This window comes from Thamnophis elegans, chromosome 1 (genome assembly GCF_009769535.1).
Source record: "Thamnophis elegans isolate rThaEle1 chromosome 1, rThaEle1.pri, whole genome shotgun sequence".
NCBI lineage: Eukaryota > Metazoa > Chordata > Lepidosauria > Squamata > Colubridae > Thamnophis > Thamnophis elegans.
The window spans coordinates 16424287-16568465 of record NC_045541.1 but is presented as its reverse complement, the minus strand read 5'-3'; the positions used below and the strand labels follow the sequence as shown (position 1 = coordinate 16568465).

At 38.7% G+C, this 144179-nt stretch overlaps 1 protein-coding gene across 1 annotated transcript; it reads right to left on the bottom strand.

Annotated features, from left to right (window-relative positions):
* Window positions 1-36992: 36992 nt before the first annotated feature.
* CALCRL (calcitonin receptor like receptor) lies at window positions 36993-122151 on the bottom strand. The gene is made up of 13 exons (XM_032226029.1): window positions 121849-122151; window positions 72743-72825; window positions 67937-68099; window positions 65269-65379; window positions 64044-64156; window positions 58314-58405; window positions 56935-57061; window positions 54677-54830; window positions 47698-47758; window positions 47509-47575; window positions 42353-42571; window positions 40613-40654; window positions 36993-38603 (listed from the first exon to the last, which is right to left on the bottom strand). The coding sequence occupies exons 2-13, from the start codon at window positions 72791-72793 to the stop codon at window positions 38379-38381; spliced, it is 1425 nt and encodes a 474-aa protein (XP_032081920.1). The 5' UTR covers window positions 72794-72825; window positions 121849-122151; the 3' UTR covers window positions 36993-38378.
* Between the last annotated feature and the right edge of the window lie 22028 nt (window positions 122152-144179).

Here is a 144179-nt window from a genome sequence, read left to right as displayed (position 1 = left end):
ACAATCAAAGAGTGAGCAGTGATAAGAATAGTTCTGAATTTATGCTAACTCTGAAATCCTTTACAGTGGTACCTTGGTACTCAATTGCTTTGAAGCTCATCAAATTTTGGTCCTCAATGTATTTTGATGTGAAAATTTTGCCCTGATACTCATTGTTTGTGTGGAACTTGATGCATAAGCTAGAACCTGTCAGCGTAAACTGTCTTGTGAGTCACTACATTATTCCTTATGGGAAAAATTCATTTGGTAACTCATCATTTTTGGTATTGCACCTCCTGGAACCAATTAATGATGATTACCACTGTACTTCTCATTTTAAGAAATTCCTTCCAAATACTCACTTATTATTCTACATTTTATAGTATTCTTTCCTTTTCTCAACAAAGTAGGGCTTATTCTCAAATAACTCACACAGCTATCCTAAAGGAGACTCCTTCTCACAGTAAGATTATTAAATCCAGGTTCTGAAATTACCCAGCTATACCACTTGACATAAACCAAACAGACACCAGACTTTTGATGTTGGGAAAGGGCAGCACATTATTAGTTATTTAATGTATATGTCTATTGAAGTTTCAGGAATGGAAAACGTGCTTGTATGTTATTGTTTTTGTTGATTCTCTCCCCCTCCCCCTGATGCCTCACTAACAGCTATTGGTCCCATTTCCTTCCCAATTCTGAGCTTGACCTAAGTCTTAAAGACACAACAAATTGGAGTCCTGGGGATTATTATAAGTGAGCAAGAGTTCCACCCTTCAGCTTGTTTCCTCCTTTATCACAAACCCAGCTGATTAGAGAGGAAAGCCTGTTGCTTGGCGCCTTCCCATCCGGTGTGTTTTCAATACCTTAATGCTATTTGGCCTAAAGTTCAGACTCGTATTATACGATCTACTTTTTATAGCAAGTCCCTTTTACAGTAAATAAAAGCAGGCCAACACCGTGCCTCCTGGGAACCTTGGGTGTTTTATAGTCTTTTAATACTGACATCCGTCATTCAGTTTCCCCAACGTTCTCTTTCCCTGTCAGTAAAGTTTTTATTATTTTTTTCCCTCAGAGTGTCTTTGAATTTCTTTCAAATATATCACACTTGGTTTTGAATGTCTTCCTTGGATACATGTGGTGAAGGGCATTGCTGTTGACTGTCCCTTTATGAATTTGTGTTAAGACGTGCACATTGTACTGTAGTTTCACTGGTAATCCCCAACCTCTGAAGAATCTGCCACACAGGGGGAATTCCCAACTTCTGCAGCACCACCCCTCCCCTTCCCCATCACTTCTTAAACTTTTAAACAGCTTCTTTGGCACTCCTTATGGGCTCCTGATTTGTGCTATAAGCAAAGATCTGCCCTTTCCATCTCTGTGAGCATCTGCTTTCTGATTTAAGAGACTGCCTGACACACCTCCATCTCTTAGCCCAGGGGTTTCAAACTCAAGGCCTGGGGGCTGGATCTGGCCCATGTGGTGCTTAGATTTGGCCTGTGGGGCCACCTTAGAAACAGCAAAGGGGAGGGAGGAGTAGAAGGAAAGATAGGAAGGAGAGGAGAAAGGAGAGGAATAGGAGAAAGGGAAAGGTAGAGGAAGAATGGGAGGGAATGTAAGAGTAGGAAAGAGGGGAGGAATGGGAAGAAGAGGGGAAGGGTAAAGGGGAGGAAGGGGAAGGAGAGAAGGGAAAGGAGAGGAGGAAGGACGGAAGGAAGGAAGGAGAGAAGAAAGAGAAGAAAGGGGGAAGGAAGGAGGGAGGGAAGGAGGGAGGGAAGGAAGGAGGGAAGGAAGGGGGAAGGAAGGAGGGAAGGAAGGAGGGAAGGAGAGAAGGAGAGAAGAAAGGAGGGAGGGAAGGGGGAAGGAGGGAGGGAAGGAAGGAGGGAAGGAAGGAGAGTAGGAGAGAAGAAACAAGGGAAGGAAAGAGGGAGGGAGGGAAGAAGAAGTAGGACCGTTGTAAGATAAGATGGATCTATGGGATGGTAAGAAAGCAATTTTCAAGTATATTGTCAACTGTAGGGAAAATTTTTTATAAATACATATTATTAATAACAGTTATGAGATCATATAATTGTGAATGTATATATGAAATTGATAAAATAAAAAATTGGAAAAAAAATTAAAAAAAAATTTAAAAAAAGAAACAGCAAAGGACTGGCCTGTGGTGCCTCCTCCAGTGAAAATGGAGCTCGGGAGGGCCCCATGGATCCCTCCCCAGCTCTGTTTTCACTGGCAGAGGGTTGCAGGAGGCTGTCACAGCTGAAAACGGAGCTCATGAGGGCCACATGTGGCTCTCCCGAGCTCCATTTTCATTGGAAGAGAGTTTCAGGAGGCCATTGCTCGGGAACCTGTTTTCGCTGGCAGAATGCTTGGGGCCACCACAGGTACCCCCAACACAAGTGTCGTCAAACTGGCTATGCCGACTCCACCCCTCCCAGGGTCAAACACAACTCTGATGTGGCACTTAATAAGATCTAGTTTGACATCCCTATCTTAGCCCTAAGATAAGCTCTTAGATGGCATTATATTAGCTTGAAAGCCACCATGACAACATTTGTAGGAAAACATAATGATATTTGCGCTGTCACTTATCATCCCAGGGTATATTTGCAAACCAACCAAACTACGCAAACAAATGAGGGACGGTGTGGAGAATTCACACACCCCATATTGTTGGGATGTGGTGCTGTAAAACTCAGGAAGTGGCAAATATGGACAGGGAGAATAAGGACTCATTGGCTGATGTTCCCAAATAGGTTGGGCTTCAATGTTTGCACTTGGCTGTTGGTTGACTTAGGCTGAGTTATGATTGGCTAACGTGTTCTCAGTGTACTCTGATAATAAAAGAAATGAAGGCACTTGGAAGGAACATAGAGAATAATGAAAGGAAAAGGTGTGATACCAATAAAGTATGTTGGGAAAGACTTGTGATAAGATCTTATTTAGCAGATTGATCAAAGAGCAGATTATTTTTTCTTTTCCTTTCAGATTTTATTTAGCAAGTTATACTGTACATCAAATGTTTCATCCACCATTTGCTTGTAATCATGCATTTTAAAAAAATCCACAAAACTGCTATTGTTTGGAATATTGCATAACAAGAAAATAAGATTTTATTCCTGGAAACTTCCTTCTGCTTATTTTGTCCTACAATTATGCTGCAATTTTGTTTTAAAGTGACTTTTTTCTATTGTCAACATTTCTGAGAATTTCAGTGTTTGCAGAAGAAGATCAACTGTATGGCAGGGATGGGTTCTGGCTTCCACTACTGCCGGTTTGCTCAGGGATGCTCTGCGGGCACATGGGCACTTGATGCGTGTCAAGAATAGATCTTGGGTGAGGACAAAATGGACACAGAAGAAATGGAAGGAAATGAAAGAAAAAAGAATGTAAGTAGAATGACAAGAGGAAAAGAATATGAAAATTCTGAAATTTTGAAATATGAAAGAATATTATAAGATAGTTTAATTTGCCAGCAGAGTGAATTAAAAAGTATACGTAAGGAAAGAGTATATATAGAAGTTGCTTGGGATAGGGCAAAAAAGAACTACATTACAAAATACCACAGAATTGCATTAGATATAAACCAATGGGAAATGTGAAAAGAACGCTTGGTGGAATGAGAAATAAAAGAGGCCTTCGGAGGGAAATGATACATACAATTTAAAACAATGATTGCTGCAAAAAAAATAATAATGAGTTGCAGAGTGGAGTTGAAGGGAAAAATGCCTTGAAAATTCAATTTGGTTGGGAGATTCAACATGCAAATCATGGAAATGTTGAAATACCTTTGGTACTGAGCCAGTGGAGGGTTTCAAAAATTGTTCGAACCTACTCTGTGGGTGTGGCCTCCTTTGTGGGAGTGGCTTGCCGCCCATGTGACCAGATATGAAGATGCCGATGACACTTGTCAGAACCACCTTAAATTACCTCACACACAGCACTGGCATGCATAAGAATATGATGTAAACTTGTTTTTTAAAAGGCATCTTTGGTTTGCGTTAAAACAACTTCAACACACGCAATGTTCTGATTGCACCACAAATGCAGTAGTCATCCTTACCTTTCACAGAGGCACTGAGTTTTATAAATATGAGCATGATAGTGCAGAATAATCATATTCTACACTAATCATCCAAGGAGTAACTGAGCCCTAAAAAATGTGAACTTAGAGTTCAAACATCTGTACTCTGCCTCAGCAAAGTTTTCCTAGGAACTCACATAAATAAAACTTAAGAGGCAATGTGTAGAGAGTCAGGAAGGTGATCTCAATGGAAATACATAAGAATCTTTACCTAAGATTAAAATATTTTTAAAGTCCAGAACAAAGATAAAACATTTGGAAGTGGCCCAGGCAGAATCCACCTTGATTCACTATAATGTTAAGTAAGGAGAGACCTGCAGGATTGATGTTAGCCTCACTAGACAGGCCAGACCAGGAAATCAATCCACAAGAAGGCTATAACTACTTTTATGGAGATAGGTTGTAATGATAGAATCTTGCAAATCCTTCAAACAAATCATGAACTTACAAAAACTTATTTTAAAACTGCTAAGCTTTATTCCCCTGCCTCATCAAAGCACATTACCAAATCTACTCGTTGTGGTCCTTGAAAAACAAAATAAACATAAATGTAGCTTTCCCAGACCAAACAAAAATAGCTCTCCTCCTTATGCCAGCTAGCCAAGATCCTGCAAATCCAGCCTACCATTACCCTACACAAAAATAAGTTGCTCTTTTCAGTTACACCTACATGTACTGCAGTGGTGGGTTTCAATTTTTTTTAGAACCCCTTCTGTAGGTGTGGACTGCTTTGTGGGAGTGGCTTACCAGCCATGTGACCGGATGGGAATGGCTTGGCAGTCATGTGACTAGGTGGGCATGGACAACTTGTAAAATGTGATGAAACTCACTTAACAATGCTCTTGCTTAGCAACCAAATTGTTGGCTCAGAAACTGGCATTTGAAGCACATAAGTCTTAAAGCTGTCAAGTTACAAGACCCTTGCATCCCTAACCTTTAGGAAAAAAACTTGACAGCTTTAAGACTTTAAGGTTTAGATAGGACTCTTAGAGGCAGGCGGGGCGACTGGTGAGCCAACCAATCAGTGAGCGGCAGGTGGGGTAAGCAAACATGGTGTGGACGGGCAGGGGGAGGGACCTGGAACCAGTTCTAAACGGCACAGTAGATTTGTGGAACCTCTTCTATAGAAGAGGTTAGAACTGGCAGGAACCCACCCCTGATGTACTGGGATACCAGTGATAACAATGACTGTATTGAACATTATGAGAGACCGCCTCCTGCCAATTACCTCCTCGCGACCCATCAGATCTCATAGATTGGGCCTCCTCCGAGTTCCATCTGCCAGTCAGTGTCGACTGGCAACTACGCGGAGGAGAGCCTTTTCAGTAGTAGCTCTGACCCTTTGGAACGATCTCCCCGTGGAGATTCGTACCCTCACCACCCTCCAGACCTTCCGCATAGCCCTCAAGATCTGGCTATCCCGTCAGGCCTGGGGTTAAAGATTATAATCCGTCCCCGCCCGAATGATGAATGTTGCTCTATTTTTTAATTATGTATTGTTCTATACGTCATTGTATGTACCCCCTCCTACATAAGTTGTAAGCCGCCCTGAGTCCCCTCAGGAAAAAGGGCGGCCTATAAATAAACTTATACTAAATACTAAATACTAAATGACGTTTACATTAGACTTACAATTGTAATTCTTTGAATCTATGTAATGATGTTAAGTTTTAGCAGTTTTTTCTAACTTGGGTCCCTATTTGTTGAAAATCTACAGCAGTTTTCTGACCATTAATCATTCTTGCTAGGAAAATAGGAGTTGTAGCTGAAAGGACATCATAAGGCTGAGCTACAACTTGCATATTTAGTTGTTTGCAATTATCCCAATATTCCTGAAATTAAAGCAAAGAGCAACTTCTGGCCTAGCATTTTTATCAGAATTGTAGCACAGGCAAAACGAAGAACCTATTTTATTTTATTTTTTGGCCAACTTCATGCTTGGTCTTATCCACTCTTCAATTAAAAGATATTACTGAAATGATAAGTGAAGTGGCACATCTAAGATATTGCAAAACCAGCCATGTTTGTTCTAATTCCTTATCCTGAAACTGAATCTCCTGATTTCTAAGAAAAAGTCAGGCTTGTTGGAGGACTTAGGGTATGCGGGGCACATTTCTGGAGAAGCATCTATTTTATTTCAAGTGGAACTTGATTTCTAAAAGATAACAAGCAAGTGAAGGAGGCTTTTGGAGGCTATTGCTGCTGCCCTGCAGTCTGTTATTATGTGCAGGTCAGAAATTTAGTCCAGCTGCACTTGCAAAATATAATCTTTTGTCTTGTAAACGTTGTTATTTTCCCCCAGAGTAGGAAAGGTAATGCAGATTTGGACTGAGGACAAAATAATATTCCAACATTCCAGGCTTTTAAAGCACTGTAATCACACAAGTCAGCTAAATGGAAGGGGAAGAAAAAGCGGAATGAGGCTGAATTCATTTGTTCTTTTTCCATGTGCCAATAGCTGATATATTGAAGTACAAGTGTTTTATAAAGGGCCACATGTCTTTGCTGGCTGGTACATGGGTTTGGGAAATCAGCACACACTTATTTCTATGCAGTGCAGAGTATAAACGTGTTCAGTCCACATTTACCCAAACTAGATATTATGTGACTCAATATTTATTTATTTTTTAAACTGAAAAGCATAAGACAAGGGAAATGAGCCAGACTTAGTATATGAAATTTATATTGGCTAGATACTTTCTGCCAGAGGTGGGATTCACTTATCTTCCCTACCAGTTCGCAAATGTGAGCAGGCTTGTGTGCATGCTCACTCGCTTCGCTGGCACACCCCTCATTTGTGCATGCAGACAGCCTTCTGCGCATGTGCAGTGCTCACACATTTCATATCAGCTTAATCAAATGAGGTTTTGGAGTGCAAAAGCATTGCAGAATGCTTTATCCAAATTGACTTAGGCCGAAGGAGTCCAGCAATTACTGGCAGAACTCTTGTATTCCTGTCTCACATCCAGCAGCTTCCATCTAAATCAAGATTTCTTGGGAAACCCAGTAATGTTAACACTCTTGAGAGTCCTTAGTTACACCCATTGTGACAGTTATGGTTAGCTCTGTCAGGTAAACATGTACACTTTCCTTTGTAAATATTGATTTTACACTGAAATTGTAAACTTTTTATACTAAAGGTAAAAGTTCCCCTTACACTTATGTGCTAGTCTTTCCTGACTCTAGAGCATGGTGCTCATCTCCATTTCTAAACTGAAAAGCTAGTGCTGTCTAAAGAGATCTCCATGGTCATTGGCCAGCATAACTAAACCCCAAATCGCATCGAACGCTGTTACCTTCCCACCAAAGATGGTTCCTATTTTTCTACTTGCATTTTTACGTGCTTTCGAACTGCTAGGTTGGCAGAAACTGGGACAAGTAATGGGAGCTCACTCCATTTCACAGCACTAGGGATTCGAACCGCCAAACTGCCAACCTTTCTGATCGACAAGCTCAGCATCTTAGCCACTGAGCCATCTTATCCCATTTAAACTTTTTATACTCCACTGCATTTTCATGGAACATGATGCTGATGTTAATGGGTATTCACATTTGGTAAAGTATATAAGTTGAGCTACCAGAGCCATTCAAAATATGCAATTCCATCTGATAATTTGCCTGCTTAGCCCACTTCAAAAATAATGCTATAGACTATATAAGGTTGCTTGCCAGTAGCACAAGTAACCATAGTAACCACAGTAATTTTTAGACAAATAAATCTCTGTCTTAAACCCTTTGCTGCCCAGAACTCTAATTTCTTTAGAGACGTAGACCTGTCTTTGCCAACTAAAATTCTGATTAAATTTGGTGTTTTTTTTGCTAATGGCTTTCCCCCCCAAATTTTTCAGGGTAATTTCCATTCATTCTGAAGAAAGGATTCAATCTGGACTTTCACTATTATAGTGTCTCAGCATAATTTCTAGTCATACCTAATTCTCGGAAAGTCACAATGAAACTGAAATGTTAGGCTTTTTACCCTGCTCTCCAGAAAGATTGAAATAGGGCACTTATTTCAGCATAAGATTCTGCTTTCCATGGAAGCAATTTTATTTCCAGTAAGTTCTTAGTTTGTGTTCTGTTCCAGACACACAGGAGAATTTTTTTTCATTGGCCAGGTTTAATGCTGCCTCTTATATACCAACAGAGATGAGATTTCCCAACGTTCCATTATAAGAAATCAGGACAATATGCAGGTGTTATTAGATAGCTAATTTTACTCAGCATGGAACGTAGATGTAATACAATAATCTTTAGTATAAGTATAATCTTTATTGTCCTTGTACTTAAATACAATGAAATTGGTTAGTAGGCTGGAGAAGAAGAAAAATATTTTGTTAAGAAGATCAATCTCTATTTACTCTGCAAGGGTTACTAAATTGGTTTGACAGTTTTGGGGGCACTTTGCTTAAAATTTTATTCAGATATATATGGAGACAAATATGTATAACCATGTTAAGGTCATTTATGTTTACTTTTGTTCATAAATTTTCATTTCTATTATGTCTACACCTGATGTACTGTTTATAAGTTTTGATCTTTGATCATAAGTAAGCAAACAAATAAGAAAATCAAGCGGCAGCCATGGACTAGGGCTGTACGATCTCTGAAAATCATTCAAAAGTAATGCTCCGACTAACATGATTGCAGTAATTCTCTATGACTCAGCTACATGGGTGCTTTAAGGAGGCAAATTAAAAAAAAACCTGTTTTGAGTTGACGCTGGAAAAAAAGGAGAGGTGGTTCCTTTAAGAAGTAGTAGAGGGATGTGCCATTTGCTCATGCGATGAAGCATTGCTTTCAAATGATTTTCAAAGCATGCTGAACCTACTCTGTGGGTTTATGTCTTAGGTGGCACATTCAAGATTATTCTCACTAAAGTTAAGCTATTTTAAAGCTAATTTAGTTCTATAGGACTCAGAATCAGAACTGGAAGGGACCTTGGGGGTCTTGTAGTCCAGCCCCACTCCCCCTGTTCAAACAGGAGATCCTGTAGCATTTCAGACAAGTCTCTTCTTTTAAAACTCCAGGGATGAAGCACCTACAACTTCTGAAGGAAGCTGTTCACTGGTTAATTGTGCTCACTGTTAGGGCATTTCTCCTTAATTCCAAGTTGCTTCTCTTCTTCATTAGTCTACATCCATTGTTTCTTGTCCTGCCCTCTGGTGCTTTGGAAAATAAATTAACCCCCTCCTCTTTGTGGCAGACTCTCAAATATTGGAATAATGCTATCATGTCCTCGTAGTCCCATCTTTTCTTTAGATTAGCCAAACCCAAATCCTGCAATGCTTCTTAATATGTCCTTTATAGGTCTTTAATCCTCTCAGTTGCCCTTCTTTACACTTTTTCCAAAGTCTCAACATCTTTTTTGAAATGTGGTGACCAAAACAGGATGCAGTATTCCAGGTATAGCCTTACTAAGACTTTATAAAGCGGTACTAATACTTCACATGATCTTGATTCTATACCTCTGTTTATATAATCAAGGATTGCATTAGGGTTTTTTTGTGGGGGGATTCTGCTGCATACTGCTGACTCATGTTTACGTGATTGTCCACTAAGACTCCAAGGTTCCCCTTTTTGAGCCAGGTTTCAACTAATCTGTACTTGTACCTTTGATTTTTCCTGCCCAGGACTCAACTAAGCTACAAATACCTGGTTCTTCAGTGAAGAACCAGATGGGCATAGGGGCAGATTAGAGGTGGGTTCCTACCAGTTTGCACCTATTCGGTAGAACCGGTTCGTCAAATCTACCGAACCGGTTAGAAGAGGTTCCACCAGTGGACCCGGAAAGCAGGCCACACCTACAGAAGAGGTTCCAAAATTTTTTGAAACCCACCACTGGCAAGGATCTTGTAACTTGACAGCTTTAAGACTTGCATGCTTCAATGCCAGAGTTTCTGAATAGTTACTTGGACCGACCTAAGTACTAATTCATAATTTCATATCCGGTCACATGGGTGGCAAGCCACTCCCATTCGGTCACATGGGTGGCAAGCCACTCCCACAAAGGAGGCCACACCCACAGAGTAGGTTCCAACAATTTTTGAAACCCACCACTGGGGCAGATGTTGGGAAGGAAAGTAACTAAACCTTTCCACCTTTCTTTCCGCTATCTCCACCAGTTGGGTTTCTCAATTCTTAGAATAACTTTATTGTCACTTTAAATGTACACTAATTGTCATACATTAAAATGATTTTTTTTTTGCATACAGCTCTCAAAGGGTCACCACCTCCAATACACACTACATAAACATGACAAACAAACAAATAAATACAAAATTATGCATATACTCACACACACACATATTATATGACACAGAGAAATAGCAGTATAACTATTCGGATGTATACATGCACATGGCAAGACAAATGAATCTTGTGAGTTTACCAGATGGACATAGGGAACAAATATATTACAGAATCTGTTAGTCCTGCTAGTAATACTTTGAAACCTCCTCCCTATAAACGAGACTGGAAAAAATGGATTGACTATACACAAAACAAATATGGGACTAAGAAATTCCAGATAGCCTATGCTTAAGATTAGGAATAAGTTAAACTGCTTAAAGTTTGGGTAACAGCAAGAAGCTGAGTTCAACATAGAGATCTTATTGACTTTCTTTTTTTTCTTTAATCTCCTTTGTTTTAATATATTTTAGACTGTGTTTGTTAAAAAGCTATACCGTGTACGGGCTCTGGGAAGTTGGGGGGGGGAAGGGAGGTGGGGTCTTAGGGGGGAAGGGGGGAGGGGGGAAATATAGTATGTGTTAGATTTTAAAGTAACATGATTGCACTGGTATACTGTTGCTCTTTAATTTTAGTGTAAAAATAGGACAAGCTGAATATATTGATAGATAGTAGAAATACACCGAAGGGAGGAGTAGAGGGAAAGAAGAAAGAGGGGTAGAGAGGGTGGGAGAGAGGATTGGAGGGAGGATGAGAAGGAAGGGAGGGAGTGTATTGGGAGAGAGGAGTGATAGAGGGGGAGGGGAAGTAGGGTAGAGGGGAATGTTGGAGGGAAGAACGAAAGTTGGAGGGGGGCGAAAGAAAGGGTGTATGGTGGGTCTAAGTGGTATATTGGGTTTGTATTTTGGGGGGTATTGTTGACAAGAGGGAGGGCTGTGTTTATTGTTCAATGTTATATGCCCCGGTTATGCACAGTATATATGTGACTGTACGAAATGAAATGGAAATAAAACATATTTAAGAAAAAAAAGAAACCTCCTCCCAAAGAGGAGTAACAGAAATGGACCATAAAGTGGTTGTGTGGGTCTCTAACAATGCTTTGAGCTCTAAGCACATAGCGCTTATAAATAGTATCCTGAATAATGGGAAGCGAGCTTCGTATACTCTCGGCTGCCGTTACCACTCTCTGTATGGACTTTCTATCTGAGGCACTGCTACCACCAAACCAAACAGTGATGGAATTGGTTAAAATGCTTTCAAAAATGCCTCTGAAAAAGTGGCCAGGACAGAAGGAGAAAGTTGTGCTCTCCTAATCCAATCAGGAGATGCAGAGACTGGTTTGCACACTTCACTAAGGATGACGTGTGGAGAGATCAATTAAGATTGTGAGTTATCTGTATCTCCAGATACTTAATACTTAATTCTGGCCTGATTCCTGGCCATAGAGAAAACAGGTAAGTGTGTCTGTCTGGAGCATATTAAGGTTGGTCCAGCTTGAAGGCCCAATGCTCTGACAGCTGTTCAACACTCCTGCCTTTTGAAACTGTCTCTGAACTTGATGATTTCTGCAATTTTAAAGATGACGCGGATCTCTTGCTGTGCTGCACCCAGCTGGACTTAGCTTTGTGCCCTGAGCACAACTTTTACCACATTATATAAGCCCCGTCTATTAGACATACGTAGCAGCATCAAAGAATACTAAGGTCACCACTCAGTGGTATTTTTGAATGACAACACAGTTTCCATGAGCAACCAAACAGACTGTTCTGAAACAATACGGTCCAAGCTAGGGCAAAAGATCAACTAAACAATCAGATTTCTTTTGTTGAATAATTACATCCCTACACCCTTTTTCATAATGGAACAGGATATCAGGTATTTATAACAGGGAAGGGTTGGCATTTTTATAGAAACCATTTTGAATATGATACACGCCCTTTGCTTATCCAGTTGCCAAAGATTCATGTCAGTCACTGATGAGAGTGGCTGAACCGGATAGAATTACTAAAGCTACTAGCAGGTACAGCAACGTTACCTACCTCCTGCCTCTGAAAATCAGAATCAAAAAAATCTCAGAGACCCCCCAATAACTGGACATGTGTGAAGAAGCAGGTTTTGATTGTATAATCCAGCTTGCCATCTTGCCCTTTTGGTCACCCTGAAGAAGCTGCTGAATGGATATTCAAATCCCTTAGGCCACTGGTGTACAAACCTTTTGGATCATGTGCCTTTTCCAACAAACTCAGTGGTGAGATTCAAATAATTTAACAACCGGTTCTCTGCCCTAATGACTATCTGGATAGGTGGGGCTTGGTGGTCATGTGATTGGGTGGGTTTCGCCAACTCAAGGTCACTCAGCTCGGTGAGTGCTTCTCCTTAGCTGTTACAATGTAATAAGGGTTAACCGGAGAGGCAGTTTCTGTAAGCAGGGCAATAAAGATTAGGCTAGAAACAACACTAGAATGTTTCCTTCCTGCCTTCCTTACAGGATTAGCCCTGTAAAGTGGAAAAAAACAAAAGGAGATTTCTTCCAACAATTGGTTCTCTGAACTACTTAGAAAGTTACCAACCGGTTCTCCCGAATAGGTGCGAACTGTCTGAATCCCACCACTGAACAAAATGCTTTTGAGCATGCATTCCTAACATAGGCATGCTTGTTTATTTATAAATTATGTACATGTTGTTTGATTATCTATCATCTACCGTATATACTCGAGTATAGGCTGACCCGAATATAAGCCGAGGCACCTAATTTTACCACAAAAAAAATGGAAAAGTTATTGACTCGAGTATAAGCCTAGGGTGGGAAATGCAGCAGCTACCGGTAAATTTCAAAAATAAAAATAGATACCAATAATGTTTTTGAATATTTATTTCAAAGAAAAACAGTAAACTAGCTCTGGGACATCGTTACGTGGCTGCTTGCCATAACAAGGAGGAGGTGGGACATCGTTGCAGAGCGGCAGGAGGGGGAGGAAGGGGAATCGTAAGACAGCCCTGCATTACATTAGAACGTGAGGAGGGGGGATGGTGCGGTGCGCGCTGCGCGGCAAACTGACACAGAGGGAGGGGAAACTCACTGGGGCGCCGGGCCATTCACGAGCGTCACCCAGCGGCATGGCCCCACCCCTTTTTCTCCTCCATTTTGGGCAAGTTTTTCACTGACTCAAGTATAAGCCGAGGCGGCTTTTTTCAGCCCAAAAAGTGGGCTGAAAAACTCGGCTTATACTTGAGTATATACAGTAGTTGGTTGTGATTCTTAGAAACCACACAGGCAGATATTCTCCAATCTTGTTCTTCTGGCCTTCTCCCTATGCCCCATTTACTGCAGTAACTGAATCCATCCATTTTGTTTCCGGTTCTCATCCTCTCCAAGCTTGCACAATGCTAGAGACTTCTCTAAACCTTCTGAAGATCACTGTCTTGCAGTCTCCTCCTGAGAGCAGCTGCCTGAAACACTTGTCCTCTCCTTGTCTTAGTCAACATTTCATTCTGCTGTAGTTACCGATTCCAAGAAATCAGTCTACCATTTTTTTAAACTGAAGTCCTTCAACCTTCCTTATTAAAACTAGTATCTGCTACTCCCTCATCTCTGAAGGACAGAATTGAAATTAATAATATATAAATATTCAACTATACTTTTTTTCTTGTACATGTTTCCTTTTATGAACTGTAAATTCTTTTTTATTTAGTTGGTACATCTAGGGAAAGAAATTTCTGAATGAAGGGGAGATTTAACGCTCGGTACTAGCACTATATTTCATTGCCATTGTGCACCATCTTTCCATATTGTTGTCTTTGTTGGTATCTCCTGAAAATAAACTGCTTCTTTTCTTTTTAAAAAAGTATTGTTGAGCTGTAAGAAAGATTTAATTCTTTAGCAGCAAAGGGAACTGACTTACTCAGGCTTTTTTTAAAATAAAAAATAATAATCTCAGTAGACAATAGAAGATATTGTTTCAAGAGACAAAAGTTAATAAGAACTCTGAAAAAATAGAGCCGATCTGTCTTCTGTCATACACATAACTGCACACAGATACAATTTTGAATGCTCCAACACTGGAAGTTTTTAAGAAGAGATTGGACAACCATTTGTCTGAAATGGTATTGGGTTTCCTGCTTGAGCAGAGGGTTGGACTAGAAGATTTCCAAGGTCCCATCCTTCCTTCTGCTATTTTGTTATGTTTTGTGTGTGTCAGAAGGACATAAGCCAAATTAGCTGAAATAACTTAATAAACATATTCAACTAGGGGTCCATTAGGGTGGTTTAGGAGATTTTCTCCTACTGTACTGTAGGAGTTTCTTACTAGCTATGGCACAGACAAATACCAAAGCAGAACCTTGTTTCTTGTATACTTTTAGCTTAGTTATATTGCTATTTGATACGTTTTCCCCATAATTCCAACAGATGTTAAATCTGTTAGGCTTGAATTCCATAAAATCTGTTGGCTTTGACACTGATATTGACTGGGAACAGAAGCAGGACATTGATCAGTAGTGTGGGCTTCAAATTACACATCCATTTTTTTTATAATTTTTTTTTTTTACTTAGAGCTCTATGTGATTTTAATGCTCACATTTCTGGGTCCTTCCTATAATATGGGGATTTCAGCAGGAACAAATCAGTCCGCTTTTGAGGACCATCTGCTGTGAATTAGAAAGAAAGCCAACAGATAATGTCGTGAATGCTCTTTGGAAGGCCAGATCCTGAAGATGAAACTCAAATACTTTGTCCACTTAATGAGAAGGAAGGACTCACTGGAGAAGAGCCTAATGCTGGGAACGACTGAGGGCAAAAGAAGAAGGGGATGACAGAGAATGAGGTGGCTGGATGGAGTCAACTATTCCAACATGATCCTGAAAAATCAAACAAGTCTCTCTTTTTTTCTTCCTACATTAGGAACTTGGCATCATGTTTCTCCTGCATTGACTATCCTGCCCTTTGGAGACACTGGTAACCATTTTCTGTGAAAATGAAACATCTCCAGAGCTGTTTTCTCCCTCCTGTTTCTTTCTTTTGGCTTCCCCTGCAGCCTTTTGTCCCATAGCCCTGCCTAAAACCTTCTCTTTGCATTGCTTGTGGGACAGTGAGTGGGATTTTAGGGACTGATTCCTTGGGCTTTTCTCTGCTATAATGCCCATTGAGAGGGGAAGATCTTGAATGAAGCCAATTCAGAACCACTGAATACAATATTTACACATATTCAATTTAAACTATCAAGCTATACGTTAAAAGCAACAGGAGTAAAACTTGAACAGAAAAAAAGAGAAGAAAAACCCACCAGAATGCTATATGGTAATACAGTATCAGAAGCCCTCCTCGACTATCTAGTCAAGAAAAACATTAATTAAAATAAATTATTTAGCAATAAATTAATCTGAGTTTTTCCAGAAGCACATAATTCAAACTTGTTTGTCCAGTGATAAAAAGTCAGTTCAATTGCTGAATGTTGACAAATGTTATGTAGCCTTCAAGAATTATAATTCATTGTTTAGCTTCCTCAGTTAAATAAACTACAGTAAGCATGAAGAATGGCTAATTCATATATACTCTCTATATTATGAGAGACGTAGCCCCAGTATCATTGTGTTTTTCTCCCTTTGATCAATGCTAAAGGCTAATAAGAAGGAAACACATACTATTAATTATTGTCATGTTTGTGTGTGTGTGTGTGTACTGTATACCAATTCTCCAGTGGTGGGTTTCAAAAATTGTTCGAACCTACTCTGTGGGTGTAGCCTCCTTTGTGGGAGTGGCTTGCTGCCCATGTGACCGGATGGGAGTAGCTTGCTGCCCATGTGACCGGAAATGAAGATGCTGACAACACTTGTCAGAACCACCTTAAATTACCTCACACACAGCACTGGCATGCATAAGAATATGATGTAAACTTGTTTTTTAAAAGGCATCTTTGGTTTGCGTTAAAACAACTACAACACACGCAATGTTCTGATTGCACCACAAACGCAGTAGTCATCCTTACCTTTCACAGAGGCACTGAGTTTTATAAACATGAGCATGATAGTGTAGAATAATCATATCCAAGGACCAGTGGTGAGTTTCAAAAGTTTTTGGAACCTCTTCTGTAGGTGTGGCCTGCTTTCCGGGTCCACTGGTGGAACCTCTTCTAACCGGGTCCTTAGATTTTACGAACCAGTTCTACCGAATAGGTGCGAACTGGTAGGAACTCACCTCTGCAATTCTCTCTCCCTGTCTCCCTTTCTCTCTCTCCCTCTCTCTCTCTCCCTCTCTCTCTCTCTCTCACACACACACACACACAACACACACAAACACACACACACACACAAATGAAATAGGGGAGAGAATCATGTCTTCTGGAATTATGTAATCAGTATGATTAAGAAAAGTAATACTTGGGAGTCACCCAACTTTGAAACTAATAAAATCCATCATCATATACAGTACTTATAATATAATGTGAATAATATTCTGGGAAAGAATTATTTTCTTTTTATCCAGCATGAAACCTGAAGGAAAATGTACCATGCAGTACTGCCTAACATTTTACCCTAACACTTCTATTTTAATTTAATGTAGGATAATTTGCTTTCAAAATTATTTCAAGAGATAAAGAGAGTTTTGACCATTTTTTTGACTGGAAAAACCCTTCATTGTAGTCCCACCTCGGGCACAAAAGAAGCTGGATGATCTTGGATCAATCACTTTCTTTGAAGTGATAAATTTCCTTAGGGAATGAAATAGACTTGGGGGATGCAATGTATACATCTACAAAACACTTTAATGTGACAGTCTTCCCTTTGGGAGGGTGAATGTTTCTTTGGATTGGGGAAAGAACACACCAATCAGCAAAAATCTGACAAGAGTCAGAGATCACATTCTTAAAATCAAACCTTTGAAATTCACTTCTCCTTGGAGGTCCTGAATTCACTTAGGCCAGGAGCCTTCCATGAATCATTCTTAATTTGATGTGGTTTTCCCTCAGTTCGTTTGCTTTGCTAAATCACAGAATGTGAACTCCACCAGTGGTCCCCCCCCCCCCCGCCGTAAGCATTTCAGCACAATATTGCACGGCTTAGAAGAAAGATCACATCAATGACACTCTTTTAAAAATGTATCTTCCTCTAAACCTCATCCCTGCAAATTCTAAAGACCCATTATAGACTTTGTAGATTGTGTTAATCACTTTGCTAATTAAAAGACATGACTTCATAAAATGGTATTTAGTGAGTTCTCGGAAATTAAACGAACACATTGAGAACAGCATGCAGCTGGTGTGATAAACTTATCTGAAAGAGTTATCTTAAGTGCAGATCCTCAAGTAGAGTTCATCCTCCTTTAACTTGGTCAGTGACTGACCATTTCTTTGTTTTCACTGCCTCCTGTGTTTTGTTGATTGTGCGTCTCATTCTCTACTCTTCAAAGCTTTCTTCAGTTGTAATTGAGAAACCTGGATTTGTTCTCTTTAGTGTGTCTCCATATCCATCTATCCATTCTTCCAGTTTTTTGATATTTGTGTATTCATAAGAATAACAAAAGACAATGAATTGGGTGAAGATCAGCATCATTCAAAGGGTCCACCATATCTCATTTCCTCCTCCTTTCAGGGGCATCTTTTGTTAACTCATAATGCTCACTAAGCTTTTTCCTGTTTCTGTTTCCCTATGTAAGGATTCTCCTGAAACTGAGTCTAAGCAGGCATCTCCATTGTCTAAATAGGCAGTAATATCAGTTTTGAATCTCTGTTTTTGTGGATGATAATTTAACCTCTGGGACAACCATGACCTGGATGACTGAGAATCTCTACAGACTTTTACTTTTTTACTACTTTTGCAGGCACTACTTTTTCATGAGAAAGAATATAATCTGATTCAATGAGTTACAAACATTTCATACAAAGCAGTTATATGCAGTACCAGACATACCGAGAAAAAGTCAAAAGCCTGAAATAAAGTTTGGGAACAATGACCCCCAGGCATACTGCAAAATGGGTTTTCCTAAGAGGCAAAGGCAATGGCAGTTGCTTTCAGCTTCTACGTATATCATTAAAATCAATGAAATTATATTTTGGTTCTCCAGCATGGAAAATACGCTATGCTTAGTTAGAAGGTTGAACTGCTGGAATTGGGGCATTGGAAGAAGTTTCTATAGGCAACCTCATAGAGTGGTTTGTATGAGGACCAGCTGTGATAGCATAAAACAACCTCTCCTGTTGGAAGACCTAGGCTTGCAGATACATTTCAGCTTATATATATATATATATATATATATATATATATATATATATATATATATATATATATATATATATGTGTGTGTGTGTGTGTGTGTGTGTGTGGCTATGTCCCCCCCTTCCTTTTGATTGTGAGCCGCCCTGAGTCCCCCCAGGGAAAAGGGCGGCATACAAATAAATAAAATAAACAAAAATAAACAATATATATATATATATATATATATATATATATATATATATATATATATATAGATAGATAGATAGATAGATAGATAGATAGATAGATAGATAGATAGATAGATAGATAGGTTGGCGGAAGGTATCATCATGTTTATTCGTGTTGTGGGGGTGTTTTTCCATGATTATTCTCTTGTTGAAGTGTTCAGTTTTGGAGATTAATTTGGTTCCTTCAAAATCAATTTGTCTTTGGAGTTTCTTAAGATGTTGCCTATTTTTTGGTCAGTGTTGAAGGCTGTCTTGATATTGTGTTTCCAAAGAATTTTGCTGATTTTATGTGTGTTGCCTTTGATGTAAGAGAGGAGGGTGATGCCGTTGTCCTGTTCTGTGTCTCGGTTCTTGGGGGGTGTCTCCCTTTGGATTAGGTTGGTAATTGCTTTTTTTTGGAATCTGTTGGAGATTAATACATTTGTGAGAGTGTGTAATTTAGTTTTCAGGTGGTCTTTGTCAGCTAGGCATTTGGTTCTGGAGATGAGGGTCTTGGCTTAAGAGTTGATCTGTGCAGGGTGGTGATGGGATTGTGAGTTTAAGTAGAGGTTGGTGTGTGTTTTTTTCCAGTAGATGGTGTGTCCTAGGGAGCCATTGGGGTTTTTGTAGATTAGGACGTCCAGAAAGGGAAATTGGTTGTTAGCTTCTATTTCCATAGTGAATTGTATTTTGGAGTGTAGGCTGTTGAGATTTGTGAGGAAGTTGTCCAGTTTTTCTTTCCCATGTGGCCAAATTACAAAAGTGTCATCTAAACCAGAGTTTGGGTTTGTGTTCAGATTTATCTAAGGTGTTCGTTTCAAAATGTTCCATGTATAAGTTTGCGATGATGGGTGAGAGGGGTGATCCCATGGGTGCTCCTTCTATCTGTTTGCATCTTTGTCCATTATGGATAAAGTATGTGTTGGTGGTTGGTCAGGTCCAGGATGTGTTTAGGGGGGTTGTATTTGTTCTGGATAGCTGTCAAGGCTTCTTTTATAGGCATTTGGGTGAAGAGGGATATGACATCAAAGCTCACGAGTAGATCGCTGGGTTGTAGGTTTTGTTTTTTTATTGTTTCTATGAAGTGGAGTGAGTTTTGTAGGTGTGAAGTGATGGATTCTCCGTAGGGTTGGAGTTGTTTGGCGAAGAATTTGGCAAGATTCTGCAGAGGTGAGCCTATGGAGCTGACTATAGGTCTGTGGTGTTACTTCTTTGTGTATCTTGGGGAGGCCATAGAGTTTGGGACAACTGGAAGATTTCTCTCTGGGGATGATTCTTTGCTGGATCTCTTCACTGTTGGGAGAGACTTTTATTTTGGGTTTGGTGGATTTTTCCAGGTAGGTGGTGGGGTCTGTGTTTAGAGGTTTGTAAGCGGGGTCTTGGAATAGGTTGAATAGTTTGGCTTGTTAGTCAGACGTGTTCATCACCACTGTGGCGTTACCTTTGTCTGCTGGGAGAATGATTATGCTGTTGTCTTTCCTCAGGTTGGCTCTGTATGTGTCTGTGTGTTTGTGTGTATATTCCAGCATAACACTGGAACGTCTCGAACAACTTCATCCAAACTTGGTACACAGATGACTTACTCTCTGGAAACAAATACCGTGGGGTTAAGACACCCCTAACACCCCTTGGGGTATTCTGTTAAGATACAGCCTGTTGTGCCTTAAAATGGCTTCTACTGTACAGTACTGTGGAGTTGCCATGGTAATGGCTTCACAGTACTCCACCAAAGGGCTCCCTCTGCTAAGAGGGAAAATACAACATTAGAAATTGTGGTGACATTCATGGAAGGAAGGTTGGGATAAATAAATACACGGCAGTGCAGGGTTGGCAGCTAGTCCAGAAATAAATTATCCCAGTTTGAGTCCATGTTTGGATGTCTGGCTATGCTTTCAAATTACTGCAGAATCCTCATATGGCATTGCCTTAAGTTGACATGTGAGAAGGATAGGCCTATTAGCTGCTGAGAAGTACAGAAACCTGGAACTCTGGTAACCACAATATAATGAACATCATCCTGAACATTTGATTGGGTATGAGGATTGGAGGATTGAGCCGAGGTGGCACAGTGGTTAAATGCAGCACTGCAGGCTACTTCAGCTGACTGCAGTTCTGCAGTTCGGCTGTTCAAATCTCACCGGCTCAGGGTTGACTCAGCCTTCCATCCTTCTGAGGTGGGTAAAATGAGGACCCGGATTGTTGTTGGGGGCAATATGCTGACTCTGTAAACTGCTTAGAAAGGGCTGAAAGCCCTATGAAGCGGTATATAAGTCTAACTGCTATTGCTATTGCTATTGGAGTTGTAAAGAGGACTTTCCCTTTGATGAACATTCAAGGACTTGTGCACAAACCCAGTTCAACTGCATTGTATTTCCTTCTGATGATTCAGAAAATCAGTGTGGGCAGCATAGAACTTAATGTAGTTATATAATAATCAAGAAAACCAGAGGCTGTCCTTCACAGCAATTTAAAGCCCCTCATGGTAGCGATATGTCACTAGCATCGACCAATTTTACATCACCATAAAAGATAATATTTTAAATTCCTAGGGCAGAGAGGTTGGTGCAGAGTGCTCCGATGACTAAAGCCTATCAATGTTTAATCAGACGTGGTTCCTCTTGTTCTCCAGTTGCTCTTATTCTTAGTCATTATATTGAGGAATGCAGCAGGAATAATTGTGGAATGTAGCTGGCAATTCTGGAAGCTGTAGCCCTAACATCTCTGGGAGAGACCAGCTGGGGAAGGCTTTTGTAGAGAAGATCCGACTGGATTAAGCTCCCAGCCACATCTCCACTTTGCACCCGTTCTGCATTCCTTTGTTTCAACTAGATGGGTATTAGGTTTACCACTATTTGCAAGTCTCTTGGCTTCATCTGGCACCTTGCAGACTGTGGTACTGTTTACAAGACTTGCCTCTGCGTCTTATTGAATTAACGACATTGCAATCTTTTATTCACACTTTTTAAACCCTGCTAGTCTCTCTTGTCGTGATATAGTGATGTACTAGAGTTAGGGGGGGATTCAGCTATCTGCAAAACTCTACTACTGCTTTTCCCAAGGAATTTAATTTGCTGCTAGAAATATGTAAACTAAAAGGAATTGTATCAGGCCAACAGGTGGGATACCGCTGCTGTTTGTGAACTGTGATGGTTAAAAATAAATAAAGTATTAGTTCATAAAGGTTTTTTTTAAAAAAAATATTGTTTTTGTACGCATGGAGGAATGTGTAGATAAACATTTAAGTATTATTCATTTGGGCTGGCCATAGCTAAGAAATGAAAATACACATTTCAGTAGGAGCCAAGGTGGCGCAGTGGTTAAATGCAGCACTGCAGGCTACTGCTAGATCAGCAGGTCAGCGGTTCAAATCTCACCGGCTCAGGGTTGACTCAGCCTTCCATCCTTCCGAGGTGGGTAAAATGAAGACCCAGATTGTTGGGGGCAATATGCTGACTCTCTGTAAACCGCTTAGAGAGGCCTGAAAGGCCTATGAAGCGGTATATAAGTCCACTGCTATTGCTATTGCTATTTATACATGACAATTTGGGAGTGTGGAGAAAGAGGCAAGAAACACGTATATACTTTGCCAGTGATTTAAGATGGGAAGAGAAACTAGTTAAGGAGTTATAACAAATTTTTTATTTTTAACATTTTTATGGAGTGTACCAGGCTGCTAAAGTTTGAATGTAAAGAATGTATCTACTGAGAAAAGTTTCTAGAATATAGAGCAGAACACATCAGAGGTGGGTTGCAAATCCCAGTGCTACCGGTTCATTCATGCTCGCATGCGCAATTTGTCCGGGCGGATGGGCGGAGCCTCCCACTACCACTAGCAGTTTGCCCGATCCGGGCTGAACCAGGAGCAACCCACCTCTGGAACACATACTGGAGACAAAAGATAGGTGACTTGCATCAACCTGGCTGTGACAAAGCATTGTAGATTTGAATAGTCCAGTTTCTGGGGCAAAAATATTGTAATATTAGATTTAGGTTTAGCTATAAGGGATAAATATTATTGTATTGCAAAGAATTGAATTGAGAATTGAAATTGGACCAATATGTTTTGCTGATTGAGATGGAGAAGCCAGATGTGCCTTCCCTCATCCCAATTCAACTCCATTAAAGTAAATCCAGACAAAGACTGTTCTAGTTTGAAACACTCAACAGATCATTTCCTGCACCCCGTACAGAATATTTAAGACAACTGTTTATTTGCTTTTTGAACAAGCTACCGAAAAACTACTTTTTGAAGCAGCTGCTCCATCCTACTTAATGACTGAGCTGGCCTTCAGTCAGGCTTCAATGTACCGCAGTCAACTTGACACACAATTTTGGAGGAAGCCAAGACAAAGTCAAAACGCTCCACCCATGCAGCACAGGGAGTATCCATAATTTCTAAATGATTCTGCAGGTCATAAAATGTTATCAGGAATTATTTTTTCAAAAGATAATATGCTGTAAGGATATGGTAATTCATGTTTTTTAAATGGAAAAAGAGCCTATAATGCAATAAAAGGCCATTTTCACTGCTTTTTAAAAATCACCAAAATATCATAAACAATTCTGAGGACCCAGAAAGCCATGTCTGTGGTTCAGCAACATCTTCTAATCATTAAACAACAAAAACTACTCATCATGGAAACCTTCTCATTAGGCTCCACTGATGTCATTGAGATGCAACCTCCTCCTCAGCATAGCCACATTTGTGTTGCAGATGTTAACACAAAGGAAGAATTTATACATATCATGTTAAATGATGTGATAGACACCTCAAAGAGTTGAGTGACATGGGAATGATGTGGATAGTTTACAGGGCTTAGGGTTTATATAAGTAAAGCATACTCCTTTTTGAATAAGACTATAGAAGTGCAATAGCCCTTTATGTCATTTGTGGCAAAGGAAATATAAGCTGCTCCAAGTTGAAACATGTATTAAGGAAGCCTTTCCACATTTGGGATTAGCCATTCCACACATACGGGACTAAATGAGTCAGCAGAGAATTCTCAGCTTTAGATTTAGCATATGGTACAATCCAACTTGTTAGCCAAATCTCAGACAAATCTCACTTCTCAGCCTTGTTGAGAATTGAAATATAAGGATTTAAATTTTAATTAATCTGTAATTGCTTTTGCACATGCCATACTATTACTTATTTGTCTGTAGTTATATTTCATATGATATAATAATATGTTTTGAATCTTATGTCTCTTATGCTTATGTATGACATTTTATAACTGTGCTAATATGCTGTCAACAATTTAATTGCCTAGAATATGTATGCCTTTAGCAGAGAATGCGGATTTAAAGATGTGTAATATTGCTTCCTTATCCCCCACTTCTTCTTCAGCTTATTAGAATAATCGTTATAGCCTTGACATATGCCTTACATCGGAGCTGCTATATTACATTTCAAGGAATGTGTCTGCAGGGTCTTCCTAATTTGAATAATACCAGATCGTTTAGCCATATCAGTTGTAAAGCTATTATTTCTGTATTTAAGATCTTCTACTAGTGTAGAACCGTCTTTGACCAACATTCTATATACCTAAGAGCTAAGTCTTGGCTTATCTGGGTGCAAGTAAACAAGCACTGTTTATAGCTGCATGCTTTAGAAAAGAAGATAGTTGATCTCTCCAGCTATTGATGCTTAACTGGATTAGTTTTAATAAAGCAGATATTTTAGCTTAGGGTTGAAATGACGGGTCCTTGGCGCACTCTGAGCTTCTTTGTTTTCTTGCAGATGTTTCATTACCCAAACTAGGCAACATATCATGTTGATCTTACTCAGTTTGGGTAATGAAACATGTGCAAGAAAGCAATCAAGCTCAGACACCGCCAAGTACCCATGGATGAGTTTTCCATGACAGTCTCTGTTTCACATTCCGGTAGGAATATAAACAGCTGCTTTATTGTCAGGCCAGTAATCTAACTTATACCACTTTTCTGTCTAATTCAATATTAACTGTACTGGCTAGTAACATCACTACAAGGTTTCAGATAAAAATTTTTCCCAGTCCTCCTTGGAAATGCCAAGATTGTATCTGAGATCTTTGGCAAACAAATACCTGTTCTGTTGTGCACAATAATAACAACAGTACAACTCACAAGATTGTTGTGAAGTTTTCTGAGAAACAGTGTGCCCATGGGCCCTGTAAAAGTGCTAAAACAACAATTACTTTACTGATTTTCAGTATTTGCTTTCTCCTATAAAATAGGCCCCTGTGATTATGTACCAATCTGATTTCATAAAGGAGGAATTGATTTATTAGCATGAAATACATTCCAAATGGCCTTGTTCCATTTTTTTTTAAAAAATGAATGCTTCCAAAAAGTAATCGTACAACATATATCTTAATGTCTTAGTATCTCATACAATTTTTCAGAATACTGTGACTCAGAATGAGCAAAGACACATTAGTCAGGCTATGCACAAATGCCAAAACTAGTAACAGCTTCTTGTTCGGTTTTGTTCTGTTCTGTTTTTTTCTTTTTTCTTTTTAAGTAGAGAGGGAAAACTAGAACCTCTGTTGAAGTTCACAATTTTATTTTTTCTGGCATTGTCAAACACTGTCCTGGGGATATGACAAGTCAAAGAGTGGAGTTTCTTTGAAACTACGCTTCAATAACAAAAGGTTAAAGTAGCTCTCTAGCAAGAAAACAAATGTCACAACCATTTAAAAATAAACTATTGTTTTTAAAAAGGTTTTGTATGCAAGTCAGATAATTATGCACTTAAAATGTATATTCATCCTTATTTGATAAACAGCTTGTTTAAATAGTTTTCATGATTTTTTTTCCCTTTCAATCTTTGGTCCAATACTACAAATTATAAAGCTTTTGGGGGCGGGGCGCAGGGAGGGTTTGGCTGTTGTTAAATATGATGGAATCAATGAAATTCTCAAAGGACTGGAGGCGTATGCAGCTGCCTTACTTCTCTGTGTGTGTGTCCTCTCTTTCATTTTAGAATAAGCTTTCTACTGCAGGTCTGTGGTTTCCCATTTCTCAATTATCTGTCAAAGGAAGGTGCCCTGAAGTAACTCTTCCATGCAACATTTTTTTTAAAAATGGGAAACTGAGGGAGGGTACACAGACAAACCACAGCAACAGCCTAAGGCAGCTCATGATACCAAAGTAAGTTCACAAAATCTCATCTGAAGAATATGAAAAGGAATTCAAAATAAACTGAACAATAATCTGTAAAAACAAATACTTTTTGCAGAAGAAAGCTGAAACAAACATTAATCACACATACATAAATACACAAACCTGCAGATTTTGGCACAATATGTAACACAAGAGAAAAGCTTGGAAGGAAAGTATATTTGTATGTATGTATGTATGTATGTATGTATGTATGTATGTATGTATGTATCTATCTATCTATCTATCTATCTATCTATCTATCTATCTATCTATCTATCTATCTATCTATCTCTATCTCTATCTATCTATCTCTATCTATCTATCTATCTATCTATCATCTATCTATCTATCTATCTATCTATCTATCTATCTATCTATCTATCTATTTATCTATCTATCTATCTATCTATCTATCTATCTATCTATCTATCATCTATCTATCATCTATCTATCTATCTATCTATCTATCTATCTATCTATCTATCTATCTATCTATATAAAATGTATCTATGTATGCTTTATGGATAATCTGTGATCTTATATACAATGGAAAGTGGTGTTGCACAAATGTTTGTAACCAAACGGCATGCTATATGTAATTGATGAGGGTTTTATGTTTTATGTTCTGTTTGTCTTGTTTGTTTAAAAATAAAAAACTTTTCCAAAAAAAGAATAAGCAGATTTTTTATTATCAGGGAATAACATCATCCAGTGAATAGCAAATAAATCAAGTCTAAGGACTTTGGCATATAAAGATGATATCAGATTAATTATGAAGGAGTACACATTTGACATTTTAACATTTCATTGGCATCAAAATATGAACCCAAACTTTTATTGACCTTGTCATAAAGAAGTATCAAAATTATAATTTTATGGCATGGCCAGGGCAGTTTTGTATAGTTAATAGTTCTTAAGTGCTACAGAGAATAGAAGATATTTCTCCTCTTTCAAATTTTTCCCACATTTCCCACCAGAACGTTTGCCAGTACTTGGATCAAAAATCATACAGTTGCTTCCAACATATTCAAAGAACAATAGTTGCAATAAGGAAAGATGTTACAGATTTGTCTTCCTGTGAGGTTTAGAATAAAGTAGCCTGAATACCAGAAAGAACAATGCCTGGGAAATGCAATGGGGGAGATCTAAAGCTTTGAGTGAAACTAGCTTAGCAATTTCCTCTCTGCAGGGAAGCCTAGGAGATGTAATTCTTCCAGGAAAATAGAGCAGAATTTCCAACAGAGAAGCCAGCCTGCCTGCCAGCCCCCCCATCTATCTATCTATCTATCTATCTATCTATCTATCTATCTATCTATCTATCTATCTATCTATCTATCTATCTATCTACCTACCTACCTACCTACCTACCTACCTACCTACCTACCTACCTACCTACCTACCTATCATCTATCTATCTCTCTCTCTATCTATCTATCTATGAATGTTGCTTCTATTTTTTAATTATGTACTGTCTGTATATGTCATTACGTGTATCCCCTCCCTATAGGTTGTAAGCCGCCCTGAGTCCCCTCAGGGAAAAGGGCGGCCTATAAATAAAAGCAATCTAATCTAATCTAATCTAATCTAATCTAATCTAATCTAATCTAATCTAATCTAATCTAATCTATCTATCTATCTATCTATCTATCTATCTATCTATCTATCTATCTATCTATCTATCTATACATCTATACATCTATACATCTCTATCTATCTATCTATCTATCTATCTATCTATACATCTCTATCTATCTATCTATCTATCTATCTATCTATCTATCTATCTATCTATCTATCTATCTATCTATCTATCTATCTATCTATCTAAAACATCAGGGATAAACAGGGAGTCTATGTGGAGCAACGAAACCTTAGAGAGCACCAATGACTCCACTGTTCAAAGGATCTAGAACATTTATTTTGGTGATATTCTTCAGTTCCGTCACCTTTAAATTTTCTAGAAAGTATGCTGTTTGTTCTTCAAATTAACTCTGTGTTATCCTCCTCCTATATTTTTAAGAGCCATGGTGGTGCAGTGGTTAGAGTACAGTACTGCAGGCTATCTCAGCTGCCTGCCTGTTGCCTGAATCTCTTTGAATCTCACCAGCTCAAGGTTGACTCATCCTTCCATCCTTCCAAGGTGAGTAAAATGAGCACCCAGATTGTTGGGGCAATAGGCTGACTCTGTAAACCACTTAAGAGAGGGCTATAATAAAGCACTGTGAAGCAGTGCTACAGTTTTTCCCCAAAAATATGACATGTCCTCATAATACAGCCATGTCACATTTTTCTGGTGGGCAAAAATATAAGCCCCCCTGCATATAAGCCCCCTGGACAACCCCCACCTCTGGCCAGGCAGAGTGCCGCTCACCAACCTAGCAGTATCCCGAAGGTGCCAATTCACGGGAACTTGAGGGGAGGCAAAGGTGCACCTTGCTTGCTGCCTTCGGATACCACTAGGTTGGTGAGCAGCGCTGTGCCCAGCTGAAGATGAAGGTTGCCAGGCGGCTGCTCTCTTGCATGCGGGCTCCCAAAGAGCTGGTCATAGCCTCATGGGCAAATGATTTGATTTGATTTGATTATATTTATATGCCGCCCTTTTCCCCCGAAGGGGACTCAGGGTGGCTCACAATTCAAATCAGGGAAGGGGGGTACAGACAAAAAATAAAAGGTGAAACATAACAATACATAATTTAAAAACACACAACAGTCATACCATTCGAGACAGGGGCAACAGCTCTTTAGCCCCAGGCCTGTCGGAACAGCCAGGTTGTAACAGCTTTGCGGAAGGCCTGGAGGGTGGTGAGGGTTCAAATCTCCACGGGGAGTTCATTCCAGAGGGTCGGAGCAGCCACAGAGAAGGCTCTCCTCCGGGTAGTCGCCAGTTGGCACTGGCCGGCGGATGGAATTCGGAGGAGGCCTAATCTGTGGGATCTAATCGGTCTAGTGGAGGTAATTGGCAGCAGGTGGTCTCTCAAGTATTAGATATGGTGATCTTCCAGAACCTTATACTTACCCACCCTTTTTAAAAATTTAAATATTAAAACAACATTTTGCACTGGTTCAAAAAAAATCTTACCATTATAGATATTAGGTATAGATATGTAACTGTAATTTAGTTTTAATTCAAAGTGTTTTGAACTCCAATTCTAAAAAGATACTCTGGAGTCTACCAGACCACAAAGATGTCTGCAATTCTTTTCCTCCAGGTAACATACCATCAATCTTACTTCTGTAACTATTATTTTTAAAAAAACTGGTAGTACCAGGAACTTCTATACCAGCAGAATTGCATTCTTTGGGAGAGCTGATGATTAATAAAATAACTCTTCCATGCAACACCATACATGTAGCTGTTTTATATCACAGAAGAGCATTGCACTAAAATATATACAATGCCCTGTCATCTTCAACATATATATTTAAACACACATATGCATCTTATTTAAGCAACTCTACACTATTTAAGACAAAACAAAGTATTAGTTTAATGTTTCCAGAAAATGTAGTGTTCTGACAGTGGATGACTCACAATCCAATTGATACAGCATTTTAGTATAAACCTTATAAAAAGATATCATCTGCTTTTCCTTGGCTGCAGATACTTGTTTCTAAACATGAAATTAAACATTCAAGTATAAAAATTAAAGGCAAAGCATGTAAGTGGGTTAAGAATGTGGCTTTCTTCACTTCAAATTTCCACAAGTGTAAATTTGCTTCCAGAAGAGATGCTGCTATTAATGTAACTGGCTTGCCTTGAATCATGTGGTTTTCTTCTTTGGAAATTGGGACTTTCTGGGTATCTGGATGGGTATTGAGGGTTAAATTCTTTACAGCCAAAATCATAATACCAATCCCAAAGCTAGTTTTTAGTACAGAAAAAAAACCATGCATGTGAGAATCAATCATAAGATATCTATTACTGTTTCCCTCCTCTTTGGCTCCTTTGTATGTTACTTGAATCTTGATCTTCTCTGATGCAATTCAGAGAAATTGGCCACTTGGTCAGCAGTAATATCAGGCTGGTTTCCCAGTATAAATTCTGATTGGAAAAACAATGGGCAAAGGCATAGGAAATCTTTCCCCCCCCCCATTGTTAAAATTCCATTTAGAACAGTAAGTGGACTATCCAACTTGACACATTTTCAGATTTGTATGCATGTTTCACGTCCCTACAGCTAACTTCTGAAGTATGACCAAGCAAAATGTCAATTATATCTAGTTTTCTTTATCGAGGAAACCTTCAATCTGTGTTTTTGCCATTCAATAAATTTGTATTCGTCTGTTTTATTTATATCCCGCCTTTATTATTTTTATGAACAATTCAAAGTGGCGAACATATCCAATGCTCCTTCTTCCTCCTATTTTCCCCACAACAACTCTGTGAAGTGAGTTGGGCTGAGAGAGAGAGAGAGAGAGAGAGCAACTGGCCTAAGATTAAGGCTTAGGCTTTCAAGGTTAAGGCAAAACGTGAACTCATAGTTTCCCAGTTTCTAGCCTGTTGCCTTAACTGCGCCCCTCCCTCCCTCCCTCCCTCCCTCTCTCTCTCTCCCTCCCTCCCTCTCTCTCTCTCTCTCTCTCTCTCTCTCTCTTATTGTCTTATTGAAGGCTAGAAAACAATACTGTACTTCTTTTAATGGTACTTGCTCATACAAACAGAGAAAAGTTCTTCCTGGATCAAAACTATGTCTATTCATTATTAAATGTCAGGTTTTTTTTTAATTGATATTGATGTGCTGGTAAGATTATATGATACCATATCACTTTTGTCAACTTTTGTATTGTTTTTTGTTTTCTAGTTTGTTTCTCTTTTTTTAAATATTAAGTTGATTGGCTTCACCCTATTTCTTCTGTTTGGGGAAGAAATTAGGACTCAGGGGAAAAAAAACAATGGAAGATTCTGAATTTACTTCTTCCAAACTCATCTGAATTATTAAGTATAGATGAGGGGAAGCAGAGTTCTTTCTGTCTTAATCTATGAGGCTATCACATTTAAAAAGTTCTGCACAAATCTGGATGCAGCTCACTTTTTAAAAAAAAATCTTTTTTTTTTAAATAAACACTTAAACTTAGATATTTGATATTATCAGTTCTCAGGAAGAAAATTAAAGAAAATCCACTGCAAATACCAAGCTCTTGTGAAAATCCACTTACTAGTTAGTTTAATGTTTGCTTTCTCAACAGCATATTGAATATCAAATGTAACCAAGGGTTACTTTCTATTCATTAGCATTTTCTCATGTCCATAATTTAGAATGGTAGAATTGTACTTTTCTCCTTTTCATCTGGCATTTATCATACTGTGGCAAAAGAAACAACAAATTACATCTTCATGCCAAAAACAGCACATCGCTGTGAACTGCCAAAAAAGGCTGATTTATCCAAGCACTCAATTGTATTTTACATTTAAAAAAGGCCATTGGTCAAAAATTTCCACAAAGAAACTGAATCATTATTTTAAAATCAGATTTGACCTATTTTTACTTCAAGAAGCTTGAAACACATTAAATGGAGAGACTCAAAATTCTTGAGGCTGAGTTACATAATTTAATTACATCTAACAGACAAGGGGATCTGATTAGCTAGAGTAGATGGATTTTCACTATAAAATGATAGAAAAAAGGACATGGCTGTGTGAAAACGGCTGCCTTTGTTCACTCTTTTTTCTTGGAAATTCAACAGAATGTGTGTTTGTGTGTGTATGTTGGCGTGGGTCAAAATACAATAGCAGAGTTGGAAGGGACCTTGGAGATCTTCTAGTCCAACCCCTTGCCTAGGCAGGAAACTGTATCCAATTTCAGACATATGGTTGTCCAATCTCTTCTTAAAAACTTCCAGTGTTGGAGCGTTCACAACGTCTGGAGGCAAGTAATTCCACTGTTTAATTGTTCTAACTATCAGGAAATTTCTCCTTAGTTCTAAGTTGCTTCTCTCCTTGATTAGTTTCCATTCATTGCTTCTTGTTCTACCCTCAGGTACTTTGGAGAATAGTTTGACTCCCTCTTCTTTGTGGCAACCCCTGAGATATTGGAAGACTGCTATCATGTCTCCCCTAGTCCTTCTTTTCATTAAACTAGACATACCCAATTCCTGCAACCATTCTTCATATGTTTTAGCCTACAGTCCCCTAATCATCTTTGTTGCTCTTCTCTGCACTCTTTCTAGAGTCTCCACATCTTATATCAGTGCTGGAAATGAAAAAGTTGAGACAATGAGATTATTAAATTTAAATTTTATGCTTGGGAGTGATATTTCTTTGACTCTCACTCTCCCTTTTCATCCAGATTGCAACCCTATAAAACTCTTATCTTGGATACCTCTATGTAAAGAGATTTTTACCTCTATGTAAAGAGATTTTTATTACAACAAAGTAAGATCTTCAACATTGTTCCCACCGGGCTCTGGTTTTAATTAGAATTCAATTCATTCCAACAATGTGTTGCTGCAGTTAATCTCATGTGAACCCCACTATTAACATTATTATATGTTATGGCTCCACAATCTTTATTGGTTGCCTGTGTTCACCAACTTTTTGAATGTAGTTGCTGGAGTATTTTTCAAAGCTGTTACTTTATTGTATGAAATGTGTGTGTGTGTGTGTGTGTGTGTGTGTGTGTGTGTGTGTGTGTGTGTAGAATCACAGGGATGATCTTTAATTTAATTTGTTTTGGTTTTGATCTCACCTTAAAAAACCTCATTCCCTATTTAGAGTATGGCAGCCAGCCCAATATTACAATTGAAAATCTGGTTCTCATCACATGACAATTAGTTTGCCTGAATCTCTACATATACATCTTAGGGGTTTTAAAAAATGAATTTAGAGAGTTAATATTGAGAAATCTCAAATCCAAATGTGATCTTCTAATAGCATATCAACAGGCACATTTTGCCTCATTTTGTACATGTGTACTGGAAAATCCTTGCTCTGTGGTCCTGCCTTGAGGGATAAATAATCGGAAGACAAATAAGGGTAAATTGCCCAAAATTGAGGAGAGGAAATCCCATTCATGAAGAATGTAATCTCCCCAGTTTTCAACAATTCCTTCTATTTCTGTCAGCCATTTCTACCACTGCCTGCTGTATTCATCAACAGCCTTCAATGTTTAAGAATAGTTTGATAATGCAGCTGCAATGTAAGGGAGAACACACAGTAAACCATCTATTACCCAATTCCTTTCAACTGCATTTGTTTGGATACAACCCATGCATATTATCCTGGCTCTTCAACTTGATTTTTCAACACTGAATATTGTTTGAATTGCAGCACTTGTAAGATGAAAATAAAACAGTCTGCCCATTGATAACTACTGATGATGATGATGATGATGATGATGATGATGATGATGATGATGATAGTAAAACTGAGAGAAGACCAACAATCACCCAGATGTTGAGACTGTAGAAAGTGTACAGAGAAGACCAACAAAGATGATTAGGGGACTGGATGCTAAAATCTATAAGGAACACTTGCTGGAATCGGATATGTCTAGTTTAATGAAAAGAACTAAGGGTGACATGATAACAGTCTACAATTATCTGAGGGCCTGCCACAAAGAAGAGGGAGCCAACCTATTCTCCAAAACCTCTGAGGGCAGGACAAGAAACAATGGGTGGAAACTAACAAAGGAGAGAATCAACCTAGAACTAAGAAGAAATTTCCTGCAGAACAATTAATCAATGGAATGACTTGTCTCCAGAAGTTGTGAATGCTCCAACACTGGAAGTTTTTCAGAAGAGATTGGACAACCATTTGTCTGAAATAGTATAGTGTTTCCTGCTTGAGCAGCGGGTTGGACTGGAAAACCTCCAAGTTACCTTCCAACTCTGTTATTCTCTTATTCTAGGAATCCTGAGGAAATTGTGCTTTTTGACATTTCATAAACTGACCTCATTTTCAAAACAAAATCGTTCATTCATTTAAAGTAAAATCATGCAATATTAAGAATTGCTTTTATTAGATGCTAAAAGTAAAATGAGTGCCTTTCTGCCTCGTACTCCTGCATTTTTCAATGTCAAATTCTTAAAAGAACTTTCAACTGCAGTCTGAAATGTCATTATTTCAAGAGCTGTCTTTCACAGTAATATTTGTACAATAATAAAACCATTCATAGTATTTATTATTTTCATCAAGTGCACAGCAGCTACTTAGGCTAGGTTCAAATAATTAAAGGTTTGGTTTATTCAAATTTCTTCTTTGTCCAGCATCCTCTGCTGGCACATGTGCTTGAATTTGTGGCACAACAAAACCGTGCTCGACTAAAGCGCACCCGATTAAACCGCGTCGCTGATGTCATCAACAGGGCGACAACAGCGAGCGCGGAGAAAGAAGGGCGCTTTAAATAGCGCTTTGAAAGCAAGCCGATTCAAGTTAAGGTAAGGGTTAGGTTTAGGTTTAGGTTAAGGGTTAGGGTTAGGTTAAGGGTTAGGGTTAGGTTTAGGGTTAGGCTAAGTGTTAGGATTAGGTTTAGGTTTAGGTTAACGGTTAGGTTTAGGATTAGGTTAAGGGTTAGGTTTAGGGTTAGTTTTAGGGGGGTTAGGTTTAGGGGTTAATTTTAGGTTTAGCGTTTACAGCGTGCTTCTGTCTCCGCGCTGTTGTCGCCCTGTGATGACGTCAACTACGCGGTTTCGTCGAGCGCGCTTTAGTCGAACGCAGTTTTGTGGTGGAACCGCTTGAATTAGGTATCTGAGAGGGAACATTTTCACCATCTTGTTTCCATTCAAATGTAATGCTTTCAGATTTATGAAAGCAGTAAAGTATTAAGGTTGGGGCAAGAAACATTTGATGGATCAGTTTCCATTGACTTCTATGAAATAAATATTTCAGCTGCATGCATTGGTGTTCCAAATTATCTTCTTAAAGCAGGGCCTTGTTCATTAATTAAAAATAAAATCAAATAAAGTCTTAGTAAGTGGGTTTAGCTGTAATAAGTCTGTTCTGAATTGTCGTCAGATTTGTGCCAACCAAAATGACGCTACACATTGTAATCTGTGGGAAAGATGATATCCTAGAAGATTACAACTTCTCAGAAGTCATCTTCTCCTACTTCATAGAGATGAAGTTACCATACCCATGACACATACAAAAAAAAAGGAAAACAAAAAAGCTGGAACATGATGAGCACTTGGCTTTCCATGATGCAACACTTAAAACAGATGGAAGAAGCATGTATTAGAATCAAAACATTGCATTTTGTTATGCAGGCTGGATCCAGATGTGATTCCAGATGTCAGCACATTGGACTTACTTTATGCAAAGAACATTAGAAGTCCAAATCCATTTTTTGAAAAACTGATTTCTCTGACCTGCAATCTGTTATGCAGTTTCGCTTCATTTGTCTCATTTACATTACCTGTTACATTCTTCTTAGCCTTAGGCTGAAGATGTGGAACAAACTTTCAGGGGAAGCTGATTGCTGTTGTTATTGGATTCCATTCTGTTTTGTTTCTGAGATGCAGCACATCATTATCCACTTAGTTTTGGTTTGAAGGATAAAAGCTTAATAAGACCTTTTCTTAAGAAAATAATCTTCGTAGCTTTTTTTTTCCTAAAAAAATCAAAGTTGCCCAAACACAACTTTAATTGCAGTCGTGTTTTTCAAAACAAAGAGATATGCCTGAAAATTTAAGGACCTTAAATGAACGCCATCATCAGCAATTATAATACCCAAATAACAATAGTCCACTACCCATGCAATGAGTAAGATACCTTGCTTCCCTGAAAATAAGCCCTCCCCCCAAAATAAGCCCTCCCCAAAAATAATGCAACACACAGCAGCAGCCATGAAGTGACCATGCTCGCTGCCTCCTGCACCTCAAAAATAATAAGACCTCCCCAAAAATAAGGCCAAGTGCTAATTTCGGGGATCAAAGGAAAATGGAAACATGGTTATCAGCATTTACCAACTGTCACCTAAATTTGCACTTACGATTATTGATAATAGTCATAATTCTTTTTCAGTGATTGGCTTTATATATGTTTTAGAACATGCCCCAAGAGCCTGATTCACCCATATGGTTAAACAAGAACTGTTTAATGGCTAGGTTGATAGAGGAAGCTAACTTGAAATGAAATCAGCTACATTATAGCCTTAGTCGCAGGTAAATCCAGATAAAGCTGTTAGTTCTGAAGGCATCTCAAATATTAACCAAACAGCGGCTGCGTAGTGGCAAAATGACAATTAATGTGTAACTCTGAGAAAAGAGGAGATCCACATGCTTCACAATACTTGGAGGGAGATTCTGCTGAAGATGAAGCTGTATTGGACATTTTGTTCATTTATTTCAGGCATCGGAAGAACCTCAGTATGTGCATGCATGTTCAACAGCAGCAACTTGACAATTCTCATGCTTTCAAATTAAATTACAGTCAGGAAATTTTTATGAGTTTTGAAAGGTTTATTTCACCTCACTTCATGTGCTCCTGCGTCTTTAATTTGCTATTCAGTATACAAGATTTATCTTCCTTAAAAAAAAAAAAGAATGTTTCACAAAGGCACAGCATAAAGTTCTTACCAAACTTCCTTGAAAGACATTTATCTTATTCATATTTTGCACAGTTCTTGATCAGTTAAAAATACAGTAACAGTGGTTTTATCTGTTTGGTAAATCACTTCTGAGTGTATGTAAAGGCAGAAGAATCAAACCTAGTAACCCCAAGCAACACAAAGTTAAATCAGTTCTCCTATGCAAACCAGAATAGGCTCCACTTCAGAAGGCTACAGCTACAATCTTGCAAATAACTAAGATGGCCTCAAATCCCACTGACTTCCATGTGGCTTCCATGTTTGCGGACAAGGGTAGAGGACACTTTGTTAATGTAAAGTGCTAACTGTAGCCTCTTAAGGATTCTCTACAAGATCCAATAGGAGGGCCTCATTGGCCATTTCATCCATTTTGTACAAATGAACAAAGTGAGGTAAGCCCCCCCCCACACACACACAAACACACACACGAATCAAAGTACTCCCACTGAAAATCTGCCAGTACAATAACAATTTTTTGATAATTTCACTTTGTCAACTCCTCCTGAACCGGCTCTGGAGAGTTCCCCAATGATCCAGGATAGATTTGGAGACTATACACAGGGCTGTAAAAGTGAAAAAAATAATAATTTGTTCTTCTTTCCCTTCCCTCCAGTCATAAATGGAAGGACTTTTCTCATTAGCTCTTTTTTTTTTTAAAAGTCAAGGTCTAAACAACCCTACTTGTGCTTGTCCAACATCTGTATGTTTGAAGCCAAAATAATGACCCGTCTTAGATGTGTGAATTGGGGTGCCCAGTATGATTAGATCATCAACATTTGGTCTTTGCTCAAAGGAAAGGAACGACTCATTTCTAGCTAGGGTGTTGAGTGAGAATGTCTCTATGAACGTTATAGAGGGATATGATCAAAGTTGTCTGTAAGTGTTCCACATTCTGGCTGTGGGGATTATGGAGCCCATGTGGGTATGTTACACCTGTTACTAGACACTGTCTTCTAATAATGATTTCTCTCACCCAAGGTTCCCACTTAGGAAAAATAAATAAATTAGGGTATGAACCTCATCATTCCTCTCTGCTCCCTAAAAGGCTCATCTGTTGTCTTCTGTTCTTCTTACTAAAGCATCAGCCCAATCGGAGAAGCCTATTGGCAAATTACCATAGTTAAAAAAAAAACCTTGGCACCTATTTTCTTTACTGAATACAAATCATCTACCAACATTGCCATACCTTCAAAACATGTCCTATACACATACACACACACAAACACACACAGAAGGCCACAGAAGGACAGAAAACCCATCTTCATCCTCATAGTTCCTATGCCTACCAGGTATTGATGGGATGACTATATTTTTTTTCAATTGCTTGCAGGAACTGAAGGTAAGAGGCATTTTTGAAAATGTTGGCCCTCATATGTCTAGTAAATTTGAATCCACTTTATTCAGAATATTGCAGATTGGTTTGTATCCATCTTTGTCAGACATAGAAGTTGCACAGTCAATCCAAAAGAATGCTTTGCATTTAGTGATTTTTCTTCTTCTTCAAGATTTAGACTGTGTTTGTTGGTTGCACTTAAGACAACAGAATATGATAAATACCGTATATACAAGTATTGAAGCAACAAAATGGCTGCAAAATGACAACCCAGTCAAGATACAAACTGCTGGAAAAAAAAATACAGAACTTCCTTTGATTCCCTTCATACAAAATAAATTGCCCAATTTGTCTACACAGTAGAAGTTGAAGAGGCAAAGTTTATCTATCTCCAGATATATTTATATGCAGAAAAACATATGTACAAGAACAGATCTAACTAGGGCATGATTGATCCCATTAAAATCTCAATCAGCATCTTTCTGAATGTTTTAAATCCAGAGGTTGAAGCTTAATATTCCAATGATTGGGTGTCACTAGCTCCAGTATACTAGCATTCACTTGCAAAGATATGCTAATGCGTGTAGACACAATAAACAAATTAAAACTCATTGCATTCTTAAGGAACAGCCATTTCCCTCCAAAAGTCACTGCTGCTCAGGGAGTCATCTATTTGAAATAACACATTGGTGAGAACTGACAATCTTCTGTAATCACCCATACAGCTTCTCGGGTTTAAAAGGACCATTTTCCATCTCGCTGAAGCTTTTTCCATTTAAATGTTCACTGGGGCAGTCATGGTTAAAATTGAAGCTTTGGCCATCAGTGAAGGAGGAAGAAACTGTAAAAGAAGCTGACCGGAGACCATCGGAGTGGGCAAAACTATGTTCGAACTGGATCCTGTACTGTTTCCAGTGCCTCCGTAGGACAGACTGGACCTATTTTAGAAAAAAAGAAAAAAAAATAACTGATAGAAGTTAAAGGGGAAAAAAAAACCTGGGACTTGTTTTCTTTCTCTTCTACTCTGGATCATCAATTGCATATCGTTGGTCAAGATTCAAGTCTATTGAGCTTTTTTCCCTTTTGCAGTGAAATAGAAGGAAAAATACACACTGAGCAACTAAGATATATAAAGACAAGAAAAGATATTGAAAAAGTCAAAATATAAGGGGAAAAACTTATACAATGATCTTGCATTTTTAGATGGTTCATTTCGTCACTTGAATAATTTAATGCTATATAAATTGTGGAGCAAGCTTTCTTTAATAGCATTAATACCTATTAAATACTGATTTATACTTATATTTCCACTTTACATTTTCACCACCCTGACACCTGAGTTCGGTAATGGGGGTGTTACTCTCCTTAAGAATTTTATAGCCTCAAATGTTCCCCAAATACCATTAATTGAATTTTAGTTCATCCCAGTTCTGTAATAACCAAAAGAGCCTTTGATTTAGGTGCTTAAAGATACAGAAATGTGCATGCAATGACTGTCGTTTCAAATAAAAGGAAAATGTTACAAAATATTTTTCAAAATAGTAGCTGTGTTAACCTGTACAAGAACAGCAAAGAATCTTCAGGCAGCACATAAAGATTAACACATGCATTATAGAAGAAGCTTTTAGATGGAACATGGACCATTCGATCACTTCTAACACTCATAATTGTTATAATTAGCCTTGAAATTGTTGGCCTGCAAGGAAGAATCTCTGGTTGAAAGACTGAGAATCCACATAAATCTCTTTGAACAACTACAAGGATGGAGAATTCCATATGTATGTAATAAAGTTTCTGTGACACTACTGATCAATTTTAGATGCTCAGCAGCATGTGAGATAGTGTATTTTTGTTGGCTTAATCCTGCAGGATTTTTGAGTTGACAAATCTGATTTATATTTCCATCAAGCTGGTGGAAAAACTGTTTCCTGAATAGAGTTCACCTTGGTTAAAAATATGTTGGCTAGTACAAATGAAGCCACATAAGGTCTGAATTTGTTTACCCACTTCTTTGGAAGGATGTTCTGTTTTACAATAGTTTCCGTTCATACAATGTGGTAAGCCACCTGTGCAACAGGAAGTTTGATTTACTAGAGGCCTTGATGAAATGTGAATGGAATTCATCGCCTAAGAACAGTTGATAGCAGAAGAGAAGGACTGCAAATTTTCTCTGTTAAAGATTAAGAGATGTTGAAGGGGACCTTGTGGCTCAAAATGATCAGCCTCTGAACAGTGTTTCCCATTCATGATAATTATTTGGGGAACAAGAATTTTCTATCATAAATCATGAAGATTTATATTTTGAAAACTAATCAACACATTGTAAGGGACTTGTAGTTTGAGGCCATCAAAATATAACTGCAAAATCAGCCATGATTTAAAGTTTCATGGATAATTCTGGCTTAAATCTATGTATTTATTTTGTTTTTACTTGCAAGAAATTTAATTATTATATTTGGTGCTAACATTTTAGAAAGTCGTTGTTTCCCTTTTCAGCTACAGATAAGAAATGATTCCAGACAGAAAGTTCAGTATGACTCATTGAAAGTTATAGTGCAGGGGTGTCAAACTGGCGGCCCACGGGCCAGATGTGTCACATACAAGCCATGCCTACCCCAGCTCCACAAATGTGAAAAACATCATGAAACATCACGTGACAGCAGCGTGATGCGGTGAGTTTGACACCCGTGGTATAGTGCATTCTTTTTGAGCATATTATGTGTGAAATGACTAAAGAACAGTTAGGGAGGGAGGTGGAAGATGGTTGATAGCTAATGGAAGAAAATCTTCTTAAAATTCCATAAAAGATGCAGGATGATTTAATAAGCTTGATCTGGAATCATCCTAAAAGCTTTTTCTTTACTAATGGCTGTAGAACACAGCTAGCTTTCAAACCAGCAATCCAACTCATTCATAAAAAAAGAGATATATAAATGAATTACTGTACCTCTCCATTAAAAAAGCAGAAAATCGTTGCCACCAGCAAACCCTGCAGAGTGAAACAAGAATTTATTACTTGCCTTACATGTGGTTGTATTTGATAAATGAATGATATTATAACCCAAGCCAGGCATACTCTCTGAAGTCATTCCATGGTTATGCTTTAGCAGATCCCTGAACTGCATCTCATGCCATTCCAGAGAAACCTTTATTATCAAGAATATTTTGGAGAAAGAGTGACAGGCAGCTGGAAGCCAGTAGGGTTTACAGGCCATAAGTATCATTTGATTTACTCTTCATTGACCCATCTTAGTTAGACCAACTTAAAAAGGACTGAAACAAGAGGATTCTAAAATATCTCCCCCAAAATGATACCTTTCATGCACTAGTTCTCTGCTGGCTGCAGCTTTGATGTCATTTGCTCTAATCTGAAAATTGTTCTTCTCTTTCTAATCGTGATTTCACTTGGCTTTACAATGGATCTTGTGGCTATTCCATAGCCAAATATTACTGGCTAAGAAAACAGATCTTAGAAGGAGGACTGCCAGAACAGTTAACTACAAAGTTTAGAAGGAACTCATGCATGATTGTAAAAGGCCAGGCTATAAAAAACAGGTTTACTCCCTTTCATATCTTTAGAAAAAATGATTCTGAAGGCAAAAATATGTGAAGGACTTGTTCCCTTTCTCTCATTCTTGGATTGTTATTCAGTTTTCAATATGAGAAATCTGAAGAAAATACTGTACGAAAATATGTACTCAGGACTTCCAACTGCTGCTTGTCACCTCAAGACTGGATTATTGCAACACGCTCTACATGGGGCTACCCTTGAAAAGCGTTCGGAGACTGCAGTTAGTCCAGAATGCGGCCGTGAGAGCAATATTGGGTGCACCGAGGTAAACCCACGTGACACCTGTCCCCCGCGAGCTGCACTGGCTACCAATTGGTCTCCGGACGCAATTCAAGGTGTTGGTTTACAGCCCTACATGACTTAGGGCCAGCGTACTTTTGAGACCGCCTACTGCCACATACCTCCCAGCGGCCAGTAAGATCCCACAGATTGGGCCTCCTTCAGATGCCATCAGCCAGACAGTGTTGGCTGGCGGGCCCCCGGAGGAGAGCCTTCTCTGTGGCTGCTCCGACTCTTTGGAATCAGCTACGCCCATAGATCCGGACCATACCCACTCTCATGGCTTTCAGGAAAGCTGTAAAAACTTGGCTGTTCCAGCAGGCCTGGGGCTGTTGACCTCACTGTTGAGGTCCAGCCCCAATTAGAATGAATGTATGAGGTGTTGCTATTTTAAACCATTTTTTTTCCGTTATGTGTCCGTTATGTGTCTTTTTTTTCTCTTTTTTGTAAGCCGCCCAGAGTCCTTCGGGATTGGGCGGCATATAAATTTTATAAATAAATAAATAAAATAAATAAGAAATCAGTTACAGTGTTTTCTTGAAAATAAGACAGGGTCTTGTGGTCTTATTTTCTTTTGACCCCTGAAATAAGTGCTTGGCCTTATTTTCTGGGCAGTCTTATTATTTTTGAGGTTCATGAGGCAGCGAGCATGGTCACCTCATGGCTGCTGCTGTTTTGCAATATTTTCAGGGAGGGCTTATTTTAGCGCATGCACTCAAAAGCCTGATTGGGCTTATTATCCAGGGAGGTCTTATTTTCAGGGAAACAAGGGTAATGTATTCATTTTGTACAGGTTCCAAGCACTATAAATTCCCAACACTTCTGACCCCTTGATACCTGATAGTGCATCAGGATATGCGTCACATAGTGGAAAATCTCTATAGCAACACGACCTTGGGGTTGCCATGGAACCAGCATAAATTCAATGCCAAGTAGGGGCACCAGTATGAGGGTGGCTCTGACTGCCTTCATGTAGAGATTGGATTCCGCCTGATGGGTGACTTTTAACTTTGTGATTAGAACACGGACAATGTTCAACAGGAAAAAGAGATTCACCTGCAAGGAAAAGAAACATGAAATATACTTATAATGGAAATTATTGAGATTATAAAAACAGAACTACAAATTTATGGCGTGTAACTGTATGTATGTATGTATGTATGTATGTATGTATGTATGTATATATATGTGTGTGTGTGTATGTATGTATGTATGTATATATGTGTGTGTGTGTATGTATGTATGTATGTGTATGTGTATGTGTGTATATATATATATATATATATATATATATATATATATATATATATATATATATATATATATATATCTTGAAATAGATCTATACTAGTCTCCCTTTATTTATTTATCAGCATAAATATAACAAATGTAACAAAAAAGGCAACAGTAAAAAATATTGGGTTTCTGTCTGGATGGTCTCTTGTGACGAGCCTAATGACAGAGAGTGGAAGTGTGACCTTCCTCCCATACTTGGGCATACCAGGGGTTGTGACTCTAAGTATATACCTCCCACCCTGGCTGGCTGATAAGGAGTCGTTCTCTGTAGCTCAAATGGTTAACTCCCTGCCTGGGAGGCAATAGAGCACAGGTTCGATTCCCAAAAACTTGGGTATGGCTAGCTGATGAGAGCTAAATAGCTTGAAATAGATCTATACTAGTCTCCCTTTATTTATTTATTTATCAGCACAAATATTATATATATACATATATATATGTTATATTTATGCTGATAAATAAATAAAGTATGCCCAATAAATATTTGGGCATACCAGGGGTTGTGACTTTAAATATATATATATATATATATATATATATATATATATATATATATATATATATATATATATATATATATATATATATATATATGATAGATAGATATAGATATAGATATAGATATAATAGATAGATAGATAGATGGAAATTGTAACCAGGTCCACATGCCAGCGAAAAATAGGCTGGGGGTGGGTGGGTTAAAAATATAATTACTATATATGTGTATTTTTTCTTTTCTTCAAAAAAGAAGGAGGATATATGTTAAAATTAAAGCTGTATATTGAAATGGAACTATAAATACCATCAACATAAAATGGAACTCGCTCAGATGCTGAAATACACCAAGTAAATGAGATGCCGAGTGTGAAGTAGAGGAGCGAGGTAAGGGAAGAAGAGAGGGACAGGAGAGAGGGAGGGGGGGAGAGAAGGAGAGAAAGAAGGAGTGGAAAGGGGAGAGAGGAGAAGGAGAGAGGAAAAGGAAGTAGAGAAGAGAAGGATGAAAGAGGGAAGAAAGGAGGTAGGGAGGAGGAGGAGAGAGGGAGAAGAAAGTGGTGCATAGGGTATAAATACGGTGTATAGAGAGCAGAAGAACCAATAATCATTTTCGGGGGTTGATGGTAAGACAAATTGATGTAAACATTTAACAATATAATATAATGTTGGTTATGTAACAGTATACATGTGGTTATTTGTTATGAAAATGAAAAAAATAAAAAAACTTTTTAAAAAAGATCGTCACAAAGGAGGATCACATGAAGTTTCGGTCATCGGAAATTTATATCAGGGCACCAATTGAGCACAGTGATACTTTTGCTTCCCCCAGTGATGACGGCTTTTGGTCCTACATCAAAATCTTTATAGTGTAAGTTTTTATCTTCTATATAAGTGATGGATCTCGGAGCCGAGATGGCGCAGTGGTTAGGGTGCAGTACTGCAGGCCACTTCAGCTGACTGTTATCTGCATTTCGGCGGTTCTAATCTCACCACCGGCTCAAGGTTGACTCAGCCTTCCATCCTTCCGAGGTGGGTAAAATGAGGACCCGGATTGTTGGGGGCGATATGCTGACTCTGTAAACCGCTTAGAGAGGACTGAAAGCCCTGAAGCGGTATATAAGTCTAACTGCTATTGCTATTGCTATGTAAGGATCTATTTTGAGAAGCATGCTCTTTCTTGACATTTCTTGACATAACTAGAATTCCCCTCTGTCCCCTCCAAATATTGAATAGTCCCAAGAGACATGAATTTCATCAGAATTTCAGCCTTTTGAATCACTGCGGTCACATGAAACTATTTTAAGAAAAAGCTCCGGGAAAATAGAATAAGAAACCTATGTGTCCCACAGAAAAGCAATTCCAGTTCTCTAAGTTAGGCTGAAGGAGGCTCCTACTACGTAATGGTACCCGAATTCTTTTCTCTTGGGAGACAACAGGACAATAGAATCGTCTTCTATTGTCTCTTAGAGCATTCTGGTGTTTGCATAAATGCATGAAAAGCTTAATCTCACTTGGGAATATGACTGTGCACACTGTTCTGGCTTCTCTTCTCTCCAGCCTCCACACATTCAGTGAAGGAGGACAGCTTTATTTGTGTTGACATTAATGTGACTACAGCTTTTTCTGCAAGAACAAAATAAGGAGGCTGGTTTGTTCTGATGAACTAACTGCATTCAAGCCAATGCCAATACAGCCATCCTCACTTCCAGATTCAGTGGAGGCTGCAGAGAACTGGGGTAGGATTAAGTGTATGGTCCTGGTCTCTTTGTGTTTAGTATTGTCTACTGATTTGAGCTCTCTTCTGGAGCCAGGAAGTAGACCATCAAAAGACTCCAACAGCCAAGGTCCTCATATGTGATCACCATTCATTTCTGTTAATATTGGCCACCAAGCTGTGAGCAATCATTTAATCATTCAAACTCAAAACTTCCTCTAATATTTGTCAGGTTCCCTACCAATCATCAGTTAAGAGGAACATTATTGTAACCCATTGCTTTCTTTGGAAATAAAGTTGTCTCTAGAGGGAAACAGCGATTGTAGAAAGCATCCTGTGGAGGAAATGGCAAGGTCCAAGTTAGCTAATTTGGTTCCTGATGAATGAGGACTTTGAGACTAGCTACTAGTGGAATAGATACAATTCCCCCTCCAAGCTAACCCTTTCATAAGAACCCTCATTACAGAAAAACCCCAATGATGAAAGCAAAACAGGAACATTGGTCTACTAGTATAAACGTTCACACTGATTCTTAGCTTGCAATTTTGGAACAAATCCCATTCAATATAACGGAACTTATATTGCACGTGTTACCACGCTTTTGAAAGCAGATCTGTCAATGCTTGATGGCCTTTCATGGTATTCATTGCCCTTTTCCGCACTTTTTCCAATCATCATCATCTTCTTTTAATGAATCCATAATCCCTTCAAGGGTGGAGTCTGGGCAACTGAATGTTTACTGGCCGGATGCCCTTTCTGTGACCAATGTGGAGTTTTGTTCAGCAGATATATTCTTGTTGTGCCCGGAGGGAGAAATATCTGCCTCTACCTACGATTGTGAGATGAGAACTCCACCGCTAGGCACCACACTTTTTCCAATACTGTAATATAATTGTTCAGTGGGTGACCAGAATCAGAGGAAGTATTCAGGAATACAGCTGTATCAATTTATAAATGCCACTTACCGCTACTCAATTATGGTAATTTCTTGGATGCTTTTATACTGCAGGAAGCCAAAATGACATCGAATGTTCAATATTAAAACCAGTGATTATGCAACAACTGGTTTTAGTTTCAGCCTCTTTCCTAATGAACACAAGCAACAGCTGAGGCCAGGATCTGATTAGGGAAGTGCTTGTTTCCCCAAACATGTGAAGGGTAGAAGCCTCAAAAGGCACTTGGATGACTGTCCTGACTTCAGGCAACCTTTTTCAGAAGACAACGCTTGCTAGAAAGGAGAACTCCTTGTTCAAGCTTATAAGAAAATTGTTGATGGGACTTTGGCACACTTCTTGTGAATGCCACTCCTCAATGAATTCCAGCCAAGACCTTTGCTGTTAGTATCGGCAGTGTCTGGTGCTTGAGCCAAGATCGCTTTTTCCATCTCCAAGTTTTTTCTTTTTCATCGGAGATCATTTAAAAAAAAACACATCTCATCTTCTATGGCTTCAGCGGGTATTTAGAAGGTTATGGTATTACAATGGCTAAGGTTGGTAGTGCTGCCCCTACTGTGTTCCATTACTGCAGTGGTTCCCAAACTTGGCAACTTTAAGACTTGTGGACTTCAATTCCCAGAATTCTCCAGCCAGCTCTGCTGGCTGGAGAATTCTGGGAGTTGAAGTCCACAAGTCTTAAAGTTGCCAAGTTTGGGAACCACTGCATTACTGTATCCTCTTATCATTCTGCAGTTCCCCCAAACCGTTTCCTGCTTTGAAAAGACCTCATTCTTTCAGGCTCTCTTCACTGGGGATGAAAAGCTAGGGGGGATGAAAAGCTAGGGGGGCTGCAGAATATTGCAGATTACAATGGAAGTTGTAGCTGAAGCTGAAGTCATCCCAAAAACAAGAGCTTTGCTCCACCCCCGACCCCCCAATCACTTTGTTTTTGCAAGCAAGGCTGGGGAGAAACAAAACTGAACATCTGTTGAGCATGAATATAAATGGTAACCATAGAACTCCTAAGCATCACAGCGCTGCTATTGCATAACTAAATCAGCCCTGCCAGGAGGCGAGAGACTGGTGGAAACAGCCCTGGCTCAGCAGGTACATTTATCAGGCTTGCTGGAGCAACTTATCCTGCTCCATGCTAACGTCAATCTGTCCCAGGGGCCCAATAGTACAGACACTCAACTCTTTGGATTCCAATCAGTGAAACAGACTCAGCACTGACATCAAACACAGGCACATTTCACAGCTTCACAAGAAATCCCTACCCTCAAACGTAGGTGAACCACTTTGGATTTGTTGTTTAGCTTACGTCCATTTAAATAAAAGATTGACAGTCCTTACAAATTGAGAAAACATAAAGTTTAAAACTTCTTTAAAAGAAGAAGAAGAAGAAGAAGAAGAAGAAGAAGAAGAAGAAGAAGAAGAAGAAGAAGAAGAAGAAGAAGAAGGAGGAGAAGGAGGAGGAGGAGGAGGAGGAGGAGGAGGAGGAGGAGGAGGAGGAGGAGGAGAAGAAGAAAGAAACTGTTTTTAAAAGTTCATACCAAAAGAGCAACGCAAATAGGACCATGGACGATGTACAGCAGATGAGTCTCTGAACTGATCCAGCAGCTGCAGAATATTAAAACAAAAGCAATACAAAAGTTGAAGAATAATAATAATTCTGCCCTCTTTCTTGTAAGAGACTTTTTTTAAAAAAATTAAAAACTCTTTCAAAGACAGGAGTGACTTACTTGTCATCGAAATATAAGCTTCTGGCTACAGCATGTATGCAGGAAGGTATCAAGGGGAAGCCTGTGGAAGAGCAAACAATGGGTTTCTTACCAAGACATCTCAACTTTGGGAGTGCAGAAGCAAGAGGTGGTATGGGCTTTGCCAGGATTCTCACAGGGACCAATGAGAAATATCACCCTTCCCTCCCAGCAGATGGAAGACCAGGCACTTAGAGAGAGTGGAGCTTCAATTTACTGGCAGTTGATAGCAGCATGATGGAAGAACCTTCCCAATTGCAAGGAAAGAGCCCTCAAATCCTCAGAAGGGTCTTTTTAATGCCTCAATCTTGTACTTTCTTCCCCTATCTCCTATTGCCTAGGCCCCAGTTCTCCTTCCCTTATGGGACTAATTGTTTTTGACTAAAAAACACTCATGTCAAATACAATAAAATAAACATATAACCTAGTATGGTATATGTAGTCACTCAACCACCCTTTTCCAATATATTAACTACTAGCTGATAACCCGGCATTGTCTGATAACTGAGCCATTTTACAGCAGTACAGTAGAAGCCATTTGAAGGCACAACAGGCTGTATCGTAACAGAACACACACCCTGAGGGTGTTAGGGGTGTCTTACCCCCACAATATTTGCTTCCAGAAAGTAAGTCATCTGTGTACCAAGTTTGGTTGAAATTGCTTGAGGCATTCCAGAATTATGCTGGAACATACACAAACACACACACACACACACACGTACATGTATATGTATATATGTATATATTATGTATCTTCAGAGCAATAGCATTGACAAGGCTGGCTTTGCTTCAGGCATCTCATCATGCAGTTTCCTTCATTCTGGATATCCAGCAATTGTCATATCCATGGAGAGCAACAGTCTGTGTAATCAAATTTGAGCAACAAGCGAAGGAGAAAGTTTTCAGCAGGAAAATTAAAGAAGTTTAGGTTTTCATACTTAATATATTAAAAACAAATCAAGAAAAAAAGGTAGGCAGTGAGGGAGATTCTCTTAATTTTTAAGGAGAACAAGTTCCTCTGGATGACATTAGCATATTGCTGTTCTGTCCCATCCCCCATCAATCCCAAGGATCACAACACACCACCATAATCACATACATCACATTCATTTTGAGAGTCAGATGCAAATCTTAGTGGGATAGTATATACCGTATTTTTCAGAGTATAAGACACACTTTTTTCCCTCCAAAAAGAGGCTGAAAATCTGGGTGCATCTTATACACTGAATACAGCATTGTTTGCCTCCCGAAACCATGCCCCTTCACCAAAATGGCAATGCAGAGCCTCTAGGAAGCTCCTGGGGGCTGGGGAGGGCAGAAATGAGCAAAAAACAGCCTGTCACAGGCCTGAGCACACAGCCAGGATTTTAGGGTCTTATGAAAGCCCAGTAAGATCGAGGCCAACCTAATCTCCAGGGGAAGAATGTGCCAAAAGATGGGTGCAATGGCAGAAAATGCTCATTTTCTGAATCCTGTGAGCCATCGTTTCTTAGCTGACAGGACCCACGGCATGCCATCCTGCTAGAGAGATGGGACATGTAAAAATAACTGGAAAAGATGGCCCTTTAAGCAAACTGGCCCCAGGTTTTAAAGGTAACAACACTCAGCAGCACACTGGCAATCAATGCAGCTCACAAAGTAATGGTGTTAAATGCATCGAACAATCTGTGCCATCAACTGCATTACGCACCAACTGAAACTTCTCAATGTTCTTCAAGGACAGCCCCATGTAGAGCTCATTGTAGTAGCCCTGATGGGAAGCCACAATGACATGACAAACCCATGAGTAGGTCTCATATTCAAGCAGGAACTGTGAGTTCAGGAGGATCTCCAGATTGTGCACCTGGTCTGAGGCAATGCTACCTCATTCACAACCAAATATGAAAGATTCCCAGTACCAGGAGGTCCAAATATCCAAAGTCTTGCTTGAGTTGAGCCAAAAGTTATTCCACCCCATCCAGGCCTCCACAGCCTCTGGCTACAGGATGTCTATGACATCATTCAAAAGGCCTGGAAGGGATACATGCTGAGTATCAGCAGCACACTGATGACGCAAACCCCAACCTTTGCATGACCTCACTGAAAGTTGAACATGTAGATGCTAGATAGGAAAGAAGAGAGAACTGAGCTCTGCAATACTCCACATTGTAGAGGCTGTGCACTAGATCTAGAGCCGAGGTGGAGCAGTGGTTAAATGCAGCACTGCAGGCTACTTCAGCTGACTGCAGTTCTGCAGTTCGGCGGTTCAAATCTCACCGGCTCAGGGTTGACTCAGCCTTCCATCCTTCCGAGGTGGGTAAAATGAGGACCCGGATTGTTGTTGGGGGCAATATGCTGACTCTGTAAACCGCTTAGAGAGGGCTGAAAGCCCTATGAAGCGGTATATAAGTCTAACTGCTATTGCTATTGCTCCCCCCCCAACAACTATTGGAACCAGCTCTGGAGGAAGGAGATGTTGCACAACACAAAGCCACCACAGTAAGACCCCCAGGTCTAAATCCCAACTGAAAGAAGTCCACATAATACATTTTTTAAGAATCCTCTGGAGCTGCAGTGTGATTGTCTTTTCTAGAACCTTCTCTAAAAGAGGGAAGATTGGAGAATGAATGAAAATGCTACAGTTGGCTCAGGTGATGGCCACTTGAGGAGGCAGTCACCATGACCTTTTTAAAAGCTGGTGGGTCTATCCTCTCCCTCAAGGAGGAATTAACCCCCAACGTCTATCAGAAGTCCTACCCCAGGTACCTTAACCAACTGTATCATGGGAATATGCACAGATCTATCACAATATCATCATCTCTCTCTCCCCACACCTTCTCTCTTTGCTATTGTCCAAGCATGGTTATCCAGAACTCTTCATGCATGGACAATTTCCATTTTTGTTTTGTTTTTTAAAAAAATACAATTTAACATCATGTCAGCATTGTAACCATTTGACTTTGTTCCATGAGCCTGATTAGAAATCATTTGCTTGGGAAGGGCCTTTTGTCAAGAAAACTAAAGAGCTATTTCTGTTTAGGAAATGAAAGGCTGTTGTTTGTTAAGCTTCCAAAGCTCCTGCAACTGATTCTAACTTTTAACGAACCTCAGTTGACTAAATAAGCTTGTTTCAGTTACTTTGCCATTAAGATATAATTTTAGCCAGATGTTAAAAGTCCATGGTACCTTTAATCCATTCATAAGCACACGGACTCTCCAAGTTTTCAGAGGGAGGCCGCTAACTTCATGCGGCCAGGCAAACATTCTAAGTGCTTTGTTGGAACCCAGCCCATGAAAATTGACCACAAATATCTTTTCCCTTACCACCAGCCTTGTTTTCAAGCCATTCACTAGAAGAGAAAGCAAGAAAGCACAAGTGGCTTGAGACCAAGTTTTGCTACTCAACTGATGTGGCAAGGGAATTTTGAATATTGCATCAGTAAAACATCTCAACTTTTGATGCAATACTAGCAGTAGAGAAATTCCCATAGAAGAAGTAGACATTAGACATATATACATACTTCAGGCTGGATGTCAGGCTGTTTACTCAAACTCAGGTCAGCCAAAATTACAGACAGGCTGATTCAAAGCCATGCTTGGTGCCTGCTTCTCTTCTTTTTATCATCATTTATATCCATATTTTAATTATGTATATTTTAACCATGTATATTTTAATTATGCTCCATATCTGTTAGTTGACCTTTTGGATGAAAAAGTGGGTATGAATAAACTCAGCCAGTAAATAATTAAAATGTCCACAAGAATGTTTTGGAGTTGTTGTTCTTAGTTGCGAAGTCATGTCCGAGCCATCGTGATCCCATGGACAATGTGCCTCTAGGACTTCCTGTCCTCTACCATCCTCTGGAGTTTATTTAAACTCATGCCTACTGCTTTGGTGACTCCATCCAGCCACCTCATTCTCTGTCGTCCCCTTCTTCTTTTGCCCTCACCTCAATCTTTCCCAGCATTAGGCTCTTCTCCAGTGAGTCCTTCCTTCTCATTATGTGGCCAAAATATTTGAGTTTCATCTTCAGGATCTGGCCTTCTAAAGAGCAGTCAGGGTTGATCTCCTCTAGGACTGACCGGATTGATCGCCTTACAGTCCAAGGAACTCTCAGGAGTCTTCTCCAGGACCATAGTTCAAAGGTGTCAATTCTTTGGCACTCAGCCTTTCTTATGGTCCAACTTTCACAGCCATACATTGCAACTGGGAAAACCATAGCCTTGACTATACACACTTTTGTTATACACAGTTTTAAATTCAGATTTCTGATATTTTCCAACTCTGGCTGGCTTGATCAATCTAATCTCATGGTGAAAGTAGATTCCAGGATGTGCATACAGGAGCTTATTACCTGGTTGTTCAGGTCTCTTGGCTAACCTTGTGATACAACAGCATCATGAGGCTAGGAGTGCAAAGTGGTGAAAAGAGCAGGTATGGTTTCTTGCAGGGAGCCACAAAATGCTCTCAAAATGCTGTCAAAATCTCATTTGGATTAAAGCAGCAATTGACAGAAATGTGTTGTGTGGAATTCTCCACTGCAAACAGTTACTGAAGAATATTCAGGGAGATGATGTCCACACATCTGGAGGATACCCAATTTGGGGGAAAGCTAATTTTCTGCTTAAGTATATTTATTTTGTTTTATCATAAAAGAAAAAATACAAAACAGCAAAACAAACAAGAGAAGGCTAATTTTCTAAAGAAATTTCTCTCCTGATGGCTGATCCTACATCTCTCTCTCTCTCTCTCTCTCCATTATCCATATCCACATACATACATTCACACACACACACACACACACACACACACACACACACACACACACACACACATGAAATGAAAATAATCAAGAAATTTTAAGAACTGGTTTGGAATTATATAAATTTGCATTTGGATACTTTTGCAGCAGCAGAAATAACTAAGTTTAAAACACACACACACACACACACACACACACACACACACACACACACACACACAAAGACCATTCGGGGTTGATTTGTTTATAATTTATGGTACCACTAATTAATGAAATGAGTCGATACCCGTAGAGAATTAGAATCAACCTTAGCAATAAATATGCTTTAATATAGAACAATTCATTTTTTTAATAATACTGGCATTTGAAGCTATAAATCCAACTCGATTTAAGCCTTGATTCATCTAATTAAAGTGACATTAAAATGTCTCTGTACATGAGCCTCCATAAATTAAAGCTCTCAGTTAGATCCATATTTAATGGATTGTTAATAGATCTTAAAATAAGCATGTGTTATGAAAGAATAAAAATTGATCCCAGAGGCCACATAGCATCCAACACCCTTGATTTGAAAAGTAGGCTCAAATATAAATTATTCATTTTAAAAGAATAAAAGATTATGGTCATAATAACCCTGCAGAAGGTAGGCCTGTGTATATTAGCATAATGTTGCCCATAACAAAGATGGTTATTAGAAGGTTTCAATAGCAGGACAAATAACAGATTCCTGTCCAAACCCCAGAAATTATTTCTAGTCTTTGTCTCGCTGACAGGAGACCAGGAGAGGATAGGTCTATGAAGTGTTGAAGCTTATCCTGTTCCCTCACGATACCACAAGTACAAGATCACCTCTTATATGAAAATATGGGGTCAGAGCTGGCTTGCTGTTAGGGTTTCGACGGATGCCCTAATTAAATCATGGCCAAGCTTCAAAAGAAATCCAGTTATTTATTAGGAGCAACATGTCGGCACATACCCAAGTGAAGCCAGCTCTGACCCCATGTAATTTACACCCCAATTATGACCCTGATTCCCCCCTCCCCCCAGGGTGTGTCATAGATCACATTCTCCAACAGAGCACTTTTGCAGGCTGTAACGATCACACCCTTCCGGCTGTTGGAGGTAACCTGGGATACAGCCTTGAGAAAAGTATGCATGGAATGTGCTTCTGGTTGTGGCTGCTGTGCTGCTCCATCATCCCCCCCCCCCACTCTTGCCTATGGCAATTCAAGACCAGGCCAGGGATGCTTTGAGAGTTGACATTGAAGTAATTCCTTTCCTATTACGTGCATATCATTTTGGCTAAACCTAGAAATCATTCCTAAATGCCTATAACATTTGCTGATTAATCCCTATGTCTGCTTTTCTAAGGAAGTGTTTTGAGTTGGAAAGAGGCTGAGAGTGATGATGAGAGAGTCAGAGGAGCAAGAGACGGCATAGACTAGAATACATAACATGTTCAGAGCAAAACTGAACTCGAAATAAGCATCTTTAGTCAGCCAAAGTGATAGACCCCAGATGCACTAGCAACAAATAAACAATCACAAACAACAACTGTGGGCTTTGGGGCAGGAGGTGCACTTGGATCACGGCATGAGGCAAGACATCCAGGGTGAGGAAGGGTTCCTCCCTTTTGGCATTTAATGAGAGGATAAAGCAAAACAACGCCTATTGACCCATTAAAGTGGGGGGAAAGCTTAGGCTTTTTTTAAAGAGGTGTGGCTTCTTTTTACACTGCAAACAAAAGAGGTCAAAAGAACTCCTGGAAAAATAAATGGTGGGGCTTATCCCCACTGTAGGAATCGGCAATATTTTTTTTCAACAATTAATGTTGCCTGTATAAACACTCCTAAGATGGGAAACAATGAATAATCACGCCCTCATGTTCTTTCCTAATAGAAGACTACTTTTTCTAAATCAAAGAAGTCACTTCCTGCCCAACACATTCCCCATTTAGTGAAGATAAGATTTGTGAGTCAGTAATGTACACTTAAAAGCCACGAATGAAATATTTCTAGTGTGAGGAGTGGTATCTAACGTAAAATGATATTTAGCGTCTCTTGGTTGGGTGAATAAAGTAACAGAGGTTACAAATTGCTGCTGGGTTTCCTTTAGATTACATTAAAATTCCCCTTGAATTAAAATGACAGCATGAGTGGGCCCCAAAAGTGATATTAATATACTTAGGAAGAGGGAGGGGAAGAAAAAAAATAGCTTACCCCATCCAAGGAGGTAATACCAAAGTAAATGCTGCTTTTCTGCAAATACAGCCACCACAATCAGAGTATGCAAGTAAATCCCTTCACAGAGCATCCAGAAGTAATTGCAAACCATGAAGTAAAACTGAATGAATTGTGCCACTTTGCATCCAACCTATGGGAGAAAAGATCAATATAATTATAGATATTCTTGTAATATTCAAGGGATAAAACGAATTCAATTTGTACTGAACTTGCAACAATGGAAACACAAAGAGAAAACAAAGATAATCCTCTCTGCCTTCAAAACGCTATGTTGAAATCATACACCTTTTGGGGAAGAATTTGGAAGATTTCTCGTCTGCCCATAGGAATAAGAATATGGACATTAATTTCCAGGATCTTGGATTCTAGAAATTTAGAACTTGATTTGCATCAGCAAGTAACAATACCTGGCTGGTGCCAAGTGCCCTGATGACAATGGGTATGACTTTTACATGCTTCATCCATAGTCGTGTAGTTTCGTGATATTTCATGATTTTTTCTAGCTCTTTTTCTTCTACTCTGACATCTCCAGGAACAGCGATATCAATAAACTGTACACTTCGGTCCTCTACAACCGTGATATCTGGCATGTTGTGTTCCAAATGACGATCCGTTTGTATTCGAAAGTCCCACAAAACCTTCTCATTTTCGATAACTTTTTCCACTTTATGTTCCCATGACTATCTGGATACAGGTAAATCATATTTTTTACATAATGACCAGTGGATTAATTTAGCAACTTGGTTGTGTCTAGTTTTGTAATCAGTTTGTGCGATTTTGCTGCATTCATATATTAAATGTGAAACAGTTTCGACTTTGTTATTGCAAAGTCGGCAGTTTGGGTTGTCAGTGGATTTTTGTGTTTTCGCTTTCATGGCATTAGTTTGTAATGCTTGTTCTTGAGCAGCCAGTATTAAACCTTCCGTTTATTTCTTGATAGTTCCCATCTTAAGCGATGTCCATGTCAAGATGTCATCACATTTTCCTTCAATGTTTTTCAAGTGCTGTCCATGCAAAGCTTTGGTTTTCCATCTATTTAATCTGTTATCCAGCTGTTTTTCCTTATATTCTGCCTTTGTTTCTGTTGTTTTATGTTCTCCATTTTCACAGCATGCAGCAAATTTTCTGTACTTTGGTTCACATAATCATTCAAACTTTGTTTTTCTTCTTCTACAGTTTGATGGATTTGCAATAGCCCCCTGCCCCCTATTTTTCTTGGCAGGTACAACCTGTCCATGTCACTTGGTGGATGTAAAGTGTGATACATATTCACAACTTTGCATGTTTTCCAGTTCACGTTTTCCAGTTCAGACAGAGTCCAGTTGATGATTCCAGCTGATGTATTCCTTTTGCATTGACGACGACGACGACGACGACTACTACTACTACTACTACTACTACTACTTATTATTATTATTATTATTATTATTATTATTTAAGAGTTTAATTTAATTTAAACTCTTGTACAAGAATAAACAATAGACCTATTTCTGTCAATCACTCTTAGAAACAGAAAGCCACTTGAACCCTTCAAGCTACCTGTGAAAAAACACAGAAATAACCCTGGCATTGTGACTAGAAATGTTCCTAATTCCATTTCTAAGATTGTTTCGTTCAAACCACTATAAAAAGATGCTTATTTTTTTATGTTGAGAGTCTACAAGTGCCACTAGGCAACCACTTCCATCCAGAAATTAATAAGGGATGTTCATGGATACAGTTAGCAACAATTTCTACCACTCTAATCAATGGGATTAAGAATAGTTCGGTGGTTAATGACACCTGGCTATAAAGCAGAAGAGTGTGAGTTCTAGTCCTGCCTTAAGACATGGAACCAGCTGGTGACTTTTAGCACAGTTTTGGTCTTTCTCTCTCTCAGCCCGAGGAAGAAAACATGATCAAACCATGTCAGAAAAATATTGGCGGAAAAAATAGCATCCAGTTGAAATGACCCAAAAGAGAGAGAAAGAGAGATAGAAAGGTACTGAACAGATTACTATCAAGTACTATTTTTTTCATAAAAATATAACAGAATAATTAGGATTATATTTGGGGAGGATAGGATGCTTCCTATAAACACCTCCCCTCTTTCCTATTATTTCACTGATTATTATAATTGCTTAATTAGATGAAGCTACACATATTTGCATACAATGATGTTCTCCTGAGTTTACTAGATCACATTGCCAGGTATTTTATGAAGCAACAAAAATACTAACGTGGTAGACACTTACTGGGCTATCTGCAGCCACTGCTTGATTATTGGCAGCTCCCGACAGAATAATAATCGTTATAATGGAGTTGCAAACAAAAGAGAAAAAGAGATTCTTGTGCAATGTGATTCTTTGGCAACTGAGGCTCCTGAAAGAAAATGAGCAAGAGAAAGTTAGGTTAGCGAGACAGAAATTGTGTTCTTATTTCTTTCCTTTGAACAGAACAGTTTCTTGTTAGAGGTTTAATTGCTAACTGGAAAGTTGTTTGAGTTCAAGGGCATTTGACCTTCTGAAAGAGCCAGAAAGAGTAACCCAACTGACCCTCTGAACTGAACATATTAACTTGCCGTCAACACTTCAATTATCATGTGGTAAAATATGCTACAAATGTTCACTCTACATTGTGAATGAAAGATTGGCCATAGTACCTTAATTATTCCAGGAAGCCATTAATTTTGAAGTGTTATCTACATTAGAAAACTAGGGTGATCACAATCAAGACAAAAGAAAATATTAAGCTATATTCTGAAATTGGTTTAGTATCCTGGTTTATTTTCAACCTGATCACCATTGCTTTCTGGTTTGAACAGAACAAAAACAGAGGGTTTTTTTTTAAACCGCAAAGAAGGAATGATTTAGTGGTATGCATGTTAAAAGATAACTACATATTTGTCTGAACATGATTGATGTACATTAAAGAAACAGTTGCAAGTACATAAACAGCATTCATTAAAAAAAAGGTTATGGCAGAAGATGTATTCTAGATGTAAGCCAAAGTTCCTAAAACAATTTACTTGGATGAGATAGAAGAGCATTACACTGAAGTATTTCAACATTTGCAATTTGGAATAATAATACATTGTTTATATAATATAAAGAATGAAACAAAGGTCAGAGTGACTTGTGACACAGTTTATATTTCTTATTGGTTAATTAGTCCTCCTCCTGATTTCTGACATCTTGAAGGTTATTTACCATAGCAGTTTGAATCAACTGCCACTAACACTTAGTCATGTATATGGATTAAACACAAATTCATATTTGGACTTACAACTTGCTGGAAAAATCGACAAATAAACTATATTGTATTTGCAGGTTTGGTCTCTAAATACCTATCCTAGTGGCTTCAAACGTCTCTCTTATATCATAACAGTGGCTTCATATATCCCTCCTATATCCAAACTGCCATTAAATCAGGCATAGACTTTGGAGTCATATGATCCCAACAGTTTTCTTTCAAGGTAACTTCCATATAGGACAATATGAATAAAACTAAAAAACTCTTGCTTTAAATCAGTACTCAGAATGCCAGAAGTAACATATTATTAGTTACATACAGGTACTGACTACTGTATAAGCTATAGGGCTGAATGCAATTTAGAAATGAAAATTATACTTACTTAAAATAGAAGAATATGCCAAGGGAAATAATAAGTGAAACGATTGAAAGGCTGTGGCCAATTATAGAGATATAGTACAGATTCAGAGCTGTCTGTAATAAAATGTAGAAAGAAGAACAAACATTTAAGTACAGCTTACTTAGCATTACATTATTTCAAAATAATTGTTGGAGAACAAGAGCATCAAATCTAATATGAGAAACATCTCAGCATATCTTGGTGTGGGCTAGAGCTGGTGACACCAATTTCTGAAATTCTGCTGCTATTCTAGATAGAGATTTTCTTTAAGGATGATCAAGTTGGCAAGACAAGGGATTTCCATTTTCACTGATGGTCTTTCATTCTTAAGTCCCTCTGCTAAGAATTTCTGTGGAGTTTTTGAACAGGAACTTTTGTTTCTTCTGATTTTCTGATCATTGGGGCTTTAAAAAAACAATTTAAAAAGCTACTTCCTTTTGTCACTCTTTTTAAGAAAATATGATTCTTTTTTTTTTTTAAGTATTTCATTGTAGGAGCATGGACAAAATGAGAATCTGAAAACAATATCTGAGCTTGGAGCCATCCAGCTCAAAATGTTCTACTAAGTTAGCTGTGAATTGACAGGAAAAAAAAATCCGAATACCCCAAGCATTTTGTTCTACCCTAAAAACAAAACACATGTCTTACTTCAATATTGGAACTTCTCTTTATTTTATTGAATAATATTTTGGGAGATTTTTGTCCTGATAGGTAGCGTGATTATCAGAAAGAATGTTATTAAATGATAAACTATATCAGATCTTAACTCTTTAAAACACCAATGAGCTGTTTTTTTTAAAGAATTATCCTGCCTTGCTTGTTTGTGGTGCAGTCTCTCTGAAAACAATGAGCATTATCTATGCTCAGTAAGCTTCAAGCATTGTTTTGTTAAACACAACAGCGATACCAACACGATCTCCCATGCTGTAGCTAAATATTTTACTTATTTTTTATACATTTTATTGACTGTACTAATCATTCCATGTCATCCCTGTTTCTTTTTAAAAGTGAGCGTACATTCTGAGTATACACTACACTAAGGACAATATATACATACATACTGAGCTCATTTTGTACAAGTGAACATACTTCCAAAATGTTTTTATGAAAGCCATGTGTATTGTGGAATGGTTGTAAACAGCATAAGCAGGAAAATCTACACACTAAAGATGACATGGCAGACACGAATTTTCCACCGTGTTTTTCAGGAGGAGGGGAAATAAACAAATGCTAGCACAAATGCAAGTAAGGCAATTGGGTACACATGGAAAATATTTGTGAAATAAAGAGATTAAAAGCAAGCTTGACTTCTCTTATCTCTATCAAGGTGGATCTCTCACCTCACAATCAGGAGGTTGTGAGTTCGATCCTAGGTAGAAGCAGATGTAGGATCTCCTGCTTGGGCAGGGGGTTGGACTAGATGACCTGCAAAGTTCCTTCCAACTCTGTTAATCTGTTATCAAATATTTCTGTTTCATTGTAGCACTCACCAGCTGACCCATCAAGGTTAGGATTTTAATGTTCCACAACCAAAAGAGCTGGTAATCTTTCTGTGCCAGGAATTATAGGGAACTCGTAGGAAGGGCAGAGTTAAATTTAGGCAAACATGGGTTTTTTTTTTGGAGAGGGGAGATTCTAACTCTAAAGAAATGTGCTAACACGCCATTATTTTTACTGCTCTGCATATTTTACCCTCATGACAACTCCTCTCTGGGGTAAGCTAGGCTGAAAATTACTGACCTAAAGACTTCCAAGGAATCTCTGTAGTTGATTTTCATGAAAGCAAGGATTTTCCCACTCCCGGTCCATCACCTTCTAATGTGAAAATAACAAAGAAGATGTGTGTGTGTGTGTGTGTGTGTGTGTGTGTGTGTGTGTGTGAGAGAGAGAGAGAGAGAGAGAGAGAGGGAGGGAGGGAGGGAGGGAGGGAGGGAGGGAGGGAGAGAGAGAGAGAGAGAGAGATGGAAGAGAGAGAAAGGGAGTGGGGAGGAAAAGGGGATTTAAAGACAGACCATTGTCTGTAGGAGTTAAAACCTTGTTGTATAGTAATAATAGTACAGAAGCAATAGAAATAGTGTAGAATACGTATAGAAATAGTAAAATATAGTATAGAAGTACAGGTAAGTATAAGTACAGGTACAGGTAAGTATAGCATATAGTATAATAATAGTAGTAGATTATAATACAGTGGTGGTTAATCTTTTTGGTGCCAAGTGCCCAAAGCATTCATGTGCATGTGCAAATGCCCCACTCCCCACGCATGTGCACATGTCCCCCACATGCGACCAGCTGGCAGCGGAAGGCATGTGCACATACGCGGTTGTGCATGGGGCTGGGGCGATGGCTGGTGTGCCCACAGAGAGGGCACGTATGCCATTGGTTCACCATCACGGCTATAGTATGTAGAACAGGGCATAATATAAATTTTAATGCAAATAGAGCATAGTATAAGATAATAGACATAAAAAGAAATCACTAATACATGTTCGCAGGTTTCACTTTTGTATCTTGGCTATTTTTTTCCCAATTAAAACTTCTCCCCAGCTCTTATAGGGAGATACAAAAATCCAACTGAATAGGGTCCAGTGCTTTGCAGATCTTTTGACCTTGAGTCAATCAAATTGAGTATGATTTAAAAAGCACCCATGACAGATTCAAAGGCCATGGAGCTAGCAGCCAAATCTGTTCGTTGCTGCCCTGGATAAACCACACATAAGAGAGAAGAGACAGATAACTTAGCCTTGCTTGCTCTTGAAATGATTCCTGGTTGGGTGTCACTTCTGGAAGTCAGTAGAATTGGCTGCCCCAATTCTCATACGTCAAAAAAGCAGAGCAGAACTTGAATAGAGGATCAGATTTCAAACCAGGCTGCATGACTGGTGAATCTCTGCATAAGTCTGCTGTCTGCCTTTGATTCTGCTGCTTAGTAGAACTTGAAAACACTACAGGATTAATTGGCCAGAATCAAAACATAGCCATGGGATGGGTAGCAAAGTGCCTGGGGTGGTGGTGGTCACACAGGATATGTATTGCTTGTCCTAAATGAAAGCAGTATTATTTCCGCTTTTGCTCCTGCTACTGTTGCTTCATTTTTTGCTTTTATAGAACAGGTTCTCAGATTTCTTGCACATTATTAGCCTTTCACCAACGAAGGTATTCCCCCCTACCCTTTGGAAGGAAGTCTCTAGGGTCAGTCAAGGTCTGTATTAACCGGTCTTATAAAATTTGTAAACCAACTGCACTGTAATTCAATAGCAACTTCCTGGGATTTAAGCTGTTAGGCATCTGAACATGCTTCTCAAGCTTCAAACAAACTTTGATCAGCCATCCTCTACTAAGGGCAGCTTGGCGAGTAGGCTGTCAATGGGGATTCAGAACAGCTTATTGTTAGGATTTTACATTCGATCATGGCCCGCTGTGTTTATTTTCTTGCCTTCTCTTCTTTTTTACATCGATTTTCACAAATTGCAGCAAATCCATGACATTAGCTCTATTCTCACCGTTCATGAATGAGTGAATGGATATCCGGACAAGGGAGATAGAAACACATTCAACTGAATGTCTAGTAAACTATGCATATTAACAAGTATTCACATCAGAGGTGGTATTCTACCAGTTTGGACCAGATCACCTGAATCAGTAGCGGAAATCGCGGGTGGCTCCGCCCACCTGTGCCCGGCTCTATGGCATCCCATTTAGGCCACTTTTTCACCAAAAGTGCATGCGTGGAAGGATCTGCACATGCGCAGAAGGATATGCGCAAGTGCGGAGGTGCGAAGCATGCATGCACGTGCTCACATTTGCGAACTAGTAGGGAAGGTAAGTGTATACCAGCCCTGATTCACACTTTCCTGTGATAGGATAACCTGCTGTTGTTGTTTTTTTTTATCATTTTCTACAATTTTTGGGTGTGGTCAGTCCTGATCCTAACATAAAATCTCAGTACATTGAGTTTTTTTAATCATGGCCCTCATTAGAGAAATGACATTGGCAAAATGTAATACTAATTGCAAGCCTTTTGTGGACTTTATAGCATGAAACACAAAAAATATCAAATTATGACATGGATTTGATGACTAGTAAAATGTATGGATTGTTGGGAAAAATGGAAGCTAGAGTTTGATGCTAAAATAAAGGTTGAATGCAACTGTATTGTCTGTAAAAGAACTCAGAAGTTACTTTATTTTTTCTTTTATGCTTTTATTTCTAGAATTTTTATCTTTTTGCACTTTTATTTCTTTTCTCTTTCTCTTTTCTAACTCTCTCTTTTTGAACAATTGTTTTCTTAGTTTTTATCTTTTATAGAAAAATTAATAAACTTACGGTATATTAAAAAAAAGAAAAATAATTCTTTGTGTTTGTTCTTTCATAAAACTGCTAAAAATATCTATCTGTAGTTGTCTTTCTTCCCAGCTATTTATGTTCTTGATAAGGGACAACATTTGTAGCTCAGGGTTGAAACGAGGGGGGCTCTCTGAGCTTGCTTGTTTTCTTGCAGACATTTCATTAACTAAACTAGGTAACATTGTCAGTGCAGTGACTAGCACTAGGTAATGAAAAGTCTGTAAGAAAACAAGCAAGCTCAGAGAGCACCAAGGACACCTCCCCCCACCTTTATGATCTTCCTGTTCGTGACCCGACAAATGTGTGAACGACAAAAGCGCGCCGTCAAAACAGCGGTGCTAAAACCGTGATGTCAAAAGCGCGCCGACAACAGCGCGCCGACAAAAGCGTGCCGACAGAAGCACGATTTAAGTTAAGGTAAGGTTTAGGTTTAGGGTTAGGTTTAGGGTTAGGTTTAGGGTTACAGCGCGCTTCTGTCAGCGCGCTTCTGTCGGCGCGCTGTTGTCGGCGCGCTTCAGCGCTCATTCATTGGCGCGGTTTTGTCGGCGCGGTTTTGTCACCGCGGTTTAGTCAGGCGCGTTTTTGTTGTTCGCGCATTTGTGGTAGAACCCTTCCTGCTTATTTGTGAAAACAATTCTATAGCACATGACACGCTCCTGGATTGTAAGTGATTAAAAAAGACATAGATATAAACACTTTAAATGCTAACAATGCATCCTATACATGTCTATTGAGAAATAGGTCCTGGCTTGTGAAGAAAAAAAAAAAATGAAACTTTGGTTGTGTTGATCAGAAAGATTTGGTGTGATAGGAATGGCTAGTTATATATTAATGTGTAAAAGCAAAATGTTGAGGTTGAAGTGTGTTTAGCTTTTACTGTGCTAAGAAGAGTTGGAAGTCAATGCCCCCTTTTCTTTCTTTTTCTTTTTCCCCTTGTATCTCACACCCCCTTTTCCCCACGCCATTTCCTTCCCTTAATTTCCTATTTTTTTCTCTTCTTTGTATTTTACATAATGCTAGCCAATAACCTGGTGTTGCCCAGGTATTTATTTATAGGGGGAAAATGTCTGGAAAATGTAATTTCTAATATTGGATTTTCCCCCTTACCAGAGGGGGTCCCCTTGTGGAGTACTGTGAAGTCATTACCATGGCATATATATATGTCATGTCCTTAATAAACATTAAGAGAAATAGGCCGTGCTTAATTCAATGTGCCCTCTTCCAGGGCAATTTATTCTAGGATGGCAATCTAAATGAATTAACCTTGCTGAAATATAATGCAGTAGCAAGTGAATAGAAATTAACATAGTGGACATATCACAATTGTTAGACTTTTTAAACCCTTTATTCTTCTGACAATGCAATTACCTGCAATTTATATTGCATCTGATGAGTGCAAAGGCTAAAGTTTGTCCAAATTCTATTACTCTCAGGGTGCACAAACCAGTGTCCGCTTTCTTCACAGATCTTATAAACTTTTTCTTTTGGAGAAAAATTAAGGAGAAAAAAGTTAATTATAAATTCTGTGTTCCAAAATAGTTAACATTTCAATAAATGCAACAGCAAAAGGCATTGAAATAATAAGACCCCCCCCTGAAAATAAGGCCAAGCGCTTATTTCAGGGGTCAAAAGAAATAAGACCCTGTCTTATTTTTGGGAAAACATGGTAGTTTTCAGACATTCGCTCTACACTCCACTGAGTCAGCAGTTCAGAGATTACATCAACCTGGGGTAAGCCCCAGCACTTGAATTCATTCAATGCAATCAGATGTTTTCTCCACTCATCCTTGCCTATTTTAATCTGCATTCCTCTTCCATCCCCTAAATCCACAAATTACTAAAATTACTGTTCTTTAATTCTGTAGCAATAAAATATGCATTTAAACAGGTTTAAATGTACATAATTAACTGATGGTTTATAATCAATGCAATTTCTTAAATGAAATAGAAGCTCTCCTTAATAGCAAAATAAGTTTCGTTAATTGTTTGAAATACCCTACTTAAATGTCTGACTTTGTAATCCAGCTCTGAATTTAGATGAAGTGAGACAACAAGCAACAAGTTGCATATCTATCTTTGGATACTTATTCTGCACATGTAAATTCCAAAATAATTCAAGAGATTTGGAACAGTTTGATTTTCCTAATTATTTGAGACATCTTTGATCAAATGTTCATCTGGAACATAAATCTGGTACTTTAAAATACAAAGAAGACAAGGCCTCAAATCCATAATATTGTTTTTTGCATTTACAACATATGACCTATCATACTGAGCACACTCTAGTAGCCAAGCGTGAAAACAATCCTAGAGTCTGATTAAATTCCTATCTTTGCTTCTTGTCTGCAACTATTCTTTCAAGAGCTTGACGAACATTTAATGGTATAATTTCTGTAGACCTGACATGTGACACATGATACCAAATGCATTCAAAGTAGTAAGAATCCTGTACTTGAAAGAGCTCGCTTTCAAATTATTTAAAGATTTGTCATGAAGTTGAATCTGCATAATTCTACCCAAATTCTCTGCACTCAGAAAATGTTTTTACTGGCTCTCTCTAGTAGACATACAGTACTGACGTCTTAATCCTTACCTGAAGGGTCAAAGTCCTGATAGTAGTCTGGACAGTTTTGTTCTACAGTTTGTCCTGCTGGAGTAGTTTCCCAGCATAACCAACCATCCCATGTTCTGTTGCAATGTGGACCTACAAAGTGAAGAGGCATCATTTGAAGCATTTTGTCTTAATTTACCAGGGCTGGGTACATTTTTTTTTTCTGTACACACACACAAAATCCTTTCCTTGCAAGGAAGCAAACCTTTGGATCCAATCCAAATGTCTTATGATTGACATATGCAGTATTTGCTTCCAAAGAGGCTTCCATACCAGCCTTGGTTGTATAACCCCTTCCTACTAAGAGAAAAAAATGCCATACATTATTCTTGCTTTGGGCTCTTACGTACAACTTGTTGTATGTTTACATCTTTCTAAGCTTTGCCCTTTTGAATTCTAAAACCATCATCTAAACCTTATCTATTAAAAATACCGTGTTTGAGCAAAAAAACAACAGAAAAGTTTAACAATGTTGTTCACCATCATGCTTTCTTACCCTGTAACTGTTACTCTACAATTTTGCAAGCATCCTGCCTGGAAACACAACTATTTTCCACTAAATTTTCCCAAACAAAATAAAGCAACCAGAGTAAGTGAAGCAGATCCATCTGACCCTCCCAATCTTTGAATTCTTCCTGGGCATCTGAAATCAAGTGTTTCACTTTCTGAACTTGTGCGGGCCTCTTAGCTGCAGGTATCACTAGGACATCTATCACTTTTATTGGAAACTCACACCCAAGTCTAATCCTGAGAGTGGGGAGGAAAGCTTCTAAATATTTTTGTCTGAAATCTGGCAGATTCTATCTGGTTACCAGAGATCGCATGAAAAACCAGCTGGGTGACATTGTTCCAGTCCCAAACTCTCAGCCTAACTCATTTCATGAGGTTGTTGTTATGGGGAAAATAGGAGGAGGAAGAAGTATTAGATGTGTTAGCTGCCTTGAGTTATTTATAAACATAGCATGAATAAATAAACACACACACAAACAAAGAAGCAAATAAATAAATACACATAGATACATACCTAACCAATTTTGTTGTATTTATTTAGTACAACGACAATAAAGGCTATACTATACTATTACTATTACTATTACTATACTATACATCCATCCATTCATCCATCCCATACATTTCTTCCAATTCTGTCAAAAAAGAGCCGAGGTGGCGCAGTGGTTAGGGTGCAGTACTGCAGGCCACTTCAGCTGACTGTTATCTGCAGTTCAGCGGTTCTAATCTCACCGGCTCAAGGTTAACTCAGCCTTCCATCCTTCCGAGGTGGGTGAAATGAGGACCCAGATTGTGGGGGCGATATGCTGACTCTGTAAACCGCTTAGAGAGGGCTGAAAGCCCTATGAAGTGATATATAAGTCTAACTGCTATTGTTATTGCTAAAAAAAAGGTAATAGGTATTTGTGGATCTCTAGCAGTGATCCATTGCATGGAAATCCCATTTCTAAATGAAGATTCATAATTTTACTCTGAGATTGGATGGCTTCTGAACTGGCCCAAGCAAATCAATTCTCCCTGCTTTCAAAACCACCAAACTGGGGTCAGAATGTTTCTTTTCTTCTTCTTCTTTTAATTCATTGCAGAAGAAATGCTGTACAGTACATTTCTTTTGCTTCTCCAGTGCCCTAGGGTTTATACGGATGGTATTTTTGAACTTTCTTCTGGGGAGGTGATAGAAAGAGCTGTGGCTGCCCATTGTTGTTGTGATTGCTTGCACACCTCTGCAATCTGCTTAAGGCCTCCCTTGCTGCCTGCCTTAAATAACAGCTGTTGTGAAATTAGTTTGTTTAGGATGTTTCTCTGGGAATTTAGGAAGTACGAGAAGGAATGCTACAAATGGTTGGTGCCATTAGTTTATCCTGACACACTTACCTCCATCTCTTGCCCATTTTGCAAAACAAAAAAACCTTAACACAAATCTCCTTATTTTTACTAAAAAGTCCTTCCCCCTATTTTTAAAAAGCTCTTTCTTTTGCTAAACCAATGAGAACAGTTTACAAATATTCAAGGTTTATTGTACATTAATAATAATTCTGCAGTGCAAAGTTGCTTTTTATTACAACACTGAATAAGATTTTCATTCAACTTACCTGTTTTTATAACAGATAAGTTACAATTATTTATCATTGCCTATCAAATCAATGTGTGCTTTTAACTACAGTACCTCAGCAGCAAAATATTTTTCAACAAACATCTCTATTCATTAATTTATCTGTAATGTACTTGATTCCTTTTCACAACCCAAAGCCAGAGTTGCATGCAAAAGATAAACAAACAAACCAAATAGTTGCACTTATTATCACATTCAAAATAAATAAACTTGAGATTCAATTAAATTAAACAGTGCTAAATAAGAATACCCTGGAGTGCCTTGCTGAAAAATTTATTGGAACATGTAAGAGTTCCAGGTGCTTTCTGTAAAGAACTTTAAAAGATCAGATCTGCTCCTTTAGATAGGGAAAAAAAACCCAGAATGGAAAGTTGTTATATGTTCAAGCATTAAATTATTTCCAAGGGGGATGCAAAAGCATAGTGTAAATAGGTAAAAAGCATTTTTAAATTATATTTGCATGAATTAACAATGGAATGCTTTAGTTTGGGAAAATAAGATCAAAACATATTGATATACATTGTTTACCTTCATATTCTTCAGTAGTTTGCATAATTTTCTGATAGCATTCAAACTGTGCTGTCATGATTTTATTGTTCGTTACACCTAGTATTGCTTGATGCTGGTTCTTAGCTTCCATTTCACTGGACCAATTTCCGTCTTTTTCATCTGGAACAGCTGTGACAAAAGCCTGGACAGATAATGAGAAAAAGTAGATTGTCACAGTTGCCCAAATAATTGCAAATGTTGTACAGAGTGTTAATTGAATTGGATGAATTAATGCAAACCATTTTGTAGTATGTAATAAGGTGCACACCAAGTAATTGGGCAGAAGAACATTAAACAGGTTCGCAATTTTTAATATGCATTATTTTGTGAATCTATTATCTTGATACTACCTGGAAAAAAATTCCTCTGAATGTTTTTGTAAAGTACAGTCCCAGTCTTTCCCTCTCCCCTCCCTCTCTTTCTCTCTCAACAAAAATATCTCCATGTCAAAAGGTGTTGAGCTTCAGGCACCTCACCCTAATTTTATAAATCACTCAAATCAGCTAAGATAAAGGCTTAGATTCCCCTCGCACATATGTGCTAGTCGTTCCCAACTCTAGGGGCCGGTGCTCATCTCTGTTTCAAAGCCGAAGAGCTAGTGCTTCCAAAGACATCTCCGTGGTCATGTGGCTGGCATGACTAAATGCTGATGGCACACAGAATGCTCTTACCTTCTCAGCAAAGTGGTTCCTATTTTTCTACTTGTATTTTTACATGCTTTCGAAGTGCTAGGTTGAGAGAATCTGGGACAAGTAATGGGAGCTGACTCCATTATGCGGCACAAGAGATTCGAACCGCCGAACTGCCAACCTTGCTGATCGACAAGCTCAGCATCTTAGCCACTGCGTCAAATCAGCTGTTAGCATTAGAGAGAGCTGAGAATGGAGCCTGTTTTCACAGTATTTCAAAAGCCTCTTTCTCCAAACTGTGCAATTTAGAGAAGGCAGCTTCTGAAAGATCATGAGAAAGGAAGCTGCTTGGAGATTGGCATGAAGTGGTCTCAGTAAGAAGGTCACACTTCGCATAGTCTGGATGCCTACCACCAAGACATTTACACTCCTTACCCGGAACTCTGTCCAATTATTGATCCACAAGACTGCTTAATGACTGCATCCAGGACTGCTGAAATCATTGAGTGAAATAGTCATGTGACATCTTGCTTAATGACCGCTTCACTGAACAACCAACACTCCAGTTCCAATTGTGGTTGTAAGTTGAGGACTACAGTACTTATATGATTGGTATGTACACTCTTTTGTAGGCTATTTAATAATTACAACCTTTTGTAATAAATTTGTTCTTTTAACTTCTGTTTTCCACTCGATCTGCAAATCATCCTGCTGACACCACTGCTGCTTTAAGATCCCCTGTGCACAAATATTCTGATATTGTTATTTTGCCATTCAGAGTGGTTTTCTGTTACCCCTGGAAAAACCTTACAAGTTTCAGAAAGGCAGAAATTAACAATGGGGATTGCTGCAATTAACTGGGGATTGCTGGAAGTAAAGAAAAGGTTCTCAATAGAGATGGAGATAGCATCCACTTATGGGTTAACCCTGTCCGTTCTCTGATTGGACTGAGTCTGATTATTAATTAATTAGCCACCTATATAACCCATTACCTCCCTTCGACCCATCAGATCGCACAGATTGGGCTTCCTCCCAGTTCCATCCGCCAGTCAGTGCCGACTGGCGACTACGCGGAGGAGAGCCTTCTCAGTAGCAGCTCCGACCCTTTGGAACGATCTCCCCGTGGAGATTCGTACCCTCACCACCGCCCAGACCTTCCGCGCAGCCCTTAAGATCTGGCTATCCCGTCAGGCCTGGGGATAAGATTTTCATCCGCCCCACCCGAATGCTGAATGAAAGTTGTGTTTTATTGTTTTATTTTATTCACATATTATTTCATGTTTTGTCTTGCACTCCTTCCCCACGAATTGTAAGCCGCCCTGAGTCCCCTCAGGGAAAAGGGTGGCCTATAAATGACAATAAAAATCTACAAAATCTACATCTCTGTGAGTGACTCCACCCAGCTTTCGACTCGGTCCATTCTGGACAGTCGTGTTATCCAGTGTTTCCAGTATTTGAACGAATCTCTCTTTATTGAAATTAATTTGACAGTGAGTAATTGCAGTAAGAAGAGTGGGCTGGAAACAGCCATCCTAAGTGGCCAAAGGAGCCTTGGGGCTATCGGAGAGGGGCTCATTGAGGCGATTCTACCAGCCTCGAGCCACAGGGGCTATTTTGGATTTGAAGCGTCTTAATAAATACTTGAAATACCGACGGTTTAAAATGCACTCCTTGCAGTCAATATTAGAAGGAGTATGACAAGGTGACATATACCTATCCGCCAGGACCACCGTTGTTTCCTCCATTTTTGGTATGATAACTGTCATTATCAATATAAGGCCTTACCCTTTGGCCTCTCGTCTGCCCCTCGGGCTTTCATTAAGTTGTTGGCCGCCCTTGCAGCTCATTTGAGGACAGTGCCCATCAGGATTATGTCTTATTTCCTGCAAAAGTGTTCTGTTGCATTTGTTTCCATCTTTTCTTCTGCCAGCCAAACAAACTGCTACTGGTTGTAAGGAAAAACCAAGGGAATTCAAATTCCACAGACTGTCCAGCATATGTGATCATATGATTGTGATTTTTACTGCTGGCTTCTGAAAAGCAAAGTCTATGGGGAAACTGGCAGAAAGTCAGAAGTCATGATTATGTGAGGTCCTCACTTAATTATCCACAGGATTCTTGCTTAACAATGGTAACTGGGGATTCCTGGAAGTGCTACTGCTAAATGGTCATGCTTTATAACCACAATGCTTAATGATGGAAATTTCTATCTCAATTGCCATTTTGAAATGAGGACTACCTTTTACTGGCAGAATTCAGAAATCATAAGCCATAGTATGATTTATTTGTTCTTAGCTAGGCATGAAATGTCAAAGTAGCCACTGTGATTTGTAACTCATATAATTAATGGCACAGTATGTCATGGAAATCCAGTCAACTGGGTATTATTTAATAAAACATGGTCAAAATATAGAATAGCATGATGCCTATAAAATGGGGCTGTTGGAATGCAAGACAAGCAAGTGGAAACATGCATGTCGTTGTCATCATCATCATCATCATCATCATCATCATCATCATCATCATCGCCACCTCCACCACCACCACCACCACCACAACAACAACAACAACAACATAATGTTGAGTCAAATGTCATGTAATATAATTGGGACCTTGGAATGATATTATTACATATGTGCTCTTAGGAACATCTCTAAGCACAATGTTTGTTAGTGTTAAAGGTATTGATGATCTATACTATGGCTCATTAAATTAGAATTCTACAGATATGCAAAGCCACAACCCTCACAATTCTCATCCAGAAGTCTTTGAGTGATATCCCATCTGGAAGGTACCAGGTTAAGAACAAAACAAATCAAATTATTGATTACTGTTAATTTTAATTTTAATTCTTTTTTAAAAAATGTGTCATTGTCAATTTTAATTGGGTTTGGGATATCCTGTTTAATTTCTTCTTAACTTTTGTATTATATGTTTCTTTTAATATTGTATGCCGACCTGAGTCCTTGGGAGAAGGGCGGCATATAAATCGAATAAACCTAAACCTAAGAAAGGGAAGTAGTTCTTCAAAATTGACTTCTTTCAAGCAGAAGTCTTCCTCAAGAAGCCAAAACTGAGACTATCCACACATAAGGACATGTGCTATACAACATAATTTGTGCTGTGTTTGATATTCTGTTCATAACCACTGGGTGCCATGGTGGCACAGTGGTTAGAATGCAATATTGTAGGCTAACTCACTGCTTCCTGCCAGGAGTTTGATCCTCCCAAGCTGAGGCCTCTATCCTTCTGAGGTCGATAAAATGAAAACCCAGATTGTTGGGGACAATATGCTGACTCTGTCAACCATTTAGAGAGGGCTATAAAAACTGTGAAGCAGTATATAAGTCTAAGTGCTATTGGTATTGCTATCTTGGATCTCTCCAGTTACCCCGTTAGATTTGTAGCTGAGGTGGTTGACCAAAGGTGGTCAACCTAGGAGCCAAGGTGGCGCAGTGGTTAAATGCAGCACTGCAGGCTACTGCTAGATCAGCAGGTCAGCGGTTCAAATCTCACCGGCTCAGGGTTGACTCAGCCTTCCATCCTTCCGAGGTGGGTAAAATGAGGACCCAGATTGTTGGGGGCAATATGCTGACTCTCTGTAAACCGCTTAGAGAGGCCTGAAAGGCCTATGAAGCGGTATATAAGTCTACTGCTATTGCTATTGCTATTGCTATAAAGGATCCATTACATTGAGCAAACGAATTATCCTGCAGAGATAATGTATATAACTGAATGTCGATACTTTGTATTTTACACATCTGTATTTTATTACTGTATTTTTCTTGCATCTATTTTATCCTGGAATTATCCCACATTTTATTTTTGTTTTATATTTGATTTCATCATAATAGCAATAGCACTTAGATTTATATACTGCTTCACAGTGCTTTACAGTCCTCTCAAGTGGTTTACAGAGTCAGCCTATTGTCCCCAACAATCTGAATCTGCATTTTACTGACCTCAGAAAGAGGGAAGGCTGAGTCAACCTTGAGCCTGGTGAGGATCAAAGCATTCTAAACACTGCACCACCACTAATCAATCAATAAACTATCTATCCAGTTACTTAGCTAACAACAAGCAAAATTGAAGAGCAATTTCCATTCATATTTAAACACTATTATATAAACATCTGCAAATGTGCATGTAGACTCACCAATGTCAGAGCTAAGAGAGGCAGCAGATGTACAGTCCAACTGGTTTCCATCACTAAATGTAGTTTTACAATTCAGCAAAAAACTGTAGGTGAAAAAAATGAGACAAAATATAAACATCTTAAAGTGTTATGGCTATGATCCTAAACACATTCACCGGCGAAATATCCCACTGAACGTCATCTGGCTTAGCCCTCAGTAGCAGGGGTGGGTTCCTGTACCGGTTGGTGCTGGTTCGCTTCATGCCCGCCTGCCGCACGATGCTCGCGCATGCGCAGTTGACTGTAAATTGTTCTGCGCATGTGCAGAATCATGACGACAATGGCACAAGAGACCAGGGAACCGATTCAATATTAGAAGGAGTATGACAAGGTGACATATGACAAGGGGCGTGGCCAGCCTGGGTTGCTGTCTGTTCTGTGATCCAGGCCAAATCACCACTCTCGGTTCAACTGAACCGGGACGAACCGGGAGCAACCCACCTCTGCTCAGTAGTCATCTATAAGATTACCATATGATTCAGCTTTCAGTGGGAGGGCTGAAGTTTGCACTTAACTTTCCCACTTCAGCCAGTGAAACTTAAAAGTATCTGATGTTGGCTGAGTTGTATCCTTGAGTGTTTATTAAACAGAATTAAAATAACAGTAGCAAACTGCAGAAGACACGTCATTTTTTTCTTAACCTTCAGGGAAAACAAATGAACTGAAAAAGATTGGCCAATTTGTCTGTGTTGTTTCCTTTTGTTTGGGAAGCTTGGGAAAAAATGGAAATAAGAAAGATGGGTCAATAAAGGGGAGGTCTCAATGCTCTTGTAATATGGCCTCTAAAATAATAATGTCAGAATATTCCAATATGGCAACTCAGCTCTAGTTTTGATCATTGTTTCTCACACTCCCACCAATGTTGGCTATGGGAATTTGCAAGAGCTTGTATCCACATTAAGCTTACTTCAATTACTGTAACCAGTAAAAAAGATGAAGGCACACATAGAAAGGGTAGGGGGGGAGTCAGAAGGGAACAGTTTTTGGAACTGCTACATAATGTATCCACTGGGAGAGTTTCTTTTTTTAAATTCATAATAAACAATATGAAATAAGAAAGCAGTTCAGGGAAATTCTATCAATAGATGTCTGGTTCCCTTCACAATTCTCTTAAAGCCTGGGAAACAAGAATAATCCAAACCCAAGACAACATATTGATTCATATTTTGTTAGCTAGTATTTTGTTCTACTTCCAACTATCTACCATAGAAGCAACTATTATAAGGACAGCTCTTTTATAGATGAAGAAATTTGCACTTAGGAATTGTTCTTCAGAGAAATAAATACTGTTCACATTCATTAATCCTATAGTTCAAAAACAATTAACACAATAATTAAATATAATTAACAATGAACAAAGGAAAAGCAGTGACTGTTTCTATCAATTAAGTGATTGTGACAATAGTCTCCATTTAATTGGATAAAAAGTTGTTATTCTCCACCACAAAAAATGATGATGTCCTCATTCATTCTTCTACTTTTTATTGCCTACAGTATTTCTTCTCATTCAAGTCTCCCATGCTTGTTTTTACAGTCTATATAATCCTTTCCTATTTATTCTTGCCCAGTATTCTACAATATTACCATTTCCCATATTCAGCCATTCATAATGAATATGATCCCCGGCAATGTTGATTTCCCCCATTCATTTGAACAGAATTCTCTCCTCTGCTACCTGTGGCTTTGATGTTTTCTGTTTAACAGCAGACTTGAAATGGCTTGATCTGACTCAGCACATTATACATTCTATCTTTTATGGTTAAAATTTTAAATGAATATAAAATTGCATGAAGGTAACCTTTGCCTGGTTTATTTTAGGTACTGGAAAAACTAATTTATTTATTTATTTTATTAAACAGATTTACATAGATGTCTCTGTACGAAAGGAACTTGGGTGGCAAAGATAAAAGATAAAAATACAAACAAATTATAACAACAACAGTGATGATAGAGCTGTTCTCCTGTGTTCCATTTATTTGTATCCCAGAACTATTTGCCTGATCCTTGAAAGGATACCAGTCAGGATAGAATGCTTAGTAAGGTTCATCAAGGCACTTCCTTCTTTCCTTTGATCACTCAAAAAAGGAAGAAATATTACCAACAACAATATAGTGCTTGTATTAGCACAATACTCACATTTTTATATGTCACATTGGTAATCGTAATACAAAAACATCCATGCACTGTGGAAAACTAAAATTACATATGTTTAGACCAGGGGTGTCAAACCAGAGGTGGTATTCAGCCAGTTCGGACTGGTTCATTCGAACCAGTTGTGGGAATCGTAGGTGGGGCGGCTCCCGCCCACCCACTCCGGATCTATGCTGTCCTATTCAGGCACGTTTTCAAGCTGTGCGCCTGCGTGCTAGCCGCTCACATGATCAAAGCGCATGCACGGAAGGCTGAGCGCATGCGTGGACTGGTGCACTCACATTTGAGAATTGGTAGGGAAAGTAAGTGAATATCACCCCTGTGTCAAACTCTTGTCATCGCGGTGGCATCATGTGACGTATTGCAATGTTTTCCCACTTCGCTAAATCAGGCATGCGTGTGGCAAGCATGGGATTCACCTGGCCTGTGGGACCCTCATTTCACAGCCCTAGTTTAGACTCAGGGAGTATTTTCTCATGTTTTCTCACCATTAATCTTCAAATTTCTTTTCTCCAACAGTCATGACCTGCATGAGATTTATGTCAATAAACAAACAGTGGACTCCCTGGATACTCTTACTGACATCATGCCAGAATAGAGATGAAGTAATTTTGGTATGGTTTGGTAAACATCCTATGCATGACTATTTAATCTTAATAGAATTTACTACCCAATAAATGTGCAACAATATTAATTTTATTGTCTGTGTAATGTCCTTAAACTATCAGAACACTCTGACCTTTTAATAAATGAATTTATATTACTCTAAAACCAATTACACACCTATTATATAATCACGACAAGAAGCTTGACTGATGCTTAGGGGCAAAAAGTTAATTGTAAACCAACTTGGGTATTTCTTTGATACAAATTGGCTTTTTTTTTTCAAAGTTAGCAAATTGCTATGGTTATTCAAAGCACTAGAAAACACTCCATAATCTCCATTCCATTTAAATGTACTTTGAAACCTTATAAATCTTCGGTTGAGTTTTGTTTTGCTTTGCTGATCTTTGTTGAGTACTCAGAAATACTGGCAGCTCACAACAATAAAACCAATAAATAAAACAAAATCATAGTAAAAACAGGGAAATAATAAAACAAAACCCCCTGCACTTTAATTATCCTCTTTAAGATGCCCACCACAAGCTCAGCTGTCCTTCAATAAAATCTGCCTATACTAGTGGTTCTCAACCTGTGGGTCAGGACCCCTTTGGGGGTTGAACGACCCTTTCACAGGGGTCACCTGACCATTGGAAAACACATATTTTTTTAAAAAATAATAATACGGAAAACATAAAATAATTTTATGGTTGGCGGGGGTCACCACAACATGAGAAACTGTATTAAAGGGTCGCGGCATTAGGGAAGGTTGAGACCCACTGGCCTATACAATCCTATCCCATCATTATTCACGATCCTGTTGAGATTTCTCCACTTCACTGAAGAACCTACTGTGCTTTTGTTGGCTGACTATCTGAAAATGCAATCTTAGATGTGCTCAAAATGGTTAAAATGCAAATAGCAGAACTCTGGAGAAACACACACACCCACTCAACTTTCTCTTCAGTTCTGACTCTGAAAGGTGGATATGAACTATGTGGGATATAATAGTATGATGCCCTGCTATCAATGGGTGATGATGTAAGATATCACCTATCCTATGGAAATCTCTTGTTTGTAAACACCATATTTTCAGAGTATAAGACGGACCTTTTTCCCTCAAAAAAAGAGGGTGAAAACTGGGTGTGTCTTATACACTGAATACAGCATTTTTGGCCTCCCGAAACCCCACCCCCTTTGCAAAAATGGCCTTACATAGACTTTAGGCTTCCAGAATGCTCCTGGGAGCTGTGGAGAGCAAAAATGGGGCATTTTTTGCTTGTTTTTGCCCCCACAGACCCCAGGAGCACTCTATAAGCCTCCTAAAGGCTATGCATGCCCCCTTTTTGACAAAAAGCAGGTCATGCATTTCCCCTCCCCAACCCCCCAGAGCATTCTATAAGCCTCCTAAAGGCTATGCATGCCTATTTTTTTGACAAAAAAACCGGGCCATTTTTGGGAGGTCTGTAGAATGCAAAAACTTTTTCTTTTAATTTGCCTCTTCAAAATCTTGGTGTGTCTTATACTCTGGTGCATCTTATACTCTGAAAAATACAGTAATTTAGGTAGAGGTGTGCCAAAGATCTCTTGTCAATTGCTCTAAAAGTTACATGGCATTCCTGACTGGGGAGGAGGAAATATTCATGAGAGCTAAGGGGGATGGGAAGAACATCCAGGAACAATAGTTTTACTTGTACTTCAGTAAGCACACAATAAAACCATTATTTTGCTAGGTGCAGTAGGTTTCTGAGTGCAATTCAAGTTTTTGGTTACTACCTTCATGGCACAAACCTGAATTGCTTGCATGACTGCCTATTTCTGATTATTTCAGCCTGTCTCAGATCCAATGGAATGGGCATAGTTGGAGTCCCTTCTGTTAAATATGTTATCTGGCAACATATTTTGGAATAGCATACTGCTTGAGATGGTGATGGATGGCCCTGTCTTTTGTTTTTGCTTTTGTTTTAACCCTATGTTAGCCACCCAGAATTGTAATTTGTGAGCTGATAGCCACATGTCTACTAAATCAGTGATCCCCAACCCCCGGTCCGCGGACCGGTGCCGGGCCGTGGAGTACCTGGCACCGGGCCACACAGCGGCCGGGGGCCATGATCGCTGCAGCGGCCGGGGGCCATGATCGCTGCAGCGGCCGGGGGCCATGATCGCTGCAGCGGCCGGGGGCCATAGTTTCTTTCTGTATGCAAATTAGGGCTAACTGGCACAAGGGGTGTTACTGGACCGCTGGTGGCACTCTGACGTCACCAGCGGCCCACCGCCCCCCTGTGTCCAGCGCCGCCCTTCTCATTCCTTTTCAGCGCTTCAGCGCTGGCCGATTCCTGAAAAAAACCTAAGAGCGCCTGTGCAGCTACGTAGGGCTAGCGTAGACAGCGATAGTAGTGTAGCCTTGCGTAGGCGCAGTTTGTGCTACGCTATCTACGCTAGCCATACTGAACAATCAATGTGTCGTCGCGAACAACGCCCCCCTACCCCTGCGCGCGCTCAGCGGGCCACGGTAAAATTATCAAAGGCTGACTGGTCCGCGGCGATAAAAAGGTTGGGGACCACTGTACTAAATAAATATCCCAAATGTTTCAACTACAAGGAAAGAAGAGTTTTTCTTTAAAAAAAAAGGGATCTTCAGTGTTCAGCCAACAGCAGTCTAGACTTTGTAGCCAGCAAATAAATCTGCTACATATTTGCATACTATAAAGTTCTGAGTACAAAGTGTCTGTCTGTCTGTCTGTCTGTGTGAATATGTGTGTGCGTGTACACACACACACACATATACCGTGTTTCTCCCAAAATAAGACAGGGTCTTATTTTATTTTGACCCCAAAATAAGAGCTTGACCTTATTTTGGGGGAAGCCTTATTATTTTTGAGGTGCAGGAGGTGGCAAGCATGGTCACCTAATGGTTGCTGCTGGGTGGCAATATTTTTTTGGGGAGGGTTTATTTTAGAGCATGCTAAATTTTCAGGGAAACAGTGTCTCTCTGTGTGTGTGTATTCATTCATTCATTCATTCATTCATGCATTCATTTTACACATGCAACCAATAAATCTTTCACAAAATAATACTATACTTACATCATTTACTAGTATGCTAAATGGATTCTCTGGCACCGATTCCTACAGTGGACTTCATTCACTGTGATAATGCATTGAAGTTAAAGCTGCCTCCAGCTGATAAGAATACTTCCAAAATTTGCCTCCCTCCATCCCATCAGATCGCATAGAGTAGGCCTCCTCCGAATTCCATCCGCCAGTCAGTGCCGACTGGCGACTACGCGGAGGAGAGCCTTCTCAGTTGCAGCTCCGACGCTTTGGAACGATCTCCCCGTGGAGATTCGTACCCTCACCACCGTCCAGACCTTCCGCACAGCCCTTAAGATCTGGCTATCCCGTCAGGCCTGGGGATAAGATCCGAACCTTGCCCCACCCGAATGCTGAATGAATGTTGTGTTTTATCGGTTTATTTTTTTTATTCACATTTTTTTTCTTTCTTGTGTTTTGTCCTACACTCCCTTCCCATTGATTGTAAGCCGCCCTGAGTCCCCTCAGGGAAAAGGGCGGCCTATAAATGTCAATAAACTGAAACTGAAACTGAAAATACTAGGATATGAGGAAATGCACTAAAAGTAGGGAAGCACTGTAGAAATAGTATTACAAGTAGGGCAATGGTGAAACAGCTGGCATAGGCAGAGATGATGGACAGCACAGTAGAGCAACTCTCTACTCTCTGGTTGGCCATCAAAGGATCCAAAACATATGCTTTTAATTCTGAGTATAGTTTGCTATGTCCAAAGTAGGAATTCTTTTTAACTAAGAGTTATCTGAATAAGGCATAACAGCAGACTGTGATTAGCTGGACATTATAACAGCAGCCTCCTATTAAAACTTATGATGTGAGTGAATCATATAATTTGAATTTGCAATTTGATGATTCAATAGACTTCAAATGTGTGATTCAAAGCCTTTAAACCTGCAGTTTGTGTAAGAAAACCAAAGATTCAACTCACCAACAGCATATGCATGCATATTCAAAATAACATCTGTCTTTGCATCTATTTGAAGTTATTTAATGACTCCTTGTGATGTAGAATCACCTTTGGATTATGTCCAGTCTCCATAATGGTTAGCCATATTCCAAGTTTCATTATGTAGTAGTCAACCAAGAATTTCCAGCTTTTGGAGAGCAGACACCAGCGCTTGGTCTTTGGATAGTATGGCAAGAACCAAATTCCAAAAAGTAGGAAGGGCTAGACCAAAATTGTGTGTGTGTGTGTGTGTGTGTGTGAGAGAGAGAGAGAGAGAGAGAGGGGGGGGGGAGGGAGGGAGGGAGGGAGGGGGAGAGAGAGAGAGAGAGAGAGAGAGAGAGAGAGAGAGAGAGAGAGAGAGAGAGAGAATGAGAATATATCTGTGTGTGAGTGTCATTTTTTACTTCTGGCGATTGCCTGGACCTGTCTGCAGTTTTGTGGCAAGATATTGGAACTGATTTGCCATTATCTGCTTCCTAGATCTGAAAGAGAGTGATTAGCCTAAGGACCCATCTGGCTTCATGCCTAAGGAAAAACTAGAATTCAGAGTCTCTCAGTTTCTAGCCATATTTCTCAAACGTTACATCCAACAGCCTCCCTCATTACATTTACTTAACTACATTTAAATAATTATTTCTCATCACTTTCAGTTCAATATAATTAAAGTTTACTAAAACATTTGTACTATTTTTTGTTTTTCTGCCACATAAGAAAGTACAATTTGCTTGCAATTTTGAAGGATTCAATTTAATTCTGGGTTCTCAGATTGTGTAACTTTATGCTGAAATGTAAGACCTCCAATAAAGTTTCTGAAATACTGTATGACATGCCCTCAAGTAAGAATATTTGATTAAATGTTCTGGTGTACATATTCAAGCCTATAATGGTATACAGTGAAAATCACTGGACATTGTCTTCTTTTCTAAAGAGTTCTTGGTTTTTTCTAGTTCTCCTCACTGAGTATTTTTAATTTTTTTTATAAATAAACAGGGCCATCTTAGCCTAAACATGGGCTTTCTTTTTTTTTCTTTGTCTTAGTTCACACATAAGAAATGAGTTAAGGTGTATTTCAAATTAGAACCAGAACTTCACAGAAAGAAAACTATCCTGTTACACATTACAGCTCTTAAACTGTGAATTTGTGTAGGATGTTGTGTTCCATTTAAAAAAGAAGGCAAAACCATTTTAGTTGTGCTAACCTTTCCAGTGAACTATTATCAACTCATGGCTGTGTTTTTTCCTGTTTTAAAAACATGTCCTCAATAGACAGTTAAAATAACTTTCTTTCCTGCATAACCTGGTGCCAAATACTTTTTTCCCCTCAAACTATTTAAAACAAAGACTGGTTAAAAAAGAAATGCCATGTCATGTCTGAGTGATTTCAAACAGTACAAAAGCACATTTCCCAAATATTCACTTTTCCTAATAGCAACACATGTGCGTTACTAGACAGAATTACTGTGGGAATGAAAAATAAAGTCAATTTGCAAAGTAAGTTATTGTCATCAGATCAACTCATTAAAACAGTTCAGAGATTTAAAGGATAGTAGTTAAAACTGCCTGCCGGTATAACTAACACATTAATTCTACTGAATAAAACACTCTCTGGTTTTGTTGATTACAGAAAGTAGATCGTTTAAAAATAGCTTCTGTTTCAAAAACACAATTAAAATTTATATGTAAACATCATGGGGCGCTTTATACTTTGGCATGTTTTATGCAGCTCTGCTTCTTCTTTTAAAAATATAGTTATAGGTTTTGAGCCATGCAATAAATCTTGGTCTAAAAGTGCAAACGATAGAGAACATATAACTTGCTCTACTGGACTGATTTTGTTTTTACGATTCTATTAAACTGTCTGGATCCAGAAAATACAACACAAAATAAAAGTGCTGTTTAGTTACTTACAGTAACTTTCCTTTGAATGGGGGATTAACTGCGATAGTCACTAGTTTCAGAATGGTGCATACAACTGGGCAAACATCTGCCCCTTTTGAGCATATGTTGCCTGCACCATTCCAGAAGGAGTAAAGCTTTAATTGCTGCAATGTTCCTGCCATTTTTAAGACAGTGGCTTTCATTGTGGATGCCATTGACTTGGATACAACAAGTTCAGGTCACATATCTTCTTTATAATATGAGAGATTAATTTATTTGTCAATAAAACCATTACACACAAACAATCATGGAGAATACGACTCAGGAGGACACAAAAATTACGAAAGTAGAAAAAGTGATATATGTTCCTATAGGAACTTGTAACTGAATGTACCAATTTTAAATGTGATTCAATTCAATTTCTGGAGAAGTCAATAAACATTTTTTGCAAACAACAAGATAGACATGACACTTTATCAAATTATAAGAGGTTAATCTCTCTATCCATCAGAAGCTTAGTCACTGTAGTACAGATTTCAAAGCAAGAGGGTCATCCATTCAAGATGGAAATCAATTACTGACCTCAGAGTTTTTACGAATGTTTACAATGCCTTTCCCACATTGGTGGGGTTCAGATTTTTTAATACCATGGGCGTGGCTTGGTGGATGTGGCAGGGAACGGTTACTGCAAAATCTCCATTCCCTCCTGATCAGCTGGGACTCGGGAGGCAGAGAATAGATGGGGGCGGGACCGGTTCTCTGAACTACTCAAAATTTCCACTACTGGTTCTCCAGAACTGGTCAGAACCTGCTGAATACCACCTCTGCTTTCCCATTAAGAGAAGTTAGATTGATTGTTTAATAAAAATAATTTTAATGCCAAAAACTGTAAAATCTCAAGCAATTCTAAATCAACTGAAATATACATATGCACACAGATGGGCATGCTTGCACGAATATGAACCCATGCCGCGATCTGCAAAAGCGAAGAATCTGTCACAACCAAAAGGATATTGTAAGGCAACTGTAAAAATCAAGTGTGAGAGCAAAGGGATAAATGTGATTAGGAATCCAGAAGAAACTGAGCTAAAACATTGATGCTTTGATCTTTAGGTAGCAATGTTAACAACTTGATTGTCATACAAGCCTAAGTGGGGAGAAATGATTAAATAGGATCATGTTGCATTTATCTTAGTTGTACTCAAAACACAATCGCTGGCTTGTAAGTAATGAAATTAATGCTGTGTCCTCATAAATTACCCACATGGATTGGAGTCACTAATAAAAAATAGCAACCCTGCTCTAACTCAGACTCTCCCTCCATCTCTGGGAGAGGCGGCATGGAATAACACAACCTTTAATCAGCTTTCTCCAAAAGGTCATTGCGGGAAAGAATATCTTCCATCTTTTGTTTATAAATGACAGAATAGTTTCAAGGGCTTCTCTATTCTGTATATCTGGGGTGAGTTGGTCTCCCATGGCTATTTGCCTATCATTTGAAGTCATTTGCCTATCATTTTATTTATGAACTAAAATTACCCTCCCCCCCAACTTCTTTACCCTGCAAGATTAATTTTTAACTCCCTATTTAATAGCAGGATAAATAGAGAAAACTAGAATCTAAAGGTATCGATATATAATCGCTTCACACAACCTTCCTTCACATGGGAGCGAATTTGAATATATCTCCTTATATCTCCTATCTTATAGCAAAAACTTGCGTGCATGCACAGATGAGTTTCTTCATAAGTAAGACTGCCAGTTTCATTTGTTCTTTGAAAAGTGGACAAAAGAGTGTAATGAATTTGGGTCAAGCTCATATACTTAAGGTGTGGTTGTGGGAAAGTCTGAAGCAGCTAAGACTTGGCACCTAAAGTCCAATTAGCATTCCCCTAATGTATAAACAGGCTACCCCCTCCCATATCCTTTCAAGGTCACTCCACCCTGTCATTCTACCTGACTGTGCAAAGCAATAATATTGAAGTAAGCTAAAAATGAACAATTGTACATATTCCATTAGAACAGAATGGGAAATCTTTGAAACTTAGCAAAGGCGTTTGTGAGAGGAAATTAAACTAAAAATAAAAAGCATTGTGCAGTAAAAAAAAAAAAACATGGTTAGGAGCAAGCAGTTGAAAACAGTGTGTAGCTATGCTATAATCCAAGAATTAGTGAGGGGTCCATTTGTCACCTGCTTCCTCCCACCCACCTCTACTACACACATTAGAAACTTTATTTTTGGCACAAAGGAGACGGACTTAGACTAAACAATACTATAAGATGAAAAGAAATGTGGATATAGCATTTATAATCTTTTATCTTAGAGAAGATGTATTGTAGTTTCACAGCAATAAATTTTATGTCCATGCACCGGCCAACAATATCTATAAATAATATATTATTTATTACCACAAATGCAATAATTCTACCAAGTTAGAATCAATTCATCCTTAAATGCTGTAATTCAAAGAGCCACTGGTTGGTTGAATTTCAGAATTCACGAAGGTATTCCAGTAAAGGGATGATATGGCTGGAAAAGATCGTTTGCTGAAAGTGAACGAAATCAATGAAATGAAGTTCACATTGGAAAATACCAAGTGCCTTCTATACAAAATCCAAACGTAACAGAGTTCAGGGTACATCTTTGAGAATTTTTTAAAACATAAATCTCTTGAGTTATAGAGAAAACAAAATAAAAAACTGGTGATCAATTAAGATCTAAGCCTCACTGAACAGCAGTGGTGAATTTGTTTCACTATTTTTAAATATTTAATATAGCTCTAAGCTTCATTAACAGGAATGCAATGTCAATACTGACCACTTGTTCAGGGTTCCACCACAAAACCACGTTCGACTAAAGCGTGCTCGACGAAACCGTGTAGCTGACGTCATCACAGGGCGACAACAGCGCGGAGACAGAAGCACGCTGTAAACGCTAAACCTAAAATTAACTCCTAAACCTAACCCCCCTAAACCTAATCCTAAACCTAACCCTAAACCTAACCCTTAACCTAACCCTAAACCTAACCCTTAACCTAACCCTAAACCTAATCCTAACCCTTAACCTAACCCTAACCCTAACCCTTAACCTAACCCTAAACCTATGCCACCCTCACAGTTAGCTTCTAACAGACAGAGTCATGGAGAAGCTGGAAGGAGGTTGTAAATGGGGGTCATGTGATGTTGCCCTTAACAACTGTAACCAGAACTGATGAACTGGCATTGTAATTTGGGCATGATCACGTGATATTTCACTTTACAACCCTGTTGCTTAAGTGATGGAGTTGCCAGTCCCAACTCCACTCAGTCAGTAAATGGGGACTACCTTTTATTGCAAGAAATGTTTGATCAATCAGTTAAGAACCATCATGGTCAAAATACTGAAGGCAAAAGCAATAGGTACATATTTATGCAAAGGTGATAAGCAATCAAGCTTGCTACTGTAATGTTTTAGAAATATTGCTAAAAGCTTAAAGCTATTTCATGCTGGGCTTTATAGGTTGCTGCACATATGGGGCTAGATTATGTGCAATGGCTGGGTACAATTTTATAATAAGAGACATAATAATAATTTAGATCACAAACAAATTTTAAATTACAAAAAGTGAACCCCATCTTTCCAAAGCTATTCATGGTAATTTAAATTACAGCTAGTTGTTTTGGCTTGTATCTGACTCATGTGGCAAATGAGTTCTTCAAAGAGAATCTTACTAAGCTGTCCCATTAACAAGAGAGATAGTAGTACATGAAGGTGAATTCAAAATAAAGCTCTGCAATATCTAAGGAACTATGAGGTTATGAGTTAATTAGATAGTTCTTTATTTCAGCCTCCAAGACCTAATGTCTCTGTACATAAGATTTATATCTGTTTCCAAATCTACACTCACAACTCATTGTTTAAGAATCTCTCTAGTCTCCTTATATTTCACTAATGGTTAAAAACTCTGATGAAAGACACATTCTTTTGATGAGACTTTCTTCCAGTCTGATATTTTTCAAGGACTGTTACGGGTGTCAGGCCTACTGGGCAAAGGTTTAGCTTCACCACCACTGAAAATCAAACTTGATTTTCCATTTTAGGCAGTTCCACTTCTCTTCAGAAGTTTGCATGAAGTACCTATCTAGAAATCAGCAGTGCTGCTTTCAAAAAATGTTGAATAAACTGACTCCAGCAAAGCAGAGTTGGAATAAAGGTATGTATGTATGTGACATTCACAGGCAAACTGTGCCAAATATTTGGCTGCAAATAATTTGACAGCAGCCAAATTATAAGAATTAGTACTTTTACTCCATTTTGTACAAGTTAGGCTATTGTATATCTATACTAATTCCAAAGCTGGACAGTAACATGTAAGCAGGAACTGGACAAATTACAACGCATCCAGAAAAATGTTAAGACAGCTAAGCCCTGAGAGGAAAAGAAATTAAGGGAAAAGACAATTTGCTGTGCTTATATATCAAATAGCTAGCTTTCAGAACATGGGAAAGTCATTCTCTATTGATCCAGAGAGCAGAATTAAAACAAATGCTTGGAAAATGAAGGAAATAATTTTGGCTGCTTAATAGCAGGCGATTACTAAGATCAAGAATTTAAGAATGGGACCAACAAACCAACCACACTCAACATTTAGTCCTTAATGAAAGGCATCTACAGGGAGGGAAATATGCAGTGGGGCACCTCAAGGCTCTGTCTTAGGCCCAGTACTCTTCAATATCTTCATCAAAGATTGAGATGAAGGGATAGATAAGGAACTCATCAAATCTGCAGCCAACATTCCAGAAGATAGGCTGAAGGTACAGAAGGATCTTAACAGACTTGAACACTATCTAACAAAATTCAATGGTGAAAAAAGTAAGGTTCTACATTTAGGCAAGAAAAACCAAGCGCACAGATATAGTATAGGTGGTACCTTGCTCAATAGAAGTAATTGCAAGAAGGATATTGGAATCCTAGTGGACAATCACTTAAATATGAGCCAGCAGTGTGAAGCAGCTGCCAAAAAAGCCAAGACTCTACTAGGCTACATAAACAGAGGGATAGAATCAAGATCACATGAAGTGTTAATACCACTTTATAATGCCTTGGTAAGACCACATTGGGAACACTTCATCCAGTTTTGGTTACCACGATATAAAAAAAATGTTGAGATTCTAGAAAGAGTACAGAGAAGAGAAACAAAGATAATTGGGGACTGGAGGCTAAAATGAATGAAGAACAGTTGCAGGAATTGGGAACATCTAGTTTAATGAAAAGGATTAGGGGGTGACATGATAGCAGTGTTTCAATATCTAAGGAGCAGCCACAAAGAAAGGGTAGTCAACCTATTCTTGAAAGCACCTGGAAACAGGACATGAAGCAATGGATGGAAAGTAACCAAGGAGAGAAGCAACCTAGAACTAAGGAGAAAATTCCTGACAGTTAAAACAACTAATCAGTGGAATGACTTGCCTCCAGAAGTTGTGGGTGCATCAACACTAGAAGGTTTTTTTAGAAGAGATTGAACAACCAATTGAAATGGTATAGGGCCTCCTCCTTGACAAGGTGTTGGACCAGAAGACCTCTAAGGTCCTTTCCAACACCGTTATTCTGTTATTGTGACCAGACATAAGTTGATTGAAGTCAGACTTGGAATCTGGATCTGGAAGCAGTTAAGCAAATATTTTGGGGTGGACCCATCTGGAGATATTTATACAGAAAGGAAACAGTTAAGGGACGCTTATTGCACACTCTATTACATTATTGTAATTACACAATGTCGATCCTACATAAGAAAAAGTTGAGCTAGATAATTTCGATTACAATTCTGCTTGTTGGTTCAAAATACTGCAGTTGTGAATTGATTAAGATTCTATATTGTTTGAGTGATGTCATAGCAGGGTGGAATGTTGTTTCTAACCGATTCACACAATAGGGATTTTTAACAGTTCACCATGTAAAGAGGCAATTTTCTTAACGAAATCTTCCCACACTGTTGGAGGCACAGCAGATGAATGTTCAAGTGTGTGCATGGGGGTGGAATACTGCAAATAGGCACATGTCACACAAGATCCATATTATAATAGAAGTGACTTTGTTGGATATTTGAACCTAAGCAAAGTTAGTCCTAGTTAGTTTGGATAGCATTATACTAAAAAAGTGTGCTAAACTGTGAATTAAAAAGTAGTAACAACCCCCTTGCGTGGACTCACTAAGAGAGAAATAAATGACAACAATAGAGAATATAGATCTGATTTTTTTTTAGGAGAAACCCTTCTATATTACCACCTCTTATAATATTAGACAACACAGTATCAACCATAGAGACCTTCAAGTTTCTATCATATCTCAAGACTTAAAATGGACACCTAACATCAAAATGACATCAAATAAAGCACAACAAAGAATATTCTTTCTGCGCCAACTCAGAAAGCTCAAATTGCCCAAAGAGCTGCTGGTTCAGTTCTACAGAGGAATTATTGAGTCTCTCATCTGCACCTCTGTAACTGTCTGGTTTGGTTCTGCAACCAAACAAGACAGACACAGACTTTAATGAATACTTAGAACTACAGAAAAAACAATTGCGACCAACCTGCCTTCCATTGAGGACTGTATACTGTACTAGTCAAAAAGAGGGTTGTGAAAAATATCTACAGACCCCTCATATCCTGGACATAAATTGTTTTAACTTCTATCTTCAAAATGATGTTATAGAGCAGTGATGGCTAACCTTTTTTGGATCGCATGCCAAAAGCGGGAGGGAGCGTAGGGGGGTCATGCGCAGTGTGCCCACACCCATAATGTGCAACCCCAGAGTGTATGCGTGTGTGACACCCTCACTCACTTTTTCTGCCCTCTGCAGGCTCCAGAGGCCTCGTGTGCCCTAACAAATGGCTCTGTGTGCCACCTGTGGCACCTATGCCATAGGTTCACCATCACGGTTATTGTATACTAGAACAACTAGACACAAGGACAGTTTTTCCCCACATGCCATCACTCGGCTAAACAACTAATTCCCACAACACTGTCAAACTATTTACTAAGACTGCAGCTTGTATTTTTACGATTTATATTGTTTTATTTAGTTTCCTAGTATGATTTTAGCAATAGCAATAACAGTTAGACTTATATACCACTTCATAGGGCTTTCAGCCCTCTCTAAGTGGTTTACAGAGTCAGCATATTGCCCCCAACAACAATCCGGGTCCTCATTTTATCCACCTCGGAAGGATGGAAGGCTGAGTCAATCCTGAGCCGGTGAGATTTGAACAGCCGAACTGCAGAACTGCAGTCAGCTGAAGTAGCCTGCAGTGCTGCATTTAACCACTGCGCCACCTTGGCTCTTGCCGAATTTTGATTGCTTATTTAGTATTCTATCATAAGATACCACACTATCATTAAGTGTTGCATCTTATGATTCTTCAGGAATGTATTTTTTATGCACACTGAGAACTTATGCACTGAAGACAAATTCCTTGTGTGTCCAATCACTCTTGGCCAATAAAGAGCTCCATTCTATTCTAAAATCTTTATTGCAAATCATTATGTTTATGCTATATCATTCACATAAAAAACCAGATCAAAGGAGGCATTTCAGTACAAAAGCTTTATTAGGTGCCTAGCAAAAGAGAATGTATTCCTTTTTGTGACAACATCTTTGATTTTTTTTTTTTTACAAGGGCTGCCACATTTGGGCAACAAAAATAGATAACACTGATAGTAGCAAAGAGGGGGTTTTGTGCATCTCTGCTGTTGTAGGATTATTGTAGTGATGGTTGCAACCTGGGTCCATTACACTATTTGCATACTTCTTAAGTAACTTGTTAAATGAGGAGTCTTACAATGGACGTACTTGTAATACTCATTAAGAGTAACCCTTAATTTTAAAAAGATAAAAATATTATCTGTGACTCTGCCATACCCCCCACCCCCTGGCCCAACACAAATGTGTATGAAGGAAGTACAGGGCGTTGCCCTCCCAAGGCGTTGCCATACATATAGCAAAACAAAAAAACAAAAAAAACCTGAAAACACCCAAAAATGTTGTTATTAAAGTTTTTAATCTGAAGACCAACAATAGTGCTGAAGTAACATGATTGGGAGAGATATCAAAACTTAAAAAGATATCTGGCACTGGATTGGCATTCTAAACCTGTGGTTTCCAGCAGCTTTAAGGTATTAAAACAGTTGTTAAGGCAAAGGAATACAGCCAAAAGCACTGAGGATTGTTGAATTTACATAGTGTTCTGTAACATTATGCTATAAAGACCATGTAAAGTCAAGGGTGTGCAAAAATTGTACCTCTTTCTCAGTCTGCGGTTCCTTTTCCAGAACTCATGTGGCCCTTAACAGGGACCATTTATTGATCTGTTCATTCCCTTCTTGCACTGATTCCCACTAATTTTCATTATGATTCAGGTGACTCTAAGGGCACAGATAAATCCCCAAGTTGTCTCAGAGAGAGTGTTAAGAACCAGATGACTGCAAAGAAATACAATCCTTGAAGGACGTGCAGTGAGGTTTATGGCTGGTGAGGCACTGACACAGGGGTTTCAAATTTTTTTAGACTTGTGGACTTCAACTCCCAGAATTCCACAGCCAGGCATGCTTAGTTCCGATTTAAAGTGACAGCATTTGTTTTCCTCCTCTGCGAAAAAGTTTTCCTTCATTCTTTTTCTTCTCCCTCCCCCTCCTTCCTCCCTCCCTCCCCCCTCTCTCAAACAGACACACGCACACACAGAAGTTGGATTGGATATATTTTCCAATGGCTTGAAAGCAGTTCCTCTGCCATACACCCCCCCCCATTCCCCTGCTGCGTTCCGATCCGAGCCTTTGATTGCAGGTGGAGCCACGTTGCCTTTTCAAACCTGTAATCAGTGAAGCTGGGCTTATATACTTTTATCCAGCTCTGCTGGCTGGAGAATTCTGGGAGTTGAAATCCACAAGTCTTAAAGTTGACAAGTTTGGGAACCACTGCCCTAGGCATTGGATAGGTTGCTGGATAAGCCCATCTGAAGTGGTTGGAAACTGAATTACTATTGGTTGACCTTGGTTATGTCACCTTTTCCTTTGGCTTGCTTTTATCTTGTTGGCTTATGTTTTTGGTTTCACATCACTATTTTAAAGGTACTTAGCATATAAATAAAACAACTAAAGGCATATCCAAATTAATATCCTCATGCTTCTTTTAGCAATAAACTGACATTGCTTGAGGAATTAATCATGAGTCCCTATGCCATATGTATGTGTGTTTGTTTTCTAGCATTGGGAAGCAAGTTAGATTAATTATTTTATTTTACACCCCCCCCCCCTTGTGATTTAAATTAGGTTGATTGAAATCCTTGTCTTCTAAAATGTAATTACAGGGCTGGGTTTTAATTAGGACAAAACAAAGTTAGGTTCTTGCTCAGTAGTAATGCTCTCTGATTTGGTTTATGCAAGCCATTTCTCTAGATTTATTTCAAAGGACTGTTATGAAGAAGAGATAATCCCATTTAATCTTCCATCAGTTTATGACAATCAGAAACAATGCTTTCTTCTGGCTGATGCTATACAAGGGCATGGAATTCACAAGGATCATAGAAATAGCTATTTTGCTAAAGTTGAAAAAAAGAACAGTTGTCCTAACAGTCAAAACAGTTTTTTACAGCCTACCCTCCTTTTTCTCTGCTAACTGATTAATAGAACCGTTCTGGAAATTTTTAAATGGGAAAAATACAGGAAATGACATTTCTGTTTCAAGTCAAGTAAGTTTATTACAGCCAAATACCAGAGACCAGAACCAGTTAATGTTATTTATTATTTTATTCTAGAGTTTTTAACTGAATATTCTTGAGTGTTCTTAACTAGTTCTGGTCTCTGGTCTTTGACTAATAATCTTATTTGACTTGATATTTCTGTTGCCTAAAAAAGACAACTGAGAAAAGCTATTGATTTTCCTTGTAAAAGGTGAAGCAGTAAAAGGGACAGACGCTTGAAGAAGAAAGACAATTTTGTTGTTGTCAAAGATTTTGTTGAATGGTATTTACTTTTGAATTTAAAATGATGGTAAAAATACTGACCTTCTTAAACAATACATTTCACTTCAGAAAGCAGAGCTATGTAGTCACGCTAAAAACTATTACCACATCCCTCCACGGCAACAATATATAAGAATTAACTGTGATACAGTATTTAATTCTGAAGGAAGAGTTCAAGTCTCCCTTCTGCTTATTATTTTTATTTGGCAACTGCTACATACATACCAGTTTCTTTTTCTGCTGATGCTACTTATTGTACACAGCAAGACTATTGTTAGATTCAGAGCCTTTCCAATGAGGACAGAAGGAAAATGTTTTGCTGGTGGGTGAAAAGCGTGGATGAGCTTTTCATCCTATTTTTATTCGATTTGCTGAATTGAAAAACTAACTTGATAGATTTGGATAAAAATTATGCATTTTTGAGTGACTTCATTATTTATTGATTTGACTTGATTTTTATCCTGCCTTTATTGTTATTTAAGTAACTCAAGGCAATGGACATGTATAATATTTCTTCTTCCAATTTTCCCTACAACAACCCACGTTGGAGGACTAGAACTCAGTCTCATGCTCTCTTCCACATCTTCTTATATATAAGGCTCTTGTGATACGAACCAAATAAAATATGAAAAGTTTGGATGTTTACTGATACAGAGCATTCCTGGTGGGATGGCTGAAATGAAGATGGATGAGTTAATTTCTATTTTGAAAACATTAGAAATATTTAGAACTAAGTTAAGCTTTATTAAGTAGCTGAGAATCACAAACCTCTTGAATTTAATTGAAGTTGAGCTTTGGCAAGAACATTATGCTACATCCTGTAACAATGGTGTCAATAGAAGTTTTTTGCAGCTACTGTTGTTCAGAGTTGGTAGATTGTAATAGCTATAAATCTTGTAAATAGATAAATAAAGTAACAAATCAATCTTCTCAAATGAAAATTGAGCAAGATCAAGATTAGATGCTGCCATTTGGGAAATGAAGTCATAACCTTAAGTCATGGATCTTTCTTAGCCTTCTTCCCACCCCACTTCTCTCAAGGGCAAACAACTATGTTTATTGCACATTGCCTTGACACTTGCTAAACTAGCCACTTAGGCATCCTGGAGAAAGTCATCAGATTTCCAGTGTTGAAAAAAATTGCATTAATACCAGACCACCAATCAAGCAGTAAACAATACCCCAATCAAGGAATTACAAATTCAGAAAACAATTAAACAGTATATATATAGTATATACTTGACAAGGTATAACAGCCTAGTCAAGGATCTACTAAGAAGAAAACAATCCTCCCACTAACATTGATAGGGCAAGCTCTATATAAACAGAAAGCAAATCCTACTACCTCTAGATTTGGTGATGTTACCTAGTTGTATGCTGAAATATATTTGAAAACACCAAGCTCAAAGATCACCAAGGATCCACAGTTTTGAAAAAAATGAGTTTTGCCTATTAGCCCAATTAGCTGAACAGAAAGGGGGCATTATATTTCCTCTACCTTAGGCAGCAAATGTCGTAGAGGAATCCTCAGGAGGATGGCAACAAGTGTGGGTGAAGTCCTGCATAGATAATCTGAATTATCAATTCAGTTATACATGAGGATTCACCATCAACTGTTTAGAGGGAAGTGATGGTACCAGGTACTCCTTCTGTTCCATCTTTCAAACAGAAGAGACTATTGTGTAAAGAAATCTGGGATTGTTGTATTGGTGAAAATAAGTTCAAATGTTCCTCCTCATGCTAGCTGAGAATTTGGGGAATCATAAATCCAACCATCTTCACATCATTACATAAGGAAAGCCTCAACTAGTTCCTATTTCAAGGACAACAAAGATTAAAATGCAGTACAAATGTTCTCATTTTAGAATTATCATTTTTCGCTCATTCACTTATATCCTATATCACTGGTTCTCAACCTGTAGATCCGGGGGTCCATGATATCATCACAGGGGATCCATGAAGGCTTGAAGAAATGTTACAACTTAAATCTGGAGTTAAGTCTCAGGTATCCATATTTAAAGGGAGTATAGTAGAAACTCTGGTCATGAACTCTTCTGACCACAACCAAATATGTTTCCAATCAGAAAAATTCACAATTTTTTCCCTGTGGCTGATTTTCCCTTCCACGCAATTTTTTTGTAAGCACCAAATTTCCAAAATTAAGTTCAGGTCATGACCAAATCGATGTGCAACCAAAGTTATGGTCGTGACCAGAGGTTCTACTGTACATGGTGAAGAAAAAGTTGAGAACCACGGTCCTATATTTACTCTAGGAGTTTAAGGATGCACACAGAATAATTAGAATTCCCACCCCACTCCTCGGGTAGGATATTGCAAAATCTCCATTCCTACCCCATTCCAGGGGAAGAATACTGCAAAATCTCCATTCCTACACCATTCATGGGGGAAGGATATTGCAAAATCTCCATTCCCACCCCACTCCTGGGGGAAGGATATTGCAAAATTTCCATTCCCACCCCAATCCAGGGGAAGAATACTGCAAAATCTCCATTCCTACCCCGTTCCTGGGGGAAGGATATTGCAAAATCTCCATTCCCACCCCACTCCTGGGGGAAGGATATTGCAAAATCTCCATTCCTATCACACTCCAGGGGAAGAATACTGCAAAATCTCCATTCCCATCCCATTCTGGGACCAGTCAGATGTGCTACTTGCCGATTCTCTGAACTACTCAAAATTTCTGCTACCGGTTCTCCATAACCTGCTGAATTTCATCCCTGGGACTTTCTCATCCAATGTTGTAATGCAGTGGCACATTGAGTTAAATAAGCAGATCCACATGAACTGGAAAAGAGTATCATATCTTTCCCTCTTTATGCAGCTTATTTACAAATAGGAATGTTTGGGGAATTCCTCTGTATCATATTCTGACAAAAAAAGGAGATAAATTTAGTACTTCCCAGACTCGAACATCAGAAAGCTTTTTCCAATTTTGCAGTAACGTTTAAAAACACACACACACATAAACTCACAATTTACGGATAAAATAGTTTTCAAATTATAAAATGGAATGCAATATTTCTTATTCTGTCAGAATGTGGAACCTGGACAAAATGGATTTATGAATGAAAACATACAAAACAAAGTCCGGAAATGGACTGTTCTCTCTGTTTGGATTCCCATTAAAATATGGATGAAGATACAGGAAATTTCCACTGATCTTTCCAGGACCAATGAATGGAAATCACCGCATAAGCAAATGCTGTTTATGCCATTTCTGGCCAAGTCTTTCCTGAATGGATGCTAACTTCTACAAAATGAATTCTGCCCTGCTATAGCCTGAAGTATGGTGGTAGATACTTCAGTGGATCATAGCATGTTGATATAAAATAAATTTATGCTGGATTTCTTTTCTGTTCCTAGACAAAGATAGATCTTCCAAAAGTAATATTTAGAAGAAAATTGTCCTGATAGGTTTAGTAGATTTAATTTAGCTGAATCTCAGTTCTTCCTCCAGTTTTGCTTGACTTTCTCGTCCAGATCTTACTTCAAATCCTGTGCCAGCTCTTCTAAAATGAATAATCTAGAACATGTAGTCAGTTCAGCACTTCTCATATAACAGGACAGGAAGAAATGCCTAGGTATTAAATGAATAGTTCCATATGGAATTTTTAAACTGGCATTTGATATTACATCATCAGTTTGGCCTACATATTTCACTGGTTTCTACAATCAGAGTTATCAGGCTTAAAGCAGAACCATTCAGATACAACAGTCTTTGATTTACAGCCATTTTTTTTAGCAAACATTTGAACTTATAATGAACAAAGTATAAAAAGTTACTTACAACTAGCACTGATTGCCATTGCAGCATCCTCATAGTCACATGATCATGCTTTGGGTGGTTGCCAACTGTTATGCATTTATGATGGTTGCAACATCCTATGCTCATGTGATCTGTGTCCTACCCAGCTTACTTTTGGCAGCAAAGTCAAGGAAACTGGCAGTGAAAGTTGGAAGTCAACTTTATGATGTCTCGCTTATTGATTGCACTGCTTAAGGATGAATTTTCCAGTCCCTATTGTAGTTGTAAGTCAAGGATTACTTGTATAACATTCCTATTTTCTACTACTCTTCCTAGGATCAGGCTTGTATAATTTTCAAACAAGAATTAAACAGGGTGACTAGATCCAAGTGGGAAGAGGACTTCTCAGAGGTGGGTTGCTGCCGGTTCGGCCCGGATTGGGCGAACTGGAAGTAGTGGTGGTGGAAGGCTCCACCCACCCACCCAGAGGGTTCTGCGCATGCACAGAAGCATCACAAGCATGCGAGAGCCAATAATAAAAAATTAGCAACCCACCTCTGGGCCTTCTGTACAATTAATATAAATAGACACAGAGTTCTCACTCAAGGGACAAGTGACCAGGCTCAAATGTTCTTGCTTTGGACACATTATGTGAATACTTAGCTTTCTGGAGAAAGTTTTAAAGTTGGGAAAGGTAGGAGAAAAGACAAGAGGGTGACTAGCATCAAGGAAGGCGGACTCAGTTACTATGGTAATTGGTGCATTTTAGGAAAATCTGAGAGATCAGGTTAGGGACAGATCCTCTTGGAGGAAATATATACGGTTGCTAGGTTTGATATAAATTTGATAATGAATAATCAACAGATTCATGGGGAAAGAGATGGAGCAGGTACAGAAAACCCTTTGTCTTGACTAACTCTTTTAAGCACAGTACTCTGGTCTCTTTTGAATGTGGATTTCACATTAAACAAATTAAACAAGACAAATTGCTTGTGTGTCCAATCACACTTGGACTTAGAATAAAGCTATTCTATTCTATTCTATTCTATTCTATTCAAGAGGCGCGATAATTGGGAAAAAACTGAAGGCATTGATTCTGACATAATTATTTGTAACAAAATTTATTCCCTAAATTTTGGTGTTATAAGGAATAAAGAGACAGCAATATCCAGAATATAGGAAAGGAGAAAGGACAGCGGATATTAAAAAGAGCTAATCACCTCCAGGAAGCTAGACTAAATTAAAAACTTAAAGGAAAATCTAAAAAGCAGAAATATCAACAGCAGGTAGTCCTCAACTTACAACAGTTTGTTAAGTGACCGTTCAAAGTTACAACAGCAAAAGAGTGACTTATGACTGTTTCACATTTATGACCATCGCAGCATCCCCATGGTCACATGATCAAAATTCAGACACTTGGCAACTGGTTCATATTTATGACAGTTGCAGCGTCCCAGGTTCACATGATCAACTTTTGTGATCTTCTGACAAGAAAAGTCGATGGGGAGGTCAGATTCATTTAACAACCATGTTACTAACTTAACAACTGCAGTGATTCACTTAACATATGTGGCAAGAAAAGTCATAAAATGGGGCAAAACTCACTTAACAAATGTCTCATTTAGCAACAGAAATGTTGATCTCTATTGTGGTTGTAAATTGAACACTGTCTATAATGGAAGAACAAGATTTCAAAGTATCTGACATAAAAAAGGTATCAATTTATATCCATCTGCTTTAAACTTTTGAAAAAGTAGAAGCATAGAAATTGCATTTGGTAATGTAAAGTTCATATTTATCTTTGAGAGAGCTACACTAGTTCAATTTCTCAGAACAAACACGCCAAGATTGAATTAATAATAAAAAGTTCAATTCAAATAATGAAAAACTTGCCTCAGGCTTTTTATCCCTACTTCTTCGTACATAGCATTTGTAACTTTCATTTTAGTTTATGTGTATTCATGCATATTACATACAAACTATATTTTGCCTTTCCCTTCTGAGATTATTTTACGATAAAAAAATTAATGAAATATCTATTTTTTAAAAAATATCATAAATAGCTACCATATTTTTTGGAGTATAAGACACACCAAGATTTTGAAGAGGCAAATTAAAAAAAAGTTTTTGCACTCTGCAGACCTCCCCAAACCAGCCTGTTTTTTGAGAAAACAGGCCCATTTTTTGTTTAAAAGAGGCATGCATAGCCTTTAGGAGACTTGTACAGTGCTCCTGGGGACTGGGGGGGGGGGCAAAAATGAGAAAAAAACAGCCCAGTTTTTGCTCATTTTTGCCCTCCCCAGTCCTCGGGAGCACTCTGGAAGCCTCCTAAAGGCTATGCACAGCCATTTTGGTGAAGGGGGTGGGGTTTCAGGAAGCCAAAAATCTGTATTCAGTGTATAGGATGCACCTAGATTTTCACCCTCTTTTTTCAGGGAAAAAGGTGTGTCTTATACTCAGAAAAATACAGTAATTTAGTCACTGTGTTGAATGAAATAAGACTGGTTTGGCATGATCTACTTTTATTGATACTCCTGTTCCTCATACTTGCTAAGCATTCTTACTAATTCTACAAGGAGACATTAATAATAATACTTTATTTATGGTCACAGACTAAAACAAGAGTACTACAAAAGAGACATAAGAGAATTGATCATAGCATCATAGCAATCAGTCACCAAAAGCTTAACTGAGGGAAGTTACAGCGTTCTCCTCTAATGGTTACAGCTCTTAAGAAAAATTTGGAAACTTGAGAGGTGATGTATGAGGAGCCATCTCCAAGGCAATATACAAACAAATTACAGCCACTAGGTCTAGAAGGGACGATTTCAAGAAGAGACAGTAACTTAGATCTGTCTGCGTTATACATGGGGCAAAATAGAAGGACGTGCTCCACGGTTTCAACCTCAGCTCTGTCACAAGGGCATAGCCTCTAGCTAATCAGGAGCCACTTAAAATGACCATCCATAAGTGCTGAGGGCAAGACATTAAAGCGAGCTAAAGAAAAAGCTCTTCTATACTTGGGAATGGTTAAAGTATAAAAATAGGAAACCATCCTCAATCCATAATTATTAAGTTGGTTGAGAGTCGGGGGGGGGGGAGCAAGTTTTGCTGGCTCTGGCTCGTAGATATTGTAAAATCAATATCCACAAGCCATTGGACTACCCTAAATTGGGTGTCCTTAAGGTCGTAGTTTCCCAAGGCATCCTCTGTAAAACTTAGCAGATGTAGTTTCTTCAGCAGTTCTTTCTCCCAGCAAGAAATATGGGAGTCCACGAACACCAGGGAGCGGTAGCTGCCAGGAACTGCCAGAAAAAGCACCCGAAACCACCATTTAAAGGTGTTAATCCAGGCCATTCATTCCAACGATCGTATGCCCAGTTCCAGGTACATCGGGGCAAAACCAACACAAGGGGGAAGACCCAGAAGTTTTCTAAGAAAAGCAGCCTAGGTTCTTTCAATGCAATCCTTGAAGACCCGTATCCATATGGGAATACCGTGAAGGGTTTGGGCCAACATTTTGGCTTTGTAAATATGTAGGGCAGAAGGAATGAACTGGCTGCCCTGGGTATAAAAGAATCTTAAAATCTGCTGGTGACTACAGGAGGCCGAGTTCAGCACCTGGGTTCGGTGTCCAGGCACCGGTGTTCTGAAATTGAATACCTAAATACTTAAAATGGAAAACCTGTTTAACGGCATTGCCACTGATATCCCAGTTATACAATTTCCGGGCTCTAGTAAAAACACTAATACTTTCGATTTATCATAATTAATAGCCAAATGGTTTTCAACACAGTAAGACCCAAATGCAGAAAGTAATCTTTTCAGTCCTGGCCTTGACAATGAAAGGAGAACCACATCATCAGCATAGAGAAGAAGCGGGATCTTGTAGTTGTCAGCTTCAGGGCGTGGGACTCAATATGTCCAATGTAACCGGCCAGGTCAGATAAAAATATATTAAACAGAAGAGGAGCCAGAACACATCCCTGCCATTACTCCATTCTTAATCGGGATAGGATTAGAGAGTTCTCCCTGCAGACCACCTGATCTGGCTGGAGCTCTGATTGTACAAGGACCTAATTAAGAACAACAAATGTCTGTCAATAGAACTTTTAAGCAGTTTTGACCCCAACAGACCCCTAGGGACTAAGTCAAATGCTGACTTTAGGTCAATTAAAGCACTGATTACAAAGAGAAGTAAAAGAGAATTGCATGGTTTTTATTTATTTATTTATTTATTGGAATTTGTCAAACAAAAACAATAACAAGAATAAGAGAGTAAAAATACAGGGCGGGGCATAACCTTTTCCTAGGGGGTCACAGCAACACTTGTAATAACAACACAAATAATTCATACACCATTCGAAAGCCCATCAAAAACTGAGTTTATTGACACGATTTAATAGTCAGTATGACCACCATTAGCCCTTCGAACAGCATTCAAACGAGGTGGATAAGAACACAACAAATCTTCAAACAGTTCCGTTCGATTTTCCAGATTTTTCAACACAGTTTCCAAATTCATTCTCAAAGTTTCAACCGAATATCGATTTTGACCTTGCTCCTGAATCATCAGAGCTTCCACTTCATCCTTAATTATGGCCCCAATGTTCTCTGCCGGATTGAGATCTGGCGAATTGAGATCTGGCTCCAGCATCGCGAGCCTCTCGAAAGGCAATGCATTTTATTCTGTCAATGATCCTTTGTTCTTCCGAATCGAATTTTCCAGCCATTCTTAAAGCAAATTTAACATTTAATAGCTCATTCAATTCAGTTTTTTATGGGCTTTAAAATGAGGTGTCGCGGAAGTTGTAAACTGCTGTCGATCTTGCTGTGACCCCCTAGGAAAAGGTTATGCCCCGCCCTGTACAATGACAGGGATGATAGGCATATTAGTGCACTTAACCCTCTCTACTGATAACCTAATTATGAAGTAATTATGGGAAGTCAATTTGTGACTGAAAGTGTGAAAATTTGTAGCTGAGACAACTGAATTGGATAGGGCATTCCAGACTTTGATAACTGTGTTACAGAAATCATATTTTTTACAGTCAAGTTTTCTCCCATCCTGACTGGATCTCCATGATGGAAGAGATTATTTCAAGCAGGAGAGTCCAATCTCTGGTGTCTTCTGGAAGGCCTAGAAAGACTCTTGAGATTTGACAGATTATCATTGATACTTTTCTTCAATCAGCAATATGGTAACTGCCCCCTCTCTTCCTGGCCTCTGCTGCAAAACAGGTTCAGAATTTGACTGATTTGACAGTTGAAAGTACCGTATTTTTCGGAGTATAGAGTATAGTTTTTCGCACCAAGATTTTGAAGAGGCAAATTAAAAAAAAAGTTTCTGCATTCTGCAGACCTCCAGAAAACAGCCCCCTTTTTTTGCCCAAAAGGGGCATGAATAACCTTGAGGAGACTTGTACAGTGCTCCTGGGGGTGGGAGTGGAGGCAAAAATTAGCAAAAAACGAGCCCATTTTTCACTCATTTCTACCCTCCCCAGCCCCCAGGAGCACTCTGGAAACCTCCTAAAGGCTATGCACAGCCATTTTGGTGAAAGAATGGGGTTTCAGGAGGCCAAAAATGTTATATTCAGTTTATAAGACGCACCCAGATTTTCACCCTCTTTTTTGAGGGAAAAAGGTGCATCTTATACTCCGAAAAATACGATAGTTCTTCCTTGATTTCCAGATGGATGTGAATATAGCTTGCTATGTTGCTCAAATTGGATTGCTCTGAATCTAAAACTACGATATAGCAATTTGTTTTCCTTGGGAATTAATGCTAACTCTGGTCTGCCCAACAACCTGGTTAAGACAATTAGAAGCCGTAAGGAAAAAGCTTATGAGACAAAGGAAGAAAAATGAAAGGTAAATAAGGAAGCCTATAACTCATGTCTGATCTTTTAGGTGGGTAATTTATGACCTTTAGTATAATTTTCAAAGCCCTCTGCAATGTATTTATTCTGAACGTTTGTGACAAGTTATCTATCCCTAGAAAAAAAGAGAAGGGCATGTTTGAAAAAGAAAATGAGAATGTCAGAGAAGGAGACTACTGATACTAATAGAAGACAATACAGCCAAAGACCCCACAAAGGAATACTGATTCTCCAGTTCAGTTTTTGGTCTGGCTTAAACACTGCTATCTTCAACCCACTCCAAGATTAACCCGGAGAGAATCAAATATGCAAGTGGTTGCTGTTTTAATACAATGATACAGTATTGGGTTCATCTCTACAACTTGCCATGTTGGGAGGTATTAGATTGCAGTATAGTAGGAAAAGTGAAATAATCAAACATAATTTTTTTTTAGGGGGAGGAGGAAGTAATCAATAGTAAAGAGACGTTTTTTGGGAAGGTCTTAATTAAAAATCATGGAACAACTTCAAAACAGGCCAAGTGACATTGGAACAAATGGGATGTTGCTGCAAGCCCCCTCCTCCTTTATCTTTCATCCTAGGGCTACAAAAATAGATGGGATGGCAATCTAAGTTGAATACATCATCAACGGATTGGATGGGGTGGAAGGGGAACCAAAGATAGTTTTCTTTGGAAATCAAATTTCCAAGAGAAAATGATGAAAGCAAAAAGTTAAGCATACTTTTGACAGGCTGAGGTATCGGCCTATCAACCACTCATAGAAGCAAGCAGAGATCATAATAGCAATGGATTCACTTCAGTGCTTGATATAACAGCAAAAAGAGTCTTCTCTGCCTGAAAAGACTAACCGTTATGTACAGACCCCTCACATCCTGGACATAAATTGTTTCAACTCCTACCCTCAAAACAATGCTATAGAGCACTGCACACCAAGACAACTAGACACAAGAACAGTTTTTCCCCAAATGCCATCACTCTGCTAAACAACTAATTCCCATAACACTGTCAAATTATTTACTAAGACTGTATTATTATTATTCTCTTCCTTCCTAGTACCTTTCTCTTCCCACTTACGACAATAACCATATTGCTTGTATCTTTACAATTTACATTGTTTTATTTGTTTCCTAGTATGATTTGATTGCTTATTAGTAACCTATGACTATCACTAAATGTTGTATGTTATGATTCTGGATGAATGAGAACATATGCACCAAAGTCAAATTCCTTGGGTGTCTAATCATACTTGACCAATAAAGATTTCTATTCTATTCTATTCCATTCCATTCTATTTCTGTAAACAAAGCAACATAATTTCTGCACCACCACCAATCCAAAAGCTCAACAGCATACCTTTTGTAGATATGCATATTGAATATGTCCTGCATATTATGCACATTTGCATTTGATCACTTGCCTGAAAAAGAAATAAAGAAAATAGAAAAAATAGAAAAAATATTTATTTAGTTGCAGGTTATTTCAGAGAATATTATTCCAAACTTGGTGAATTAGCTGGGTGCCATATCCAGCAGCTTATAGAAGGCAGAAACATGTACACGAGTTGTACCATAAGCAAATTAATCCACTCTAAATGTATTATAATGTAAATGTAATCATAGATTTCAAACATATGCCCAAGTATCTATGAACTAATTAAGCTTTTCCCTCCGCTCATGCACTCTTTTTTTCCTCCAGAATTATGCATATTAGCAATCACTACTTTAAACAGAACAGCTATGGAATATACCCTTTAAAGTAAAGATGTTTAAAATAAAGATAATTTGGATTAATCACAGCATTCTGAGTTTGGAAACAAAAAATCCATGGTTCAATCAAATGCAATCTTTGGTGCGCCTAAAGAAAAGAGTGAAGCAGTATCTTTCTGAAGGTCTATTATTCCACCAGGCTGCTGAAGTTGCAGCAATTATGAAATACTCATACTATTGTCAGTTCTCTAGCAAAATTATGTCTCCAAGAAGATGTACATTTTGGAGACCAGAGAATTCTTAACAGGTTTATTTGTGCATTCTTTATTGTAAAATATTGATTCTTCCTAAACAAATCCTAAAACGTTGATTCTCTCTAAACAAACGACAACTATACACTTAGTTGTCCTTCCTTGTGTTTGTTGATGTGCACTTCATTGTATGGAAAAGATTAGTCATCTTATTAAATGGGTCTGAGAAAGGAAAAGGAAACTGGCTGCTCTGTTGATGGGGGGAAAGCCCAAGAGTGAAGAAAATGCAAAGATGTTTCCTTCCAAATGTGCAGATTGTGTGGAAAATGAAACTGGAGGTCAGGGTGAGGCAGGCTGGAAAGCGGCAAAGGACAGGCATTCAAAATGATTCAGTGAGCCTACTCCGTTCAGGTAAATTAGCTGCTATGTTAAGAAGCTGTTCCAACTTCCTATTGGTGATTGGGATGGGAATCTCATTAGAATGGCCTTTCTGTTAAGATTTTTTTTTTTTTTTTGCACAATAAAAATCAGCAAGCTATAAATAATCCAAGACAAAGAATAAGAGTACAGCTTCTGCCTTTTTTTCCAGGACATTTTTGTAACTGTTTCCATTTCTGGTCTAAAGAAAGGAAATATGGAAAAATATAATAAAATTAAGTAAGAGTAACGCACAACCTATTTCCACTTCTCTGCTTAGGGACACAGAAGGAAGAAGCAGCTAGGTTTTTGCTTTCCAGAGTAGAGAAAATGTTTTAAGTTTTGGTAGTTCTCAAGGCCGTCAAGGGAGATGCCCAGTATCCATTAATTCAGGAAGGCTGAAGGAAATTACCTGGAATATACTTTCTATATTTTTTTATTTAATTATTAAATGTATAGGTGCATAAAATGCCTCATTTCTTTGCAAAATGCAGTGGGCACTCAATGTGGATGTGATGTGAGGCATTGCAGCTGCATCTTTTGTGAAGTTTCTAATCTAACAATGTGCTGCCAAAACTAGCTGAGGGATATCTTCAGAATTAAATGTCTAGAGTTCTGTAAACTTGCTGATAAACTCTGGTACAAAGCCCAACAGTATTCGCCATATAAAAGACATTTTATTAATCCAATACTGAACATATAAGGAACTAGCAAATTCTAAAAGTTTTCTACAATTGTATGGTTAACAAACAATTTGACTCATCAAAGAAATCTGTGAGACTATTACATGGGCTACTGATTGCTTGGGAAAATGTTCAGTTATGATGGACATGAGGAATACACTGCGCACTGTAAGAACAACAAACATTAGTATGTAAGATAAATACATATGTTTCAGCTAGTCATGTTTCCTCATAAATATAGCCCAGATTGATGTTTACTTAATATGTGCTAATCATAGTTCAATGGAGTCGTAACACCAAATTTTTCAGTAGTCTAGGAATGATGGAAGCTGCTTTCCAATGACATTTGTAATGCAAAATCTTGCCCACTTCTAAGTATAATAAAAGCATGAGCACATGTTATGATAGGCATTCCCGGGATTATTTCTTGTCTTTTCAAACAACAAAAATAGACAAGATTGATTATTTTAAGATCTTTTTTAGACAATGTCCACTCTTATACTTTCTCCCATAGCGTGGGGGGGGGAGAGAGAGAGAGAGAGAGAGAGAGAGAGAGAGAGAGAGAGAGAGAGAGAGAGAGAGAGAGAGAGAGAGAGAGAGAGAGAATGAGAATTCTGCAGCTGACAACATAGTTTGCCAAAATGCCACAGACTACAGAAACAAGCAGCAATTATACAATATTGCAGCCTGGGATTTCCCATCCCATAGGTTCTCAGCCAGCATAATTTATTGCTGAGAATTCTGGGAACAGAAGTTTACACATCTGGATGGCACCAGGATTGGGAAAAGTTGTAATATGGTTATGTCTTTAGATCACTCAGTGACTAAATGGTAGCTTTTCAGAGAAAGATGTAGAAATTATCATTCCAATGAGCCATTTACAATTCCCAAACTATAATTTATGAACTCGCATATTGAGCCACTTGTGAGGGCTTATGAATAATACCAGGACATATGAAATTTCTGAAGTACTGAAGCATATCTTCTACTTCGGAAGCATGTTTTTCACTATGATAATAAACTATGTTCTGTATTAGGAATACATTGTGCTGTGTGATGTTTTGAAACAGATCAGTGATCTAGCTAGTTCCATAAAGTAGGTAAGCTGTTAAAGTAGCTCTTCAAGGTCTCAAATGGTGAACTTTTCTACTCCAAACTGGATATGTTGGGAATAAAATATAACCACTATGTTCCTTCCTGATCACATCGATTTGCATCAATTGGAAGGTAGGAGTGGATCAAAATCAATGTCTTGTTTCAGTTGCCTGTAGACAGACATTAGAATGTAGGGTCTATTCTAGTCATTCCAAAGGTGCTTTTTCAAGAGGCAGCTGGACTTTTGGGGGGGGGGGGGGTGTTCTTTGAAGATGTTTTGCTTCTGGAAGCTTCTTCAGAAGAATCTTCTTGGATGAGAAACGAAAAGACTTTAAAGGAAAAAAAACCCTCAGAAAGTCCAATTGTCTCTTGAAAAAGCACCTTTGGGACAACCATGACCTGGATGACTGAGAATCATAGATCTCTTATAGTGTTTTCCCAACTTGCTAGTTGTCTATGGATAGACTACGTATCACATGGGGAAGTTCCACTGTGATAAAACCCACTCCCAGTACCATGATTTTTCTTTTAAAAATTAAAAGAATAAGAAATAAGAAGAAAAAGATTTTGATGTCCCTGATACTCTTGAAACAACCATCAAGCAATTAAAACAAAGCCTGATGCAGCCAAAACCATTTGCAAAAGAACCCCATCTACTGACACAATGACTTCTAGGGGGAAAAAAACCTGTAAAAAATATTCTGTGTTTAAAACATTGAGTGCCACACTCAAACACCAGTTTGATTTTAAGGTAACAAGATTTCATTTGGCCAAAAATCTCTGGATACAGGTAGTTTTCAACTTACAACCAGAATTGAGCCCAACATTTAAGTTGCTAAGTGATAAATTTGTTAAATGAGTTTTGCCCCATTTTATGACTTTTCTTGCCCCATTTGTTAAGTGAATCATTGCAGTTGTTAAATTAGTAGCACGGCTGTTAAGTGAATTTGGTTTCCCCATTGACTTTGCTTGTCAGGAGATCACATGACCCTGGGATGCTACAATTATCATAAATGTGAATCAGTTGTCAAGCATCTGAATGTAAATACACGGGGACGCTGCAATGGTCATACATAAGTCACTTTTTTCAGTGCTATTGTAACTTCGAATGGTCACTAAGCAAACTATTGTAAATCAAGGACTACTTGCAATCATTTTTTGAAATTGCTTGTCCACTACTTTTTAGCTATTTGGAACTATTGGATTAACAACTTTTACAGCATCTGGTGAATTTCCTTCAGTGAAAGAAGTTTTAAACATAAGCGTAAGAATTTTTTGGATGAAGCAGCAAAAGATGATTTTGGAAAGTTACAAAAAGACAAAGAGTCCAGGTGGATATGAAGTAAGATTCTGGAATTAATTGTAAGAGTTTTCCCCCATGGAACAATGCTTTTGTTCAAATTCTTTTCTTTTTTAATGACATTGAAGATTGGATACTAGCAGGAACTGAAAATTAAAAATTAAAATGAAAATTAAAGAAGAATGCTTAAATTTGACTTATGGATGCAGAATGGAGCAAAATGTTTTAACTCTGGACATATTGAAGGAGGTTTTTGAACAATGAACCCAAAAGGTAATTTTAAGAGTGTCTGTCTCTATAGACAGACTGTGTTTAAAAGATGTCATGGACCATTTTTTTCCAGACAAGACTGAGACTGATTTGAAAGTGAATTTAAAAATGACAGGTTATATGAACAATAGAGAAAAATGTGCTACTCGGGACATATAAAAGAAAGCAGCTGATGTTTTGATAATTTAAAGACATATACAAATAATAAACCAAGAGAGGGACCTGGATAATTTTCCTATATTGGATTTACAAAAAAAAAAAAGCTTGTTAAAGCTTTGTAAAATTTTGTGAGATGGGACATAGGAAAAAATGGCAAGAAATTAAGTTTAGGACATTATTTGAAGGAATTAAAGTTTAAGATTAAGGAATATAATGTTGGTTTATTTCTTCAAGGTTAACATAAATTTATTGTCATCTAAATTGATATTTGCTAATATCAGAACTGAAATGATGAGGTGTTAAGGATCTGTTTATAGATAAGAGATGGGATATGGGAAGAAAAGATCATTTGTTGTATTTCAGGAGGTGATAAATTACTAAAGTTGCTTATACTTATGAAGAATGGAAAATCATTTCTTTATGCATTTCTTTCCTTTCTCTTTACTATATTCTTATTTTTTCTTTCTTTTCTATTTTATTCTTTTTCTTTCATGCACCTTCTACTGTTTCATTCTTTTATATGTTTTTAGTTTGCATTCATTTTCTTCATTGTGATTGCAATTTTTAATAAAATTATTAAACATATATACACATGTATAACGATTACTTGAAATACCCTAGCAGACCAGCAGTGGTCTGAAGGAGAGAGTTTGGGAAGTGACCTTTGTGTATTACTGCCAGGCAAAATATATATCATATCAGAAACATTTCAGGTGATATTAAATATTCAGTGTAATAATATAAATGTTTTAAAATATATTTTATTCCCAATTCCTCGCATGACACGAATACATGATACAATATGTATTTCAGAGATGTACTGGAGAATGTCAACTACATCAAAAGGGCAGATGTACCTTGGCAATTGAAAACATAACCCTTTTTAACATGCATCGCACGCATGTCAAAAGGGACAGGGCTTCAATTTCTCAGCCACTGCCAGCATTTTGGTTTTGTTGACATAGACACAAACACACCCCACATATCAATAGAGACCTTAATTAATCCTGATTATTAATCTGAGCATAATGTCACACAGAGTCATGTGATACTGAGATCAGTGGCCTAAAAATGTAATTAATGAATAAATAAGTATAAAAGTAAATAAATACATACATAAAAATGGAGTGGAATATTGGGAAATAAGTGCACCCAACAACATTCTGTTAAGTAGGTCTCTGAATCTAAGATTCTTAGTGCTACAATGGGCTTATTTAGGTTATCAAGGAAAGATATATCAGGAGCAATAACCCCAGAGGTGGGTTCCTACCAGTTCGCACCTATTTGGTAGAACCGGTTCATCAAATCTACCGAACCGGTTAGAAGAGGTTCCACCAGTGGACCCAGAAAGCAGGCCACACCTACAGAAGAGGTTCCAAAAAATTTTGAAACCCACCACTGGTCCTTGGATATGATTATTCTACACTATCATGCTCATATTTATAAAACTCAATGCCTTTGTGAAAGGTAAGGATGACTACTGCGTTTGTGGTGCAATCAGAACATTGCGTTTGTTGAAGTTGTTTTAACGCAAACCAAAGATGCCTTTTAAAAAACAAGTTTACATCATATTCTTGCATGCCAGTGCTGTGTGTGAGGTAATTTAAGGTGGTTCTGACAAGTGTCGTCGGCATCTTCATATCCAGTCACATGGGTGGCAAGCCACTCCCATCCGGTCACATGGGTGGCAAGCCACTCCCACAAAGGAGGCCACACCCACAGAGTAGGTTCGAACAATTTTTGAAGCCCACCACTGAATAACCCATACAAGTATCTTGAATTCTAGGATTGTGATACCTTCTTAACCGGAAGGCCTGTAATACTTTCCCAAATCCAAAGGGAGCAGTGTGTGCTATAGAATCATTGACCAGCACTGTAGCCAGTTAAAATTTAGTGGGACAATGTGTAACTTTAAATATTACAGAGTGAATAGCAAACATACTTGGCTACAGCTTTGCGAAGCAGCCTCAGTTAGGAACATAGCAACAACTAGCCTTTTCTAAGAAACATAGACTAAAATAATATACGCATTAAAAAAATTAAAATAGCTTACTTAACTATAATATTGATCCTTTAACACTTTCTTTGTCCTTTTTCCCCCTCTGCTTGACATTGTGAAGAGAATCACTTTCCTCGCTTCCCCTGTTCCTTATGAGATTCCTAAAGTTGAAATAGAATTCCAGATGAGGGATTTGATAGACTAGAGAGGGTTTCATGCGTTTCCAACATCCTATGAGCTGTCCCCTTCACACTGTTCTTCTATATCTCATAGCTGTCTTCTTCAACACTCTTTCCTTCACAGTCTACTCCACATAAGCTTTCACAGCCCTGAAAGGCAGTGCCAATACTAGCCTTCTCAACTTCAGCAAAGACCCAATGCTTCATGTGGTTTTGAGGCCTATGTAAAATAATAGTCCTGCTTTTCACGCATTAAAAATAAAGATATTCAATTTGAAAATCAGGTTGTTTCTCTCCACATTGTCTGTTTTTTGTTAACACTGCTTAATCAGCTGCTCTCATCTTCAAGACATTATCTGAGAAACTTCACTAATTGTTTGAGTTGTTTTCCCATCCACAGAGAAGAACCCATTTAATGGTCAGTTAAAATATGTTTTTGAGTTGGGAGAAGTTTCACGTCAAGGACTTTAACTGAAAAGAAGGCTCAAATGGAGAGCTTCAAACTGATGAAATGCCAACATCAGTTTAAAATATCAGCTATGCTTTCACAAGAGTCAGGTATCCTCCACCTTCTCTTCTGACCTCCCCATTGACCCATAGCAGAAGGTTGCCAAACATTGAGAATGTAGTTATGCTGCTACCCATATAGCTGTTTTGAGATGTAGTTTTCCATGTGTTGTAACAGGACTCCAAGATAAACTTTAGGTGTCAGCAAATTCATGCCCATGTCCTTATCTGTGTCATTAAGCAAAATTGTTCTACAGGTATGGATCAAGTTCTATCTTTCTCAAAAAACATGAAAACAGATCAAGTATATATTTTTTTCATTTTGTATTGTATTGTGTAGAGATATTTATTTGCATATGACCAAAGGAAAATATTACAATAAAAGCAAAGTGGTGTGTCTCCTTATGGTGTATTTTATTTCACCTTCCCTGTGTTTATGAATCTGTACACACATTTATAATAATATTCATTGGGGAATGAAAAGGCACTGCAAAATGATTAGCATATGCAATGTACAGTATTTGATAAGTAAATAAAAGGAAATTGAATTTTCTAATGCACTTAACAGAATAACAGAGTTGGAGGAGCTTTGTTTCATACAAAGCTCACCATTAGAAGAAATAAAAAATGAGACTTTTCATCTTTACCACATCTTATTCCCCCTTCCACAATTATTTTGGGAAGGCTCTCCAACTGCCCCCCTCTGAGAATATTTATTTAGAAAATGCAGAAAGCTGTAGTAGGAAAGGAAAATCAACAAAAATGCCAACCTGGTCCCTTAATTCAGTGACTATCAGATTGCAAAAGTTCATTCAACCTACAAGATGGCACCCGCGCCAGGAAACAAAAGTTGCCGCTTTTAAATTTCTTTTCCCAGGAATTTGTGCTCCGAGGAGCTGCCGCACCCCCCTGCTGCCATTTTTTTCCACCTCCTGCCTCTTTCTGGTGCTGCTGGAGGCTTGCGTCTGCCCATGGACCCCCTCCAACGAGTTTGGCCACATGGAGAATGGCACAAGCACTCCGCGGCATCTGGAGGAAGCCACAGTTTGCTGCTCAACCCTGTGGGGAGCAGTGGAGCACTCCGGCACCCGGCAGAGTTTCCGTGGCAAGGCTCACCTTCTGGCCAGATACAGCACCTCCTTTGTGTTGCCGGTGGCCCAATTCACATGGACTCGGCGAGGGCACTCCGTGGCACTTGAGAAAGCCACAGCTCACTGCTCAACCCTCTGCAGAGCGGTGGAGTGCTCCTGTGTCGCTGGAGCCGCTGCGGCAGGGCTTGCCTTTGGAAGACTTCTGCCCTTTGTCTCCTGCTTGCCCAGCAAATTTCTTTTCTGAGTGATGCTTGACTCACTCAGAGGCCTGGGCAGCATGCCACCCCTGGGGGAGGAGGGCTTTTGACAGTCCTTTCGCAGCTCAAGGAGCTGTCCAGCTCGCACGCGGCTGCTGTGATAGGGAGACAATCAATTTTTTTTGCTTTCTTTAAAATTCTTCAAATTTGTCGGCGATCCAGGATGGCAAGCTGTCCAGTTGAGGGACTGAGTCAATAACTTGGCGGTGCCTGGTGGACCAGAGGCGTGTCCCAAGAACTTATCTTACTCAGTCCAATCAACGAGAGGATAAGGTCAACCCACCCCGGATACTCCTCTCCTCACTATGGAGAACAACCAAACTGTCCTAAGAAATGGCCATTCATTTACTTGTTTCAAGTCCATGGGCCACGTGGTGAGTTAAAGGTATGATAAATATATGAAGCTGACAGGGGTAATTTAATTCTTTTTTTTAAGGCTGTGAATCAAGCCGAATAATTAAAGAGATTAATTGTGTGATATAGTACCTGAGCAAGGGTCAGGGAATTCTGGATTTTAGTTTTGTTCAGTCAGTAATCCTTGAGAAGCTTAGATTTCATAAGTCAAACTCACAACTTCTCATAAGGATAATTAAGTCACTTGGGGAGATTATCCCACAGAAGAATAGTAGGATATCAAATTGAAAAAATCACAGAGTTCAGAAAGAAAGAAAAAAAACTTAAGAATTTTAATAAATGCTTTCTCCACCTCTACTTTACCAAGCTTGTTCTAAAATTGATAGCTGCTAATGGTACATCAAAAGAGAAGGACCCATCATTCTTCCCTTTGACTTTGAGCAGAGGAAAGTAAGTATGACTTTTAAAAGGCATAAGACTCATATAAACTCAAAAATTCCTGTAAGAAGTACAGTTAAGTCAATTTATCAGTATTATACCAAATTACATCAAAGGATTTGTGAGGACTGTAAAATTTTGCATAATGGAGGGAAGTTAGAACAAATGGTATAATCTTTACAGAAGCATTTATATAATGTGGAAATGAACTTGGGAGACAGAACAATGAGACCGAACCAAAGAAATAGCTTAGTCTGTAACAGGAATATGGGGTCTTCAAAAAAAATTGGAGTATGATTCATATTTTATTACAGACAATTTTGAAAATGAAGATAAAGATGAAACCAGAATTTTTCCTTTGGGGCTTAATGGAAACAGACCTGGAGAAAAAATTTGGAACTTTGTTACTGTATATGTTGACATCAGCAAGACTATTGTATGCACAAAAATGGAAGGACAGTTTGATTTCCATCAGGGATGAATGGCTATAGATGTTGATGGAGTTGGCTGAAATGGCAAAATTGACTTATTTTGATTAAAGAAAAATATAAGTACTTTCGTTTCCACATGGAGACCGCTTCTGAAGTAGAAAAGAATGAAACTTTGATTTTGGGTTTTACCAATTTGGTTGATAGATCCTTATAGAAGTGGCTTGTTTATATTATAAAAAAATAAAAAGTTCTGATTTATGTTAATGCCTTATTTTACTACAACAGAGAGAGTCGGAAATCAATGCTTCTTTTGCTTTTTTCTAATCCTTACTCAGTTCTCTTCCCCCTCTTCCTTCCCACTGCTTTTCTATTTACTTTTGTATTTTGTATCTTATTTTATCTTATAACTCAATAAAAATGTTAAATTTAAGGAATGTGGAGTTTTACTAGTTTTGGGGCTATGAAGAGGATTTGATTTAACAAGCCATGCCTCTCTCAAATTTTCTGCCTTTTTTATGTAGCAATGGCATCTAGACTTATGCACTGCTTCATTTTGCTTTGCAGCCCTCTCCAAGCAGTTCACAGAGTCAGCCTATTGCCCCCAACAATCTGGGTCCTCATTTTACTAGTCTCAGAAGGATGAAAGTCTGAGTTAACCTGGAGCAACTCAAAATCGAACTCCTGGAGTGAGCAGTTTGTTAGCAGGCAGTACTACATTCTAACCACTGCGCCCCCAAAGTATCACAGTATCCACTATGAAAGAAAAATAATATTTACAGGAATAGTAAATTGTGGTCAAAGTCCTACTTTACAACCATGGCATGTTCCAAATACAATAACAATTGTAAATGTTTAATAAAATTGGATTCACACCCACTGTGTAAACTATAATTAAGTTATTCAAAGTGTGCCTTTCATACATCCTACTAATCATGTTTATTAATCACAATAGCTGTTTAGGCTTCAGCTATTAATCACAATAGCTGAAGCCTAAATCAATTCTACCATGGAATAATTAAGGATAATGTTTGGATCTACTGATATCTGACATCCTGAGCTGAGAATAGAGATACTCAGCTTTTGCACATTTCTTGTCTTATCAAACAGAGATGTGTATGTGTGGATGAGGCTATTTTTGGATTGTATAATTACTTAACATTTTTTCCTTTAGCAGCATCTAAGCAAGAGTATATCATTAATAATAACAATCATACAATTGTTAGTGATTTTGAAATATACCTGAAAATTAACAGAAAATAGTTTTAAAAGTTTGCCTGGCCACACTTTTAAATGCCTGCCAGAATGACTAATTTTGTACCTTTGGTGCAGAGGAAATGGAACAAAATAAAAGAGGAACAGGATGGACGTACAGAGGAAAGAAAGGAAACAGGAATGTTTTATGTAGCCTGAGGTTACAACTTCTGGATGTGTCCATTGATTAATTATATTCACTGCGTCCTTCCAGTACAGGGACTGGCTGGTTAAAAATTCTAATAATAATATAATATCAGCGTACATTAAATTGCCAAGCCATTTCACAAATTCTAGGCTAGATTACAGCAGCACTTGGTTGTATTCAAAATTTAGTCACGTACTGTATGCATTCTTTTTTTAAAAAAAATGTACTGAAAGTTTTACAAAGAACATAAAAACTAATACAAACTTATAAAAAGCAGAAAAGAGAGAAAAGAAAAACAAAGAAAAAAGACAAGGTGGTGTCTTGCAGGTGTGGAAAAAAAAAGAAATAGCAAGCAGAAGCATCCAATTTCCTTTGCAGCAAATATAAGTAGAATTCAGTTATATTTTATTTTATGATTACAGCTCAGTCTTTCTATTATCCAGTATTTTTTCCCCAATTACCAAAACCACAAATCAAAGATATATTGCATAGGTTCTGTCTGACTGCTTGGCAGTTTTTATTCCTAGGAAGTGAAGAAATGTGAATTATATTTATGGACAGATTGCATGCATAGTGAGGGATATAGCCTATGCCTGAATTTGTTTCCTACTAATTAAAGAAAGATTTAATAAATCCCAGAAAAATCAAGAAAATTTTTGATTACTTCAGGTATACATTTTACCATGTGTGATGGTCCTGTACAGTAAGTGTACAAAATTATACTGGATAAATCTAATAATAACCATGCAGACAATATATTTAAAATGCAAATATTAATGGAACCTGAAGTCTTTCTTCTAAGTATTGCGGATAAATTGACAGAAAACCAGTGTGGGATATTATTTCTTTACGTGGTGACTGCCGCAGTGGCTGTTTATTCTAAGTATTGGAAAGAAAAAGGGACATGGACTATAAATGGAGTTTAAAATTGACTGAACTGGCAGTGATGGCAAAATTACCGGTAACCATACTGATTACAGGCAATAGATTAGATACATTTATACAATGCAATAATACAATACAATACAATAGCAGAGTTGGAAGGGACCTTGGAGGTCTTATAGTCCAACCCCCTGCCTAGGCAGGAAACCCTATACCACTTCAGACAAATGGCTATCCAACATCTTCTTAAAGACTTCCAGTGTTGGGGCATTCACAACTTCTGGAGGCAAGCTGTTCCACTGATTAATTGTTCTAACTGTCAGGAAATTTCTCCTTAGTTCTAAGTTGCTTCTCTCCTTGATTAGTTTCCACCCATTGCTTCTTGTTCTACACTCAGGTGCTTTGGGGAATAGTTTGACTCCGTCTTCTTTTGGCAATCCCTGAGATATTGGAACACTGCTACAATGTCTCCCCTAGTCCTCCTCTAGTCCTATAAGAGATTGGATACTCATTGTGGACTTTCTGCATGTTAAATACAGTAACAGATGGTTAACAGAGGTTTTTGAAGATTAGTTTAATCTTATTTTTAGGCTTACGTGTTGACTCCTTTTTTATACAGTGAACAGATGTGGGTCGATTTGACTGATAAATAGATTTCTACCTCAGTGACACCTTTCTACACAACATGGTATTTTTTATTAAATATGGATGGAAAATGTTATAATTACTTGTAGACCCTTTATGTAAAGAAAACATACCAGGTATTTCTGATACAACCAGGTGGACATTTAATGTTTAATATCAGTGTTAATGATTAGATTTGTCATTTGTTAGTATTGTGTACACATTGTTTTTTTTTAATTGGTAGTGTTTGTTGTTTGTTTTGTCTTTTCCCCCCTATTTTTTATTTTAACCTTGGAAATAAAAAATATTCTTTAAAAAAAAAAACTTACATCATGCATCATCAGATTTCCTGCAACTCTTTTTATAATACGCATAATGCACAACTATTTATTTACTGGCAAGGCCTTTGCTTCCTACTGACAATTGATGTTCTCACGACCATTTGGACATTCCTCTGTAGCTGATGCATGCCATCAATATCATTCTTACAAAGGGTCATTCTATTGCAGCATTGTTTTATAAGGCAAACAAACATTTAAATCAGCCTTACTCCATTGCTCAGTCCATCCCCAATCCAGTCCATATGTATTGAAGGTAACTGTACTTCCATGTACCCGATTTGGATGCCAACCAATTTGGGTAGATGAATACAAACTGCAATTGTGTCTAATTTATTTCAATTTAAGCTGTAGCCAATATAACTGCTATCTATGAGAAACTACCCCAGAAACCACAAAGTTGATAAATCCAAAAGGGAACAGAGAAAGAGGGAAAAGCTGGCGATAAAAATGTTTCTAAAATAGAGGGTTATATAGTAGATGTATTTTTTCCCAATAAATTTTGTCTTCAAAACCATTTAAATTGCTAAAATCCAGTCCCCAGAGTGACACCTGCTGGAGTCTATGAATAAAAAGAATAGGAGATGTGAATTTTCATTCATAGAATCTCAAAGTAAACAAAAAGCTGTTAGGTCAGCAATATTCTCTACTCATTAGAGAAATTTTCTTTAGAATTTTAAAAGTTAACTTTAGTTAACTGAATATAGATTCCAACAGTTGAATTGAAATCAAAGAGATGGAAATCCCAAACATTTTCTCGTATTAAGTTCAATGGATTTTCAGCGGATACAATCTGGATCCACTCTATTATCATTCTATGAAAAACAGATGGAAATAAAAACGTAAATATAAAGTTTAGTTTGCTGTTGAGAACTAATGGATGTGTGTGCATGCTTATGTAACATACTGTATGTCAACTGTATATAAGATGTCCCCAAGGAAGGATCTCTGTAACTTTCTGTTACATAAAGCAAAGGAATTTAGCAGGCATAATCTATATACTTCATTTTAACCAGATAATGAGGACATTGACTCTGTCCTTCTCTGTGGTCTAGTTCCTTATTATACAACAGACTAAACATAGCATTAACTATTTGCTTAACTTCTTCCTCCCTCAAAGCTTCAATAAACAAATGATTTAATCCAGTATACTTCTATTAATAATAATCTGATGGGTCCAAAGAAAACTATTCCAGATGACATTTCCAGTAGCTAATTTGCAGGTCAAAAATTGTTTTATTTTCAAAACTTTGTTTCACAATGCTAGTAGTAACAGTAGCATAAGCAGTGTTATTCCTATTAGATGTATTCTCACCCTTTCATTCACAGTGTTTGCAGTTATTTAATGTATATGTTTCTTCAAAATGAAATTTGTTGTTCTGAATTTTACAAAATCATGATAATTTCATTTTTATTCTTAAAATTTAATAGTTTGAGCTAGATCTCTGACTTTTATATTACAGAGAAAAATATTTATGTATATATAGTAGTATATTTAAGTGAAAGCAAAAGATAATGTTGTAAATGTAGTATCCTATACGTCCACATAAAATTACTTTTGCGGTATATAATTAAAATAAAACTTTTCTTTAGAAAAACATGCAGAAACAACATCACAAGATTTTCTGATTTCCATTTCAGCACATCCAATCAAGAAAAAAGATTTATTAAACGCATAAAAAACAGGCACGTATATCTGAATCTTTATATGAAACATCCCAATGAAAACCAGACTTAGACAGGAAGATTTAGTCCACAGGTGAAAATATTTTCACATACATCTCTTTCTCCTTTTATAATCATTCCAATAAGGTTGGTTATCTTATATTGAAACCAATACACAATTCGGCAACTTGTGTTAGAATAATCAAGAGCATTAATTCTTTTATGAAAGAAGAGTGCTGGTGGTTATCATCCTTGTGATCAATTATTTTTAATTTTTGTCAATCATTCCCAAATCTTGTTCCAAAATTACATCTCTCTCTCTCATTTACAGAGACAAAATAGCATAAAATGTATGTTTCAGCCTACATAGTCAAAAAAGAATAGTACATAGACCGAAATTTATATTATAAAGCAGCAGGATCAATCTATGGATAGAGATCACTTCCAATCATAAATCGTTTTATTTAAAAAGCAAATCATTTCTGTAGTTTCCAGTGCATCTCTCATACTAGGAAGAAAATAAAATTCTTTGTAAAATCAATTATATGAAGGAAGAACTTTCAGCAGGGCATAATCTACAGGAAAAAAAAACCCCATCCAAATAGACTGCTATGACATAAAGGAAGTTTTTTCTCCCTTCTAAACTGGGATAAGATATGGAGGAATCCAGAATTTTTCTCTCTCCAATGTATGTAATGTATACAACTGCATATTATAGTAGTTCCACATCTAAAATGAACATCAATAAATAGTTGAGAACATCAAATATCAAGCATATACCGGTAAGTGGTACGGTATGCCTGAGACCAATTCAACTTCTATCAGAATTTCACTACTAACTGTGAGTCTTATCTATCCACGGTGCAATATTGATTAAATTTACCAGCTGGCTGCAAAGACTGCAATTGTCAAAAGTCTAGAGACTTGCAATATGGTATAAATGTCAAGCATTATTTAATTTAGAAATCAAGTGATGTCAGCTCCAAGCTGTTGTTTGTTTTAAGTCTTTAAATTGTTGCCTTCTAACAATCTTATTTTTAACAGGTTGACAATTTAACTAATAAAATTAAGACCATACAATTATAAAGTACACACTATAAATTTATATTGTTAGATGCAAAGAACTTATAAGTTTTCATAGAGTGATATTTTTGAGGTGATCAGACAGATTCAGATATCTGGATGTTTGCCATTGTTTATAACAGAAAAGGTAATTTGCCCACCTACCTCTCTCCCCCATTTCATGCCCATGATTATGGCTATGTCTAGATGAATAGGGATGATTTGCATTTAAGATGTCAGTAAATTATACTGTGAATACTGCATACAAAACTGACGATTTTACTGACAACTGCTGAAATCCACATGGAAGAGTGAATAAAAATAATTATGCATCAACTGCAAATTATGACATAAATTTAAGAGCTACAGAAAAACCCTTCTAATCCTTCTCTATACAAAGAAACAGTAATTTTCCCAAAATGACTGAGGAATTCAAAGAAACAACTACAAATTGAGTATTTTATGTCCTTCCAGAGAACGGTTTTAAAATTCTAACCAGCTTAGATTTAACAAGTCCCTTCCAGTTCAGGCCAAAAGTCCATTCACATGTTCCAGTTTTATAAACTATGATCAGCAATAGATCTTCTAATTTATTTTTATAGACTTAATAAAAAAAGCTATTTTTTAGCCTATCTTCTAAGTGCTCTAACTGAAAATTCTTCCAAATGAAACAAACTGACTAAACTGAAAAATTTCAAATAATATTGCTGAGTTTTCTTATTCTGGTAGATGGACTTTTTTTTGTTTTTTAGTCATCTGCTGAAGATGTCCTCCACGCAACTCGGATGCTTTTGCACAAGTGAACACAACTCTCATTTGAACTCTTTTTTACTTTCTGTTTTTTTGGCTTTCCTACTTGCTGTCTTTTCCATGAGTTGCTAAGAAGCATCTTTGAGACCTTCCTGTGGCATGCAAGAATTGTTCTCATGAAAGGTTGTTCATTGTGGGAAACAGGATGTTGTGTAAGATGGACTTTTGATGTGATCCAACATCAAAAAGCTTGTCTTCTTCTGTTAAGGAAGGATGGAATGGAATGGAACGGAATGGAATAAAAAACAGAACAGGGCACCTAGCCCTTTAAATGCCTGGACAGAATTTCAGAGGAAGAGAACTGTTTTTCTGCAATATTTTTTTTTTACAAACTATTACAATTGTTCTATTGTTACTAGAACTGTATATTCACATCATCAAGAAATGCAAGTAGAAGGTGACTTGTGGCTTAAATCTAATTAATTACCTCATCTTTTCAGCCTTTCTCATTTAATCCTCATTTGTGAGGTAAAATAATATTGATTTTCCTCTCAAGAGTACTGTCATTATGTAAGAATATACCCCAAACTCCCAAAGTACCTAAAAAGTGCTTGCTTGAAAATTAACATGCCAAACAATTCTTTTTTTCCAGATAAACATACATTTACTGAAAAGGTGCAAATCTTAAAACCATTTTATAACCTGACGCCCTCCAGAAAGAATTGGGAATCCAAGTACCACAATATTCAGAATTCTACCCCTGACATATCTGGAATGGACCAGGAATTACAAAGGCAATCTTAAATCATATTTGTTTAATTTCAGTGCTGTATATACGTAGTCAGTTTTGTCTGTATATCCTATAGGCAAAAGCCAGTCTCTTTAAAGCACAAAATTCTGTTTTGCAAACCCCAGATATTTGTATAGGGTTCCTTGATATACCTTCCATTGGTTTCCAGATTTCCAAAATAAAGCAGAGCTATGCTCCAAGTATTTAAGAATACTTCCAAAAGCATTCATTTGAAATAAGACTAAAAGAGAAGTGTTAAATAAAAATAAAAGGAAATGGAAGTGTTTTCTTGAGTCACATCCCACAACCACAGAAATCAGGAACTACATTCAGCTTTATTGCAATGTTCATACTGGTTTCTTTCAGCAACCAGTATTCATATTTTGGCCTGTTCACTGTGGACAATTCAGCACTTTTGCACTTTCTTTTTTATATACTGAAAATCAAATACCCAAAAGCTGAATGTCATGGCGTTAGAATTCAGTGTGGGGAGTAGGAAAGAAATAATGGATGGATGGATGGATGGATGGATGGATGGATGGATGGATGGATAGATAGACGGACAGACAAGATTGTTCTGGGTCAATCTATTATGTCATAGCCATTCATATTTTCATAATGCCAAGTTTTAAAACAAAAGATACAAGAAAAAAGCAACACCATTTATCAACCTCCAACTCAGAGAAGGCTTAATGGTTAACACTAACCATATTCCACCAACTTCACCATATTAATCATACTTAATCAAAAGTAGATTCAGTGAGAAATTTGCAGCACATTTAAAGAATTTAAGATTGAACTACATAGCTTAAAAACGTAATAGTTTATACACATCTAAACTGCCAAGTGGCCTCAACCCTCAGAGAACTAATGATGAGATGACCACTAAGAGATAAAAATTCTTCCATTCTGAACCATTCAACCAGAAGTGAAGACGTTTCTTGGATGAGGAACAAAAAAGTTTTCAAGAACCTTTTGAAAAGTTTTCAAGTTGCCTTTTGAAAAGCACCTTTCGGACAACCATGACCTGGTTGATTGAGAATCACCATAGACATACATCTAATATTACCATCTTCACCATATTCCTCTGAAATCAATGGACAGTTTTACTTCAAAGCATTAAAAACGCATCATCTGGCAAAACCAAACCAATCTGTGGTTCCTGTTTAAAACAGGAAGAACCTGGAAGAACAAAACACAACAGCCATAGGATGGTATTTACCTTCACTGCGACTAGCCAAAAGCGCACCCAAAAGTTTGCAAGCTTTTATATTTCCCACAGCTCATCTTCAGGGAAGATATTAAGAACAGCCAGGCATAAGTAAAGTGCCTCAAGGCTGAAACTTAGCTCTGATACTTTAATTCGTTAATTGAGAAGCCACAGAATTAATGAAGCCCTGCTCTTTGAGGAATAGCTTTAAAAAATGGGCACACTTTTTGTGTCACTCTCACGGGTCCAAATAAAGCCAATGCTAGATTTGGTTATTCACGAGTTTCTATTTGACTTTCACTGTACATCCTGTGCTGGTTTACTCCCAGAAATAAATCTCCCTGCAACAACTATAGTTAAAGACGTGTTTCTCACACAAGTATGAGGAAGAAACGTCCCCCAAACACCAAATCATTTACTTCTGATTTGCTCGACTTCAGAGGAAGCTGTTAACGTTAGTGCTCGGAGGGTGCTTACAGAACTTGGTCCAAGATCGTTTCTCTCTCACACACGCTTCCAAATTCTCTAGGTTCCCAGATTCGTCCCCTTTCTCACGATTTCCCGGACAGGCGAAGCACTGGCACGCATGGGTCAAAGAAAGGCAACCCAAGGGCTTAGTTTAGCTTTGGATCGGGCTTCTAAGCCGTACCGGAGAGCGTCCGTTTATATTTGCAAGGCAATTCATTTATTGAGCAGCGCTGGGAAAAGGGGACGCTCCCCCACCCGCCTCTTCCATCTCTTTCTTCCAAAGCGAATTGGATGGACCGAGAAATTTCCTCCCCCGCCTTCTATGAATCTTATTCCCGCAAGCAACTCTAGCAGAAGGGTTGCGTTTCTCTCTTTCCGCGTCTCCTATAATGTTTCACACCCTCGCCCCCCCCTTTTTTTTTTTCTTTTACTCACCCAAAGCTGTGGTTTCCTTCCCGGGCTTAATATATCAGGAATCAAATGAGTTTGCCTTTTCCCGGTTTGGCTAGAAAGAGTTCACACCATAACACCCCCTCCCCAAAATGAGGTCTATATATATAAAAAAGATGTTTTTTAAAAAGGAGGGGGGCGAGAGAGGAGATGAAACGGTTAAAAAAAGAAGAGCCGCGATCCCGCTAGTTGCTCCTACAGGTCTGGGTTACAATCCAATCAGCGGAGGTCCTCGAGAGAGCCAGAAGCGGACGACGGCTGGCTTCTGCCGCCAGGAGCGCTCAGAAGCCTTGTGAGGTTGTAAACTTATCGGCAAGCCGAAGGGGAAACATCCCCGCTTCCTGTTACATCAGGAGGAGACCCCGCCCGTGTCGAGTATTACATTTCTTTCTTTCTCAAATAACGCGCGCCGAGCTTTGCGCCGGCCGAGCTTTGCGCTCTCCTTCCCAAAGGGAAAAAGCCACGCGGTTCTTTCTCCCTGGGTTGCCCTTCTGTTTCTTCACCTTGGAGCTAAGCATCGGCTCCCATTAATCCTTACTGTGTGACCCTGTCAGTTAGAGGTCGATGGGAGTCGAAATGGCAAGCAGCTGGTTGCAGGACGTTTAGGATGAGCCCCCCCCCCCCAACTCTTTTGTTACATCTTCAAATACCCGTAACTTTAACCTTAGACCAGGGGTAGTCAACCTTTTTATACCTACCGCCCACTTTTGTATCTCGGTTAGTAGTAAAATTTTCTAACCACCCACCGGTTCCATATTAATGGTGATTTATAAAGTAGGGAAGTAACTTTACTTTATAAAATTTATAAAGCAGAGTTACAGCAAACCCCTACCGCCCACCATGAAAGCTGGAACGCCCACTAGCGTGAGCCGACAAATGTGCAAACGACAAAAGCGCGCTGACAAAACCGCGGCGCTAAAACCGCGATGTCAAAAGCACGCCGACAACAGCGCACCGACAAAAGCGCGCCGACTGAAGCGCGATTTAAGTTAAGGTAAGGGTTAGGGTTAGGGTTACAGCGCGCTTCTGTCGGCGCGCTGTTGTCGGCGCGCTTCAGCGCTCATTCGTCGGTGCGCTTTTGTCGGCACGGTTTTGTCACCGCGGTTTAGTCAGGCGCGCTTTTGTTGTTCGCGCATTTGTGGGTGAGCCGCCCACTAGTGGGCGGTAGGGACCAGGTTGACTACCACTGCCTTAGGCTGTCTACTATTGATCTCACCCCATTCCTAAGAGGTCTGTAAGGTGCGTGTGTTCTGGAGAACAGGTAGCAGAAATTTTGAGTAGTTTGGAGAACCCGCAAATACCACCTCTGGCTGGCGCTGCCCCCATCTATTCTCTGCCTCCCGAGTACCAGCTGATTGGGAGGAAATGGGGATTTTGCAGTAACCTTCCCCTGGAGTGGGGAGGGAATGGAGATTTTACAGTATCCTTCCCGTCACACCTGCCAAACCATGCCCACCAAGCCACGCCCATAGAACAGGTAATACGTTTTTTTGAATCCCACCACTGGTGCCTACCATCCATGTCCCTTATTTGTACCCATTTCATTCATACTCATGTTTATTCCTATACCTATTATCCTGTAAACAATTGACAAATCAAATAAATAAATAAAATAATAAAAATAAAATAAAGCAGAGACTTGACGGTCGAGGCTTTCCCCTTGGCAAGGGGAGGTGGGTAGAAGCGCCCTAAGGAAGTTAAATGTTTCCACGGAGGGGTAGAAAGCCTGATGTGTTGGATCTCAAGCCTACCTGTCCTCTTGATGGCTTGAATTGTTAAGTTAAAGGGTTATAGCAGAGTTTGGTTGGTTTGGACTATCTAAGCTTCCAACAGCTTGTTCAAAGTTTAAATAGTCTACTAACCAAGTTCTGAAAAGTAAATCTCTGGTCCCAATGACCAACTCAAATTTGAATAGCAATAATATAGCAATAACAGTAAACTTATATACCGCTTCATAGGGCTTTCAGCCCTCTCTAAGCGGTTTACAGAGTCAGCATATTGCCCCCAACAACAATCCGGGTCCTCATTTTACCCACCTCGGAAGGATGGAAGGCTGAGTCAACCTTGAGCCGGTGAGATTTGAACCGCTGAATTGCTGATCTAGCAGTCAGCCTGCAGTGCTGCATTTAACCACTGCGCCACCTTGGCTCCAAATAATCCAAATAATCCCCATCTCTATTCTAGAAAGTTGGAGATTCCAATCATAGAAGTAAAGTTTTGAAAACTACGACTTATCACTTTGCTGCTTTTATGTATACGGAGAGCTTATGCACCAGAGACAAATTCTTTGTGCATCCAATCACACTTGGCCAATAAAAAAATATTTTATATTCTACACCAACTTTCCTGTAGAGCAGGACTTGATTTCATTTAAGGCTGCATCAGAGTTCTGTTTGACCTCGGGGTGGGGGGAGAGCATGACCAGGGTGAGTGTGGCCAGCTTGACGTCACTCATGTTGGGGGGCACCTGTGGTGGCCTGAATGCTCTGCCAACAAAAATGAAGCAGTCCTCCCGAGCGCCATTTTTGCTCGCAGAGGGTTGCAGGAGGCCATCACAGCTGAAAATGGTGCTCAGGAAGGCCACGTGTAGCCCTCCGGAACTCTGTTTTTTTCTGGCAGAGGCATCACGGGCCGGTTTTTCACGATTTCCAGGGCAGAGCTAAGCACCCCTGGGCCCGATCTAGCCTGCAGGCCTTGAGTCCGACACCCCTACTATAGAGGAAGAAAAAGAAGCTACAGGAACCCTGAAACTCAACTGCCTAAGTCTTGTGTTGTATGTTAACTCAATGTCTGTTAGATGCAATTCATAAATCCCATCAGTAAATACAAAAGTAAAACCACAATTGTTTGACTTAAATAAAGTTCCTTTTGCTTCTTCAGCCTTAACCTACTTCACATGATTGTTGTGAGCAAATTTGAGATGGTACAAACGGTGGACACAAAAGAAATAATTTGCAGCTCCTCACAGGAAGGTTAGGAAGACTTCCCTGCATATTCCTCCAAATGTAACTTGATAAATGAGGAAGAATAGATTATAGACAGGTTTCTTGTAACTCAGCTCCAATACATGTAGTCCTTGACTTAAACAACAGTTTGTTTAATGACCATTCAAAGTTACAACTGCATTGGAAAAAAATGACTTATGACTGTTTTTCACACTTATGACTGTTGCTGCATCCCCATGGTCACGTGATCAAAATTTGGATGCTCGGCAACTGACTCATTTATGATGGTTGCAGTGTCCCAGGGTATTGTGATCTGCTTTTGCAACTTCCTGACAAGCAAAGTCAATGGGGAAGTCAGATTCACTTAACAACCATGTTACTAACTTAATAACTGCAGTGATTCTCTTAACAACCGTGGCAAGAAAAGCCAGAAAATGGGGGCAAAATTCACTTGTCTCACTTAATATAAATTTTGGGCTCAATTGTGGTTGCATGTTGAGGACTACATGTATTCCCCTGGCCCAACATCCAGTTTAGAGCCGAGGTGGCGCAGTGGTTAAATGCAGCACTGTAGGCTACTTCAGCTGACTGCAGTTCTGCAGTTCGGCTGTTCAAATCTCACCAGCTCAAGGTTGACTCAGCCTTCCATCCTTCCGAGGTGGGTAAAATGAGGACCCAGATTGTTGGGGGAAATATGCTGACTCTATAAACCTCTTAGAGAGGGCTGAAAGCCCTATGAAGCAGTATGTAAGGCTATTGCTATTGCTATTAAATACACTTGCCTATGATCATGTGAGACTGCCTTCCCTCCCTCCTAGCTAATCCACTGATACTTCTGGTTCTTCAGATCAGGCTTGACCTTCAACAGTTCTCCATTGGGATAGTATCTTCTGAGGAACTGGGAAAAAGAGTAAATGAAATGACAAGGATTCACCCCACCACCCCCATAGCAGTTGGAAAATAGAATTGGGGTGTCATCTTGACAAGGAGACATGAACAGCATCAGTTCCACCTACTCAGCTTCCTTAGTTACAGCTAAAAGCGTAAGTCAGTTAAATTCATGCACTAAAACAGGGCTGTTTTTATAATTTTGTCATATAATTGGTGATTGGAAGAAAAGAAAGAAAAAAAATATTCAAATCTTTGACCCCAGGACTGAGTTTACATACAGTGTAATGAATTTAATAAGGTAGTCTTATTTCTTCTGTGCAGAAGGGTTTTATAATTATCTCCTTTATAACTAGTCTTTCAAATCTCACACTTTATCATAACTTCAGCTGAAATCGGAATCCAGGTTTTGGATCATTTTTTCATCCTTCAAAGTGATTGTGTAGTGGGAAGATAAATTGCCAAATTTAACTGGAAATGAATTTCAGATATTTTATTGTCCAGCCCCAAATATGAATTACAGTCCTTGCGTGACAAAGGTAGAACTAATGTATTTATGTACAAATTTATACACACACACACACACACACGCCTACTAAACATTACATGTTTCATTGCCTGCCAGAATAAATGTCTACAATTAAATTAGAAACTACTAGTTTCTCAGAGGTTTTAATCTATGTTTTAAATGATGGTCCTATCAAGCATTTACTTGGAAGTAACCCCATATGAATATAGCTGATGTGAGTAATTTTCCAAGTAAATGTGATTGAACACACTATTTCTCAGATAAACAAGGCATTGAATTAGGTTATTTCTCTGTCAAATATACATCTCCCGAGAGTCATTATGGTGTAACAGTCAAAGAAGAGAGTCTACAAGAAGAGAGATCCAGGACCTAAACTGTCCTCAGTTGTGTAAGCACCCCAGGATACACTCTTCCCCCCTCTCCAAATCAGTTGTTGGTATCAGAAATATGACAAGGGAGACAGCTCTATTATTCATTGACTTGAATTCTTGGAATAAAAGTAGACTGTAAATTAATGCTTTTTGTTAGATAGCACATGAGAACCAATTTGGTGCAGTGGCTAAGGTTCCAGAGACTGTGTGTTCTAATCCAACCTTGGGCGCAAAGCCAGCTGAGTGACCTTGGGCCAGTCGTTCTCAGCCCTAGGAAAGAGGCAAGGACTAACCACTTCCAAAATCTTGCTGAAAAAACTACAGAGCCTAGTCCAGGCTGTCTCCAGGAGTCAATACTGACTGAAGACACACACACACACACCAACCCCCAAAAGGACATATATCTTTACAAACTGGACTGTGTGGGGCAGTGGTGGGATTCAGCCAGTTCGCACCTACTCGGGAGAACCGGTTGGTAACTTTCTAAGCAGTTCGGAGAACCGGTTGTTGGAAGAAATCTCATTTTGTTTTTTCCCACTTTACAGGGCTAATCCTATAAGGAAGGCAGGAAGGAAAGATCCTGGTGTTGCTTCTAGCCTAATCTTTATTGACCTGCTTACAGAAACTGCCTCTCCGGTTAAAACAGCTAAGGCGAAGCGCCCATCGATGTGAGTGATGTTGGGTTGGCCACACCCACCCAGTCACATGACCACCGAACCCCACCTACCCAGTTAGTCATTAGGGCAGAGAACCGGTTGTTAAATTATTTGAATCCCACCACTGGTGTGGGGAGAGAGAAACCACATAGTTAGGACTATACTGTACTTTATTTTTTAAAGAAAGCATTCTCAAAACTGGTACTCCCATGAAAGAAAAGAGAAACTTTATTAGGCAACCATAAGGTGGGCCTGTCCTTAAGATCACAAATGGGGCCAGAATGTCAGTTGTCGACCAAAGCAGTCATTAGGTGAGATATCATATGATTGCTTCACTCAATTACTACGATCTTGGCACTTCCATTGTGGTTGTTAAGCAATCTCACAGGAAGGAATGAAAGAAGGAAGGGGTTCCACCACAAATCTGTGAAGCCCTTATCCGCGGAGACATAAGCGCGAAAACTAATTCGCGCCGTTCGAAGCGCTAAGGAAAAACGCGATGACATAATCGTGGAGGGCAAATCTGCGCATTCCCAAGCACTCAGTACCCTAAACCTAACCCTAAACCTAACCCTAAACCTAACCCTAAACCTAACCCTAAAACAAACCCCTAAACCTAATCCTAACCCTTACCTTAATTGAAATCAGCTTTCTGCAGCGGTGCCGTTTTAAAGCGCCCTTCTGTTGCCGCGCTGTTGTCGCGGCGGTGATGACGTCGCGGCTTTAGCGATGCACTTATATCTCCGCGGATAAGGGCTTCGCGGTTTTGTCGTGCCACGGAAGGAAGGTAGGTAGGATATTGACTCCCTGTGTATTGCTGAGTTATAATACACATTTATCTGCTGGCTGACTCTTCTTTCATCGACATATCAACAGCATCAGGTTATTTACTACTTCAGAATTATATGTTTTTGATTATTATTTTTAATGAAACAAACTGGATTAAATATAAGCTCAACAGAGTAGAATTTCTTGAAGATATAATCCCAGAACATCTGAAAGACAGAAATTGGTGACTCACTTGAACTTTGCAGGTGTTTTTTATTACACGATCTTTGCTTTTGTTTTTTGCAAAATTAAGGAGTCAGATGGAAAGAAGAAAAAAATGTGAATGTGTGTCAATATTTGTACACTGCACAAAGTCCCTCTGTGATGGAGATGGGAGGTTTTATAATATGATAAATAAATAAAATAAATGAAAAAAAAACCTGTTCTCCAACTCTCTTTCACCTAATTTTCTTTCCTAAGAAGGGCCACACCTAAAGTTCATCTGAAATTTGATTTTGGTCTTTGGCAAACCAGATGCTCAGTCACCACGCCATGCGGTTATTTGATATTTGAAACCCTACATATATCACAAGATGAAATAAGAGGAGAGAAAAACACTGGCAATTTAGCTTTTTTTTTCCTTATCAAAGTATAGCAAAGATTACTTAATCTTCAATTTCTTTTACTGTATAGAATAGACTATTATATTTGGCTTCTAGTTTCCAGATGGTTATCTATATACCACAATTTATATATGCCTATATAAACTCTACTATAGTGTAAAGAACCAAGAGCTGTGAGTGCATAGTTACACACAGAGAGATTTCATAATCAGCTCAACATCACCTACTCAGCCCCCAAAACTGGAAATATAGTAGCTTGAATTATGGTAAAATGATCACTAGCTTACAGTTCGCAAGACTTAATATGCTATGTAATGCTGCCATCTAATGTCTAAACATTGACCAGTCTGCAACATTAATTTTTCAGTGGTGTTTCTATTACCATGGTAGGGTGTTTATTCTGAGCAATATTGGTTGGATATAAATATGTAGAAGTAGGACTTAAATAGAAAGACATAATGCAAACCTTTCCCTGCAGAATGTGATGGCTAAAATAGGAAAGGGATATGAGCTGGCTGTTAGAAATCATTCTTCCCATACTATGGATATTCAAAATGGAGTTGAGAATGTGTTTGTATGAATGTAAGGCTATGGAAAGCTTCAAGGAGGTGTATGGAGATTCACAGTCATCTGGATCATGGTTATCCCCTTTTTCAAAAGGCAATTGGTGTTTGTTTTTCATTGAAGATGTTTTGCTTCTCATCTAAGAAGCTTCTTCAATTCTGAAGTTCTGAAGCTTCTTGGATGGGAAGCGAAATATCTTCAAAGAAAAACAAAGTCCAGTTGCCTTTTGAAAAAGCAAATTTGAGGGTGTGCTTCACTTCATTAAGCATTGAAGTAAAGAAGTTCAACAGTCCAACAGCCCTCCATTTCTAAACCTAAGTGGGGACTAAATGTAAGTTTACCATACTTTGTGAGCCCATATACTTCCTATATAATGCTGCTGCAATAATACGCTGTGAACATATTTAACAACTTATCAAAGGACCAGTCTGCTCTACCTAAGAACATTATCCTGATTTTTTTTTACAAGCGAGATACACCACACAACTGTTTCCAAATTCTGAAGAGCATTAATTCTAGCATGCTTCAGTATTCTCCCCACAGTAATTTTGAAGGGTGAATATAATAAAGATCCCCATGAGTTGACTGTGCCCCTGTGGACAAAGAGCTGTTGAAACCACATTTCATGCCCTGTTATAGTGTACCCTCTATAAGGACTCAAGGGCCTATTTCTATAAATCTTTACATGGTAAAATACTTGAGAAATGTTGATCTTTTAAATGTACAGCTGTTCTCAGATCAGTATGATTCAGTCTCCTTCAGTGTAGTAAAATGTTGTTATATTACCTGAAAAATTAGGCAGAGGATTGATTGTTCACCAATGAGCCCACCAAATGTAATATTTTATCTTGTTTTGTTTTTTTAATTGATTTTATATTTTTAATGTGTTTCTGTTTGCAACTCTGGTCAGTGAACATAATAAAAACATCATTCCTGGGCATGTGCGTTTATAGTATTTATAGTTTTTTGCTGGTAAATTTTGGTGATTTCCTGTTCATGCTCTTTTGAACCCATGTTTAGTGGATATCTCTCTGTTCTGACCCTCCCTTCTCCGTCAGGAACTAAAGCCAAAACAGACGTAAGAAAAAATGTTTTAATCAGTCCAGACTCTTGTTGGCTGCAAGCCCAAAATAAACAAAGAGATAATCACTCTGGCAAAAAGTCCTTCACACCGACGCAGCACTGCAAACAGGCTTCTCACAGCAAATCACTTCTCCAAGTTGGTTTCTCTTAAATCGTGAACGTTGACTTCTGCAAGAAGGGCGTGGCACAAGCAGTCTCTTTTATAATCAGGAGGAGATCTTAATGAGCCACAGCTGCTCGTAATCACCTCCTGAGCCAAGGTGGCGCAGTGGTTAAATGCAGCACTGCAGGCTACTTCAGCTGACTGCAGTTCTGCAGTTCAGCTGTTCAAATCTCACTGGCTCAAGGTTGACTCAGCCTTCCATCCTTCCGAGGTGGGTAAAATGAGGACCCGGATTGTTGGGGGCAATATGCTGACTCTGTAAACCGCTTAGAGAGGGCTGAAAGCCCTATGAAGCGGTATATAAGTCTAACTGCTATTGCTATTGCTGTTGTTCTTTACGCCAAGTAGCCCTTCGCCTGCGTGCATCCCGGAACAACTCACAGGTGGGTTCTGTGTCATTCTCTCTTGTCTCCTCCTCACTGATCCAAGGCTCAGGCATCACCTGGTGATCAACTAATCTCCCTGCACCCTGCTCGGAGTCGGAACCCTGTCCAGGGTCCTCCACATTCTCCAGGGCCGACTCATAAGACCCCTCGCTGTCAGAATCTGGTGGCAGCTCCAAAGGCTCCTGCCGAGCCACCTCTATCGATTTCCAAAGATTTTTAGTCTTTGTTTCCTCATTGGAATGTTATGTACTTAAAAAATTTCCCGTTTACTGCACTACTGAAGAGTTTTATCCTGCTTTTCTAAGATTCTTGGAATTGACTCTGATTTGATTATGGGTCATCAAGTCATTTCCTAACAATCACATAGATTTTCTGCATAATGAAACACATCCCTAACCTGTTCTTTCAAGTCTCCCAACAACGCACTCATTACCACTGCAACCAAATCCATCCACCCTGCTGCTGGATTTTCTCTTTTTCTCTTTCCTTCCAACTTTCTCAGCAATAGAGTCTTTTTCAGAGAGCTAAGTCTTCAACTAATGTGCCCAAAATAGAACATATTTCTACTTTGGACACATTATAAGAAGTCCTCGACTTACATCAATTCACTTAGTGACCATTCAAAGCTACAACAGAATTGAAAAAAGTGACTTATGACCGTTTTTCACACTTCCAAACATTGCAGCGCCCCTGGGACATGGGATCACCTTTTGCGTATTTCTGACAAGCAAAGTCCATGGAGAAGCCCAATTCACTTAACAACTGTGTTGCTAATTTAACAACTGAAGTGATTCATTTAACAACTGTTGCAAGAAAGGCTGTAAAATGTGGCTTAAAATTCACTTAACCCCTGTCTCACTTAGCAACAGAAAATTTGGGCTGTATTGTGGTCGCCAGTCGAGAAGGAACATGGGAATTAGAGCATGGGAATTCGTGCCTAGAGTTAGAAGTCTGGGTTGATTTGTTTGATGATTCATTGATTTGTTTTTGTGGCATTCCACCATATCCTCCGGAGTCTTCTCCAACACCAAAGTTCAAAGGCATCAATAGTCTTCTTCTGCTGTGACTCTTAGACATAAACAAATAATCAAGCACATAGACATATACAGACACAAAGAGAGTGACTATGATTAATAGAAATTACAGCGCTTGATATATAATTAATAGTACTTTTCCTTTATGCTCCAATATAAAGAAGATTTATTATAGGCTTCCGACTTCTGTAATGAATTGGCTGCCTAAGGAGACTGATTTTCAGTGTCATAAAAAAGCAACAAATTGTTAGCTATTTAATTTATTATTATTGTGGCATTTCTCATACGGGGGGGGGGGAGATGAGATATCTCTACAATGTTCTGCCTTTAGTATCAGAATAAGAGGATCATCCATAATTTGCTGCAGTAATGGTAAATTGATTTTTTTTAACACAAACGTGTTTTATAATGAAAAGAACAAATCAAGATTGTCCCCGCTCTTCTCCTTTAATTTTATTGGGTTTAGAATCATTGTCAATATACAACAAAACATTTCAGAATTGACTTGGCAAATCAAACACATGGATTAAAATTATATTCTGATAACATGTATTTATTTAATTTATTTATTTAAGAATATATATATATATATGGCTGCCCAATTCATTATCAGTGACTCTGGGCATCTTATAAGAATAAAAACACAAACAATACAAAAAACACCCCCACTCTTTCTGGTGACAACGTTCAAACAAGCCTCTTGATGGGCTCCATATCATTCTTGGATCCCCAGGCCCATTGGCAGATTCATGTGTTCAGATTTTGCAAGTACTGAGGCCAATACTATCTCTGAGCGGATGATGTTCCACAAGTAAGGAGCCACCACGTAAAAGGCCCTTCTTGATCCTGCCAGATAGACCAAAGAGAGGGAAATTCCCTGCCTCCCTGCTCAGGTAGGTTGGGTAGATCTGCCTGGGAAAAGATGGTCCTTGAAATAACCTGGTCCCAAGCCATGTAAGGCGTTGAAGGTGAAAATCAATGCCTTGAATTGAACTCAAAAGCAAATTGGCAATAGATGCAGCTCCCGCAGGAGAGATGTCACCTGTACAAATCTAGACTTCCACAAAACCATGAGGACTGCTACATTTGAGCCAATGTTATCCATCAAAAAGATTTTTTAGATTTAGTAATGGAACATGTAGAGCAATATAGTTTAGTATCGGGATACTAGATTAATAAAATTAAGACATTTAATAATTACACAGAATTTATCAGAAGGAAAGCAATATTTGCAACAAATAATAGGGTGTACATAAATCAAATACTTTTATTATGGTCAACTCAGAGTAACTTCTTTGCACGTTGGATGGACATATGACTCCTTAAATGAATAAATAATCCTGAGAGTTTACATAACAAGTGATCAGTTTTTTTTAAAAAAACAAAATCTTAAAACAATTTTAAACAATTCTTGGATTGCACAAGATGACAGTTGTTTAATTCTATACACAGGAGTATAATGCTGCTGCTTCTTTTTAATGGGATAACATCCAATCCAGTGAAAGGGGAAAGAGGCTACAATCCTGTACAAAGGATTACACATGCAGCCATTGTCTGCATGAGCCACTCTCAGTTACCCCATGGAGATCCAGTCATCAGATCTACAGTCCTATAAAAGTCGTAAAAAATACTCAGTGTGTGAACCATTACATGAGACAGCTGAGCTGAGTCAGTGCTGTTGTAATTGCATAAACCAAGGAACACAAAGATAAAACTGCCAAACAGATGCAACATCTGTGGGAAATTAACTTGAGAGCTTCCCATCATATACCGATTCAGGGAGTTGGTGAAAAGTTGAGCAGATTTCTCTTTGACTCATTACTGGCATTTGCAAATGTCCATTTAAACCATAGATAAAGACTCTTTTAGCGGTTAGATATAGATGATATAGATTCCTCTAATATAAGAACATGTCTGCTGTTCAACTCTAGCTCCTGAGGCCAAATAACACAAGAATGTATATTGGTGCCATTGACAATGTCTAGAATCAGAACAAACAATTGTAGGGAAATTGTCTTTCCCTACAAAAGTAAGGAAGACTTGGGATTCTTCAAATAGGTGATAACTCTCCTTTGGAAAGAGGAAAGAGTCACTGAGCCACAGATGAGAAACAAAGATTCTCATGTGACATTTTAATTTCCTGTACCTGAAATCTCCTCCTCTACCTTCATTCCAGTGGTGGGTTCCTACCAGTTCGGTTGAACCGGTAGTAGTTTGGCGGTCTGGGTCGCTGGAACCGGCAGTGACCCAGGCCTGCCACACCCTCAAACTGGTTCTCTCTTGTTTTTTGCTTCTGCGCATGGGCAAATTGCACTGGGTGTGCAGCGTGCGCACGGCACAGCCATAAGCAAACCAGCAGTAGCGACTGCTAGAACACACCCCTGGTTCATTCATTCTGTTCCCAAAAGAAAAAGAGAGAGAATAGAATAGAATTCTTTATTGGCATGATTGGACACAAAAGGAATTTGTCTTTGGTGCATATGCTCTCAGTGTACATAAAAGAAAAGATACATTTGTCACGAATCATAAAGTACAACACTTAATTGTTCTGTCCCCCCTTCTCCGCTCGTTAACAGACGACAGGCAGACAAACTTAAAAGGAACTCACTTTATCAGTTCTCGGCTCAGACTGGCTGTGAACCCAAAAATAAACATAAATCAAATCTCTGACAAGAATGCAAAACAAAACTCTTACAAAGCAATGCACTTCTCCAGGTGTATCCTTGAATCAGGGTTACAGAAAGCAAATCACTTCTCCAAGTGTCTCTCCAATAAACCACGACCGATCATCAATGAATGCATGAATGAACGTTGAATCCTGCAACCAGGGCGTGGCACCATCCGTCCTTTTATCCCCAGAAGATGCCCCTAACGAGCCCCAGGGGCATAGTTAATTTTGCATCCCGAAAAGATTCATAGAAGACTGCTGCTGGGTCATAACACTTAATGATAGTCATAAGGTACAAATAAGCAATCAAATCATACTAGGAAACAATCGATATATATTGTAATTGTAAGGATGCAAGCAACAAAGTTATAGTCATACAGTCATAAGTGGGAGGAGATGGGTGATAGCAACGATGAGAAGATTAATCGTAATAGTAATGCAGACTTAGTAAATAGTTTGACAGTGTTGGGGGAATTATTTGTTTAGCAGAGTGATGGCGTTTGGGGAAAAAAAACTGTTCTTGTGTCTAGTTGTTCTGGTGTGCAGTGGTAGCGTCATTTTGAGGGGTAGGAGTTTAAACAATTTATGTCCAGGATGTGAGGGGTTTGTAAATATTTTCACTCTTTTTGACTTGTGCAGTATACAGGTCCTCAATGAAAGGCAGGTTGGTAGTAATTGTTTTTTCTGCAGTTTTAATTATTAGCATGCTGGAACATCAAAAACCTGCCTATAAGTATACCTGTGAAAGTTGTACACTTGTGGTACATCTAAGCAAAGTATTGAGCCGTGGTGGTGCAGAGGTTAAAATGCAGTACTGCAGGCTACTTCTGCTGACTGCTGACTGCCAGCAGTTTGGCAGTTTGAATCTCACCAGGTTCAAGTTTGACTCAGCCTTCCATCCTTCCAAGGTGGTAAAATGAGAACCCAGATTGGGGGTAATATACTGACTCTGTAAACCGTTTAGAGAGGCTGTAAAACATTGTGAAGCAGTGTACAAGTCTAAGTGCTATTGCTTCGGTAACCTCACAATCACATATATGCTCCTCCCATCTCCATCTTCTTTCATCTCATACATTATTAGAGAAAGACCCTGTGGGTAGCAGCATCCATGGTAAACTGTAATGGTAGCAATAGCACTTAGACTTATATACTGCTTCATAGGGCTTTACAGCCATCTTTAAGCAGTTTACAGAGTCAGCATATTATCCCCAATGATCTGGGTCCTCATTTTACCAACTTCAGAAGGAAGGAAGGCTTCCTTGAGGCAGTCAGGATTGAACTCCTGGAGCGAGCATTGAGTTAGCCTGCAGTTCTGCATTCTAACCACTGTGCCACTGCTCTTGATGATACCAAAATGAAAAGGTGTATCCAGTGATAGTGCCACAGGATTGCCATGATTATGATGTTCATGCTTTTTGACTCCCACATAGCAATAGCAATAGCAATAGCAGTAGACTTATATACTGCTTCATAGGCCTTTCAGGCCTCTCTAAGCGGTTTACAGAGAGTCAGCATATCGCCCCCAACAATCTGGGTCCTCATTTTACCCACCTCGGAAGGATGGAAGTCTGAGTCAACCCTGAGCCGGTGAGATTTGAACCGCTGACCTGCTGATCTAGCAGTAGCCTGCAGTGCTGCATTTAACCACTGCGCCACCTTGGCTCTGCCAAGAGCATTCCAGGTATTGTTGAATTAAAATTTCCAGCAGCCTTGTTGACATGACTAGAGAGGGATCAATGAGGGTTATGGTGAATTTTTGTGGATTGACTTTGCCATCAATCACGCATACCCTCCCAGCTCTTTGTAAAGTTTGATGTATGAGAAGTACAATTTCAAGGCATTCTAAATCTCTGATTTCCTCCATTCTGAAATTTAAAAGCTAAGAATTAAGCTGGCAAAGTCTTGGGTTTTTTAAAAGGCAATTTCTGGACAATACTTGTATGGTTCTCTGTTTCTGGGGCCCCCACACAATGGTTTTTATGACCTTCCATATCCCCGCTGATCAGATGATGATGGCAGAAAACAAGTGTAATATACTGCAAAACCTCAGCTCTTCCTTTTATTGTAAAAATCAGTTCTCTGTTTTTCTGCTTCGTCTATGGATTAAATTTGGTCATTGGAATAATATTTATAATGCAGCTACCTGATTATGTCATAGACATACAACTGGAGGCTCCTGCTCTTTCTCCTCTCCTTGGGAGTTAGATTGATTTCATCCGAGATAAATAAAACTAAAGAGTAGTTTGAAAGAAGAAACCATAAAAATATGAGCTCCCTTAAGTTCAAATATTAACATATAAATAACCAATACTGATCATGATAAAGTTGTGCTGTTCAGGGACAGCAACTTAAAAGGAAAAAAAAAGCCCCCCACAAAATTATTTCAAATAGACCACAAGATTATATTGTCGGTTTGAGCTCTGAGCTTGACAATTTGGTTGCAAACGTTTTGTCCCCATTGGAGGTGACATCTTCAGTGTGCTTTGGATTGGGCTTGTCTGGGAGAACGCGTGCCTTTAAATACCTTTCTGAGTCCTTTAAAGGGCAGTGCTCCCCCAGACAAGCCCAATCCAAAGCGCACTGATGATGTCTCCTCCAATGGGGACAAAACGTTTGCAACCAAAGCGTCAAGCTCAGAGCTCAAACCAACAACATAACTACGGGGCCCGAGCTACTAATATTCAAAGACATTTCAGACCACAAGATGGTGCTGGTCTATTGCAAAAAAAATGAGCCTGGGCAGCCTCCAGGAAGATAAATTGCTTCCAAATTGTATTTTCAATCCATAAGAAGTTAATAAAGAGAAAGTAGCCTTTTTCTGAAATACAAACTTAAATGGAGAAGGGAGGAAAGGAAGGAAAAAAACGGAGTATACAAAGGATTCCCTTAGATTGTTCAGAGAAATAGAAATTGCTGCCACATGCTGAACAGAAATAAAACATTGTGCAGGTATTTCTCCCCTATTCACGTGGAGAACAGACAACCCTTGAAAGAAATGTTACTTTCGTTCCCATTCTTACCTGAAAATTTCTTCCCGCAGTCCCACTTCAATCAGAGGCTAAAGGAGAATGCATTTAGCGCTCTAATTCTGCCCACTGCGGCATACAACTACTGCTCTACCTGTTCTTTTTTCTTTCTTTTAAAAAGACTCAAAAGCTTGAAACTCCAGCAACGAGGGAGGAGGTGAGGTACCTTGCTTTGTATTTAAGTTACAGAGCACATTTCTCTCTTCTGAATATTGATTGAAACTCAGATGCCAACGGGCTGTCAGGGAACGTGGGTTGGGGATTGCCAGCCTACACAATTGGTGACAGAAGGACTTGCAAATGTGCGTGTGTGTGCGTGTGTGGCAGAGCTGATTTATCTGCCAAGACTTTGGAGGGGCAGGAAATAATTCCTTTTCAGAGGATGACTGTGAGTAAGGAATACGTAAGGGAACCGTGGGGAAGAAGAAATATAATAAAAGACATATGAAGCTGCTTCCGAGAAGGGAGGAAGAAAAAGACGTAGGCCGAGGCAGCAGGGGGCTAAGAGCAATTTTTTTAATGATGAAAAAAAGAGGCGGTGAAAAGAGAAGGTTGATTTGAGGTGACAAGAAAGTACTGTGCTTTACTTGCACAAGAAAGTATGATACTTTATACTTTTTAATGGTCAGCCTGGGAACATTCCAAAGCTTAGAGGATTGTGGAGTCCATAAATATAGATGGGATTATGCTAATGATTATGGACCAGGCCAGTGGTGGGTTTCAAAAATTGTTCGAATCTACTCTGTGGGTGTGGCTTCCTTTGTGGGAGTGGCTTGCTGCCAATGTGACTGGATGGGAGTGGCTTGCCGCCCATGTGACCGGATATGAAGATGCCGACGACACTTGTCAGAACCACCTTAAATTACCTCACACACAGCACTGGCATGCATAAGAATAGGATGTAAACTTGTTTTTTAAAAGGCATCTTTGGTTTGCGTTAAAACAACTTCAACACACGCAATGTTCTGATTGCACCACAAATGCAGTAGTCATCCTTACCTTTCACAGAGGCACTGAGCTTTATACATATGAGCATGATAGTGTAGAATAATCATATCCAAGGACCAGTGGTGGGTTTCAAAAATTTTTGGAACCTCTTCTGTAGGTGTGGCCTGCTTTCCGGGTCCACTGGTGGAACCTCTTCTAACCGGTTCGGTAGATTTGACGAACCGGTTCTACCGAATAGGTGCGAACTGGTAGGAACCCACCTCTGGACCAGGCAGTTTACACAAAAATGGCCAAAGCTAGAAAGGGAGCCGCAGAAGAAAGGGAGCCTGCCTCCCAGCGTGGCTGGGAGGCAGGTAACATGTACATTTAACAACTTGTTTTTTATCAATACTTTTTATCAATAATTTATTCAGCTATTTAAATAAACCCCGAGGTATTCACCTAACCTACTAATAGGACAAGATCGCTAATCATATCAAAACTCTGCCCTTAGTTAAGAACAATTCACAGCCTGGAGGTAAATAAAATAAAATCTCTGCCAGGAAGGCACAAATTAAATTCTGTGGGAATTTTTTTTGTAACTTCTTCAAAGCTGACTTCATTTTGCAGCCAATTTCTTGGCTGCTTATAATTCTTGCACTGATACATAAATCATCCAGGTATAGCAGCAGAACAAACACAGTCAGATCTGGGAGCCATCTTTTGCATTGCGCCTTCAGGTCTGCCACATTTAATGCTGTGGGAAGCTGGGAGGGGGCATTACATGGAGTATGGGAGATATAGTCAAAATAACATTCTTTTCTCAGAGAGTCAAGGACATCTTGACCTGCACCTGGAGTGGTGTGACTGGAGGCATCTCCAGTTGGGGACGGTGCTTTGATTGGGCCATGTGATGGACATGTGGATACTGGATAGGTGCTTGGACTTTCATTTGGGTGGGGCAAACCTGGAAGCTTTCAGATTCAGGTTTTCCCAGATGTGCCAATATGACACCTCTAATAAAATGGAACTTTGAGGAAACTCAAACCTCGGCGTCTTCTTTCATTAGGAATGTTACTTGGAACCCTATCAACACAGCATTGTTACAGTCAAGAGACTTTAAAACCAGCAAGCAAAAATAGTCTTTTTTTTTTTAATTTATCATTTTTTTTCTTTTTTCTCCTTCTTCTTCTTTTTTTTTTTTTTTTAGCTTCTAATCTATTTGGTTTCAATATACTCCAGACTTTGCTTGATAAAGAACGATGTCGGGAATGGGATCTGGGAAGTCGGAAGGGGGTCTGGGAGGGGGGTTCATGGGGGGGAGGGGGGGAGGGTGGAAATATAGATTCAATTTTTAAAACAATGAATGCACTTGGATACTGTTGCTTTTTTTTTTCTTTTTTTTTCCTTTCCTTTTATTTATTTTTTCTTATAATTTTAGTGTTAATTACAAAACGAATAGACCAATGAATAGTAAAAATACACCGAAGTGAGGAGTAGAGGGAAAGAAGAGGGAGGAATTAAGAGGGAGTGAGAAGGGAATGTAAGGAGGGTGAGATGGTGGGAAGGGGAGAAAGGAATGGTTGAGGGGGAGGAGAAGTAGAAGAGGGGATTGTTGGAGGGGAGAAATGAAAGTTGGAGGGGTAGAAGAAAGGGTGTATGAAGGATAGACGTGTTATGAGTTGTGTTTATTGCTTTTTTTAACTGCACAGTATTTAAGTGATTGTATAAAGGAAAATGAAAATGAAATAAAAGATGTTAATCTGAAAAAAAACAAAAAACAAATAGCATTGTTACAGTCAAGAGACTTTAAAACCAGCAAGCAAAATAGTCTTAAATGTATGCCAAGCATTATGAAGGCCAAAGAACAACTGTGCATCAAGCTTAGCATCAATCCAGTGGTGGGTTCCGGATCCTTTTGCAACTGATACAGTTGCAACGTGGCCCAGAATCCTCCACATGAATGTGCGTGGTGCCCGTGCACACGCGCACAGCACGACACATACGTCTTACTGTCCAGCGACACCTTTGCAAGCTCCGCGATGCTGCAGCTGCTCCGCGATGCTGCAGCTGCTCCGCGATGCTGCAGCTGCTCGTCGGAGCGTCGTGCTGTGCGCGTGCGTGGAAGCACTCAAGACTATAAGATAAGTAAGGATCACGGGCAAGCGTGTGGGCCCTCCAGAGGACTGTACTGGAATGGTACCCGGTGCTCCAGGCAGGCTCCGGTACGCCCGTACCGGGGCGTACCTCCTGCAACCCACCATTGCAACAATCCTACCAAACCAACCCAGATTCTTAGCATTTTGAAATAAATACTGGTCGCTCAATTATCAACAGAGAACAAGAATATGCTCCAATGAGACCCTGCAGGAATCGTTGTCTCTTCCATTATTAGAAGTAATAAATGAGAGGATGTTAGAGAGGAGAATACCTAAATCATGGTCTGAAGCATATATTACACTTTTACCAAAAGAGGAGGCCGATTTACTACAAATCAAGAACTACAGACCAATTTCCCTGTTAAACTCAGACTATAAGTTGTTTGCTTCAATATTAGAAACTTTTTACTAACCTAGAGGTAGTTGATGTACATAACTGATCAGTGAGAAGCCTCTGACACAGGATCCTGGATACAAGATCAAGCTTTCTACCTAAGATCTGACTTTACCTGAAATTATTCCCCTATAATAACAGAACCTTGTTCTGTGTTTAAGATTTGTATAAGCCCGGAAAAGATATGTTCCCCAATGTAGCCTCAAGCTCAGCTTTTATAGCAATAAAAGAAACATCATTTTGCAAAGCTCTTTATTGAAACCTCCTAGTCAGCTCCATATCCAAAATGGAATTGTTAATATTTATATTAACTTTATATTATCTCTCATACTTTTCATGTTATTATTTTATTATTCACAAGTCTTGCACTAAGCAACTGAAGAGTTGCTTTGCTGTTTCCTGTTGATTTTTCTTTTTCAAATTAAATTTCTATCTTGTTCCCATCCTTAACACCTTCTTGGCTTAATCATATTATGACTATCTTTGTTCCAGACTATCTAGCTTCTCTCTCCTTCCAATTACTTTAAACCTCTTCTGCAATTGTTTAATGGTGCAGTCCAAAATTATGTACTTCTTGCAAGTCTTGCTTATAGAATACACTTAAACATGGCCATTGGCCTTAATAATGTAAACAGAGAACCTCAGAGTGAAACCTGCTCTCCTTACTTGTCAATACACTGTCCACACTATTAATAGTGTATAAAGGCAGATATCTCTTTAATGATAGTTTTTACACTCTGATGATGTTAGCAGAGGCTGACGAAAGCTAAGTGAACAATATTGCAGTGTCTTTTTCTTTTATAACTACACCTGGAACTCATATTTTTAGGATAATTTGCAATATATGTAGAAAAGCACTTAGAGTTTAGCTTTATTCTGCAGAGAACATAAACTAGAATAAATTATCCGAAAACCAAGGTCTTAGTTGTTGCCTGACATTATGAAAAAATTTAGAAGTGCCAAATAGTTGGGACTTCAATCAAACAAATGTGCACCTTGGAGTGCAATATCCTAACATGCTCATTTTTTTATTGGGCATAGTGTGCCTCTACAGCTATTCAAACATTTTACTATTCAAAAGGACCCCATTATGTTCCTGCAGCCTGCAAGGACTTTCAAACCAGGTAATCCCATAGCGTGTTTATCAGTCATTCCAATTTTTAAATTTTGTAATAATTTTATTTTAGCCAGGTTGCCTTTAGTTCTTTTCTGGGACATTTTAAGGGTATTCCTACATATTTTTGGCTATATCTATGTGGCGATGGTTCAATAGAAACTCTAGGTCATATGCTATTATACTATTCCCTATATAAGGACTCTAGACATACCCTATCGTGAAGAAATTTCTATGTAGGGAATGTAATTTCTCTTTAATGCTAGTACTCTCACACAAGGATTCAAAAATAACCTCTTAATTTGCCCAGTTCTTGTTTCCATTTGTTTGATAAGCCATACCATACCATTACTTAAAATCTGAATTTGTAATAGTATCTTATTGAAATTTGTTTTACTAACCATGTCCTTAACTGGTTAACTTAGGAGCCAAGGTGGCACAGTGGTTAGAGTGCTGTACTGCAGCCACTTCAGCTGACTGTTATCTGCAGTTCGGCAGTTCAAATCTCACCGGCTCAGGGTTGACTCAGCCTTCCATCCTTCCGAGGTGGGTAAAATGAGGACCCAGACTGTGGGGGCAATATGCTGACTCTGTAAACCGCTTAGAGAGGGCTGAAAGCCCTATGAAGCGGTATATAAGTCTAACTGCTATTGCTATTGCTAACTGTCTTATACACCATTATGCTTATCGATTTTTTTTAGTACACATATACTTATATATAGAATGACTTTTTGTTTCAATATTTTGTTTGTATCCAGCCTTAGGGCTGTAATAAATTTGATTTGAATTCAATGGTCTAAATAAACCCATTCAACTAATATTCTATGGACCTATGAAACTTTCATCCACCATTAGATTCAATTTAATTGTGTCCTTATGCAGTGGGGAGACCACTATTCATTTCTTCTATTAGTTTGTTGATAGGATAGTGTGAATTATGCCTTAAGCTGAAAACATGTAAGTATTTCTGATGAAGGCTGAGAAAAAAAAATTAAATGAGCAAACAATCACTTTGTGTTCTGAATGAGTTCTTGTTCTACAACATAGCTGTAGAAAATAGCCTTTCGGGGATTGCCAAATCAATTCATTTAGAACATATTACTTCCATTAGATTGCGACAATCTTCAATTTGAAAACATGAAAGCAAGATGGACTGATTATATACTGTACATAATATGTAATATTCAATGTCTTGATACTTAAGCTTGCACCGTGTTTAGATTTGACATTTTATTAGATCAGTACATAAATGTCTTCCTTAATTTCTCCATCCCATTTGTAAGTGACAAATGTGAGAAGCCATATTAGCAAATTTATCCCAGGGAAAGAGAAATGTGCAGTTTGGGTGTCCTCATGAACTCACAGCTATTGCTTGAAGAGCAAGCAGTAGTTGTGGCCAGGGGAGCCTTCGTAGAACTTCATTTGATGTACCAGTTGCACATGTTCATGGATAGAAACCCAGTGAGGGTCACTCATGCCTAGGTCATCTCCCAATGGGATTATTATAACATGTTATACATGGGGATGTCCTTGAAAACCACGTGGAAGCTGCAACAGGTGCAGAATGCAGCAATATCGGTATATGTTGGCATATCTCATTGCACCCATATCTTCTACTCTGCAACCTACATCAGCTCCCAATAGGCTTCTGGAGGCAAATCAGCGTGCTGATCAGTGCCTACAAAATCCTACATGGTTGGATTATTTGTGGCACCCCTTGTTCTGAAGGGTATTTGTCTATTCCACACTTTGCAATAAGTATCCTTCAATGAAAAAGGACTCCTTTAAGTCCCTGGAGATGTGTTTAACATTACAATAGCTCCAATGTTTCAGGTCTTTAAGAAAGGGTTTAAGATGTGACTCTTTCCTCAAGTCTATAAGTCACGTTTAACTCGAATGTTCTAAAATCTATTGTAAATTGTTACAACTCTAGGCATTATTAATACTTCATCTTTAAGGCATCTTATTTTCCCCAGGGGCTTGGGTTTACAGACATTGCCAATGTGCCTCCTTTAACA

What these genes read in the sequence shown, in the direction of transcription:
- CALCRL (XM_032226029.1), bottom strand. Translation starts at nt 72,793, where the DNA reads ATGGAAACCAGTTGGACTGTACATCTGCTGCCTCTCTTAGCTCTGACA. An exon ending in AACTACTGAAGAATATGAAG is followed by an intron (nt 65,380 to 67,936) that starts GTAAACAATGTA and finishes TTCACTTTGTAG; the next exon opens with GTCCACATTGCAACAGAACA. An exon ending in CAGTGGCTGCAGATAGCCCA is followed by an intron (nt 54,831 to 56,934) that starts GTAAGTGTCTAC and finishes TTTCTCCCATAG; the next exon opens with GTTGGATGCAAAGTGGCACA.